This window comes from Oryctolagus cuniculus, chromosome 4 (assembly GCF_964237555.1).
Source record: "Oryctolagus cuniculus chromosome 4, mOryCun1.1, whole genome shotgun sequence".
NCBI lineage: Eukaryota > Metazoa > Chordata > Mammalia > Lagomorpha > Leporidae > Oryctolagus > Oryctolagus cuniculus.
The window spans coordinates 52,532,949-52,668,952 of NC_091435.1; the positions used below are offsets into that span (position 1 = coordinate 52,532,949).

The 136,004-nt window shown below is 39.6% G+C and overlaps 3 protein-coding genes across 13 annotated transcripts in view; 1 reads left to right on the forward strand and 2 right to left on the reverse strand.

The window, feature by feature from the left end:
- Positions 1-963, reverse strand: part of RIOX2 (ribosomal oxygenase 2) — a 28,394-nt gene extending 27,431 nt beyond the window's left edge. For 2 of the 8 annotated variants that reach the window (XR_011387810.1, XM_008267075.3), the window contains exon 1: positions 823-962. The gene's annotated coding sequence lies outside the window, so the exon portion shown is untranslated. Of the gene's footprint in view, positions 1-352; positions 489-822 lie in introns of those variants that run through there. The other 6 variants (XR_011387811.1, XM_008267076.3, XR_011387809.1 and 3 more) reach the window with 5 other exon arrangements.
- Positions 964-7,842: 6,879 nt separating this feature from the next.
- Positions 7,843-87,108, reverse strand: GABRR3 (gamma-aminobutyric acid type A receptor subunit rho3). 4 transcript variants are annotated; one of them, XM_070071949.1, is made up of 9 exons: positions 86,976-87,108; positions 78,211-78,323; positions 71,481-71,548; positions 64,902-65,125; positions 44,927-45,009; positions 43,759-43,899; positions 31,694-31,846; positions 23,411-23,607; positions 7,843-8,021 (listed from the first exon to the last, which is right to left on the reverse strand). In XM_070071949.1, the coding sequence occupies exons 1-9, from the start codon at positions 87,098-87,100 to the stop codon at positions 7,944-7,946; spliced, it is 1,182 nt and encodes a 393-aa protein (XP_069928050.1). In that variant the 5' UTR covers positions 87,101-87,108; the 3' UTR covers positions 7,843-7,943. The 4 variants fall into 4 exon arrangements, with proteins under 4 accessions (XP_069928050.1, XP_002716794.2, XP_069928049.1 ...); XM_002716748.4 differs by lacking the exon at positions 7,843-8,021 and adding an exon at positions 14,418-16,212; XM_070071948.1 differs by lacking the exon at positions 7,843-8,021 and adding an exon at positions 14,418-16,212 and having other exon boundaries at positions 78,211-78,314; positions 86,976-87,100.
- Positions 87,109-122,461: 35,353 nt separating this feature from the next.
- LOC100340935 (olfactory receptor 5AC1-like) lies at positions 122,462-123,385 on the forward strand. Its single transcript, XM_002716747.2, has one exon. It carries the CDS (start codon positions 122,462-122,464, stop codon positions 123,383-123,385), a length of 924 nt encoding a protein of 307 aa, XP_002716793.2.
- Positions 123,386-136,004: the final 12,619 nt, after the last annotated feature.

A 136,004-nucleotide genomic window follows, 5' to 3' on the forward strand; every position in this document is an offset into this window, starting at 1 on the left:
TTATCTACTGCTTTTACAAGGCTACCCAGGCTTACCGAAGCGAGTCTTTTAGGCCCACATTTTTTTTTTTAATCATTGCAGACACGTTCTGCTGCCTACAACTGACTGGCTGTCATCCTTTTGGTACTTAATTTGAGAGAGAAAATAAGCGGTACCTCCTTAGGTATTTTGGTGACCGAGAGGTTACGAGGGATGAGGGCCCCGGGCAAGCAATACCATCCACGTGATGGTGGAAGGAGCCGAGTAAGCCAGGCGCCTCCACCCGGTGACGGGGGCCGAGTCAGCGGGGCAGTGGGAAAATCAGGTCCTCTGCACTCCCAGGCCGAAAGCAGGGACACCTGCTCCTACGAACCTTTCAGTAGCCGCTCTAGGATGATTTGTGAGTAACAGCAAGAACCGGAAGATGGGCTGTGGTGTAAAGGCCAGGAGTGACAGGAGACACTTGGCTCACCCCGCCCGAATGCCAGAATTTCAGGTTCCCTGGCCTCACCGCGTGGCTCTGGGGCCTGGCCTAGGCGGGGCGGTGCGGCCCACGTGTCGGCCGCGCCCTCGTCCAAGCCCCCAAACTGCTCGTCCCAGGCTTAGGACCAAGGGCCTGGCCTGTGTGTTCCTCTCCGAGCCCAACGCGTTCGCGAATCGCCTCGCGCCAGACCCGGCGTTTCCTCACGGTCCGGCACGTGCGTCCCCGGCCCCGCAACCACAACGCCGGCCAGGCCTGAGCCCCACCGCGGCTCCCATCCAGACCCCGCCTGCGCCAGGAGCTAGAGGCGCGTGGCCCGCGAGGTTACAAACAACCCCGGCGAGGAGAAAGCCCCCACTCACCCGGCACGGCCTACAGCGCGCCGCCGCGAGCGGACCGGGGCGGCACGGCGGCGGGGGGAGGCGGGGCGGGGCCCGGCGGCGTGCGCACGCTCCGGGGCGGTGCTCCAGCTCCGCGCCCCGCCCCCGGCCGGCGCGTGCCGTCGGCTTCTGGGCGTGTCCCAGCTGGGACCCCGCCTCTGGCGCCCGGGCAACCCAGGAGTTCTGTGGTACTTACACATCAAAGGAAGTAGGTTTTGTTTTGACTGGGAATGACGTGGCTTCCTATTCCGGGTTCCTTTTGTAAAGGAGAAACTGAGGCCTTGAGAAGGAACGCTAACTGCTTAAGTGTGGGGAGCTGAGGGTTCAGTCTCTCCAATTGCTTTTTTTTTTAATTGTACTTAACGTATACAGTTCATGCATTTCATATAGACAGATTTAGGAACACAGTCATTCTGCCTCTACCCTTCCCTCCCTCCCGGCCACGCTGCCACCCTTCCTCCTCCTCCCTCTCCTATTCCTACTCTTAATTTTTACAAAGATCTTTCTCCAGTTCACACATGTAAGGTTAATCCTACACTAAGAGTTCAACAAATAGAAGAAAAAAAACATTGTTCTTCAATAGTGGAGACAATGGCTGTGAACAATCATCACATCTCAAAATGTCCATTTAACTCCAAAACATTACATTTTAGGTTCTCTATTACTTACCTCAGATCAGGGAAAACATATCTGTCTTTTTGGACTTGGTTTTTTAAAAATAATTTTTAAAATTTATAAAAAGGGAACAAATTTTATACGTAGAGCACCCTACCCTCCCTCTCCTCCACCCTCCACCCTCCTTAATTTTCTTTCTAACTTTTACAATGACAAACTTTCAACTTATTTTATCAGCACAAGCTTAACCTTTCAGTAAATAAAGAATTCAACAAATAGTGAAAAAAAAAAACACTATTCCTCAAGAGTATAGACAAGGGCAATAAACAATAATCAGATCTCAAAATGTTGATTTCACTTGTTTTGTATTAGTTACCATAAATCAAGGAAAACATGGTATTTGTCTTTTTGGGACTGGCTGATTTCCCCAAGCATAATGGTCTCCAATTGTGTCTATTTTGTTGCAAAAGATAGGATTTCATTCTTTCTTAATGGCCCAGTAGCATTCTATCCTGTATATATACCACACTGTCTCTACTCAGTCATCTGGGTTGATTGCAGGACTTAGCTATAATGAGTTGAGCTGTTATAAACATGGGGGTACAGATAACTCTTTCAGATGTTGATTTATTTCCTTTGGGTAAATTCCCAGGAGTGGAATGGCTGGATCATATGGTAGAACTATTTGCAGATTTCTGAGAAATCTCCAGACTGTCTTTCATAATGGTTGTGCTAGTTTACATTCCCACCAACAGTGGATTAAGGTACCCTTTTCCCCACATCCTCACCAGTATTTGTTATTTTTTTAAATTTTTGGGTGGTAGCCTTTCTAACTGGGGTGAGGTAAAACCTTATTGTGGTTTTTATTTGCATTTCCCTGATGGCTAGTCTTACCTTGAGCATCTTTTCATGTGTCTGTTGGTCATTTGTGTTTCATCCTATGAAAAATGCCTGTTCATATCCTTAGCCCATTTTTTCTCTCTCATCACTTTCTCAAGGACTCTATGACTGCTATGCTGCTCTGTACCAAGTCAACTGTACTTTAATTCATTCTTGCTGTGGAGAAAAAATTATTTCTGGTTTAAATTGAAAATTCTTTATGATCATGGCTATAGAAACAAAGGAAAAATGCAATTATTTAAGTAACTTTGGCCTATCACCCTGTTAAAAAAATTTTTAAATCAATTAAACTTAGTAGAGTTTACTTGGGTAAAGCAAATGATTCAGGAATCAGGCAGCCCCCAGAATTAGAGCAGGTCCTGAGAACCCCAAATAACAAAATGATCTGACAACATTTATAGAAAAATGAAGTTATAGAAAACAACTCAATTGGCTACAGCTTAGTCAACTGGTTACAGCTTCACTAGCTACAGTTTAACAAATTAATTGTTTACAGCTATGTCAGTTGGCTATAAGGCCTTCTGCAACTAGTGAAAGCTCAGTTGCTGTGAATAAACTCTTCCTTGGTTTGGTCTGTTGGACCCAGTGCAGGGGCTGAGTCTGGATCAATGCCCTCTTATAAATATATTTAGCAACTCTCTCCTGTTGACTTACTATCTGGAATGTCTGGATAGAGAAGCACAAATGCTTAGACAGGGTGATCAATGGCATGTCTGTGTCTGGCCTGTGCCTTTGCTTTGGAAACAGTCAAGGAAGATTGACAGGAGGTTGTTATTTTATTCTGTCAAGATGACTGAGACCAGTTGCTGTTTCTTTTTTTTTAAGAATTATTTATGTACTTTAAAGGCTTATATGTATATATATATACATATGTATATGTATATATATATATATAGAGAGAGAGAGAGAGAGAGAGGAATATCTTTCATTGTGCCACGCCAAAAGTAGGAGCTGGGAACTCTATCTAGGTCTCCCATGTGTGTGGCAGGAGCCCACACACTTGGCTATCTTCACTGCTTTCCCACACACATTCATAGGGAACTGGATTGGAAGTGGAGCAACCAGGACTGGAATCAGAGCTCATGGGAAGCCAGCATCACAGGTGGTGGCTAACTCGCTACATCACAATGCTGGCGATTTCTGATGCTCTAGTACACCTGAACCAGTGGGAATACAGTACACCTTTCTCTAATCTTTGTTCCAAACTACTAAGAATACAAGCCTTGAATTATTATCTGCAAGGTGTTTCACAGACTTCTCACTTCATTCTCATCACAGCCTTGTAATTACTTCCATTTTACGGCTGAGGAAACGAAATCAGGGGAGGTTAGGTAACTTGCTCAAGGTCACACAGCTAGAAATTGTAGAAACACTACTGGAGCCAACAAGTCAGCTAACCATGGTCCCTTTTCGATGTTACTGCCTCCCATGATCACCAGCAAGCCTCCAGCTGCATTCTTGGCAAAGCAACCCAGGGTTCACATCAAATTTAGGTTTTAGATAAAACACTACATATGCACACTCTAAACTACTGGACCTGATGTTGATAATGTACTTTGTTTCTATTTTGACTTCAAAACATCTACTCAAGATAATACAGAATGGACTGGCATGGTGCAGTGTGTTAAGCCCCTATTTGCAACACTAGCATCCTGTATCATGGCACTGGGTGAATCCCAGCTGCTCTGCTTTCAATCCAGCTCCCTGCTAATGGGTGTCAGAAAGCAAGGGAAGATGGCCCAACTACTTGAGTCCCTGCTATCCACATGGGAGACCCAGATAGAGTTTCAGGATCCTGGCTTCAGCCTAGCCCAGTGCTGGCTGTTGTGGCCATTTGGGGAGTGAACCAGGGATGGAAGATCTCTTTATCTCTCCCTCTATCACTCTCCCTCTCAAATAATAAATCTTACAAATAACATAGAACAATAGTGATGTTACAGGGATATGCCCAGTATCTTTTTTTTTTTTTTTTTAAGTACTTTGTGTCCAAGGTTTAAAATAGAAAGTCCTGGGAGCAGCCTGGTGCAACAGGTTAAGCTGCTGCCCATGACACTGGTATCCCATATCCCAGAAGGCTCTGCTTCTGATCCAGTTTCCAGCTAAAGCGCCTGGGAGGGCATATGGAGGATCTCTCTCTGTCTCTGTCACTCTGCCTATCAAATAAATAAGTCTTTAAAAAAATCCTAATCTCAACACAAACAACCATTTTCCAGAAGATACACTAGTCCTAAGATGTCTGACAGAACATTCCACATTGCTGCCATCTCTGCTGGGGGAAACCATGTATCTTGAATAGGAGTTCCTTGAATGCAAAATTAGTCTTTCAATATGTTCTGACGTTTTCATTATAATCTAGGATACTTAGTATGGCAAACAGAAAAGCCCATGATGATCATTTCCTCTTCTGTGCCTTGCCATCTCAGTGAAAAAACAGGAAGAGGGAGAGACTGTGAGAGTGTAGGGGAGGAATGGGATGGGCATAGCCGATGATCCATTTATTTTGACCAAGATGCTCCTGGGAGCTATCATATTCCTAATGTATTGCAGGCACTGTTTCCAGGTTTGTTTTTGTTTTGTTTTGTTACTTTTGCTTTTGGTCTATTGAGTTTAAAGCTCCTCCTATATTTGATGGGTGCGGGAGCCGAGAGAGACTGCAGAAGACCCGGAGCAGCTCCATAGCTGCTGGCCTAGTTACCATCACACCTCCGGGAGGAGCTGCTGCTGGAGTAGCTGCCCCGGCCTTCATCACTGCAACCTACAGCAGCAAGATGTAGACCCAGCAGCCACCTGCCCACAGCAACCTCAGCACCGCCACACAAGCCCTGCACCATGAGCAACACAGGGAGTCATGGAACCTGTCACAGGGATAAAAAAGTCATTGCAACAAAGATTTTTGAATAGCTAAATGGTTCAATGTAAAGAGCAGATATAGTTTCCTCCACAGGATTGACACCAAGGAAGACATATTTGTACACCAGACTGCCCTGGAGAAGAGTAATCCCAGGAAGTCCCCTCGTGGTGTAGGGGATGGAGAGACTTTGGGGCTGGATGTTGTTGATGGAGAAAGGGGTGTAGAGGCAGCAAATACTGCAGGACCTGGTGAGATTCCAGTTCCAGCAGTAAATGCACAGCACAGCACAGCACACTGTAATCATTGCAATGACCTGCTGAATTCCCAACATAGTGAGAGTGGGGAAAAGAGGAGGGATGAGAGGAAGGCCAGGCCTAACCATGTGGTCCTATGGCAGGAGACGCTTCCCACCCTCCAACCTGCAGGGACACCCATGGGTGACAACGTCAGTGTTTCAGCTTTCCTGAGTAGGGAGATGTAATGCGGTGCTGAGAGCCAGGACAAGCAGAATATGGTAGACAGGTGAGGCTGAATATGCATCAGGGTTAGGATTGGGTTAGGGTTACACAGGGACACTCAGAAAAACCTAAACCTCAAGATGGCAAACAGGGGCCTTTGCTGTGGCATAGAAGGTTAAGCATCCACCTGCTGTGCTGGCATGCCATTTAGGCACTGGTTCATGTCCCAGCTGCTCCTCTTCTGATCCAGCTCTCTGCTATGGCCTGGGAAAGCAATAGAAGATGGCCCAAGTCCTTGGGCCCCTGCACCCACGTGGGAGACCCAGAGGAAGCTCCTGGCTCCTAGCTTTGACCCAGCTCCTGCCATTTGGCCATTTGGGAAGTGAACCAGTGGATGGAAGACCTCTCCCTCCGTCTCTCCCTCTGGCTGTCTGTAACTCTGCCTCTCAAGTAAATAAATGAATCTTTAAAAAAAAAATGATGGCAAAGAAACAAAAGTAGCTGAGAATTCATCCCACCTGAAACTGAACAGAGCAAGGCTGAGTAAATGTTAGCAACCATCCCTATTGTCATCAGGCTTAATCCTCCAACAGGAAGAGATGAATATGAAATTCCAGCAATAAGAAATAAACCAAAGATCGCAGATGACACTCTTAAGTGCTTGCTTTTGGCCCATTGACCAGATCACTAGAACTATCTGTACTATCTATGGAGCATGGGGTTTTTATTTTTAGCTAAGTATATTTCTTTTTGGTAATGACAAGATTTTTTTTTAAAAGCCTGGTTTTTCTTTTTTTTTTTTTTTAATTTATTTGACAGGTAGAGTTATAGACAGTGAGAAAGAGACAGAGAGAAAGGTCTTCCTTCCATTGGTTCACTCCCCAAATGGCCGCTACGGCCGGCGCTGCACCAACCTGAAGCCAGGAGCCAGGTGCTTCTTCCTGGTCTCCTGTGCGGATGCAGGGGCCCAAGCACTTGGGCCATCCTCCACTGCCTTCCTGGGCCACAGCAGAGAGCTGGACTGGAAGAGGAGCAACAGGGACTAGAACCGGCATCCATATGGAATGCTGGTGCCACAGGCAAAGGATTAACCAAGTGAGCCATGGCGCCGGCCCCAGAGCCTGGTTTTTCATAACACATCCTTTAAAAGTTTTAAACTGTTTCATATCTGGTCAAGTTGAGATTGTGAACAACTTCATTTTTAACTTGCAATACAAGTTTACAAGTTGATTTAAAAAAAAAAAGTCAACAATCTGTATGTACCTGTTCATAGAGGTCATACTTATAATTTTTTTCTTCCAGAGGACAGGAAGCAGACTCTTATTCACTCCTCAGGTTATCCAAAGGGTCATTAAAAAGTCAGTTACTGTGTGTCTGTAACTCATTTTCTCTTGAAAATAATGTCCCAGATGACTCATCTTCCCCAGATCTGTCCAGGGCAGCCTGCAAACCTTCTCCTCACTCCCACATCCCACTGCCCTAGCTTTCTAGATCAATAAACCGGAGATCCTCCTCTGGATGCAGAACAAGACAGGTGTGAGAAGAGAATTCCTTCTGTACCTTGTCTCAGACATAAACGCTGAAATAAACTTATCCCTGATTCTTAGATAAGTAAGTTACAAACCTGCAGAGGTATTTTATGCTCATACTCTGGGTTGCTTTGTTGAAAACTTCTTTTCTCTTTCTTTTCTTTTCTTTCTTTCTTTCTTTCTTTCTTTCTTTCTTTCTTTCTCTCTCTCTCTCTCTCTCTCTCTCTTTCTTCTCTCTCTCTTTCTCTCTCTCTTTCTCTCTCTCTTTCTCTCTCTCTCTTTCTCTCTCTCTCTCTTTCTCTTTCTTTCTCTTTCTCTTTCTCTTTCTCTTTCTCTTTCTCTCTCTCTCTCTTTCTCTCTCCTTCTTTCTTTCCTTCAGCTTGGTAGGCTGCAAATGTGCGACCCATTCTATCCCCACATCCAATCAGATGATGCTGGGTACAAAGAATCTGAGAATTATAATGTGTGGATGCACTTTTTATAGTTACTAGAAGTAACGACATTGGGAACACATATAAACTTGGACAATTTTCTCTTTGCTAATGCTGTTTCTTCACTTACAAAGTGAGATTGCACTAGACATACTGTGATGTCCCTATTGACTTTTTTTTTTAAAGATTTAATTATTTATTTGAAAGTCAGAGTTACACACAGAGAGAGAAGGGAGGCAGAGAGAGAGAGAGAGAGGTCTTCCATCCGCTGGTTCACTCCCCAATTGGCCGCAAGGGCCTGAGCTGCGCTGATTCAAAGCTAGGAGCCAAGAGCCTCTTCCAGGTCTCCCACGTGGGTGCAGGTGTCCAAGGACTTCGGCCATCCTCCACTGCTTTCCTAGGCCAGAGCAGAGAGCTGGATCAGAAGTGGAAAAGCTAGGACTCGAACCAGCGCCCATACAGGATAATGGCACTGCAGGCGGCGCTTTACCCCCTAAATCACAGCACGCCAGCCCCCCATTGCCTTTCAAATTCCATAAGCCTAAGGGTCTGTGTACTAATTTCCTCAAGGCATTGGTAAAAAAGTCATTCTGGAATCATTCACTCTATAAACGCTGATAATCTTGCAAAATGATTAACATTTATATTTTTGTGTTTAAATCTTATTTTATGGTGATATTCTGTTGCACAACTCCAGGAAGCACACTTATTGTTTCACCCTATGTGTATGTCACTTCTTGTGTTTGTATTTGCCATTTTCTGTCTGTATTCCCAAGAATTTCAGATTATTCCATTTTTAATATGGGTCAGCAATATAATAAACTTACCCACATTAACCAGTGTGCTCACCAGGAATTCCATCAATATGACTCACTGCATAAAAGCGCTAAATGATACCGTGACAGGATCAAATAATGCAAATACTTTGAGAAATTATAAAGAGCTAAATGATTTCATGACAGAATCAAATAATGCAAACAACTAAAAATTTGAAATGGGCTGATTATTTCAGCCATGATGACACATTGTATCGATTACTTGGTGACCAACATGCAATTGATTGCTCAGAGGTACACAATCTTTTACACAAATGAGCTGTAATCATCTGAGTACATTACTATAACCCAGGACATTATCCAACATAATCAAATCTAATTTATTCTATGGTCAAATCTAAATCTTCCCCCAGGATGTACATTATGGGGTTTCAAGGAGATCATTTTGCAAACCAACTACATTTTCAGCTCTACTCTTGTCTTTCCTTTGCCTTATTTTTATTTACTACTTTTAATTTATATTTTCTTTATGAATCACATCTAATTATTAGAGCTTATTTTCAGGAAACCCTCATCTTCCTTCTGTCTACCCAGGTTCATTTTCATTTAGGAGCTATTTAGCAGATCCTGAGGCTCCTTTCTACTGATTCATGATTTAACCTAAATATGACTTCACCAAAGACATAACCCAATTAACAAAACATATTTTAAGTTATTCTGAGGTGGTGTGGTTGCTCTAAAAATTTATTTAACACATGGGTTTGTTTTTATAGCACTTATTCGAAGTGTCAAAGTGTAAAACCCTTCAAAGCACCTGCATTAAGATTATTTAATGAAGTAAGAGAAGAAAATGAATGAGGCTGGAAGAACTTCCTTCCTTTTTTAGGGTGCCTTGTGAAGTTAGCTAATTTTAGAAATATTGGAACCTATTTGTCATTTTTAAGGGACACAGTCTTATATGTCAAACCTTTAAAAATGTAGTATTTAATAAAGGGAAATTTGAAAAGAGATGGTAATGATATTATAACTTCATCTGCTATGGATTGCCTAAGACAAGGAGTGGTCAACAGCCCAATTTTGTACAAATCTTTTGAGGCATTCTTACAGAAAATAATTTCTGTAGTGAATTGCATTGTCCTTAGGATTAAAAGTTCTATCATAACCTTCAAATGACCTGATAATGAGACACCACTCAGTGTTTCCTATAATAAGTTAGGTGTCAATATTTTGAAAAGCACAGAGTTTTTTCTCTAACATTGTGAAATCTCCTAGTTTTAGCCCCATTTTTGACCAAAAAGTATCATGATTCAGCACTGGGTTGAAATGGAAGAACAATTGACAATGTTCTCAAAATGTTGAACTTTGAGTCCCTGTGTTCTTAGAAAGTAGCGAAGATCAAGAAATCCTTCCACAATTTTATATTCTGAGAAATGACTTCTCAGCCCTCAAATATTCCAAGATAAGATGCACCTCTACTATTCCTCAGTGAATACAACTCTTATTTTCCTGCCTCTTTGAAATTCTTAGCCCCTTCCTTTTCTTTGAGACATTTCTTCGATAATGAATGTGCTTCCTATTGCAATAGCCTGAATAAAGTAATCTCCTTAGATATCCAGTATTTTATCTTTCACACTTTTTTTTTAAGAGAAAAGAAAAAATGTTTGAGTTCTTGGTTAAAAGCTAGAGTCAAATTGCTGTTGGAAAGTGATATGACTTTGAAATTTAGCAGAACTTTATAGCACGATGGAGTGTTTTAAAGCAGTGTTTATAGAGAAAAAGTAGGTGGCTCCATTCCATAAACAATGTAGTTGGGAGTGTAGCCTTGACTGCTCTGCTTAGGCCCTGCCAGGAAATAACAGCAGCTCCAGGGACAGAATTGTAGTTGAGATAGCAATTTCCTTCCTGCTTTCTCTGGCTTCTTTGAGGGTATTATTTGAGCTAACTGGGATTTTGACTTTAGTAATGATTACAGAATTCAGTTTATTTCCTTCCCTCATTAATCTTCATGCTGAAAATTATATATAGAGAGGGGTGGGCATTGTGTCACAGGGGGTTAAAGCTGCTGCTTGCTTCTCTATATTGGTGCACCTTGTTCACGTCCCGGACCCCCCAGTCTGGAGCCAGCTTCCTACTAAAGTGTTCTGGAAGGCAGCAGGTGATGGTTCTAGTGCTTAGGCTCCTGCCACCCATGTGAGAGACCTGGATGGAGTTTCAGGAGCTTGATTTTGGCCTGATTCAGCCCTGCCTGTTTCAGGCATTTAGGATGTGAACCAGCAGATGGAAGATTTTTGTCCCTCTCAAACAAAACATTAAAGAAACATTTTTTTTTTCAAAAAAAAAATGCTGCTTGAGACACTTGCACCCCATATCAGAATGACTGGGTTCGTCTTAGCTATGTTCCTGATTCCAGCTTCCTGCTAATGCATACCCTAGGAGAGAGCAGGTAATTGGTACCTGTCACTCATATGGGAAACCTGGATTGAGTTACCAACTCCTGGGCATTTGGGGAGTGAACCAACAGATGGGAGCATGCTCCCTCTAGTAAAAAAATAACTTTTAATCAGAAAATATGTATATATAGGGTGTGCACCTGTGATTTAAATAGATGATGACATAATAAAGAACAATAAATATTATTCATGAATACTAACCCACTTGCAAGGTCACAAATTGTGATTTTGTGGCAACTCATATGCAGCTATGTGTAATCCTAGTTATTCCCCTACTTACAAAGATGGCAAAGGCTGATAGTGGAAACAGCAGTCAATGAAGGGAAAGCAGGGTTTCAGTGAATAGTTCTGCTTTAATTTAAGTGCTTTGTACAGTGATGAAACGTGCACTACAAAGATGCAGTTCAGTAATTGCAGGGTCTTAGTCCACCCATACAGGATGGATGAGGAAAGGTAAGTGCGCTGCTGGCCCAGTCCCCAGTCTCCCAATCCCGGAGACAATCAGACGCAGCGGGGAGCCAAGTCAAGCAGGGACTCATTTATTTCCTGCATAACAGAGCCTTTTAAAGCACAAAACTGCAGAGTCATTGGGGCAGGGCATAAGGACCAACCAATCACTTAAAAGATCATTTTATGGAGCGATTTCTATAGGACTAGCCATATGTCTATACACTTGCTATCAGTTGTCGTCACTTCCCTTGATGTTGCGCAGCCAATTAGCTTTGGTGGTAAACAACTTTGGATTCTGCCCACCTTATTTCCTCTGGGCACCATCTTTGAATTCCCTCATGTAACTAATTTCCCCACAAGTAATTATATAATGAATGCTCTACTTTGTTTGGGGACAGGAGAAAGATCTAAGAACAAAAGGTTTCTTTGGTTACAGTATTCGATACTCTATATGCTCCTGGGCAGACAGGCAATTGACTGACATAGCAGGTTCCAGTGGCAAAAAGTATAAGTATGTCTGGAAGTATCAATTGTTTCTAAAATACTTAATTTTTTTTAAAGATTTATTTATTTGAAAGTCAGAGTTACAGAGAGAGAGAGAGGAGAGGCAGAGAGAGAGGTCTTCCATCTGATGGTTCACTCCCTAGATGGCCACAACGGCCAGAGCTGTGCTGATCCAAAGCCAGGAGCCAGCAGCTTCGTCTGGGTCTTCCACACAGGTACAGGGCCCAAGGACTTGGGCCATCCTCCACTGCTTTCCCAGGCTATAGCAGAGTGCTGGACAGGAAATGGAGTAGCCAGGTCTCAAACCAGCGCCCATATGGGATGCCGGCGCTTCAGGCCAGGGCATTAAACTGCTGTGCCACAGCACCGGCTTCTCTAAAATACTTTAACTTCTAAGTATTTTTATATCACTAATTGCCACTCAGTGTAGTACCACACACATGAAAGAATGTTAATGTCTCACAGATGGAGCTGGATTAAGTAAATGATGATGTTCCCATTCAGTAGTCTACTCACATCATATAAAACTTAGTTTTCAGGAAAAAGGGTAAAAAGAATTATTAATGGAGGCTGGCATTGTAGTGCAGTGGGTAGAGCCATCACCTGCAACATTGGTATCCCATATGAGCACTGGTTTGACCCTGGCTGCCCCACTTCTGATCCAGCTCCCTGCTCATGTGCCTGGGAAAGCAGTGGATAATGGCTCAAGTGCTTGGACCCCTGCACCCATGTGTGAGATCCAGATGGAGTTCAAGGCTCCTGGCTTCTGTCTGGTGCAGTGTTAGGTGTGGCAGCCATTTGGGGGAGTGAACCAGCAGATGGAAGATCTTCCTCTCTCTCTGTAACTCAGCCTTTCAAATAAATAAGTACATCTTAAAATAAAAATAGTTGTTTATAATTCAGAGAAAAATATCAAGCAACACATGGCATAATTTAGATCACTTTCCCAATAGAGTGTAATTCAGTAGGAGCAGGAAACATATTCATGGTTCACTACTATATCCCCAGTTCACAGCATGGTGTTTGGAACAACATAAATGCTTAAATTAATAAATTAAGTGTACACAGACTAGTCTCATTAGAATAAAACATGTTACACATAGAAGGCCTTTAAGAATATACTAAAATGTTAACTGTTTAATGGGATTTTTAATTTTTTATAAAAGATTTATTTATTTGAATGGGGAGAGAGAGAGAGAGAGAGAGATCTTTCATCTGCTGGTTCACTCCCCAAATGGTTGCAATGGCTGGGTCTGGGCCAGTCCAAAGCCAGGAGCCTGGAAATTCATCCAGGTCTTCCATGTGGGTGGCAGGGATTCAAGTACTTGGGCCATCTTCTGCTGCCTTCACAGATGTATTAGTAGGGAGTTGGATGGCAAGTGGACAACCAGGACTCAAACCAGTGCTCCAATATGTGACACTGGTGTTGTAGGCCTGCCATGCCATAACACCCATTCCATCAATGGTATTTATAATTTTTATTAATAATGCTATTTATTTTCTATTCAGAATAAAAGCAATAAATCTAAGTTGAAACATAGCTTTTCATAGATTTTTCAGAGTAGCCTCTATAAAATAGCACATTTCTGTATTTACACAGTTTACAGAGTTGGTTGGCTTTTTTTTTTTAATCTTAGAAAGCAGCTTATTTTGTGAAATCCTTGCCTTTTATCCAGGCTTATCCATCAGTGAACAATCATGTACAGTCTGTTCAGGATTGTCATGAGGAAATGAAGTGAAAATCAAAATGAGCTGGCTATTGTATGCTGTTTGCCATTCAGATATTGTCCAGGTACTGTGGTTTCACTCTCCTTGAAATTAGAACTGAAGCAGAAATCTTATGGCATGCTTGTAGAAATGAAGATAACAGGAACAGCTCTGTCTTCACAAGCCATGGATTTGAGAAGAAAACTGGCTAAAATCCTAGGAGCTCATTCTGAATGCTCTCCTAATTCCCCTGAGGCAGTAAACAGATTTTACTTCTCAGGGTTAGACGTTTATTACTGATGAGTGCAATGCCTGTGTTTCTCAACATTAGCAAAAATCACATTTGATGGGCCAACAGTTGTGCATGAATGCTCCTCATGAGGGGTGTGTGTGTGTGTGTGTGTGTGTGTGGTGTTGTGGAAGAGACCCATTCTTCTAACCTCAGTTACCAGATGTATGCCGTGATGTATTTCATTTAAAACACTAAATGAATATGCCCAGGGAAAGCATTCACATCTTCAATCTTGTAGTTCAAAGTATATGAAAAACCGCTTTGTCTGTAGAAGCAGAGAATCAGAAATGAACAGGGTAAATTCACTCTGTTCATTTGTAGGTAGCTTTTTTTTTAAATTTTATTCACACATCAATTTTATATAGAGTTTTTCAACATCAGAAATGTAATCCAACCATAGTACTCTACTAAATAATAACTACAAATTCTCAACCATGTAGGGTATTAATCTATGCTGTATTTTGAAAATATAATCCTAGCAAAATACTTTCCCTATTCAATCAAGCTTAAAAACCATTAAATAAATAGTTCCTAAAATGTATTTACTACCTAACTACAATTAAATGAAGAAGCATTCAAATAAATTATATTAGATCAGTTTTGGACACTATCCTGGAAAAACATACTAATTGCAAATTTTTCAAAAAAAAACTGGAGAAATTTTATTAAGGAAATAGAACAAAATATTCCAGAATTAGTATGCTCATAATGAAAGTCAAAATAGAGAAATAATTTTCCTTTTAATCTTTTGAACCAAAGAGAAAGGTGATTTTTTAGAACCTTTTGGCTGACAACAGAAAAGCAAAACCGACGGTATTGGTAAACAAGAAGGAAATTATTTGTCTCTTCATCTGGTATAAAATAATTCAAATTGTTGAGGTTTATAGTGAAATAAAAAGAAATATATCAAAAATAATACATCATTTACTTTATTCCTTTTAATTCAATCCCAGCAATTAAAACAGGAAGGGGACTATTTCATGCTTCCTGACAAGGGTTTTTCTCAAAATACAATCTTTTTCACAAAATACTCCACACAAAAGCATGCACACTGCTGACCTGCAAAAGGAATGCTGATCATTGGAAGGTTTTCTTGCCTAACATACATTTATTTAATACCCACTTGACCTAATTTATTGGTTCAGCCAATACAGATTACTTTGGGATATATAAATTTAATTCATTTTTTTTCACCCAGGTAGCTGGAAATCTCTCCAAAGTATTTATAAATTGAGAGTCCACTTGCCTTCATAGATATTCTCCTCCCTCTTTCAGATCAGCCATGGCACAGTGCACACACCACTGTTTTAACATCAGTGTGTTCATTATAGCTACCAGTGCACCATTTTTGCTAAGCTGTGCAGTCAGCAACACAGGAGTGTTATTTCATATTCGCACTTCAGTACATAACACCTTATAAGTACCTAAGTAGGGTAGGTGGTCAAAAACATTTGTTAAATAAAGTAATTAATTAAATACCTCCAAAAAGCTATGAAAGCTATATCGTATCTACAAAGTACAAGATAACTAAAATATTAATTTAACTTTAAGAATGAAGACTGAGTGAAGATTAGATCATTTTCCCCCTTGAACCCAATAATACTTGAAACTTAATTGAATAAGATCAAAGACATCATTGGAAACGGGGGAAGTTCTTCCTAGGACTCTTGCCTCTGTGAGTGTGAAAGACTCTCTCTTGATGGAGAGTTCTTTCCTAAGAAGTCAGTGGTGTAATATAATCTGGCACTTTGCTGACACTAGGAAATAAAATATCCTTGCATTATTGCAAAGTCTAGCTTTAGTCCAGTTAAAGAATGTTTTTATTAAGAGAGAAGGATTCAGATGAAGTAGTTTAAAAAAACCCTTCCCTATGGAAAAAATTTTTTTGCCATAATACACATGCCTATGACTCTTATTTATGGAGTCAAAGTCTCTCTGAAAATCTTAACCTCCTAAAATCACTCAGCTTTCAAACCTTCCTTAGGTCAGGAGACCTGACTGGTTCTCTTCCAGTTCAATCTAGTATAGTCCAACCTGCATTTAAGAGGTTTTCATTTTAAACATAATCCAACTCCAATACAAGTTTTATGCATTGAAAATTCCTCTTTACATATAGATACCCCAGTAAAACAAATTAAATAGAATATACACAATAGGAAATAAAATCCTACAATAGGTGTCAATAACGTGATTGTTTTCCAGAATGATTTGACCAACATGTCCTCCCAGGGATTTCCTTCTCTTTATGCGAGATGAATCTGTGCTGGGGCTGCCTGTGCATCTTCCCCTCATGGAGTCCTCTTCTGAGTGTAGAGAAAAGGAAGTCTGGTCCATGTCAGTCTCGCTGTCATGGTAGCAACCATCAAAGGCCATTGCTTGAACTGCATCAATGTTGTACATTCCAGAAATCTGTCAAAAATACTTTTTTAAGTAGGTCATGAATACAGTTTTATGAATAGAAATTATAGCAAAAATGTAAATCATCTTTTAAATACATAATTTAAATAGTTACTAAAAATGTTTTGTTTGTTTTAAATAGTATTCTAGTTTTGGGTTTGCTGTCTGACTAAAAGTTATTAGAATAATAAATGTGAAACAATTTTACAGACCCTGTTTTAAACAGGAATTTAGTAAGGAGTTTATATTAAATTTTTTTGTTTTTATCTCCGTAAGATATTTGAACATCATGCAAGTGAATGTTACACAATTACAGTCTCAATGTTTTCTAATTCCATTCTGGCCCAATAGACTGTTACACAAGATACATATTTTCTCTTGTTTTCTGAATAGTATGAATGGTTTGCCATAGTTTGTGAGTGGAAATTGAATATGATTTATTAGAACATCAATATAAGCCAACTGGATTTGTTTTTCAGCTTATTTTTTTCTCCACATGAAGAATACAGAAGTATGCCTAGTCAGTGTGATTTTGTCCAAAAACAGAACAATATCATCTGGTGATCCACTTATGCTTAAATTGAGGAGGGATGAGGGAATAATTTTAGCTGCTCTTTTTAAATGCAAATTGGCCCAGTTTTTCTATTTATGTGTAAAAGCACCTACAAATGATGCTAACATAGCCCAATTAAACAACATGAAATAGGCTTATTTTTCTGAAGGAGTAAATTATCAATGCTCTCTGGCTCCTGTGCCTGCCTGAATCTAAACTAAAAGTTTTCTTGAAGATTTTCTGCTAAGGGAGAAAGCAGTTCTCACTAGTATACACTGGTGTCTCGGAAGCAGCTGCTACCTACTAATTGCTTTTTAGAAAACAAAATCACTTCTTGAACTACAGGGAAAGTAAAAGATGAACAAATACGGAGAGGCTACTACTAGATGAAATTATACAGAATTCAAAATGCAGGCCATAGGGTAAATTCTGTCAGAGTGTGCTTTTGGTTCACAGGGATTCAAGAGACATGAAGTAACCAGGAATCCACATTTAAGATGTGTAATTACTTTTTTTAATTGTAGAAATTATCTATAATAAAATGAAAATGAACAAAGTAAACAATGATATCAAGACTGGAAACCTCGAATAGCTAATGATATTAGTACTTGATTGAACTGTGGAAATGGAGATAGAAAAACTTCACAGTCTGCAGGTTTTCTTAGCTATATAGAACAATGAGGGAGCCATTTACTTTTTTTAATTCCTTTAGTGTGTTGAAGAAAACCATCTTCTTTGAAGAACAAGGGTGCATTTTCTTCCATTAGGATAATCTAGAACTATCTATCCATATGATGAAATCTCACAGTGTGCAGTGTATCAATAGGCTGCTATTTGCTCCAAGTTTTATGCTGTGTTTTTTTTTTGGGGGGGGGGGAACAGTTTTAGAATTGGTTTTTAAATTTTCACTTCATCCCACAAAGAAGCATATAGCTGAGTCATATTCTATCTAAACTGTAGATGTGATTGTTTTAGGCCCTGGAGTCAGGAAAACATTTGGATAAAAGAAGAAATGAAGTCTCTTTCTCTTTTCTGGGCCATGGTCAACACTAGGGATAATTTTTCCATGGCCCTTGTTGTTCTCCCAGACTTCAGTATCAAGATAGGGTAGTAGTTGGGAATCTGTGTATGTGATCAAAGTGGGTGGTGGTGGTAGTGGGTGGCCGTAGTAGTGGGTGAAAATAGTGGGTGGTGATGGTGGTAGGTGGAAGTGGTGGTGGCAGTGGGTAGTAGTGGTTGTAGGATGTGGAGGCATTGATGGTGGTAGAGGTTGTAGATGTGTTGGAGGTGTAGTGGCAGGTGGTGGTGGGAAGTGGAAGTAGTGGGAAGTGGTGGTTGTAAGAGGTGGAGGTGTTGATGTTGGTAGTGGAAGAGGTTATAGACACAGTGGGTGGTGGTGAGAAGTGGATGTAGTGGGTACTGGTGGTTGTAGGAGGTGGAGGCATTGATGGTGGTAATGGTAGAGGTTGTAGATGTGGTAGAGGTGTGGTGGTGGTAGTGACGGTGGGCGGCAGCAGAGATGAAAGTTGTTGATGGTGGTGGTAGATGATGCTGAGTGACAGTAGTAGGATAGGAAAGAAGCTTTTCCTGACTTCATGTTTTCAAAGGGAGGAGCCTCATGGGCCTAATACTTCAGGATTTTCTCTCCATCCTTCAATCACTCCAACTTAGGGTTTGGGAGGAGCTACTAACATGTGTGGCTCAGGTTCTTCTGAGTCCTCACTCAGAAGTGCATTGGTGTGTGGGTTTGTTGTCTGAAATGAGGTAAATGGAGACTATCCTAGAGGCACAGCCCTGAATTGTGTAGATTTGCCATGACCAAGAGAGGAAGCACTTCGAAGTCAGCGATGAGCTATATTAGTGAGCCTTCCTGCTCACGTATCTAAGCAACATACTCCACTCTCTCTTGGAGCCCCCTTCCTGGCCACTCCACCAGGAGGTCTCTGATTTAAACAAATTTTGCTTTTAAATACATTTTGCTTTTCTCTCTGCCTTGTCTGCTTGGAAATTCTTCTTCCATGTGAGACAAAGAATCAAGGTAATCCTTTCTCTGCTGCCATTTCACCCATAACATTTTGGTGCCATGACTCAGCAACTCCAATGTGACTAGGATCCTGCTCGAGTTCACTTCCACCCAGCATCGGATCATCTTACTGGATGGGTAAGCATGTGGACCGCTCTTGCTTCTGTTTTTCAGAGTTTTGCTCTCTTCCATAGTAACTCTCTCATTTTCTCAAAAACGCCGGGTCCCTGTCAACCAGTTAAAAGCAACTAGTGTGGCTGCAGGCCTTAAGACACTGGGGCCAGGCTTGCTGATTAGGCTAGAGCAATCCCCTGGTGCTGAGGCTCTATTCTAACCCCTCTCTCTTGTAAGGGACTGGGAAAGGGCCTTGAGATGATCGGGGAACTCGGCCAGGGCACTCCCCAGTGTGTTCTGAAAATCTCTTCCCTGGACCCCAGTCCCTGACAAGACTGTGTGGGCACTGGGCTGTGAATCACCTCCTCTCCATCTTGCGTGGATCAGCCCTTCATGTGGAACTGGGAGAAGGCCTTGAGACAACTGACGGATTCTGGCTGGGGCTACATTCCAGTGCTTCCAGTGGCCTCTTGGCTGGACACCAGACCTCGACAGCTGAAATGCTGCTGGGCTCCTTGGAAATATCAAAGGATATATCTCTCTTCCTGTAGAGACACTAACTAATAAAGCTATTTGGATTATATTAAAGGCACTGTCAAGATATGAAGTGGTGCTACTGAAACAAATGTCCAAAAGTTACAAAAGTCTAATGATCTTGTTATGTTGTTATCAGACATGATGGTTATCTTAATGAGAAAGGCTGAGGTCTACAAGGGATAAATATTTTATAAAATCTTACAGGTGCTTTCAAAAATATTGTGTGGAATAAGCAAGTGCTTCTTCTTGTCGGTTAATGAATTTATAATCTTAAACACGGCTACTTAAAGTCTTTTGTCATCCAGAGTTTTGTATTCTCCAAACACTAAAAATCAGATTTACTGCTCATGAAAGTTAAAACATCGTTGGTTCTGTGTTTACATCTTATTTTAGGCTCCAAAGGACTTCTTTTTTCCCTGACTGCTATTGTATTCAGTACTTTGAGACAGTTCTGTAAGCAGATAAAGCCAATATCTCAGGTTCCAACTGAGAAAAAGTATGGTTAATTCAGTTTTCTAAGAGCAGGAAATAATTCTAATTGATTGGTGGTAATTAAAAAAAACAGTTAAAAATTTTAAGAAGCTATTACTGAAACTGCTTTATTGTTCTATCTTGTATGTTGTTATATGTGTATACATATTGTATGGGAAAATTTATTAACAGATGTTTTAATTGACTTATTGATAAAAGATGGTTCATAAATTTAAACTGCTAAATTAATCAAATATAACTTTTTTGGTTCACTAAATAAATCTCTGTACCAGACTTTAAAAAAAAATAAGAAAGGAGACATTGTGGTGTCTGTCTCTCTGGTTCTCTACAACTTGTTTCTTAGGCATAAAGGAGATGGGTGTTACTTATTAGCCCCAAGCACAGAGGCCTCCTTCTGCCCTCCGCTCACTGGAGCATCACACCCTTTCATTTCAGACCTCTTTCCACTGGCCTTATGCGAATGCATGTAGCTCCAGAGGGTGAGCTCTGTGGCTCACAGGCAGAATCTACATTTGCTAAGTAAAGATTCCAGATCCAGTCATTATAACATTTGATCTTCACAACAACACCATTTGATAAAATAGGACAGAAACGACATTGTTACACAAACACATAATGAAGTTTATAAGACCTGGTTGGAATACAAAGCTACAAAGTGCTGAAGTTTGGTTCAGCACCACTTCTGACTTTAAAATCACTTCTTCATTTTGTCCTTCACATATATAAATGACAAGTAAAACATTTCTTGGAGATAATTTTGCTTTAAAGGGGGATGCTTAGAATGAAGGTTTCCATGAGGCTGAGGTGAGGATGAAGTGGAGTATTGCTGTTTAATAGGTTAGTTGTTCAAGCAGAAAAAGTTCTAGAGATTGGGTACACAATAGTGCAAATGTGCTTAACACTCTGAGCTATACATGTAAAAAGGGTTAAGATGGTAAATTCTAAGCTATGTCTGTTTTTTTTAAAGATTTATTTATTTTATTCAAAAGGCAGAGTTACAGAGAGAGGGAGAGACAGAGACTGAAAGATTTTCCATTCTTGGGTTCACTCCCAAAAGGGTGCAAAGGCTGGGGCTAGGCCAGGCCAAAGCTAGGAGCCAGGAGCTTCCTCTGGGTCTCCCATGTGGGTGCAGGGGCCCAAGCACTTGGGCCACCTTCTACTGCCTTCCCAGGCCATAAGCAGAGGTATTTTTTTTTCTTGTTTCATTTTTAATATAACTTGGTTTTGATGAATGTTCCAGATCAAAAAACAACTTTTATTTGAAAGGCAGAGTTACAGAGAGAGAGACAGAGAGAATATCTTCTATCCACTGATTCACTCCCCAAATGGCTGCAACAGCCGGGGTGGGACCTGGCCAAAGCCAAGAGCCAGGAGCTTCATGCAGGTCTCTCACATGGGTGCAGGAACCCAAGCACTTGGGCCATCTTCTGTTGCTTTCCCAGGCACATTAGCAAGGAGCTAGATCAGAAATTGAGCAGCCAGGACTTGAACCAGTGCCTATATGGGATGTCGACACTGCAGGCAGTAGTTTAACCCACTGTACCACAGCATTGGCCCCAAATTATATGTATTTCACCACAACTAAAAATTCAAAAAGAATGTTATACAGAGCATGCTTACCAACTCAAAAGAATGTCTCATAGTGGTCCACAAGCAGATTGTGAAACAGAAATCAGCTAATATGAACACATGCATTGTATGCCGGGTAGGGGCTGCAGACACAGATGTTCTGGAGTCCAAGGACTAGGTGAAGGTGGTCAATATTGCTTCAGTGCCTCTATCCTAGGCTAGCTATACCTTATGTAAAAACATAACAAAACCAGAAAAAATTTCTCTCCTTATTTACACGTTTTTTTCCCTGCCATCTTTCACTCCACGATGATTGAAATCATTGCTGTTTGCAGTTGGGTAATGAACCAGCAGCACTGACATTATCACCTGGAGTTGGATAGAAATGCAAGCTCTCATGTTCTGTCTCCCACCCCTCTACCACCTGCCTCTGCCCCCAACAAACCTTCTAAGACTGTATTCTAACCGGAGCCTAGGTGATGTGCTGGGCTTAAGCCCCTAGTTCTCCTAACCTGCACACACTCTCCGTGGGTGTGTATAGGACATGTACTCACAGCCATATGCTGTCAACAAAAGAAATGGAAGCATGTGCAGTTAAGACAAAATCAGTTCTTATTGGAGCTTTGACCCCAAGGATAGAAAATGAGAGAATGAAGTTAGCATTCCAGGAGCTCTGAGTTGTAATTGCAGCTGTGTTGGCTGTGAATCTGTAGGAAAATCACTTCACTGAGGTTCTGTGTCTTTAGAGATAGTAATCTCTGAAAAATCTACACTGGAGAACTCATATGAAGGTTTAGCTTGGGAAAATGACATAAACACACTCTGAAACGCTTTTTCTAGAAGTATAAAAATATTAAATAATATTTGGGTGTATATAAGTGTTCACATAAGAATTTCTTAAACCACTGTGAATACATTTCATTAAAATTACATGTATATTACATACATATATTCTTTAGGCTGGCAAACAAACAACTGAATCTTGTTGGTCAGGTGTCTGGAGTATATCTTATGTCATTTCTTGTAAGAACCAGAAACTGGTGCCCAAATCCTTTGTAAAATGAAGCGGATACAGAGTAATCCATCCACATTTATTAAGCAATGTCACAGAAAGCATGTGAGCACAGATGGTACCTTGTTTCTAGGGTATTGTGGGAAGAAGTTCCTCTCTGTATGTTCTGCCATTCTTCCAAGTGATAAGAAGAAAAAAAAACCTGGCTCTTAGTGGTGAGCAACATATCATTTATTGGTTGACAGCACAGCCTTCAGAGTCAAGGAGATCCAGAAGCAAACCCTGATACCTCTTTTGCTGTTTGACTTTTGCCAAGTTATGACCCATCTGCACTGATGTCACTTTTGTGAAACGAGGGTGATAAAATACTGACCTGTCAGGTTTACTGTGAGAATTAAATGACATAATATTCTTAGGTGGTGGTGTAATGCCAATATATAATGAACACTCATTACATGTTAACTATCATCATCATCACCCACTTGAAAGAACGTGCCTTGTACATCAACTCCTGCTACACAAGAGGTCCAGTCAGGGGAAGGGAACTTAGTAGAAGAAATTCTTTAGTCCTGGCAAAGGTGAATGAGCATGCCAAGAAACCAGCTCACAAAGAGCAGAGATTAAAATTCAATGTTAAATTGTCACCATGCTGTAAACTTGCAACTTGCTAAGGCACATGGACTTAATAAAACCAGTCTTTAAAATGTTCATGGAAAGTGCATACTATGAAAAACTATGGTGACTTTCAAAATGTTTTGCAGCAAATCAAGTTTACCTTTTAATTCTATTTTCCATGAACTTTCTGAATTACCTTTCTACAAGGGCTTATAACGCTGTCAGGACAGGGTATAAATGAGGGCAGTCTTTTGCACACTTTCAAAGGGATCTGATAGTCAAAGCAAGACTGTACCTTCCCTTTCTTCTTGAATAGCTTCCGCTCCTCAACTGTGGTGAGGTAGTTCACGGCTGCATACTCGATGACTGACAGGAACACAAAGAGCGAGCTGACCCACAAGTACACGTCCACAGCCTTGATGTAGGACACCTGGGGCATGGAGGCACTCACGCCGGTGACGATCGTGGACATGGTCAGCACCGTGGTGATTCCTGCCATTTGAGAACAGGGACAAACTGAGCACAGCACCCTTTTTCTTGCCTTCCTGCCATCTTCCCCTTCTTTTTGGTTCCTGTGCTTGTTCTCTAGCAGGAGCATCAGAGGTGACGAGATGGTGCTTCTGGGGGACATGGAACAAGATTTCCTTAATAAAACACTGGCTGGGGGAAGACCACTCTGTGTCTGCACTAATTTCTCAGAGGGATCCTGCAGGAGTACTGCCTGGAGAGAGAGTATAGAACTGTAAATATTTGAAATGCACACTGGCTGGCATGGTTTTATTTCTTAATTTCCCACTAGGGAGGTGCAAATGGAATCTTTAATGATTTTTATAAGTTGTGAGGACATTTTAATGTCAACAGACAGAGTCCCAAACAGCAGGAAGAGCATTTTGATTTACTCTTAAATGTACAGACGCAGCATGTGGACAGCTTTCACCAACACATTTCCATCCTTTCTACAATAATTCTGTGAGGTTCTCATCCAAGGGAGTCCCATATCAAACACAATGACAACTCGGTAGGGCCATTGGATTTCAAAGAAAGTTTTTAGTTTGTGTGATCAACATCATTACAATTTGGCAATTTGACATTCACCTTGGAAGGACCTGGCATCTCACCTTGCCACTGATTTGAACTCTAGAATAAGAAACAAAACTTCTGTTCTAGCTCTTAATATGCCCGATTGAATTTCAGGTTTTCCACCCACAAGGATGAAACATCAGATCAGTGGGTGCCATTTTCATCTCCTGGCTCTAAAATGTACTTGCTGGGGCTGGCACTGTGGAACAGCAGGTTAAGTCTCTGCCTGAAGCACCAGCATTCCATATGGGTGCCAGTTTGAGTCCTGGCTGCTCCACTTCTGGTCTATCTCCCTGCTAATGGCCTGGGAAAGCAGCGGAAGATGGCCCAAGTACTTGGATCCCTGCATCCACTTGGGAGATCAGGAAGAGTCTCCTGGCTCCTGCCTTTGGATCAGCCTAGCTCCAGCTATTGTAGCCATTTGGGGAATGAACCAGCAGACGCAAAACCTCTCTCTCCGTTTCTCCCTCTCTGTAACTCTGCCTCTCAAATAAATAAAAATACATCTTTAAAATGTACTTGCTACATAGAGATATGGAGTTTTCATTAACATTGCATGGACAATGAAATCAAGATTATTAAATAAAAAACTTGCTTGCTTTTAGCAAGTATTTATCCTCCACAAATATTTACCTATAAATACTATGATCCACACATTGCAGAAAAGAAATATGAGTTAAGAGTTGCTAAGTAATTAGCCCAAATTTTGTCAGGGGCAGGATTCAACCCTTTCCTTCTGAGTGCAGAACCTGGGATTTTTACTGGAAAACCTGCCACTTCTCATTCTGGACCTGTAAAAGGAATTTCCTTTTGTTGTAAAGATGCTAAACTAATTTTTCTATATAGATGATATCTGAGATGAGATGCTATATATATTGATGTGGAATCATGTCAAGAAGCATAAGGAAGGTATTTAGTGATTTTCAATAGGCCAAAAGTCTATTCCCTTCAAGATTTCACTCATGTAAATGAAAGAAATCCTGAGGCAGTACTCCTACTTAGTAGCTCACATCATTAATTCAAAAATTTAAAAATATCTTCTCTTACTGGCTGTCCAAGATATGGAAAGTAGAACTTGATATTTGTTTCAGTAGACAGTAACATGGGCTTAGTGAACAAAGTAAGGGTTTAAAACAAACACTCAAGTGTGCTTGCCAGACAGGTCTCATCATGTATTTGAAATTGATGGCTATCGGGCTAATAAAAAGGAATTGCATTATCTATATCTACCAGACAGCAATGATCAGTCATTTTCTTTAAAATGGCACTTAGTCCAACTAATTTACTGGAGCTTTATTTATTTTAAAACCAGTATTCTAGATTTCCCTTGTTTAAGACGAACGATGATAATAATAATAAAAAAGAATTAGAGGGGAGTCCAGAGGGATTGTTGAGTGGTAGGGAGTGAATGATGAGAAAACTGATATATAAATTCCTGAGGCAAGGGGACTTGAAGTCAGGAGTATTACAGCTTCATTAAACACATTTATTATGTCTTGAGCCACCCCTCGGAAATACATTAATCTTGACAAATAGCACTCCTTCCAAACCCATTAAAGTTAACATCCCAATAAACGGTTTTTGAATTATATGAAGTGACCATTTAATCAAAGAGAGGGCATGTGTTGGGATTAGAAAATTATCTTCCCACCTATTGATATTGCTATGCATAGTTAGGAAACTGTTATGAGAAAATATTCAGACTGGTCCATTTGACTCAACTCCCCTGAGCCCTTGCAACTTCACCATATTAGATTTTAAGGACACACATGGGGTCAGTTAAGGACAGTCTGGGGAGAATTAGTCATCTGTGTTCCAACGGCCATTTAAGATTTTTTTTAATTAAAGAAAGATTTATCTATTTGAAAGACAGAGAGAAGAGTGAGATATTCCATCTGCTGGTTCACTCCCCAAATGTCCACAACAGCTGGGGTTCAGATAGACGGAAACCAGGAGCCCTGAACCCCATCTGGTTCTTTTGCACGGGTGACAGGGACCCAAGTACTTGGCTCATGAGGACCTTTACCTGCTGCCTCCCAGGATATGCATTAGTGGGAAGCTGAATCAAAAGCAGAGTAGCTGGGACACAAACTGGTACTCCAATATGGGATATGAGGTCCCAGGCTGCAGCTTAACCCTCTGCACCACAATGCCCTCCTTTCATTGGCCATTTTTGGCTATACTTCTTAGAGAGTTTTGTTAGCCTGTTTGATAGCACTAGGGCAGACAAGCAACACTTATTATGAACCTGTTCACCCTCTTAGTAGTTGTAGCATAGGAAGTTCTTTTGAAAGGAAGGGTTATCTAAATTTGCCATCAAAGGAATCAAAATATTTTCCCTGTATGCCTGGGCAGAAAAATATATTAAGAGACACAAGAGAAAAGAAGATGGGCTGGGTACTTCAACATTGCACTATGGACAGAAACTATTAGCAATTTTCCCACAAAGGTGGTGCCAGCATCCACTATGATTAGAAGTTCTGATAAGCTCTGTGATGGTTAAATGAATTACTCTTCAGTTCCCTAAGTAGTCACTTTTCCAGGCATATCCTCTGTTAGGAGACATTTTTCTCTATGAGACACTACATGTTTGAAAATTGATTGCTTTCCTCTGTCACATCTGTTTTCTAGTAAGTGACTTCATTAATTAGTACAATGTACAGGGAATGGCACACCCATGCATAATGCCCAGACAAGAATGGTGGATGCTGGGAAAAGAGAGGGAAATAGAAATGAGAGGGCATCCTTTAAAAATTTTGTAGTTGTCTCATGCTCTGTCCTCACTAAATCAAATGGAAAGAAGTAATATTTTTGACCCATTGCATTTATATTCCAAATCATGATAGTTATTATCTCCTATGAGAATTGCCTCATTACAATGAACAATTCTATGCTATTCAGCCTCTATTGTTCTTTACCTGAAATATGACAGATGTGAGAGTATCTTACCAGCTAAATGAATCATCCTTTATTGTTTCCAGTTAGTAACTGAAAACAGTTATTGAAAATGTGGTGGGCTAAAACACTGGCAATGTAGCGCCAATGCATGGAGCATGAAAGATGTGTAGGGCACCATGCCAGTCACTTCAGGAACAATGAGGATAAAAAGGATGGCAATAATGATCTTTGTTTCTCAGGAGCTGCCAACATAGGCTACCCTTGCTCTATAGCCAACTACAAAATAAAAGAAATAAGATATCTTAGACATACAAAGTGGTTCAAAGTTGGGAGTGTTCATGTGTGCTTGGAGCTCTCCCTGATGGCTGTAGTCATGGAGAGATAGTAGGATGTTGACAAAGACAAGTAGGGTGGGTATTCTAGGCCAAGTGAGAGCCAAGACAAACATACAGAGGCCAGATAAGTAGTTAAGCATGGGGACCTTTCTGAGATTAATCAATATCCAAACTGGCTAAAGCTTAGTGTAAATATATATGGACAGGGACAGGGTTTCATATTTAGCAAGTAAAAATGCAGGATATCCAATTTTTATATGAACAATGAATACTCTGTTAGTATGACTATGTCCATGTAATATTTGGAATATATTTATATCAAAACATTATTTAGTACTTATCTAAACTTCAATTTAACAGAGGATCCTATAGTTCATCTGGCAATCCTCAGGGGACCCCTGGATTCCAAGCTGAGAGTATTGAGAGCAAGCAAAAGTTAATGACTCAAGTACTTCTGCCCCTGTCACCCATGTGGGAAACCCAGATTGAGTCCCCAGCTCCTGACTTCTGCTTGGCTAAGTCCCAGCTGCAGGCATTTGGGCAGCAAACCAGTGGATGGAAGATCTTTCTCTCTATCTTGCAAATCAAATGAAAATTAATAGTTTTTTTTTTAAGAACAACTCAAAACATATTACAGCTGATCAGATCTGAGTATTGGACGTTTTCTCAAAGCAGAAAAGTTAGCCTAAAATTTCAAGTAAAATGACTAACAGTGTTGGTCAATAATAAAGTTTGTGATAAAGATACAGATTTGGGGTTTACTTCCATAGGGTGAGTACTTGGAATATAGTCTTGTTGCATTTGATAAGAAAATTGAAAGTGAGCAAATCCTTGAGAAAGAATAAACCACATTTAAGGAGTGGAAGGAAGAAGTAAAGAGCAGGGAAGAGAAAGGAAAGCTTAATGAAGGAGAAAAACTAGGCTAGTTAAGAGTAAAGAGAATTTGTGTATTACTTGCATGGGTGGTTATAAAGCAATAAAAATTATTTATGGTGAGGGGTCCCAAGATGGTGGTATAGCAACAGGAAGATCCAAAAAATAGTTAAAAAGGAGAGAGGATACATGCTGGAGATAGAGCCGTGGGAAATTCATGACCAGAAGCCCAGAGACTTGGCAGGTCCATGCTGAAGAAGCAAATAAGAAAAGGAAGAGGCAGAGCCACAAAATAGGGAGGCTGGTGCCAGCCCCCAGCAGAATATGTTAGATAGGAAATCGCAGGTCCACTGAGCTGCAGACAGCAGTGGGAAGAGGAGCTTGGTAAACTGCATTTGAAGTTCCACTCAGGAAAAAAAGAGAAGGTATGAGAAGGTATAGAGGTTGGAATATATTCCAACAGAGAGGTCAAGCACCCCTCTGCCCATCCACATCCCCTCCCTCCCCCTAACCAGACCTGCAGCCGGCTGGGAGAAATCATTTTGTTTGTTTACATTTTTGAACATAAGCAGGGGACTGCTGCCTTTGCACCCCATGCACACTCCCATCAATTGTGGGGGGGCCTCTCGCCACACCCCCCACCCGGAAATGAGAACCACACTTCAGAGTAATGGAAAGAAGGGGCCATCAAAGAAGGATGTGTTTTTCTCTGAAAGGAGGAGACAACTTCCATTTTGCTTATGGCCTTGTCTAAACATTGACAGAGATTGTGGATTCAACATGTTTCCATAGCCTTGGCAGTTCATGTGAAGATCCTCGGGTGATCACTGATATCAAACATAAGAGTGCTAATTGTTAAGTTAACAATGGGAGTCACTGTGCACTTAACTTCCCATGCAGGATCTTTGTCCTCAATGAGTTGTATTATGAGAGTTGATAGTAAAACTTGTTCTCAAACAGTTTTTATATTTTGTGTGAATGTGTGCAAATTGTTGAAATCTTTACTTAGTATAGAGTTGGTCTTCTGTGTATAAAGTTAATTGAAAACAAATTTTAATGGAGAATGGGACTGAGAATGGGAGATGGAGGAGGTGGGGTGGCAGTGGTGGTGGTGGGAGGGTGGTATTGTGGGAAGAATCTCTATATTTCTAAAGTTGTACTTATGAAATTTGTACTCATTAAATAAAAGGTTTCTAAAAATATTTGTTTGAAAGGCAGAGTGTTGAGAGAGAGAGAGAGAGAGAGAGAGAGAGATCTTCCATCTGCTGGTAAACTCTCCAATTGCCTACAACAGCCAGGGCTGGTGCAGACCAACACCGAGTTCCATCTGGGTCTTCTATAAGGGTGGCAGGAACCCAAGTACTTGCACCATTATCTGCTGCCTCACAGAAACATTAATAAGATTGGTTGGGAAGTGCAGAGTAGTTCTCCAAAATGGAATGCCAATGTCCCAAGTGGTAGCTTAGCCTACTGTCCCTGCATGGTTGGTTATATCAAACACCGTGGTCTTGGCATCAAGATAGACAGTTTACATGAATTCTCCCATTTAATTCTTACAGTGACCTTTAGACAGTAGTATGATATTAGTGATTTTCTTTTGCTAGTAAGGAAAATGAGGCTGGCCTCTTGACCATTCCACTTGGCCCCAGATTTGGAGAGGATGCCTAATAATGGCAAATGCCTGGGAGAAAGTAGTGCAGGAACACTGAGCAAAAGCAAGTGGGATAGGCAATAAGATTGCCTGAGGGACCTTCCAGAAGCTCCCGTAGCATAGCACTGGAGTGAGTAAAACAGAGAGCAAAGTGTCTTGGAAAAAGACTTGAGGGTGGTAAGAAGCCAAGATCTGGGAGTATGGTAGTGTTGTGAGAATACTGCAGCTCTATTTACTTAAGGAAGAAAAGAGGGTGATGGATACTTCTGATCTGCATACATTTTACTTATATCTTCATAGCAATTTCTCCTAGGGGCTCCATGTGGATAAAAGCAGCACAGAATTTCAGGGGGAGTGACACAGGCAGTGTTTCAGTATTCTCCATTTCCTGAAGACTGTCATGGGACTAGCTCTTATTGCTGTCATCCTCACAACACAAGAACAGGGCAGACAGCTTCAAGAGTGTGACCAAAAAATCATGCTCATCAACTTTTAAACACCGATTGTCTTTCTCAGCTGGTCTCAGGGGCTGTAAGTGTGCCTTCAGTCTGCTCTTTCAGTCTATGCTGCCCATTGCAGTAGTGAGGTCAGGGCACAAATGCTCAAAAAGAAACAATCAAAATAATTTAATTATTCATTCAGGTGGTACTTTTTTCCTTGAAGATATTCCAACTTCAAATGCTTGCAGACAGAAACTTTTAACAGGGGAAAGAAGTGAACAAATTATTAATATTAATAATTTCTGCCTTTTGAACGATCTTTTGAAGTATGCACATAATTTGTGAACATTAATTTAGAAACCACCCTTTTGGAGTGAATTGTGTGATAATTACAATGATTGTGAACTACTTATAACAATCTTCTCTTTAGACAGAGCATTACAGGTGAAAGAACAAAACCAGATGAAATGAGGGAGCTCTGCCCTGAAGCAGCCAAGAAGGCAAGTGGGATCAGCTCTCAGGTTCTCATTAAGGAATGTGTCATCTAAGTGCTTAGCTTGGCACCTTCCACTCTGTGAGGACTCAATAAGTGCTAAGTGGGTCTGAAATAGTTCCTGTAAATCAGAGTGTGTGACAGTGGCATATAGCAGGCTAGATGGAGTAGATAATCACCCCTGTGTGGTGACTTAATGAGGCCAGCAATGTCTCTCCCCCTGAAAACTCCTGCCAACCAAAGTGCTGTAGAACCTAAACTTTCGCTGTGGCTGATTCTGCTTTTGGGCTTTGTGCCCTATATTTATAATCAATCAGCACTCATGTTTCTGAATTCATATAACATCCCCTCACCCTCACTTCTGCTCCACCCCAAGGCAATTTACCAGCAATATAATGTGAATTAGTTTGGAGTTCTTCCTTCTGTGATGTAAGGGTATGTCATGAAAAGCAAAATGGACCTGGGTATTTGGGCAGTGAGTGGGGGGTGAGTTTCCTGGAAAGGGAAAAGAGGTAACTTTTTAAACTGAGGTGTTTGTGCTTCATAATGTCACCCTTTCCTTACTTATCATCCTTCCTACCAGGTTGGTCAGCACAGTCTTCATCCCTAAAGTCTGCGGTTCCGAGGAAAGAGCCCAATTATAATTTGCCTCTGAAAGTGCCAAGAGAAAACTTTAACCTGAAAGCACAGCTCACTATCCCTACTAACTCACCACTCTCTTTCTCTCCCCAAGTATCACCATCACCTTATTTACCTCCCTTGAACTTTCTCCCACATGAACGTTTTGCCAAGGTGTGTTAAGATTTACCCAGGGAAACTCTTGCAGGAACAGCTCTTCGGTCAATCCAAAATGAAACCCACGAAAGCATCACCATCAGCATGGCTGGGAAATAGGTTTGCAGTACGAAGAAGAAGATATGTCTCCTGAGCACGAAGTTGATGAAAAGCCGATAGTACCAACCTGGGGAAAAGCCAGAGTATTCATTAGAACAGATTTCCTCACACTTTTCCCCCACACTTGAAATGACCTCCTTCCTGGACTCCTAACTCTTAGGGGACACAGAACTTGACATACACACGTCTGTTTATCCATTGCTAGCTGGCCCCTGGGGTTGTCACTCGATCAATATCTGTTCAGCTACCTGCACTGCAATCTGCTTAATGATTTGACTCAAAGTCCCCCTGAACTTCCATAGCTGCAGTTCAGACGGTTGCCTTTAAAGACCTTTCTCCACAATATATTGCAGTATTTCTGCAAGAGACAAACTCTTCAATACATGGCTGATAACTGCATGCAACTGTCAATAAACCTTTTATTAGCTCTAAAAATGGAGAGAAACATTTCCTCTGAAAGAAAAGATTCACATGAAGTACTAGGTTATAGGATTCCATCCAGGGGTCTAGACAGTGAAGGATTCAGGAGAGCTGAAAGGGCGCTCATAAATATTTTTTATTTTAAAATATCTTGGATATCATAGTTTGTCTATGAAAAATCTATAAAAACATAACCAAATGATGATGCTTCTTTGTATCTTGTTGGAATTATATAGACCCATGCTTTTAATATTGATTATTCATGCTGATCAAAAGCCCCAGTGGTGGTCACACCCACAAACATGTCTTGTTCCGATTTCTCTTTCCACATTGACTGCCTTTAAAGGAAGCTTAAAGCCAAGATTTAGAATCATCTATAGGACTTCTCTGAATGCCATTCTGTGATTACCACATACAAGGTTACATAAAGTACATTAGCCTTGTTTTTCAGTTTTCTTTCTCAAAACAATTTCTAATTTATATTACTTTGCTCTATGTAACAATAACTGCAATGCCAATCTTAAATTTTACCAAACTAATATTGATCAAATGGACAAATACGAAACTACAATTTTTGTGGATAAGTGATAACGTTAATTTTTATATGATAAGTGCAGGTTACGTAAGACAAAATAATTCAAAACACAGGGATGATAGCTTAAGAACTATAAAACAAAAAACTATAAAACAAAAATATTCCAAAGTGAAAGAACTTTTTACTAATCCTGGTAGTAATTCTTAGGAAATCCAAGCTGGAAAACCCATTGGACCCTCAGGTAAATATTTTAGCATTTGACCTGTGACATACACCTCACTGTCCCCACACTGAACTGCTGGACTCTATTCCTGATATCCTATTATCTATAGAGGGCTCATCATTCTTCACTTCTTACCTGGTTCTGAGGTTCTCCCTCACTGTTGGTTGATATATGCTTCAGAAATACCAACCTCATTACCAGGGATAATAAAAGATATACCACATAGTATATTCATTCTAAATGTAAAATAGCCATTATTTTTAAAGCTACTCATTGTTCTGCCTTAAGCATGTCTAAGTTCCACTTTATTATTGAGTGTAGTTGGAGTTCTGATTATCACTAGAGTCTGATAACAATATATCTGATCTTATGGCTTTATCTAATTATTATGAGGTTAAAATAAATAAGGAAAACCTAGGAAAGGTATTCATAAAGAAAGACACTACTATTATATATATAGCTTTCTGTTAATTATTAAGTCTGGAAATAAGTTTAGGTAACTGCTTACTTTATTTACTCATGATTTGATGAAGAATAATTATCTTTTCTGGGGGGAGGGCGAGGAGGGAACCAGAAAGGAGAAACGTTGCTCTGCCTTGTGGTCTTCTCGGGAGGGGAAGAGTAGAAGTGGTGTTGTGATTGAAGCTTCAGACCAAGAGTCCCTTTACCTACCAGGGAAGGAAATACTGCCTTGAAAAGGGGCAGAATCCTCATTTTTGGTAGCGTAACCAAGAATCTGTCTCTAGTTTTGATGTTTCGCCAACTTCTGCTTCCCCATCCACTTCTGCTCAAGCTGATAAAATACCCGAGAGTACACTCCTTGGTACTTGTGAAAAGTTCAAACCATTCAAGTCTTGCCCTTCATAAGGGGACTTTTCCCCTAAATGTATGACCTAATCACCATAAGACTCCAAAGCCAGGCCCCCCGCTCTGATTTCTAAATCTATCTTCCATCTTGCTTGGCAGGTTGTGCTGATCTCTCTAGAAAGCTTCACTCTGTGAGTAATATATTCCTTATTATGAGTGTGGCATCACCAGTTCTGACATCTGAATCAAATTTGGGGGATGAGTTGATCTACTTGTCTCAATCAGGTTACCACATAGTAGGATGAAGGAAATTCATGAAAAAAAAAAATACTCGAGTATTGGAAGCTAGGAAAATGGAAGAGACGGGTAGTATTGAATGAAATGATCCCAAGACAAAATTCAAGAAGGTTTCTACATCTGGAGACTGTCTCCAATAACTTTTGATAGTAAATCTTCAGTTTGTATGCAAAGGATCACAATGATGGTGTTGATCAAGATAGCTACTAATATTTATTGAGCATTTGCCATATGACAGGCAGTATTCAATGCTATTTTTTCACAGTATTTGAAATCACTTCAATGTGTTAACTTACAGCTCCTTACAACACTGTGAGACAGAGTATTAATGAACCCATTTAAAGATGAGGAAGTTGAGGGTTAGGGAGATTAAGCAACTTGTCCAAGGTCACATTGCTAAAAAGTAATAAAGCCAGGTTTGAACTCAGGCGCACCTGTACTTGAGACTTTTAGCCACTACATTATGCTGTGATCAAGAATAAGTATTCAATGCATCTGTTAGGGTAAGAATTAATTTCTTTTCACTTTGTAAATCCACAATGAATGGTTTTGAAACATATTGACAGTCATGAAGGATAGACACCCTCCCCTGCTTGCTAATATTGCCAGGTGGTGGTGAGTTTTGAACAATGGCAATAATAGTGGTGAAAGAAATGCAAAGAAAAGAAAGTGAGGAACCAGTGATTTAGCAATCAAATAGAAACTAAAGTTCTGTACCTGTATTTATAGCTCCTGTGACCAGAGGTAGATGTATAGCTGATTTGGGAGTGGTGGCTGTGGTTGTTAATTGTAATGATAGGAATGAAGAAAAGTTTCAAAAATTATTTTTGATGAAGCCGATATACTTAACAGGATAATAATATGAGAAAGACAATTAAATTTAACTCTCAAGAGACCATTATATTTAATAATTCATGGAGAATGTAAGGCAGAGCTATCACACACTGGTGAACAAAAATAAGTTTCTAAATGTGGCCTTTCAGAATCTAAGGAATGGTTAAATGAACCCAGATGTAATGATTATTTTGTTTTTTGAATACAACAGTCAAAATGTTTTATTCTTGCATGTTTCTACTTTTAGAACAAGTTCCAAGATAGCTAAATAGGGGAAAGATGTGTTTTTTTTTTTTTTTTCAGGGGAGATTAGGAAAGAAGTTGGCAGTGGAAATTCTACTGAAAGAGAGATGCCATGGAGCAGTATGGACAATACAAACATACGGCAGCAGCTTGAGACACCACCTGTGACTCCCCTGGCTGGGGGGTGAAGTGAGCACACACCTATGGATATCCACTGAAGGAAAAGACATTCCACTAAGCCACAAGGACTAAGCCACAGAGGCACATTTCAAAGAAAGAAGCCATCAGAGGAGAAAACCAAGTGTTTCCACAAATGCCTAAAAGTAAACACAGAAATACAACAAACAAGAGCAAGGAAGACAAGATGACTTTCAGAGGACCCCCGATTAGACTAACAGCTGATTTTTTGTTGGAAACTCTGCAGGCTAGAAGAGAATTCAGAGACTTAGTCCAAGTCCTAAAACAAAGACTGTCGGCCGGCGCAGTGGCTCAATACGCTAATCCTCCGCCTGCGGCGCCTGCGGCGCCAGCACCCCGGGGTTCATGCGGGTGACCAGGAGAAGCACCTGGCTCCTGGCTTCAGACTGGCACAGCACATCGGCTGGCTGCAGCGGCCATTGGGGGGTGAACCAACAGAAAAGGAAGACCTTTCTCTCTGTCTCTCTCTCTCTCACTGTCCACTGCCTGTCAAAAAAACAAAACACAAACAAACAAACAAAAAAACAAAACTGTCAATCCAGAATAGTGTTACAGCAAAGCTCTTATTTATAAATGAGGGTGAAATAAAGACCTTCCAAAACAAACAGAAATCAAAGAAATTTGCTACTACTTATCCATCCTTACAAATGATTGTTTGGATGTACTATACAGAAAATGATAGTCATAGTTACGAAAGAATGTAAAGGCAGAAAATTTACTATTAAAAGTCAAAGGAAGTCCAAAGCATACAATATTTATGGAAAAATGGTAGGACCAAATTGCTACTTATCAATAATAACTTTGAATGTAAATGGCCCAAATTCTCAAATTAGAAGGTATATACTGGCTAAATGGAATAAAAAACAAGACACATCTATTTGATGCAGATGAGAAACACACCTCAGCAATGAAGGCACATACATACTGAAAGTGAAAGAATGAAATAGATATTCCAGGCTAATGGAAAGCAAAAATGAGCAAATGAAGCCATACTAATATCAGATAAAATAATTTTAACACAAAATTGTTCAAAGACAAAGAAGGGCATTATGTAATGATTAAGAGATCAATTCAACTGGAAGATGTGACCATAGTAAATGCATATGCACCCAATGGGAGAGTTACTGGCTATTTAAAACAAATGATAATGGATCTAAAGGGAGACACAAACTCCAATACAATAATAATGGGGGACATAAACACCACACTTTCATCAATGGACAGATCAGATAGACAGAAAATCAACAAAGAAACAACAGAGATAATCTATACTATTGACCAAACGTACCTTACTGATATTTACAGAACATTTCATCTAAAGTTGCAGAACACACTTTTTTTTCATCAGTGCAAGAAACTTTCTCTAGGATAGACCATATATTAGGACATAAACCAATTTTCAACAAAATAAAAAAAAAAAATGAAATCATATCATGTATTTTTTCTGACCAAAATAGAATGAAGCTGGAAATTAACAACTTAAGAAACTCCAGAAAATATGCAAACATATGCAGACTAAACAACATGCTCCTGAATGAACAATGGGTCATAAAAAATCAAAAGAGAAATAAAATAAATGCCTGGAAATGAATGAAAATGGCAACACTACATATCAAAACTTAAGGGGCATAGCAAAAGCAGTACTAAGAGGGAAGTTTACAACAATTGGTGACCACATCAAGAAGTTGGAAAGGCTCCAAATAAATGAGCTATCAATGCATCTCAACGAACTAGAAAAATAAGAACAAAAAATTAGTAGGAGGAAAGAAATAATTAAAATTAGAGAAGAAAGAAACAAAATTGAAACCAAAAAACAATACCAAAGATCATTGAAATAAAGAGCTGGTCTTTTGAAAAAATAAACAAAATTGATACACTACTGGCCCAACTAACAAAAAAGAAGGCAGAAATCCAAATCAATAAAATGAGAGATGAAAAAGGAGATGTAACAATGTATACTATGGAAATAAAAAGAATCATCAGGAACTACTACAAACAGCCATTTGCATAAAATTGGAAAATATGGAAGAAATGGATGGCTTCCTGAACACATACAACCTATCAAAACTGAGTCATGAAGACATAGTAAACATAAACAGACCAATAACTAAGATGGAGATTGAATCAGTAATAAAGACCCTCCCAACAAAGAAAATCCCAGAATCAGATGGCTTCACTGCTGAGTTCTACCAAACATTTAAAAATTAATTCCAATTTTTCTCAAACTATTCAAAACATTAAAAAGGAGGGAAATCTCCAAAACCCCTTCTATGAGGCTAGCAGCATCTTAACTCCAAAACCAGAAAAAGATACAACTTAGAGAACTATAGACCAATATCCTGTTGAACGTAGACACAAAAATACTCAACAATATATTAGCCAATTGAATCCAACAACACATCAGAAAGATCATTTATCTGGACTAAAATGGGATTTATTACTGATACGCAGGGATGTTTCAACATTTGCAAATCAAGAAATGTGATCTATCACATTAACTAACTGAAGAACAAAAACCATCTGATTATCTAAGTGGATGCAGAGAAAGCATTTGATAAAAACAACATCATTTCATGATAAAAACCTTAGGCAAATTGGGTATAGAAGGAACATTCCTCAATATGATCCAGGAAATGTATGACAAATTCACAGACAGCATTATATTGAATGGGGAACCAGACAAGGATGCCCACTTTCACCACCGCTATTCAATATATTTCTGGAAGTTTTAGCCAGAGCCATTAGGCAAGAAAAAGAAATCCAATGGATAGAAATTGAAAAGAAGTAGGAAGTCAAATTATCCAAATTATTCCTGTTTGTAGATGACAGCATCCAATTTATAGGGGAAACCAAAGGATTTCACTAAGAGATTATTGGAAATGATACAAGAGTTTGGTAAAGTTGTGGGATACAAAATAAACCTACAAAAATTAACAGCCATTGTATATACAGACCATTCTATGGCTGAGAAAGAACTTGTAAGATCAGTCCCATTCACAATAGCTACAAAAATTTATATTTAATCAAGGATGTAAAAAATCTCTATGATTAAAATCATAAAACATTAAAGAAATAGAAGAAGACATACCCCAAAAAAAAAGCAAAATCTTCCATGTTCAGGGATTGGAAGAATTAATATCATCATAATGTTCCTACACTTGATCTTAGCCAAAAGGCCGAAAAACAATCATAGTGTTCCTAGTACTAAAAGCAATTTACAAATTCAATATGATACCCATTAAAATATCAATGACATTCTTCTAATATCTAGAAAAGATGATGCCAAAAATCATATGGAAATGCAAGAGACTCCAAATAGCTAAAGCAATCTTAAACAACAAAAACAAAGGCATGAAGCATCAGACTACCAAACTTCAAGACAATCTACAGGGAAGTTAGAATCCAAACAGCCTGGTATGGGTACAAAAACAGACATGTAGATCAATGGAACAGAATAGAAAGCCCAGACATTAATCCCCACATCTACAACCAACTAATTTTGAAAAACAAGCTGAAATCAATCCCTGGAGAAAGGGCATTTTCTTTAGCAATGGTACAGGAAACTGGATCTATGTATGTAGAAGCACAAAACAAGATCTTATACCTTGTATAAAATTCAACTCAAAAATGGAACAAGGATCTAAGTCTATGACCTGATGCCATCAAATTACTAGAGGAAAACTTTGGGAAAATTCTGCAAGACATTGGCACAGGCAAAGACTTCTTGGGAAAGATCCCAAAAGCACAAGCAATCAAAACAAAAATAGACAAATGGGATTATCTCACGCAGAAAGGAATCTGCACTGCAAAGGAAACACTCAGCAAGGTGAAGAAGCAACTGACAGAATGGGAGAAAATATTTGTAAACTATGAAACTAATAATGGATTAATATCTAGGATCTATAAAAAGTAAAGGAAATGCAACACAACAAAACAAACAATCCAGTAAGAAATGGGCAAAGGGCACTTGAGAAGCCAGTTTTCCAAGGATGAAATACAATAGCCAACGGACACATGAGAAAGTGCTCAGGATCACTAGCCATCAGGGAAATGCAAATGAAAAACAAAATGAGGTGTCACCTCACCCCATCTGGAATGGCTATCACCACCAAATTCAACAAACAACAAATGCTGGCAAGTATGTGGAAAAAAGGTACCTTAATCCACTGTTGGTGAGAATGTAAACTAGTACAGTCATTATGGAAGATAGTATGGCAATTCCTCAGAGATCTGAAAATAGATTTATCATATGACCCAGATATCCCACTCTTGGGAATTTACCCAAATGAAATTAAATCACCATATGAAAGTTATTTGTATCCCTGTGTTTATTGTAGCTAAATTTACAATAGCTAAGATAGGATATCAGTACAGATGGATGTCCATCAACTGAAGACTGATTTAAAAAAATATACTATGCTATAAAAAAGAATGAAATCCTAACTTTTGCAACAAAATGGATGCAACTGGAAACCATTATGCTTTATGAAGTAAGCCAGTCTCAAAAAGACAAATATATATTTTCTCTGATACATGGCAGTTAACACAGAACACAAAAATATATGTTGGAATAAAATAGTCACTTTGGGATATGATTGTCATTTTTAGCTCTTGTCTATACTTTTGTGGAACTATGGTATTCCTACTTTTTACTTGTTGAATATAATGATTAGTGATTTATAAAGGCTGTGAATATATAGTGGATTAAAATTATATCTTTCCATGACTGATGAAGAAGAGGAGGGAGGAAAAAGACACTGGGAGAAGAATAGGGGAATGAGGGAAGTATGGTTGTGTTTTTGGAAGTCTACCTGTGGATTGTGTAAAATTGGTTCTCTTTATATTAATTAAAAATTTTAAAAGAACATATTCTTGTCTTATTAAAAATTGTGTACATTGGCACAAATTTAAAAAAGACAAAAATGTTGAAATAAAATGAAAAATTTCTTCAATGTGTACTTATATCTCAGAATTATTCTTGTTACTCTTTCTAGATTGTGCTCATGCAACACACACATATGCATACATATATTTATGCATAGGTACATCTGGAAACTTCAAAACATTTTTGAAAAAAATAGATTGAAGTGTTTCTTTTGGTGCAAAAGATTTTGATGAGGGCAGGTATTTGCTTCAGATACCCACATCCCACATCCGTGTATCTGATTTGAGTTCTGGCTCCTCTGCTTCCAACCCAGCTTCCTGCTAATGCACATCTTGGGAGGTAGCAGTTGATGATTCAAGTATTAGGTCCCTGCAACCCATGTGGGAAATCCAGATTGAGTTGCTGGCTCTTAGCTTCAACCTGGTCCAGCCTGGCTGTTACAGGATTTTGGAGAGTGAAACAGTTGATGGAGATTTCTATTTGTCTTTCTGCTTTTCAAATGAAAATAAATACTGGATTCAAAAATTTGAGATTATACACATGCAGGATCTTCCTAAAATTCATGGAAATGTGTATTATGACAAAACTGTCTAGATTTTGAAAAAAATTTTGTACCAAAATAAACACTTTAATTACATTTTTCCATGAGTACTTTCATATATACATACATATTATATACAAATACTTTCTTTAAAAAGGCAAAAGATTTATATGATCTGAAGAGAAACCAGAGTATAAATTCTTTCTTTAATAACAAATGAAGAATTATGATATGTATATTATATACGTATAATTCTTCTGCAATTTGCTTTAAAAATTTTTTTGGAATTTAAGGAATTCCTCTACTATCATTACTTTAATTGTACATTCTTTGGGGATACAGTATATTCAATGAGAACATGTAATCAATGTGTATTGATCAAATTGGGTTAGTCAGCATGTTTAACACTTAATCATTGTACATATTTATGGAATACAATGTATAGTATTTATTATTTGAAAAAAATTATTATTTATTTGAAAGGAAGAAAGGGAGAGAGAGAGAGATATCTTCCATATACTGGTCCAGTCCCCCCAGCAACTGGGGATGGGTTAGGCTGAAGCTTGGAGCCAGAAACCCCATCCAGGTCTCCCATGTGGGTGGAAGAAATGCAGGCAACTGAGACATCATCTGCTGCTTTCCAGGTGCATTAGCAAGGAGCCAGATGGGAAGTGGAGTAGACAGGAATCAAATTATCACTCTGACAGTGGATGCAGGTATCCCAAGCAGCAGCCTTACCAACTGTACCACATGAATGCCTCCTGATATGGTATTTTAATAAAGGTATACAATTAAAAAAATTATTGTATATAACTCTCCATTTCATGCCACACAAAACACATATAACCTGATTTTATGTTGTCTCATTTATCTTAGGAATCAAAATGCTATTTAAGAATATAATTGCATCTGAATATTAAGGACTTGTAGTTTATTTCAAAGCATCTTTATCAGCAGTAATTTTCTCAATGCAAGTATTCTTTTTGGCTTTATACAGACAATAAAACATGACCAGAACTGCCTTGCAGGGTCAAAAAGACTGAGAAGCACAAGCAAAGAGACAGGGGAATGAACAGAATGACTTAGTGGTGAAGTTAGAATTTGGAAGTGAAATTTAACTTCTTCTAAGAAGGTAGCTGGATGTATGTTAATGGACATGCCATCGTGTTATTGTTTATATACTGCATAGGAAACTCTTGGATTTCTATGCTTCACATGTAATTACTTTATATTATAATTGAATATTATACAGTTCTATTCACAACTTGTAATGTGCCAAAGTTATTTTGTCATAGTAATAATAAGGTAAAAATCCTATATATAACATTTTATATGCATATCACTAATTGCATGCATTCTTTTATCAGAACATCAACTTAATACTAAGAACATTAAAAATGCTGATACAAATATCTCTGTATTTGTTTATATAGAGAATGACAAATACAAAAAAGATAAGAAAAATATATCAAAAGAATTATTAACTAAAGTTTATCCTTATGGAGTTACAAAAGCTTTATTCTTTGAACTTTTCTGAGTGTTTTTCAAATTATCTACATTTATGGGTTCTTTCAATAATTAGCCTTTGAGCATGTACTATGAGCCAGAGATACATAAGATATCAAAACAAACAAATGTGTGTTACTTCCATAATCAGCAAAAGTAATAAACATCATTAAAATTAATAATACCGTTTGCTGACTCTCAAACAATGTAGACAAATAATGGGGTGTAACAGAGCATTTCTTCTGGAAGTAAACAGCTAAATGGCTATTCCTCCTGGAAAGTAGCTTAGTTCATCCATGATGCAAGTTTTGGTTTCCCTATTAATGATACAGACTTTTTAGATGTAACTTCATAACTCCTCTTCAATGTCTAAGAAGAGAACCAAGTACCTTTGAGGGGAAAGTGTACCACTGCAAAACAGAAAAGTAAAGGACCCTAGCCAGGACAGCTCTGAACCTCAGGGCAGCTATTGGCACAATTTCTGGCCTGAATCTGGCTTCATTGAATCTGAAATGGTATTTTGTATAGACCCTGTTTAAAAGTGACCAAGAATACAAACAACAATCAGGGTATTGATGGAAGGAGATGGAGTGCGGTAGAGGCAATCAGAGAGGGATGCTTCTACCTTAAGTTAATAAAGGTCAAGTGTAATGTTAGCAAATGCCTTGGGTAAATATTGCCAAATCAAACACATATCTATCGCAGCAAAGAGTATACAGTGTTTGATTGATTCAGCTGGTTTTTATTGAGAACTTATCATGTGCAGTACCTTCTAGGAGCTGAGGGCAGAAATGGAGAACAAGGCAGAAGGATTCTCTGCCCTCTTTCTAGTGAGGCACTCAGGCAGCAGAGAGGTCAAGTGAGTATGTAGTTCAGGTAGTGCTAAGTTCTGTGAAGACAAATAGAGGCAGGGAATGCCAAAAAAGGAGGCTGATTTTAGACAGGGTGGGGTGGGAATATATTTGCTCAAAACTCTGAGCAAAGTGCAGGAGCTGGTCATGCATTCCAGACAGAGAGAAAAGAAGATCCAAGCAGAAGCCCTACAGATAGAACACGATGGATGACCAAAATGGCTAGGTAAGATAAGGTGGAGGGGCAGGGATAGTTGGTAAGGTCAGAGCTTTGGGCAGGAGATAGATGTGTTGAGAACACTGAATCTGGTTGTAAGTGCAATGGTAAACACTAGATAGGGGGACTTTTGGTCAGGAAACAGTTGTGATCTTTATGTTTCTAAAGATCACTTGGCTGTATTGAGAGTGGTCTGGAAGGGCCAAGAGTAGAAGCAATGCAGCTAGTTAGAGGTGGTTGCACAAAGGGGAGAGAAATGATACTTTGGATATGAAGAGGCAGTTGTCTGTGGAAGGACAGGGATGATGCTATCGGCCAAATTCCACATTTGTTTGGATTCAGGTGTCTTCATATGTTATGGTGCTTTGCAAACAACAGGATATCAATAAATGCCAGTGAGTCATCCATATAAAACACTGTACCTGTGCTGCTATAGAAAGCTAATCCACTGGATGCACTGAACTCCTCGACGAAGAACTGAGAAAGGGAAATGTGCTCTTCAGTATTTAAGGACTTGTTTCCATGTTTCCAGTACAGCATTAGATCCTCCTCACTATAGGCATCTAAAACAAAAGAATGACATTCTGATAATAGGAATATGCTCCTTGAGGTCCACAACCACATTATATGCAGTTCTCTATCTCAAGCATGTCAAATGACATGACTATATTAGGTGCTGAAAAATATGTTTGCCAGTAAACTGATCACACCCACATCTTCAAAAAAAAAAATATTGACTTGTTTAGTGTAGAGGCTTCTTTTGTGCCCACACAGTGAGTTGAAACTGTCCAAACAGCTACCTCCCTTATCTGTGCTCATCCTTTTATAATATTAAGCCAGGACTCAGAGTGATGTCATGACATTGCCTCGTATTCACAGACTTGATTCCAGAATGATAGTCCACCTTGGCTCTTCAGTACTATTGGGCAAAATTTTAAAACAATGGGCCTGGATTGTAAAGACTTATTTTCTAAAATCAAATTGTGATACAGAAAGTTTCTAATGGATTTGGAGAGAAGTACCTGTGTAGTAGATATCCATTGAATTCTCATCACTTTAGACACATTATGAATATGCTGTTAAGATGTCATCTCAAAAATAATAATATATCAAAGTAATTACAGGAATCTGGCTCAGATATTCTGTGACAGTGCCTTGATTATACGGTTATGTCTAGAGGTAGGTTTCCCCAGGGGAGTCCAAATACACTGAATTCAGAATTATGATTCATTCAGGAACATGAATTCAAGAGCTTTTCAAATGTGGTGAACCTGTTATTCAATGCAATAGCATTAGCTTGAACATAACTTTTTAGGGAGCTATTCCTTTATAATCATTGTGGAAACTGCAGACTATGTAATTATAAAACCACTGGTTTTTTTTTTTTTTACAACTTCTCTTCTGAGACAGATACTATAGTCAGCCTTAGGGGGAAAATCCCAAAAAGACAAAAACTTACAACTCCTTTAGACAACTATGTCAAGGTTTTTTAAATACTTGCTAAAAATCATGTCTGTGAGTATTTGCATACAAATATGTGATGGTATGTTCAGATAATGTGTACTCACTCCATCAAGAAGTAAAACTTACAGCTTTCCAGTTCAAGAGAACAATTTTGAGTGTCAAGAGGAAACCTGGTGAAATCCATAAAGCACATGGCTGAAACTGTTATCCTTTGAAAGAAATGAGAAAAAGAAAATGCAGATCATTTAATGATATGGACAAACAAACATGTGACATTGAAGCTTTCTCATAATTTGCCTATGTGTGTGCCACTCAAGAATAATGCAAGACTGGCACTGTAAGACTGACTATCTTCAGTACAAATAACATGCAAGGAAGCAAAGCCAGAGGGTGGACGATTTGCTTAAGACACAGTATTAGGAGCTGGCACTGTAGCATAGAGAGTAAAGCTGCCACCTGCAGTGCATACGGGTGTTAGTTTGAGCCTTGGCTGCTCCACATCTGATCCAGCTCCCTGCTAGAGAGCCTGGGAAAGCAGAGGAAGACCGCCCAAATGCTTGCGCCCCTGCCATCCACATGGGAGACCTGGAAGAAGCTCCTGACTCCTGGCTTTAGTCTGGCCCTGCTCTGGCCACTGTGGCCATTTGAGGAGTGAATCAGAGGATGGAAGAGGATGGAAGATCTCTCTGTCTCTCTCTCTCTGTAACTCTGCCTTTCAAATACGGTATATAAATTTTAAAAAAAGACACTGAGTTAACAAATGAATTCCAGTTCTTATAACTGTTTCTTATCTCACTATTTCCTGGTCACCCCCTCTGTATTTTCTGGCTCTGATGGCTTCAGAAAAGTACAATTCAAAGTGAGAGGATTTTAAATAGATTAAAATATTTTCTGCTGTTTTAAAGATCCAAACTTAAGTAGTCTCTAAGTGTTAGAAAAGTGTAGTAAAAATCTATAGGCAAATTTTACAAAGCAAATTTACGCAAAGAAATTCTCTTTCCCATAGTAAGAGAAAAGCCTGGAGCATTTTTAGTTATAGATCTGTGTGCATAATGCATAATTCAGGTTCTATTAAGTCAAAAGGCTTGCATGCTGTGGAGGGTTCCTTTTTCAAATTTTATAACGTCCTCAATTTTCCTGGCTTCAGGCAGAGGTTCTGCACTGTGATCTTGCCTCAAAGTAGATACGTTAGTGCCCAAAAAAGCAGATCACAGATGAACAACATATCCCTGAGCATGTCTGCAAAAGATAAAGGCAACAGATGCTCACACCCATGGTGCCCCTGAGTTAGTCAGAGGAGTAGGACCACTTTAGCTGCTGCTGCTCCTCCCTCTTTGAAAAGCAGAGTTACACAGAGAGGAGGAGAACCAAGGGGCGGAGGGGAGGGGAGAGGTCTTCAATCCACTAGTCCACTCCCAAATTGGCCACAATGGCCAGGATTGGACCAGGCTGAAGCCAGTGGCCTGAAACTCCATCCAGGTCTCCCATGTGAGTGGCAGCAGCCCAAACATTTGAGTCATATTTCCACTGCTTTTCCTGGCACAGTCCTTGCAGTGATGCAACTGGGACTCAAACTGGCACTCATATGGGATGCTGGCATTGCTGGCTATGGCTTAACCATCTGCATCACAACACTGGCCCTGGACTGCTTTATCTTCCATGGGCTAAATTCTACCATCAACGATAAAACAGCCAAATGCTCAACCAGGGAGGTATCTGGATGATTTTGCATCACAAAGCAATATTCATTCTGGTGTATTCCTAGTACTTTAAAGTGGCAAACTACATTTGAGTTTTTTTTTTTTAATATTTACTTATTTACTTGAAAGGCAGAGTTACAGACAGAGAGAGAGGTTTTCTATCTGCTGGTTAATTCCCTAAAAGGGCACGGTAGCCAGAGCTGGGCTGATCCAAAGCCAGGAACCATGGGCTTCTTCCAGGTCTCCCACATGGGTTCTGGGGTCCATGCATTTGGGCCATCTTCCTCTGCTTTCCCAGGCCATTACTAGGGTCTGTATTAGAAGTGGAGCAGCTGGGACTTGAACTGGCACCATATGGGATGTTAGCGCCACAAGTGGAGGCTTAATCTATGCCTCAGCACTGGCCCCCATTTGATGTCTTTCAATCCACCTCTTTCACAGTACCCAAGAAGAAACTGATGACCAAGGGGATTAGGTAACAGATATAAAAAAGGCTGATTATAAATGAAGCAGGTTACCATGCTAAAGTATTCACTTGGAAACAACTCCAATGCAACCTATGCAACTAACACTTTTAGGACATATCATCAGGAGAAAGTCTTATACTTTTAAAGTCACCCTACAAGATTATAGTAGAAGCAATTGACCTGCCAGATGCATACTACCAATGTATCGTCAAAAGAAGCATGAACCAAGGAACACAATGCCTTCAAAGTAACACAATAACTTACAGCAGCTGACATCAAGGAAAAGGAAATCAAGGAATTGCCTGACAAAAAAGTCAACAGAATGATGTCAAGGAAACCATGAGATATAGGAGAATATAGATAGACAATTTAATTAAATAAGGAAGATAATCCATGATACGAGAGATTCAGCAGAAATAATCATAAAAACAATTAATCATCAAAATAACTCAATAAGTAAACTAAAAAATATAGCTACTGACTCAATAGTGGTGCTGAGCAGGCAAAAGGAAGAATTTTTGAGTTGGAAGACAGGCCTTTTTAAACTAGCCAGATTTTTTATTTATTTATTTATTTATTTATTTATTTTAAACGTCTATTTAATGAATATAAATTTCCAAAGTACAGAATATGGATTACAATGGCTTCCCCCCCATAACGTCCCTCCCACCCGCAACCCTCCCCTTTCCCACTCCCTCTCCCCTAGCCAGATTAAAAATAAATAAAAAGAAAAAAAATTAAAAATAAAGCCTTTGAGATTTATGAGACACCATAAAGCAAGCAAACATTTGCAGTATAGGGGATAAAGTGAGAGAAGAAAAGATAAAAGGCATAGGAAGCTTTTCTGAATTCCTCAAATTTTTAAGTTTTGGAAAAGATACACCCAGGTCCAGGAAGCCCAAAAGACCCCTAATAGATTTGATCAAAAAGAATCCTCTGTGAGTCATAATATAATTATACTGTCAAAAATATAAAATAAAGAATATCAGGACAGTAAGACAAAAGCATCAAGTCACATAAGAGGAAATCCTCATTAGAATAACACTATATTTCTCAGCAGAATCCTTTCAGGCATGAAAAGAATGGGGTGATCTATTCAAAGCCTTTAAGGAAAGAAATTGCCAATCAAGAGAACTATATCCAACAAAGGAGAAATAAAGTCATTTTAAGTCAGTCATAAAGAATTCACATACTATCAGACTGGCCCTACAAGAAATGCTTAAGGGAGTCCTATGCTAGAAGCCAAAAGATGATAACTACTATCATAGACACATGCAAAAGTATAAAACTCAATAGTAAAACAGAAACACAATGCAGAAGAAGATGATCGGACTCTCAATATAGAAAGCCATCAAATCACGAGAGGAAGAAAGAAACAAATGCTATATAAATAGTCAAAAAATTTAGCAAAATAATGGAAATATGTCTTTTTCACATTTGTGATCATCTAGACAAAAGATTAACAAAGAAACATTAAACTATGCTATGGAACAAATAAACATTAATAAAACATTTCATCCAACAGCTTCAGAATACACATTTCTTTTATCAGCACAGGGAACTTTCTCTAGGATAGATCACATATTAGGATATAAAACAACTCTCAATAAATTTTTTTAAAAAAGGAATCATAGCATGTTTCTTCTCTAAACACTAGAAGTCAAAACTAGAAGTAAAAAAGAACATGAAAAATTGTACAAATATTTGGGATTTAAAAGTCTCTTAAGTTGATGAACAACTTAATACATTATCCCTCTTAGTATTTTTTGTCTGTTCTACTTAATACTATTGGTTTAATTCTGTAATTAATACACAGTTATTCTTAAGTGTTAAAACTTAACTGAAAAGTGATCCCTGTTAAATATAAGAGTGGGAATAAGAGAGGGAAGAGATGTACAATGTGGGACATGCTCAAGCTGACTTGCCCCAAATGGTAGAGTTAGAAACATACCAGGGGATTCCAATTCAATCCCATCAAGGTGGCATGTACCAATGCCATCCCACTAGTCCACTTGATCAATTTCTGTTCACAATTGATCATAATGATAGGACTAAGAATCAAAGGGATCACATAAACAACACTAGTGTATGAAAATACTAACCGATAGAACAAAAAAGGGAGAGAATGTCCAACATGGGAAGAGGGATACACAGCAGACTCATAGAATGGTGGATGTCCTAAACAGCACTCTGGCCCCAGAATCAGCCCTTAAGGCATTTGTATCCGGCTGAAAAGCCCATGAGAGTATTTCAGACATGGAAAGCCAAGACACTCTGGCAAAAAAAAAAAAAAAAAAAAAAAAAAAAAAAAAAAAACAACAACAACAACAACAAAAACCTAAATGATCTCTGCAAGTGAGATCCCAGTTGAAAGAACAGGTCATCAAAGAAGGAGGTACCTTTCTCTGAAGGGAGGAGAGAACTTCCACTTTGACTATGACCTTGTCTAAATATGATCAGAGTTGGTAAACTCAAAAGGCTTCCATAGCTATGGAAACTCATGACAAGAGCCTAGGGTGATTTGATTACTGATGCCATAAACAAGAGTGTCAAGTTGTTAAGGCAACAACAGGAGTCACTGTGCACTTACTCCCCATGTAGGATCTCTGTCCTTAATGTGCTGTACATTGAGATTTAATGCTATAACTAGTACTCAAACAATATTTTTCACTTTGTGTTGCTATGTGGGTGCAAACTGTTGAAATCTTTACTTAATATATACTAAACTGATCTTCTGTATATAACAAGAATTGAAAATGAATCTTGATGTGAATGGAAGGGGAGAGGGAGCGGGAAAGGGGAGGGTTGCGGGTGGGAGGGAAGTTATGGGGTGGGGGGAAGCCATTGTAATCCATAAGCTATACTTTGGAAATTTATATTCATTAAATAAAAGTTAAAAAAATAGTCTCTTGAATGACTGATAAACTGAAATAAATAAAAATGAAAATATAGCAAGCCCAAACAGTTGGATACAGCAAAAGGTGTACTATGAAGGAAGTTTATAGTAGAAAGTGCCTACATCAAAGAAATAGAAAGCTTTCAAGTAAACAACCTAAAGATTCAACTTAAGGAGCTAGAAAAGCAAGAACAAGCCAAACTTAAAATTTGCACAAGGAAAGAAAAAAAAAATCTCAAGGTATAAATAAATGAAACAAATTTAAAACAATATGGATCAGTGAAATGAAGAGTTGTTCTTTGAAAATATAAACAAAATTGACAAACCTTTAGCTAGACTAATAGGAAAAAGGAGAAAACCCAAGAAAATAAAATCAGAAGTGGAAAAAGGAGATATTAGAACTAATACTATAGGGGTCGGCACTGTGGTGTAGTGGGTAAAACCGCTGCCTGCAGTGTGGGTATCCTACATGGGTGCCAGTTCATGACCCGCCTGCCCCACATCCAATCCAGCTCTCTGCTCTGGCCCAGGAAAGCAGAAGATGGCTCAAGTCCTTGGGCCCCTGTACCCACATGGGAGACTTGGAAGAAGCTCCTGGCTCCTGGCTTTGGATCAGCTCAGCTCCAGCCATTGTGGCCAGTTGGGGATTGAACCAGTGGATGGAAGAACTCTCTTGCTGCCTCTCTCTGCAATTTTTACTTTCAAATAAATGAGTAAATATTTTTTTTAAAAAAAGAACTAATACTATAGAAATACAAGGAATATTACAGAATTAAACCAGTCATATTAAGTAGAACAAACAAAAAAAATACTAAGAGGGATAATGTATTAAGTTGTTCATTAACAGTCAGGGCTATGCTGATCAAGTCACCGTTTCCCATAGTGTCCATTTCACTTCAACAGGTTTCCTTTTTGGAGTTCAGTCAGTTGTCACCGATCAGGGAGAACATATGGTATTTGTCCCTTTGGGACTGGCTTATTTCACTCAGCATGATGTGTTCCAGATTCCTCCATTTTGTTGCAAATGACTGGATTTCGTTGTTTCTTACTGCTGTATAGTATTCTAAAGAGTACATATCCCATAATTTCTTTATCCAGTCTACCGTTGATGGGCATTTAGGTTGGTTCCAGGTCTTAGCTATTGTGAATTGAGCTGCAATAAACATTAGGGTGCAGACCGCTTTTTTGTTTGCCAATTTAAATTCCTTTGGGTAAATCCCAAGGAGTGGGATGGCTGGGTCGAACGGTAGGGTTATATTCAGGTTTCTGAGGAATCTCCAGACTGACTTCCACAGTGGCTTGACCAGTTTGCATTCCCACCAACAGTGGGTTAGTGTCCCTTTTTCCCCACATCCTCGCCAGCATCTGTTGTTGGTAGATTTCTGAATGTGAGCCATCCTAACCAGGGTGAGGTGAAACCTCATTGTGGTTTTGATTTGCATTTCCCTGATTGCTAGTGACCTTGAACATTTTTTCATGTGCCTGTTGGCCATTTGGATTTCCTCTTTTGAAAAATGTCTATTGAGGTCCTTGGCCCATCTCTTAAGTGGGTTGTTGGTTTTGTTTTTGTGGAGTTTCTTGATCTCTTTGTAGATTCTGGTTATTAACCCTTTATCTGTTGCATAGTTTGCAAATATTTTTTCCCATTCTGTCGGTTGTCTCTTCACTCTCCTGACTGTTTCTTTTGCAGTACAGAAACTTCTCAATTTGATGCAATCCCAATAGTTGATTTTGGCTTTGACTGCCTGTGCCTCCCGCGTCTTTTCCAGAAATTCTTTGCCTGTGCCAATATCTTGAATGGTTTCTCCAATGCTCTCTAGTAACTTGATGGTGTCAGGTCGTAGATTTAGGTCTTTAATCCATGTTGAGTGGATTTTTGTGTAAGGTGTAAGGTAGGGATCTTGCTTCATGATTCTGCACGTGGAAATCCAATTTTCCCAGCACCATTTATTGAATAGACTGTCCTTGCTCCAGGAATTAGTTTTAGATCCTTGATCAAATATAAGTTGGCTGTAGATTTTTGGGTTGATTTCTGGTGTTTCAATTCTGTTCCACTGGTCTATCCATCTGCTTCTCTACCAGTACCATGCTGTTTTGATTACAACTGCCCTGTAGTATGTCCTGAAATCTGGTATTGTGATGCCTCTTAGTATTTTTTTTGTTTGTTCTACTTAATATGACTGGTTTAATTCTGTAATTAATACACAGTTATTCTTAAGTGTTGAAATTTAACTGAAATGTGATCCCTGTTAAACCTAAGAGTAGGAATAAGAGAGGGAAGAGATGTACAATTTGGGACATGCTCAAGCTGACTTGCCGCAAATGGTAGAGTTAGAAACATACCAGGGGACTCCAATTTAATCCCATCAAGGTGGCATGTACCAATGCCATCTCACCAGTCCAAGTGATCAATTTCAGTTCACAATTGATCATAATGAAAGGACTAAGAGTCAAAGGAAGCACATAAACAAGTCTAGTACCTGCTAATACTAACTGATAGATTAAATAAAGGGGAGAGTGATCCAACATGGGAAGCGAGATACTCAGCAGACTCATAGAATGGCGGATGTCCTAAACAGCACTCTGGCCTCAGAATCAGCCCTAGAGGCATTCTGATCTGGCTGAAAAGCCCATGAGAGTATTTCAGGCATGGAAAGCCAAGACACTCTGACAAAAAAAAAAAACAAAAAACAAAAAAAAAAAAAACAAACCCTAAATGAAAGATCTCTGTGAGTGAGATCCCAGTGGAAAGAACAGGTCTTCAAAGAAGGGAGGAGAGAACCTCCACTTTGAATATGACCTTGTCTAAACAAGATAAGAGTCGGTGAACTCAAAAGGCTTCCATAGCCTTGGAAACTCATGACTGGTGCATAGGGAGATTACTGATGCCATAAACAGAAGTGTCAATTTGTAAAGTCAACAACAGGAGTCACTGTGTACTTGCTCCTCATGTAGGATCTCTGTCCTTAATGTGCTGTACATTGAGACTTAATGCTATAATGAGTACTCAAACAGTATATTTCACTTTGTGTTTCAATGGGGGTGCAAACTGTTGAAATCTTTACTTAATGTATACTAAACTGATCTTCTGTAAAAAAAAAAAAAAAAAAAAAGAAGAAATTATCAATTCCCAACTTGACTCTCACTGGGATTAAACATGACAATAGGTCTGATCTGATTTCATCATCATTTAAAAAATCATCTATTATTTTTCACTTTATGTTTGTGTGGGAGCAAACTGTTGAAATCTTTACTTAATGTATGCTAAACTGATCTTCTGTATATAAAGAGAATCAAAAATGAATCCTCATGTGAATGGAAGGGGAGAGGGAGTGGGAAAGGGGAGGGATGCGGGTGGGAGAGACGATATGGGGGGGGAAGCCATTGTAATCCATAAGCCGTACTTTGGAAATTTATATTCATTAAATAAAAGTTAAAAAAAAAAAAAGAAATACAAGGAATAATTAGGGGCTATTATGAACACCTTTATGCTAACAAATTGTAAATCCTAGAACAAGTGATAAGATTTCTGGACCCAAATAACCTACCAAAATTGAACTACAAGGACAGAAAAGCCGAACAGAACAAAAAGAAAGAATTGAATCAATAATATAGTCTCTTGGCCGGCGCCACGGCTCACTAGGCTAATCCTTCGCCTAGCAGTGCCGGCACACCAGGTTCTAGTCCCAGTCGGGGCGCTGAATTCTGTCCAGGTTGCCCCTCTTCCAGGCCAGCTTTCTGCTGTGGCCTGGGAGTGCAGTGGAGGATGGCCCAAGTCCTTGGGCCCTGCACCCGCATGGGGGACCAGGAGAAGCACCTGGCTTCGGATCAGCACGGTGCTCCGGCCACGGCGGCCATTGGAGGGTGAACCAATGGCAAAGGAAGACCTTTCTCTCTGTCTCTCTCTCTCTCTCACTGTCCACTCTGCCTGTCAAAAAAAAAAATATATAGTCTCTTAAAAAAGAAAATCATGTGACCAGATGGTCTCACTGATGAATTTTTACCAAACCTTTACAGAAGAATTGACGCCAATTTTCCTTAAATCATCCAAAGTCCTGAAAGAAAAGAATCCTTCCAAACTCAATCCAGAGGCTCAGCAATATTCTAATACCAAAACCAGACAAGGACACAGCAAAAAAGAAAACTACAGGCCAACATCCTTGATGCACATACATACAAAAATCCTTAAGAAAATACTAGTAAATCAAATTCAACAGCACATTTATATAATTAAGGACAGGGCAGAATAGGGAGGGAGCTTACTGCTCTAGTCTAGGGGAAGATAGGTTAAAAAAAAGAGTGGTGAGAATGAAATATCAAGGAAGAGTTAGTGGTAAAACTGCAGTGGAAACTCCATGGAAGTTGGAGGGATGCTTTGGATTTATGCGGAGGGTGTGGATGTGCAGCATGAGCATGGATACAACACAGGACTCCAGCAACCGAGATACTCAGCACCAGCTCTGGAGAGTAAAACCAGCTCTCTGACTAAGACCAGACTGAAGCAGCCCAAGCCACTGGTGATAAAGCTGTGGGGAGAGCCTGGTGTGAGTCTGGCTTGGAGCCCTGTGGGGGTCAGTGTACCTGCCAACCTTGAGGGAAAAAAGGTGCATGTTTCTTTCTCCCCAACCCTCTGACAATGGTGCCTTACAACTAGCAGAGAGAGGGTGGGCGCCACTTTGACATATATAACATCTGTGCCAGCCTGTGTCTGTACATCCAGCAATCAGCCAAGAGGAGACATCTGAGTCTGGCTGGGAGGATTGACAGGGTCTAGGTGCCACGTAGGACTGTGAAGTGCCTCTAGCCTCCAATACATCACAGGCTCTGGGGCTTAGGCTGCCTGGGCAGAGTTCCAACAGGTGGCTGGCTATGGGAAGTTCTCCTCTTCTCTGTGGACGGGACAGATTGCCAGGTCAGAGTGAACCCTTGCAATGCTGTGACTGTGGGAGGCTTGTGTGCAGGGACTGAGGAAATACTGTGGCTGCATGGGAGGGCACAGGGTGTGGGCTGGGTCTCTGGGCAGTTGTTGTGGGTGAATCCACAAGCTTGGCACTCCTTGATTTACTGGGATGGGTCACTGCTACTGTGTGAGCACTGAAGACTGCATGGATACTTTGTGTGGTCCTTATGGCAGCATGGATGAATACTGTACCCACTGGGGTTAACACCAAGACAGTGGTCTCCCTGAAGGAGAGGATGTGAGGATGAGACTATGCCAACAGAGGTGATCAAACACTCCCCTCTGATAAAAAAAGAGATCTACCATGCCCAACTTCAGTGTCACTTTGAATATTCCCCTCACCTTGGAGCATTGAACCGAGCTCCCTGGCCACACCCAGCATACACCTCTGGGTATTCACTGAAAGAGCAGACACTTCACTAAGCCTCAAAGGCACAGTCCAAAGACAAAAGGCATCAGAGGAAAAAAAAAGCAAAACAGAACAAGTATCTCCACAAATACCTAAAAATAAATGCAGAAATAAAAAATAAATGCGGCCATTGGAGGGTGAACCAACGGCAAAGGAAGACCTTTCTCTCTGTCTCTCTCTCTCACTGTCCACTCTGCCTGTCAAAAAAAAATTAAAAAAAAAATAAGATAGATCTCTGGAAATTTTATTTTATAGTCAGACCAAAAAAAAAAAAAAAAAAGGAAATTAGAAAACACAGTGTTGGAGATTTTAGGAGTTCTTAAAGGCATGTAAAGAGAAAATGGATTAGAAGGTCTTTTTAGAGAAATAATTACAGAACACTTCCCTAATTTGAAGAAAGAAAGGGATGTCTAAGTACAGGAAGCCCACAGAACTCATAACAGACATAAACAAAAAATATCTTCACCACAACACATTGTAGTCAAACTCTCCCCAGTAAAACAGAAAAAAAGATTCTAAATTATGCACAAGAAATGCCAGATTGCTTTCAGAGGATCTCCAATTAGACTCACAGCTGACTTCTCATCAGAAACCCTATAAGCTAGGAGAGAATGGCCAGATATATTCCAAGTCTTAAGAGAAAAAAAAAACTGTCAACCCAGAATTCTGTACCCTTCAAAGCTTTCATTTGTGAATGAAGGTGAAATAAAGACCTTCCATAACAAAAAGAAATTGAAACAATTTATCACCACTGGTCTAGCCTTCCAAAAGATGGTTAAGGATGTGCTACACACAGAAACACAAACATGAAACTATGAAAGAAGGTAAAGGCAGAAAATCTCCCAGTAAAAGTACAAAGGAAATCCAAAGTAAACAATAGGAGTATTTATGGGAAAATGGCAAGGCCAAGTTGATACTTATCAATAGTCACCTTGAAAGTAAATGGCCTCAACTTTCCAGTTAAAAGACGCAGATTGGCTGAATGGATTCAAAAACAACATCTATTTGCTGCCTACAAAAAATATATCTCTTCAACAAAGATACATGCAGACTGAAAGTGAAAGGATGGGGGCTGGTGCTGTAGTGCAGCAGGTTAAAGCCCTGGCCTGAAGTGTCAGCATCCCATATGAGTGCCGGTTTTAGTCCCGGCTGCTCCACTTCCAATCCAGCTCTCTGCTATGGCCTGGGAAAGCAGTAGAAGATGGCCCAAGTCCTTGGGCCCCTGCACCCTTGTGGGAGACCAGGAAGAAGCTCCCGGCTCCTGGCTTCAGATCGGTGCAGTTCTGGCTCTTGCGGCCATCTGGAGAGTGAAGCATTGGATGGAAGACCTCTCTCTCTCCGTCTCTACCTCTCTCTGTGTAACTCTGTATTTCAAATAATAAAATAAATCTAAAAAAAATAAAGTGAAAGGATAGAAAAAGATATTTCATGCTAACAGAAACCAAAAAAGAGTTAGTATAGCCATCCTAATATCAGATAAAATAGACTTTAACACAAAAACTGTTAAAGAAACAAAGAAGGTACTATGTAATGATTAAAGGATCAATTTAACAGGAAGATGTGACTACAATAAATGTACATGCACCCAATTACAGGGAACCAGGCTATTTAAAAGAAATTTTAATGGAACTGAAGGGAGATACAGACTCCAATACAATAGTAATGGAGGACTTCAATACCCCACTTTCAGCAATAGACAGATAAACCAGACAGAAAAACAGCAAGAAAACAACAGAGTTAATCAACACTATAGACAAAATGGACCTAAAGGATATCTACAGAACTTTCATCCTACAGTTGCAGAAGACAATTCTTCTCACCAGTGTATAGAACTTTCTCTAGGATAGACCTCATGCTAGGCCATAAAGCAAGTCTCAGCAAATTGAAATCATACCATGCATCTTCTTGACCACAATGGAACTGTTAGTTAGGAATTAGCTTATGTGTGTGAGAGAGTGGCTTGAGGAAAGGCATGCAACAGCCTCAGAAGAATCCCAGTATTTTACAATGAAAAATCCATGGTAACTTCCTAAGTGGCCTCAGTCCTTCCTCCAAAGGAAAGCTCTCCAGGCGAGTCATCTCTCTGCTACACCAAATGGGGTATCTGGCCTGATAACATTGAGCAATGAATCCATAATATTCTTCCTCTAAGACAGGAAACCTAGGGGAGGCTCCACTGATGAGGCCAGAATGTGGGGAGGAATTTTCCTATTTTATATTCAGCAAACCTTTTGTCCTGGAGGAGGAGGAGGAAGGGAAGGAGAAACAACAGGAAAAACAGGGTACTCTTTCCTTTATAAACCCCAGTCTGAACATAGACTGTGCATTCAGCTCTCAGCTCTCTGCTAAGCCGCCTGCTTGGCCTGCCAGGTGTGTTCTCTCCATTTAACTTCTTGCACGAAGACAAGAACCCCACTCATCTCTGCCAACAGAATGAAAATGGAAATTACCAACTCTAGAACATATGCGAACACATGGAGACTGAACAACAGGTTCCTGAATGAAGGGTGGGGGGGGAGCATTATAGATCAAATCAAAAGAGAAATCAAAATATTTCTGGAAATGAATGAAGATGACAATACAACATATCAAAACTTATGGGATACAGTAAAAACAGTGTTAAGAGGCAAGTTTATAGAAATTGGTGCTTATAAGAAGAAATTGGAAAGGCACCAAATAAATGAGCTATTAATGCATCTCAAGGACCAAGAAAACAATAACAACGAAGCCCAAAGTTATTAGGAAAAAGGTAACAAAATTTGAGAAGAAATAAACAAAATTGAAGCAAAAAAAAATACAAAAGATCAGTGTAACAAAGAGCTGTTTTTTTGAAAAGACAAAATTGACACGCTTTTGGCCCAATTAACCAAAAAAGAGGGATAAGACCCAAATTAATAAAACCAGAGATAAAACAAAACATATAACAATAGATACTACAGAAATAAAAAGAATCTTCAGGAATTAATATGAAGAGCTGTATGCCAACAAACTGGGAAACCTAGAAGTAATGGATATATTTCTGGACATATGCAACCTACCTAAACTGAGTCATGAAGACTTAGAAAACCTAAAGAAACCAATAACCAAGATTGAGATAGAATCAATAATAAAGACCCTCTCAAAAAAGAAAAGCCCAAGGCTGGGTGTCTTCACTTCTGAATTCCACCAGACATTTAAAAAAGAACTAATTGCAATTCTTCTCATGCTATTCAAAACAATTGAAAAGGATGGAATCCTCTCAAATTTATTCTATGAAGCCAGTATCACCTTAATTCAAAAAACCAGAAAAAGATACAATAGAGAAGGATAACTATAGACCAATTCCTCTGATCTACATAAATACAAAAGTCCTCCACAAAATGCTAGCCAATAGAATCCAACAACACATCAGAAAGATGACTCACCCAGACCAAGGGGGATTTATCCCTGGTATGCAGGGATGGCTCAACATTTGCAAATCTATAAACATGATACATCACATTAACAAACTGAAGAAAAAAACCATATGGTTATCTCAAATGATGCAGAGAAAGCATTTGATAAAATGCAACATCTTTTCATGATGAAAACCATAAGCAAATTTGGTATAGATGGAAATTCTTCAACACAATCAAGGCAATTTACAATAAACCCACAACCAGCATCATTTTGAATGGGGAAAAATTGGAAGCATTCCCACTAAGATGCACAGACAGTCAAAGATGCCTACTCTCACCATTATTATTCAATATAATCCTGGAAGTTCTAGTTTAGGCAACAAAAAGAAATCAAAGAGATACAAATTGGGAATGAGGAAGTAAAACTATCTCTATTTGTAGATGATATGATTCTATATATAAGGGATACAAAAGACTCCACCAAGAGATTTTTGAAATTCATAAAAGATTGATTTCAAATAGAATACCAATGACATTATTCTCAGATCTAGAAAACATGATGCTGAAATTCATATGGAAACACAGGAGACCTGGAATAGCTAAAGTAACCTTATAAAACTAAAACAAAGCCAGAGGCATCACAATACCAGATTTTAAGACATACTACAGGGCAGTTACAACCAAAATAGCCTGGTCCTGGCATGAAAACAGATGGATAGGCCAATGGAACATAATAGAAATAGAGAAATCAATCCGTAGACATACAACCAACTTACCTTTGACAAAGGAGCTAAAACCAATCCCTGGAGCAAGGACAGTCTCTTCAACAAATGGTACTGGAAAAACTGGATCTCCACATGCAGAAGTGTGAAGCAAGAACAATACCTTGAGTCTTAACACAAAAATACACTCAAAATGGATCAAAGACCTAAATCAATGACATGATGCCAACAAGTTACTAGGGAACATTGGGGAAACCCTGGAAGGTACTGGCACTGACAGAGTTCTTGGAAAAGACCCCAGAAACACAGGCAATCAAAGCCAAAATTCACAAATGGGATTAATTCAAATTGAGAAGCTCTACACTGCAAAAGAAACAATCAGGAAAATGAAGAGGCATCTGACAGAATGGGAGAAATTTGCAAACTATGCAACTGATACAGGATTTTATCCAGAATCTATAAAGAGCTCAAGAAACTCAACAAAAAACAATCAAGTTAAGAAATGGGCAAAGGACTTGAACAGGCATTTTTCAAAAGAGGATATCCAAATGACCAACAGACACATGCAAAAATGCTCAGGATCACTAGTAGTCAGGGAAATGCAAATCAAAACCACAATGAGGTTCCACCTCACCCTGTTAGAATGTCTTTCATACAGAAATCAACAAACAAATGCTGGTGAGGATGTGTGGAAAAAGGTACCCTAATCCACTATTGGTGGGGATATAAACTGGTACAGCCACTGTGGAAGACAGTATGGAGATACCTCAGAAATCTGAATATAGACCTTCTATATGATCCAGCCATCCCACTCCTGGGAATCTACCCAAAGAAAAAGAAATCAGCATATGAAAGAGTTATCTGTACCCCACATTTATTGCAGCTTAATCCATAGTAGCTAAGATATGAAATCAACCCAGATGTCTGTCAACTGTAGACTAGATAAAGAAATTATGATATATGTATACCATGGGATACTACACTGCAATAAAAATGAAATCCTGTTATTTGTGACAAAATGGTTGTAACTGGAAAACATTATACTTAGTGAAATAAGCCAGTCCCCAAAAGACAAATACCACACGTCTCCCTGATCTGTGGTAACTAATAGAGTACATAAAAGGTGATCTATAGAAGTGAAATTGACACTTTGTGATGCAGTGACTTTCAACAGCCTTTGTCTTGACTGTTGAGGAACAATTTTCATTTTCATATTGTTTATTGAACTCTTAGTGTAGGGTTAATCTTATGTGTATAAAGTCAATTAAAAATAGATCTTAGTTAAAAATAAGAATTGGAATAGGGAGGTGGAAAAAGGATGGAAATATGGGTGGGAGGCAGGGTAGTGTGGGAAGAATCACAATGTTCCTGAATTTTTATATATGAAATGCATGAGGTTCATAGGTAAATAAAAGGTTTATAGGTTAAAAAAAGGGACAAAAATCACAGAATAATTTCAATAACACAGAAAAAGCATTTAACAAAATCCAACAATATTTATAATATTAACACTAAATAAACAGGAATAGAATGGAACTTCTTCAATCTGCTAAAGGGCATCTATGAGAAACCAATAGTTATGTGATACTTAATCTAAATATGATCTAATCGTGAAAAACAACACCTTTACCCTAAGAATGGAAGAAGTTAATTTCAAATTATATATCTGATAAGGAACTACTGTGGAGAATACATAAAAAATACTTATAACTCAACAATGTTCATATTCATAAAGATATAATGCAATTTTAAAATGTGTGGAAGATTTGAATAGATACTTCTCCAAAGAAGAAATGCAGATGGCTAGTAAACACATGAAAAGATGTTCCACATTGTTAGTTATTAAATAAAATCAAAACCACAAAAAATACCATAATCAAGTGGGATTTATCCCAGAGATGAAAGGATGGGCTAGCACACACAAATCAACAAACATAGAGAATCAATAAAATGAGGGGAAAAGTCATTCAATTATCTCAATAGTTTTAGAAAAAAGAATTCAATAAAAGTCAACATCTGTCAATGTTTAAAAATGCTGAAAGTATTAGGCATAGAAATAAATGTACCTCAAAACAATAAAGGATATATGTGACAAACTTATATACTATATCTTACTGAATGGCAAAAAGCTTAATTTCCTTTAAGATCAGGAAAAAGGCTACAACATTCCCTCTTGTCACTCTTATTCAGTATAACATTTGAAGTCTTAGCCAGAGCAATAAGGCAACAGAAATAAAATTCAACCAAATAGGAAAGTAGGAGATCAAATTATCTGTGTTTGTAGGACACACGCACATACACACACACATACACACACAGTGCAGGTTGCACCAAAAACCACAACTGATAAATAAATTCAGTAAGCTTGAAAGACACAAATTAAACATAAAAACTAGTAGTTTTTTATAGATGAGTAATGAAATTCTTGAGAAAGAAATCATGAAAGCAATACTGTTCACAGTTGCCATAAACTAAATTAGATAAATAAGAATACATATAACCAAATGAATGATATCTATAATAAAATGATAAAACATTGATGAAAGAAATTGAAAATGACACACACAAATTGAAAGGCAGCCATGTTCATGGACTAGAAGAAATAATGTTTTAAAAATCCACAATACCCAAAGATACTATCACAGGTAATATAGATTTAATGCCATTCCTATGAAAATAATGATCAAATAAAAAGTTTCTAGTTAAAAGAAGAAGAAAAATCTTTTTAGTGAATGGTGTGGGGGAAAACTAGATATCTATATGCAGAAGACTGAAACCAGACATCTACCTCTCATTCTATACAAAAATCAGCTAAAAATGGATCTAAGTGTTAAATGCAGTCAAACAACTATGGAAGTACTAGAAGAAAACAGAAGAAATGCTTCAATACATTGGTTGGGCAGAGATTTTTTTTGATCTGACCCCCATGGCATAGGCAATCCAACAAAAAATTGACAGATGTGATTATATCATATTAGAAACCTGTACAGCCTAGAAAACAATCAACAAAATGAATATATAACATACAGAAGGGGAGAAAATATTTGCAGAGTATTATTCTGACAAGGTAATAATTTCCAGAATATATGAGCAACTTAAACAACTCAACAAAGCAAACATCAAAGAATCTGACTTACAAATGGTGAATGGGGGTGGGCATTTGTCACAGTGATTAGGATGCTCTTTGGGAGGCCTGCAGCCCATACTTGAGTGCCTGGGATCAAGTACCAATTTTACTTCTGATTTCCACTTCCAGCTAATACACAGGAGGCAGCTGGTGATGGCCTAGGTACTTGTGTTCCTGCTACCCACATGGGAGACCCAGATTGAGTTCTAGGCTCTTGTTTGTGGCGGGCATTTGGTGAGTTAACCAGTGGATAGAAATCTCTTTCTGTCTCTCTGCCTTTCAAATAAAAAGAAATTAAAAATGGGTCAATGACTTGAATAGACAACTCTCAAAAGAGGACATACAAATGGCCACCAAGTATATGAAAAAATACTTAGTATCACTAATTATCAGGGAAGTACAAATCAAACCACAATGAGCCTAGTTAAAAATGTTATTTTCAAAAAAAATAGGGTAAAAATGCTGGTAAGAATGGAATGGGGAAATCACATATGCTTTTTGGGGGAATGCAAATTACTAGAGCCATTATGGAGAATAGTATGGAAGTTACTCAAAAAACCAGATGGGGCAGCCCTGTGGCTTAATGATTTAAGCTGATGCCTGCAATGCTGGCATCCCACATAGGTGCCGATTCAAGTCCTGGTAGCTCCACTTGCAGTCTAGCTCCCTGCTAACTCATCTGGGTAAGTAGCAGCAGATTGTTCAAGACCCTGAGCCCCTGCACTCATGTGGGAGTCCTGGATGGGTCTCCTGGCTCCTGGCTTTGGCCTGGTCTACCTCCTTCATTGTGGCCAACTGGGGAGTGAACTAGTGGATGAAAGATATCTCTCTCTCTCCCTTTCTCTCTCTCTCTCTCTCTCTCTCTCTCTCTAACTCATCCATTCAAATGAAGAAAATAAATCTTTTTAAAAATATATTTAAGGGGCTGGTGCTATGGTGCAGCGGGTTAACGCCCTGGCCTGAAGTGCCGGCATTCCATATGGGCACCGGTTGAAGACCCGGCTGCTCCACTTCCTTCCAGCTCTCTGCTCTGGCCTGGGAAAGCAGTAGAAGATGGCCCAAGTCCCTGGGCCCCTGCACCAACTTGGGAGACCTGGAAGAAGCTCCTGGCTCCTGGCTTCGGATTGGTGCAACTCCAGCCATTGTGGCCAACTGGGGAGTGAACCTCTGGAAGACCTCTCTCTCTCTCTCTCTCGCTCTCTCCCTCTCTCTTTCTCACTCTCTCTGCCTCTCCTCTATGTGTAAATAAATCTAAAAATAAATAAATCTAAAAAAAAAAGAAAAAATATTTTAAAAAGACTAGAAATGCAACTACTATAGGATCCTGTATTCCCACTACTGGGAATATATCCAAAGGAAGTTGAATCAATATATGGAAGAAACATTTGCACTCATTAGTTTATTACAGCACTATTTGCAATACCCATGACATGGAGCCAACCAAGATGTCCATCCATGGATGAATGGATAAAAAAAATGTGTTGCATACATACATGGAATAGTGTTTAACCATAAAAAGAATGAATGAAAGTCTGTTGTTTGCTGCACAATGGATGGAACTAGAGGACCTAATGTTAAGTAAAGTAAATAAGTCAAATACTGCATGTCCTTTCTTTCATGTGCATATTAAAAAGTTGATATAAAAGAAATAGAGAATAGAACATTGGTTACTAGAGCTTGGGAAGGGTGTGGGGTGAGGGGTGGAGAGAGGCTAGTTAACAGGTGTAGGTGTGTAGGTGGATAGGAGGAATAACTTCTCATGTTCCATGTCACAATAGGATAACTATGGTTGATGACAACTAATGGAGTATTTTCAAAATAGATATTAGGAAAAAAAGGGACTTTAAATGTTTCTAGCCTACAGAAATGATAAATGTCTGAGGTGATATACAGTTACCTTTATGTGATCATTATATATATGACTTGAAATGCCACGCTCTACCTCATAAACTTGTGTAATTACTATGTATCAATTAAAAATAAAAATATAAAATTATGGAGCTGTTATAGCAACACTTGTTGAAACAAATGTTTTAAATTTATAAAAGGAAAAAGTGATTAAATAGCAGTAACTTGGATGATGACTATAACTTTCCATGAAAATTGAAGGAGATAGCGAAGAAAATTATCTAACAAACCCAACATTCCCAAGATTGCTTGACTGGATGCAAGAGGGAAGTGGGCAAGAAAGAAAAGTACCTATAAACTGTGTGTCAGACTTATAAGAATTTCATTTGTCCAGTCAACACATGCCTGAGTTATAGCTAGAAGAGGAGACTATTTTTAAAAAATCTAAATTTAGAAGGCAGGAAAAAACCCATCTTTTGCTTGTGCCTCAGTTTCCAGCATCATGAACCAGACATCAGTGCTGTGAGTTCAGTCAGCTTTGAGGGTAGATGATTGCTGTGCAAGGAAGCCAGAGGTGACAGCAAGCGCTCCTTACCTGAGACTGAAGAGGACATTTCCATCCGGGTGTACTCGCAGCATGATGTTCTCCACAGTTGTGTCATGGATAAAGGATCTTTTAGAATGGACAAAAAAGACATCAGGCACCCAAATCTTTTTGATCAATCTATGATCAAAAGTCATGCTTTTGTTTGTTCTGCTTGGAAAGGAGAGCCTCTCATCTTTCCAGTAATGCCTGAGATAAAAAGTCATTGTAAAGTCCTAGGCAGAAAGAAAAACAGACCAATCAAAACCAGTAGGCGGTTCAGGATGACCACTGCAATACCTTTAGTGCTAGCAATGATGGACATTGGTGTCAATGACTTAAGAGTTAGTGGCTTCTGTGGAAGACAGTATAGAGATACCTCAGAAATCTGAATGCAGACCTACCATATGACCCAGCCATCCCATATGAAAGAATTATCTTAACCTCCATGTTCATTGCAGCTCAATTCACCATAGCTAAGATATGGAGTTAACCCAGGTGTTCATCAGCTGTTGATTGGATAAAGAAATTATGGTATATGTACACTATGGGAGTACTACTCAGCTGCAAAAAAATAAAATAAATAAAATCCTGTCTTTTCTAACAAAATGGATAAAACTAGAAACCATTATACTTAATGAAATAAGCCAGTCCCCAAAAGATAGATAACATATGTTTTCCCTGATCTGGGGTAACTAACAGAATACCTAAAATGTAATATATTAGAGTGAAATGGACATTTTAAGATTCAATAATTGTTTACAACCCATGTCTCTTCTGTTGAGGAACAGTGGTTTTTTTTTTTTTTTCCTTCAAAATATTTGTTGAACTCTTTATTTAGTATAGGGTTAACCTTATGAGTGTATTAAGTAAACTGAAAATAGATCTTTGTGAAAATTAAGAGTGGAGAATAGGAGAGGGAGGAGGAAGAAAGGTTGGAGTATGGGTGGCAGGGAAGGCAGGGTGGTAAGTATCAGTATGTTCCTAAATCTGTATAGATGAAATGCATGAAACCTGTATAACTTAAAATTTAAACAAGAGTTAGGGCTTATACTATTGTATTTTCAAGTATGTTTGGTGTAAAGCTAATGAGTTGAAGTTTTGAGCTTCTCCTTTACAGGGACTCTGGTGAGTGTTGAGAGTTTCTAGAAGTTACTGAGCATTCAGGCTGGGGAAGGGTAGTCAGGTTATAACAGGCAGCATGACGACATCAGCTTGTGGGTAAATTACCTAGAGCTCTCCAAAGAAATGGACCTGAAGCACCACTCTGATTGCTTTTTTATTGGGATTTCTTTTATAAATCTAAATATATTCACTTTAAAAGTAGATTTTATATTCGTGACCTTGTATTATTTTTTAAAGATAATCCTCTAAATGGAATAAACTACAGTGCCATAAAAATATGAATATACCAGTTATTGGAGCTTTTGGTAGAAAGCAAGTTATCAGAGGTCCTGGGACAAAGACAGTGATCTTCCTCTTGAGAGACAGAATATCATGAAATGGTGCCTCTCAAAGTTTAGTGTGTGAAAGAATCACCTGCGAAGTTTGTTAAAATGGCATATTCCCCAGAAGCTAATTCCCAGAGATTCTGATTCAGTGCAGGGTGCACTGCAGTTGTAAGAATGCACAGATGAGAGGAAAAAAATATGTTAGCAACAAATTAACAACCTAGTCTATGATTTGAGTTTCGTTTGGTTCTTAGAGATTACATTTAACATTTTGCCTGTTTTAACAGAAACTCTCCTGGCTTCAACCAAGTCACTGGGTATGGACAATGATACTATGTTTCACCTTTCGCAATTCTTTACTTATCACCATCTCTTACTTCCCAACACTAATCCTTGAGCTGATGAATATAAGAGGACTTCAGAATTTATCATACAAAGAATATATCTCAGCAAGCTATAAATAAGTCATTATAATTATGAGCTAGTTTGTTTTTCCTAGGTTCAGAATAGAGGTACATTGTATTATTGCTCTGGCTTAATCTGAGAGCATTAGACATGTATAATTTTGGATTAGGGTAAGGGCAAATAAATAGAATGATTCATTCATTGACATAACATTACTCTATAGGGAACTGTGTGGGTTACAGCACAGATTGCCTTAACAAGCATGCATTTACAATTAGATGTTCAATCTGATCTGAAGGCCACTGGGCAGGTACTGAATTTATGAAGTCAAATAGCAGACATGGCTGTATATCAGCGACAGAGCAGTGTCACCACCAGCTGATACTATTACCAAGAGGAGGAGCTGGCTGAACAGCATGCTGGGAGCAGAGCAAAACAAAAGGGACTGAAAGTGAATTTAGGGTGGGGCAGAGGGAGTGGGACAAAGAGGGTGAGAAGATAATAATGGAAAGCAAACAAGCAAACAAGCAAACAAGCAAACACTGAGGGGAGGGCACCGATGATTAGAAAGCACTTTCAGACTGAGCAAGGTGAACCCGTCACAGCTTGAACTGATAGCAAACAGGAAAGCTAACCGCATTCAGGGAAAGATGAAGTCCAGGGAACAGCACTGTGGCACAGCAGGTAAAGCCACTGCCTGCGATGCCAGCATCCCATGTGGGTGCTGCTCCTCTTCCAGTCCAGCTCCCTGAAAATGTGCCTGCGACAGCAGTGGAAGATGGCTCAAGTCTTTGGGCCCCTACCACCCATGTGGGAGACCTGGAGGAAGCTCCTGGCTCCTGGCTTCAGGCTGACACAGCCCTGGCTGTTGTGGACATCAGGGGATGGAAAATCTCTCTCTCTTTCTGTAACTAACTTTCTTTTTTTTTTTTTTTAAGATTATTTATTTATTTATTTGACAAGTAGACTTACAGACAGTGTGAGAGAGAGAGACATAGAGAAAGGTCTTCCATCTGATGATTCACCCCCCAAATGGCCGCAACAGCCCGAGCTACGCTGATCCAAAGCCAGGAGCCAGGTGCTTCCTCCTGGTCCCCATGCAGGTGCAGGGCCCAAACACTTGGGCCATCCTCCACTGCCTTCCTGGGCCACAGCAGAGAGCTGGACTGGAAGAAGAGCAACCGGGACTAAAACCCTGGCGCCCATATGGGCTGCTGGCGCCACAGGCGGAGGATTAACCTAGTGCGCCACCGCGCCGGCCCATAACTGACTTTCAAATATATAAATCAATACTTTTTTTTTTTTTTAAAAAAAAAAAAGATGAGCAGTATTAGGTACTGAAGAGTAGAGACATTGAGAATTTTAGATGCAGATTGGGTCATTCAGAAATAACTTGGATATTATGCCAGAAAAAGAGAGATAAGAGCTGTTCATGTAGTAGGAATGGCTAGAGAGTATCAGTACAAATTGCCTTTGGTTAGGAAAGGGTCAAAATATTCTAGATCAGGCCTTCTGAGTAGAGTCCTATTGACACTCTGAGAGCAGGATGGCAAAACAAAGGAAGTTTAATCTAAGGCTTGTATTGAACTGAAATAAATATTGAATTAGGCAATGATGAGGACTAGCAGGATTGCTAGCTGAGTTTACAGACTGAAATGAGGTACAGTGGGTCACAGAAGATTTTTGTTTAGACAAAAATCTCTGAAATTTTTGTGCCCTGAACTTGTCATTCAGTTAATGCTTTAGAGGAATCCCTATCAATAACAATATCCTTAAGTATATACAGGAAATGCTATTTGATCTTAGTACTTTATATTTTCTAGGTCCTGCCCCTTGGAGACGCTTACTTTGCTTGTTTTCTCTAATTCTCCTTTCATATTTTATCTTTAATTCTGATATTTGCACATTATAAAGATAAAAGATCTAAATTTCAGAACTTTATTCTATAGGTCACTGTATATGTTACAATTATCAGAAATACTGTCATTCCAAAAAGTATCCAAAAGCAACTTCTGAACATTTCATAAGGACACACATGTAAAAGATTCCAGAAAAGTGAACGAAGCCCAGAGGTTGACAGAAATAAAAATACCTATTAAATGAACAGATTGGAAAAACAACTAACTAAATTTTCAAGATGGAAATGGAGTTTGAAAAGAAAGCAGTTTAACTTTTCCCCATTTTTGGTAGTGGTAATCCTGGGCTTTATTAAACACCAAAACAAAACAAAACCCCAGGCTGCTTTATTTTAAGTGGAGAATGAAGGACAATGAGCATCTGCCTAGGGCTGCAATCACATAGGGCGCCAAGGACCAGGTGAGTGATTTCAACAAAGCAGCAGGCTTCAAAGAGCACAGCAAGGCATGGCTTCCAGGGCAAACTCGACAAGGCACAGGCTCTCTCTAGAGGATTCAAAAATTAGACTGCTTAGTACTTTGGGTGATGGTAGTGGTGGTGAACAAAACTAACATTCAGCTGAATACAAAATTGAAACCCAAAGGAAAACCAAACCTGGGGCCGGCACTATGGCGCAGTGGGTTAACGCTGTGGCCTGAAGTGCCGGCATCCCATATGGGCAACAGTTCAAGACCCGGCTGCTCCGCTTCCTGTCCAGCTCTTTGCTGTGGCCTGGGAAAGCAGTAGAAGATGGCCCAAGTCCTTGAGCCCCTGCACCCACTTGGGAGACGTGGAAGAAGCTCCTGGCTCCTGGCTTCGGATCTGCACAGCTCTGGCCGTTGTGGCCATCTGGGGAGTGAACCAGCAGATGGAAGACCTCTCTCTCTCTCTCTGCCTCTCCTCTCTGTGTAACTCTGATTTTCAAATAAATAAATAAATCTTTTTTTTAAAAAAAAGCAAATCAAAACATATCCATAATCTGCATCTAAGGAGTAGGTACCTGATAAGACCCTTGCCATTAACACTTGGGCGTGGTATAATATTGATAGGAAACAAAAGGGGGCGAGTGTTCAGCACAGAGTTTAGAACACTACTTGGAAGCTTGAGTCCCATGTGAGGTGCCTGAATTTGAGCCCTTTCTCCACTTGTGATTTCAGCTTCTGGCAACTGTGTACCACATGAGGCAGCAGGTGATGGCCCAAGTAATTTTGTTCCCTGTTAGCCATGTGGGAGACTTGATTGAGTTCCTGGCTTCTAGCGGTTGAGGGTACTTGGGGAATGAACCAGTAGATGGGAGATTTCTCTTTGTTTTTCTACCTTTCAAACGAATAAAATAAAAGACACAAACGTAAGAAATGAGTGATGAAAAAGACAGCACAATTGAGGAGAACAAAATAAGATGGAGTGAGTGAAATATATGAACATTGAGCAATCAGGTAAGAACAAGGAAACAGACACTGAGAATTTGAAACTATAAAGACATTCATTATTTGGCACAGAAAAATAAGCTGAAAGGGGCTAAACGGAACTCTACTATATCAATAAATTCACAGAAGAATAGGACGTCAAAAGGAAACAGATGCAAAGAAGCATGTAGGTGCTTGTGCATGTAAGTTGGTGATGGTGTTAACTATTCTTTTTTAGGGGGAGATCCTGAAAATTATAGAAATTACTTAAATGAGAAATTATTTAAATGAAAAATTATGTAGACAAGGAGGTTGGTTCTCAAGTAGAAATAAAGGAAATAAAATGGAAGAATTATGATAGGGGATATTAAAACATAAAAAAGCTAAAATGCTAAAGCCAAGTTAAGGGTGGGAATGAAAAAATGAAAAGGGAAGGCATACAAATGACAGAAGGCAGGAAAGGGCTAAAAGGAAGGGTGAGGATAGCAACCATTGAACAGTCTGAAGTTTCCTGGGTAGTAATTCATGAACAATACCTTATGAAAATGCAGCTGTTATGTTGCAAAATAAAATAATCCTAGTCTCTTCCTAAAATACAGGGGAATAGGGGCGGGCACTGTGGCACAGTGGGCAAAGCCACTGCCTGTGGTGCTGGCATCCTATAATGGTGCCGGTTTGAGTTCTGGATGCTCCACTTCCAATCCAGCTCCCTGCTAATACGCCTGGGAAAACAGTCAAAGATGGCCCAAGTCTTTGGGCCCCTGTACCAACATGGGAGACTGGGAGGAAGCTCCTGATTCCTGGCTTTGGGGTTGGCCCAGCCCAATGTTGCAGCCATTTGGGGAGTGAACCAGCAGATGCAAGACATCTCTGTCTTTGTCTCTGCCTCTGCCTCTTTGTAACTTGGCCTTTCAAATAAATAAATAAATAAATATTTAAAATATAAGGGAATAGACAAAAGTTTCTTAAAGTTTTATTCTCACGCATTTAAAAAAATCCTTTGTTCTCTGTCACTAATTATCTACAGCTGAACAAAATTAATGTCAACTGAAACACGTGGAAGCAGTTAATAAAGCCTGGTACAAGGGCCTATTATTTTATGCTTAAGGATTCATAGATGTGATTTCCTACTCTAATACATTATAATCATGTTTATACAGTTATTCTCAGTTCATGTTACACAGATAACTTTATCATAATGTTCTTGATTGCCCACTGCTGTAAAACCATTAGGGGGAAAAAGAGATGAGTAGGAAAGAAATCCAAGGGCAGAGAGCAGGATAGAAAAAAACAACCACAGTGCTATTATTAAGCAAAGTAGGAAAGATAAATAATATACATAATTAAAATGATTTATTAAAACACCCATGATTTTGACACTATTCAGTTTCTACCCTTTCAGAAAAAGACCAATATCCCTTGGGGAAACTTACCATGTTAACCTCTGAAATGCTGTCAATGCTTTCAACCTGGACATCTATACCTACGGGCACCGGTGAACCTTTGGAAGAATAGGTAATTCGTTGAGAAATGCAGCACAATTATTTGAGAAACATTCAAAGTAGAGAAAGATCAACAGTCATAGGTTGCAAAGAATTGTTTTTCAAGTTTAATGGAACATTCTTCCATTATGTATTGAATCAGTTAATGTACATTCAATCAGAATAAAGGCATGTGTGTAATAAATGTTATTCCAGTGATCATAGGTCATTTGCTTGGGAACATTTCAATATTTTCCTTCTAGAGGATAGAAGTGGTGTTCCAGTTTATTTCTATTTTTTATGTCTATTTTTTAGCTAGTCATGACATAAAAAGGAACGAAGTTCAGAGCATACAGATTTATACTTCTCACTGTAATGGTCTCTCTTAGAGTCGGGGAGTGTCACAGAGGCCTTGACCCTGGGCTGTGTCAAAACATTTTCTCTCTGGCCAAAATCAATCCACCTTCCCTTTATGTAGTGGTTGACAGACTGGAGGAATGCAGATGATAGTGCAGTGGGTGCGTCCCACAGATGCCGAGTCAGAAGTGTCCCTTTGCTGATTGTCAGCTACCACAGGCTGCATTTGGAGAGAAGCAAACATCCTTAGAAACACATTTGATGAGAACGGACTGAAAGTTGGCACTGGAGCAATTGTAGCCAGAAAGCCGCTAAGACTTGTCTGAAACTGAGTCTCTCTGAATCAAGTTCATGAGCCCAGAAAACCCAAACAACAACACAAGGGAACCCAGAGTAGACTAAGCTACAGTTTTTCCGAGTGACTCCTGACAAAGGTTTCACCACTTCCTGTGTGAAGGGAAACTGATGTTAGTAACTTCGTCATTTAGTTTTGTGTATTAAATTTGATACCTACATGAGTATATGTTAAAATAATTTATATACTTATACATAATCTTCACATGTTTGTTCCCATAAGGAGCCTTTCTCAATTAAACTTCATTGTCTACAGAGTCAACTGTTGTTGAAAAAATGTGACTATTGCCTGAATGGATCCCAGCTGCCCGTTTTAGCCATGGTTCTGGGAGGTAGCAGGGTCAGGCCTGAACAGCTTCATTCTGGGCCAAGAACAGTCGAATGTGCGACATGTGATATAAATGTGGATACAATTCAACAGCTTTTTAAATGCACAATGCAGTGTAAATTGTATTGCCAGTCCCTGTCTCTCCCGTGAATCTCCCATTAATTGCCAATGTTACCTTCATTTTCTCAATGTCAGATGCCCATTTTTGTTCCTGAAGTACTTACCTTCAATGCATTCCTTATTTGGAAAGGTTTCAGTTGGCCAGGCACTGGCCTTTCACTCAAATATAGCTTTAGGCCTGAGGATACTTTATTTGCATCTTACCCACCAACTTCTTCCTGCCAATATTGGATGCATCACATCCTATAACACTAACAATGACAATTCTATCACAATGCTTAATGGTAACTTGGGAACAACTAAGTATTATTCTTCATATGGTTTGCTAGTTTCTTATTTATGCATTTTAATTTTATTTATTTTCCCCCTTACATTACTAGGGTTACCAAAATAACGTTTCATGAAAATATCTTGTTCATGGTCCTACCTGGCACTTCCTGGTGAGTAAATCCTTCCATTAACTCCAATACTCCAACATAACAAAAGATTTGGAAAGGTTTTAAAGAAGTGGCACATGTCTTAGACAAAATTTGGAGTCACATAGATCAGAATCTGAACACCCAATTCCATGACTATTACCTGACCTAGTGTAAATAACATCTCTAAGCTTAGCATCCTTATCTATAAAATCTGAGTGAATGCCCACCTTGGAGACACAATTGAGGACCAGATGTGACATAGTTACCGAACTTAATTAGTGCTTAACAAGTGGCACAAAATAAATCTCACTGCTACTATAATTAACCAAAAATGTGAACCTGCTTTTAGGAAAATAAGCCACTATTTCAATTCCACACTCAAACATTCAGACAATCAGTCCACCCTTCACTCAGGGGGAAACAGGAAGATACAGTGCTTTCCATCATTTATTTCCGACAAAACCAGAGGACAACTTGGATGCTGCTGGCTATGTTTGCAAGCCTGCGGGCAGGCTCCTGAAGCTGCCACACAGGACCTCTGCACACTGCCGCGGGCGAGGCGCTGGAGCCCCAGGTTGCTTGGAGGCCGGCCTGAGAGGCTGGCCAGGGTCCTCTAGGAATGAGTTCCTGTGAATATCTTGGCCATCTTCTTTCCGTCCTCCTCGGTTATCCTGTGCTCGTTGGGATGTGCTCTCTGCTCTCTGTCCCCAAGGAAAATATTCTGGGGTATTATCTGGTCCTATTCTGTTTCCTTTGAGCTCCATGATCCAGTGGGCCTTACTCCTTGTGCTAAGAACCTGTGGTATTCCTGAGTTCAGAGTAGAGGGTGAGGGGCAAGAAAAGGCAAGACACAGAATCCTAGGACAAAAGTTCCCAAGAGCAGTCCTTTTACAGACAAGGAGCAGAGTCACGGGAAAGGTGGCTATCACACAGAAGGGTTAAACATCATGGATTTGTAGTCACGTAAAACCTGAGACACAGCCAAACTTCTGCAGATCTCTGAACTCCTCATACCTCAGTTTGCTAATCTGTAAAAGCTAGGAAATAAACATATGGTACCTACATGATAGGGCTGCTGTGGGGCTCTGAATAGTCCAGTCCTTAGCCTAACCCCGCCCAAATGTTTTAACGACCACCTTATCCTTATCTACTGGATCAGTAGTAACAGCACGAATAATTGGATAAAAACTCAGCCATTAGAGATATAAAGCATTTAACATGGAGTAAAAAATGATATCAACATTAACCTTCATGATTATATTACTAATTTCTCAGACTCAGCAACTGGGTATTAACTGGTAAAGATGAATGAAGGCTTGTGTTTTATGATCTTGCCTTTTTATAATCCTTATATGCATAAAAACACATCTGGTTTGTATGGAGGCTAGAATAAGGAGGGTTAAATTCAAGTTATTTAATTTATTTGTTTAGTACACTTAAAATACACTATATATTATTTCCTGTGATCATTACAGCCACTTAGCTGGGTAGAACTGATTTCCGCTCTACTTGACAAATGAAGAAACTCAAATTCAGAGAGGTTGCGACACTTGCCCAAAACCCAAAGCTAGCTAATGATAGGGTTACAGCCAGGTCTTTTGATTCCCAAGATAGGCCTCTTATTGGACCAGCAGAGCCTGTTCTAACAGCTGTTGTAACTCTAGCCTTTGTCTTCACGACGTAGCCATATCTAGATGCTGAATTGATTTCACTTTGAAGAAACAAAGAAATGATCATCTCTAAGAGTAAAACAAAGCTCTCAGTGATAGGAGATGTACTGGGTAGGAGAAACATAAATAAAGAAAATGAGCTGCAATTTATAACCCAAGTTAAACAAAAAGCTCCCCGAAATTTATATCCTCCTGTTTCCACATAATGAGTCAATTAATCTTCTAATGCTTTATAAAAGTAAAAAACACTGCAGTAGCAGCTGGTTTTAATGTTAAAGCTAATTAGGAAAACACATTAAGGCAGGAGAAGTGCTGAAGTTACATTTCGCTCAAGAGGAAAGAAGTATGTGCATGTGTTTGTGTTCTGGACACAAGAAAGAGAAGATAAATTAAGGCTTGTCTTTGGCATCCCGCAGCCCGATTTCCCCAAGGATGGCCGCCATGAGGGAGCAGAGAAATGGGTTGCTGTAGGAGAAGCTGTTCCGACCAGGACAGGCAAAAGGCTAAGAACTACGTTTCACATGGTGATCGGACTGACACTTTTGACTGAATTTGTGGATTTTTCTGCCTGAACATGTAGGCCATTTGGTCACGATTTAGCCTCAGTGTATGACTGTCAGAAACATTTCTTAATTGTGAGATGATTTGCCATCTGTCACTAAGTAGCACATTTCAATTGTATTTTTAATAACCCCACAAGATAGCCTCAGGAAAAATAAATTCAAAAATGCATTTTTTCACAGAGGCAGGATTTAGGCCTAGTGATTAGGACATGGCTTGGGATGCCTGCGTCCCATGCCAGACTGCCTGGGTTTGAATCCCAGCTCTGTCCCCAATTCCCCCACCCCGGGAGACAGGTGGTGACGGCCCAAGAGCTTGGACCCGTGCCAGCCAGAATGGAGATCCAGATGGAGTTTCTGACTTTCGGCTTCTGCCTGGCCCAGCCTTAGCTGTTGTGGGCATTTGGAGAGTTAGCCAGTGGGTGGAAGATCTTTCTCTTAAATGAATTAATAAAATACACAGAAAAATGAATTTTCACTTGGAAAATCCTAATGTGCATCTCTAACAGATCAAGCAAAGTGAAAATGCGTGGCCAACTTTCTGTTACTCTGGGAATGGGATGATTTAGAGGATGAGGAATGAAGGCATAAACATTTGAAGATACAAGAAAAGTGTGGGCTCTTAATGGTTACCTGTGTGCCTACTACCTGGGGATCTTGTTAAATTGCAGATTTGATTCCAAAGTTTGGTGCGCGCAGGGGGCGGGGGCGCGGTGCTGGGTGTCGGCATTTCTAGCTCCCTGCTGATCCTGCAGGTGGCCTCCAGACACTTCTAGTAACAAGGCATCTCCAGGCTGCTGGCACATCCAAGACGTTCATTCTTCTCTCAGTCTTTCTAGCTTTCAACGGCCTACAGTGATCCCCACAAAAGCCCTTACCTCTAGATAGGAATTTACTTAATTGAGGAACCTAACCTGAGAAGAATTAAGGGGGCTTTTGGAATTGGTGTTGAACAACACCACCTCAAGCTGAGCTTCCAACCGCAGCTCTGGAGCCGCCAGATTCGTCATTCTCGTGGGACTGGCGCCCTCTAGTGTCTGAAAAGATCAATCACTTGGCAAATTTCTCTGAAGATTCTCACTAAATGGTGGGATCTTACAGAGACCAAAGCACAAAATACCTGCCTGACGACGGTAGAGGGGGCTATCCAAACTTTTCAGAGAAGAAACAGGCCTTTCTGAAAATTAGTTAAGGGCTCAAGTGTGTTTAGCAGAAAAAGGAAGATACAACAGAGAGCTAAGTAAATAGTCTCAGAAGGAAATGAAAACTGACCTATTTCCAAACCTGCCTCATTTCAAGGCTTCTAAAATCCTAATTTGAGATCTAATTAGTGTGAGAAATGTTCTGGAAAAAAAAATCAAACTCACCAGGGTTTAATCTGATGCTGGTAATATACTGCAGGGATTCAGTCTCCCCTAGGAATTTGTTGGACATGCAAATTGTTGGCCCCACCCAGACCTCGTGGGGGTGGGGCCCGGTGATCTGCTATCAGAGCCTCCAGGTGGTTCTAAGGCTGGCTACAGCTGCTCACTCATCAAGATCAGACCCATAGAATTGTAACCCAGTGCCTTCCAGGAAGTTAAGCAAATTCTAATAAACCAACCTTCAACCTAACAACTGGATGGCCTGAGTGAGTGTTTGGGCCCCAGCACCCATGGAGGAGACCCGGAAGAAGCTCCTGACTCCTGGGGTAAGCCTGACTCAGTCCTGGTCATTGAGGCCATTTGGGGAGTGAACCAGCAGATGAAAGATCTCTACCTTTCCTCGTCTCTCTGTAACGCTTTCAAATAAATAAATTAATTAAAAAAGAAAATACAACAACTACCTTATACACATTTTTATTTTATCTGTAAACAAATTCATTCTCTGTGGAAGGAATCCACATGCCTGTGGCACTTGCCTTGGTTATAACCTCAACACCCGACCCTGAGCTCTTTCCCACCCAGCCCTGAGCTCTTGAAGCTCTTGTTACTTATCAGAGGTAAGCAGTACCTATTCTACTGTGGAGGAGCCTGCTTCACACCCTCATCCATACTTCCCTCATCTGCACGTCTCTGAAAATTTCTCAGTTCAGGATTTATGGAAATGAGAAGCTTTGGATCAATCAAAGAAGAGGCAGAGTGGATTGAGCAGTAAGCTGGAGAGCTCCGTTTAGCTGGTTGGTTTCCCCGAAGCTGTGCCTTGCTAGGCTAGGAGACTTGGCACTCTCAGCGATGCAACTATTATAAACCATGGGAAGGGAAAAAAGGCTTTGTCCCATCTGTGCACCTCTAGCAAGACCTTCTTCCATCCTACTTCCCTGCTCTTGCACCTGGTTCCAGCACTTAGCATTGTCATGGTCTGGGCACGTCTTAAACTCGCTAAGCCCTAGTTTCCACACTGGGGTATGGAAGGATATGATAGTGCTTGTATCATTGATCCTTATGGAGATGGAATGAGATAGTGCACTGAAGACTTGGGTCAATGTCAATTGCTAAAAGTGATAAAGAGACGAAAACAAAACAAAATGCAGCACAAGTAGTTCATAGGGAACCATGGCTTTGACACATCAGTTCTTCCGGGAAAGCCAAGCATTGCAGTGCTAAGTAATATTCAGTCCGATTTTATGAATAACAGCAAGTAATCCAACTTCCAGATTTCATTGAAAACAATGGTTTGGTATATAGGAAGATGTATCCATTTACAACAGTGTATATAGTAGAAAAATGAGTTTTTCTGGTCAATTTAAAAATGGGTAATTGATCAAGTATTCTTAAGATCTTTCTAAATATTTTTTAAATGATCATCTTTGTGCTTTCATCTTGTTTCAAATTTTCAACTCCATTTTGACAGTCAAATAAGTTTAGATGTGAGCTTTGCAGACAGAATACTCACCTCCAAATCCAGGTCTCATTGCAAAATCGTGTTCCTCTATGTGGAGAAGCTGCTTGTGTTTTGGGCGCCACACTTTGGTACTGTCACCTTTCCACTTGTCTTGTCTGCTGCCCCTCAAAGGGAAAAAATACTTTTGAGCTACTCATGCTTCTAGATATTTTGATTTAGGCTAATCATCTGTGCTCAACATTGCATTTTATGAAGGAAATACAGAAAAGCTCATTTTCTCTGTTCACCTTAAGCCAAAGGCCTGCCAACATTTGCTCCTTATTAAATAAACATAGAACAGCTAAGGCAAACCAAACTTTGGCGCACCTTAAATGAAAAATTGAGTCTGGATTTAATGCATGGAAGGCAATGCTTCTCCAAACATAGTTTTTAGACCTGGGCTATCCCAATTACCTCTAATCAGAATTCAGATTCATGGGCTCCTATTCCAGAGCAACTAAATTAACACCCGGGCCAATGCTGTGGCGCAGCGGGTTAAAGCCCTGGCCTGAAGCTCTGGCATACCATATGGGCGTCGGTTCTAGTCCTGGCTGCTCCACTTCTGATCCAGCTCTCTGCTGTGGCCTGGGAAAGCAGAAGATGGCCCAAGTCCTTGGGCCCCTGCACCCACATGGAAGACCTGGAGGAAGCTCCTGGCTTCGGATCGGCGCAGCTCCGGTCATTGTGGCCAACTGGGGAGTGAACCAGCGGATGGAAGACCTCTCTCTGTGTCTCTACCTCTCTCTGTACCTCTGTCTTTTAAATAAATAAAATAAATCTTAAAAAAAAATAAATTAACACCCAAGGAATCAGCGTTTAGGAATCTACATTTCACCAAGTTACTGATGTGATTCTTGGGTCCTTGAAGCTGAGTAATCTCTGCACCAAGGCAGTGGAAAAAAATTAACACTGCATGATTGTCAACTGATGAAAGTAGTGTTTGCCAAAGACAAAATGTGCAGGAAACACGAGAGCAGCCTGAGAGTGCAGGCAGGAACTCTGCTGGAGCTTCTGGAACTTAGGGGATGGCAAAGATGGGGCCTGATGCCGGGTCAGTCTGTGAAGTAGGTGAGCTCTGTGTTCACGCACAGTTCTTCGGGGCAAAGGCAATGTGGGAGTGGCCCTTTCTCTGAAAGTGTCCTGTGGTGCGAATAAAGCCCTACCTGGTCCTTGAACTTGGACAAGGTGCTGGACCTCCCTACCCATTTTCTGCCCTGTGACACTCACATCCCAGGGATATTGAAACTGTGGCAGCAGCATATCTGTGAGAACGCAACACTTTTGTGAGGGACATGCAAGAGCCTACTCCTGCTGAAGATTGTGCTCTCCTCCTCTTTCCAGAAAAATGTGCCTGTCACCATCACCATCACCATCACCATGGTCAGCAGCTGTAATAATAGAAGGCCCTCAGGGCTCTACTAGGTGAATTCTAGTCACTCTGACTACCTGACATGCTGTTGCACTAATAAAAGTCTAGATGTTGATGTTAATACCTGAGATGAGATCTTTTAACTCAATAAAATGACTTTGATGGGAAGAATTTCAGACCTGAAGTAGCTGGTAGAAGAGAAATGTCCAGGCTTATCAGGGCCTAAGATCACCCACTGTGGTCTTCTAATAGGGAAGCTTATGACTGAAGCCTTCAGTGGTTTATAGATGTATTTTTGCCAATGATAGAATTAAGGAGGTTGGGAGAACTCTACTTTGGGTAGAAGGCAATGAATTTGATTTTAAACATGTTAGGTCACTGAATATGAATATGAATAATTGAACACACAGGCTTATTTTTGCTAACAGCTAGAATTTAAGTAGAAAAAATCTCTAAGGAGCTAGAATGAACTATTTATTAAAAATGATAGCAGCTAGCTTTTTTTTTTTTTTTTAATTAAAGGCCTACTACGTTCAAAGCACCAAGCCAGATGTCTTGTAAACATCGTCTTCCTTGGCATACATCCCAATCATCTGGTTTCCTGGGCCCTGTGCCCAGAGTTTCTGATTCAATAAGTTTGGGGTATGAGAATTTGCATTTATAAGAATTTCTCAGAAGAACAACTGGCATAGAAAATAGTAGGCATGTAATAAAAGCTAGCTAGTTGTTGTGTTAAGAAAAATGGAAATCTAATTTTAGCTGGAAACTCGTGAAAATTTGTGAATTGCTTTGGTAATATTTTATAAAATACAACTAAGTGGCATGTCACTTAAGAGTCTTTGGAGAGATTGGGTAACATAAATCTTAATTAAGACTCCCGAGAACTCTGATCACAGAGCCTGTTAAGAAATGCTCTCTTGGCAGCACACAAAGGCACATGCACCTGTTCTTACCTGAGGGCTTTTCTGATACACAGTGAGATGGTCCACATTTGTCTATTTTTACCTTTTTGTGTGTCATCTATTTCCCTGAATTTGTTGATTTTATGTCCTCTAAAACTTTTTTGGGAAACAATCTTCTGCTTCACACACTTATTTAAATAGACATCTATAATTTTCATCATACATTTTATAACTTTTAAAACATTTATTTTCTTTATTTGAGAAGAGGGAGAGGAGGGACTGAGTGCTCATTTCTGCTGGCTCACTTCTCAATGTCTCAGCAAGGCCAGTTCAAAGCAGGGAGCGAAGGATTCAACTGAGAGTTCCTATGGCTCCAGTGTGAGTGACAGACCAACTACTTAGTCGTCACCTACTGCCTCCCCAAGTCTACATTAGCAGGAAGCTGGAATTGGGAGCAGAGCCAGGACTCACACCCAGGCCCTCCTGTATCGGATGAAGATATCCCAGCTGCTATGTTGACCACTAGGCCAAAGCCTCCCTCCTTCATAAACTTTAAAAATATTTAAGTATTGGTACCTTACAATAAAACTTATAATCCTTTAAATGTATCCAATAAATATATTATGTGTTGAAAAATATATGAATAAGCTCTTTTCAAAAATCGGAAGTTTTAAATTATTCTGTGTTTTCTTTGAATTTGTATTTGCACCATAGAATTTTATAACCTTGTATGCCTCTTTGTAACAAAAATGTGTGTACAGTGAAACTAACCTTTTTATTTTATATGACCATTACAAATGGGGCAAAACACAACTCATATAAGTGTTGAACTTTACTGAATTTTACTGAAAATGTGTTTCTTAATGAACTGACTGTGCATTTTCCTACTTATTTATCAGTAAATGTGTATTTACTCATTGCTATAATGAATCTGGATTTATTAAAAGCTCTATTCCTATTTTCTTTTTTTATAGATGCCAGTGTCAAAACATTTTGCTCATATATGTATAAGTACATGACACTTGACAAAATTTTTTAAGCATTGTTTTAGCAATGTTACTGAATTCTTTAAATTCCTTCTTACATATTTTTCAACATTTACCCTATATGGTCTATCATCAACAGTTATTATTAGTGATTTATAACCTGATATTAATTAGGTTCTTCCTTTAATTTTGTTGAAAGTAAAGAAAATAGGAGATCAGTCAGTTTGGAAAAGGCTGTGCTATTTAGACTGGAATAATCTACTCCCTCAACAACATTTATGAAGGTCTCTTAGTACCCAGGAATTAATCAGACTCCAGTATGTTACACACAGTAAGAGTCAGAAAAGTTAATTAAATTAATTAATTAAATTAAGACAAAAACAAAGCAGACAAGGGAGATAGAAGCAAATCCTCTTCACGAAGGGGTTCCTAAGAGAGGAGCGTTGTATTTAGCATAGAGCTCTCTAGTCTTACTCCACATAAGTGTCATTTCAGACTAACGTGTGTCTTTTGCCCTCTCCCCCATTCTAGGAAACGTGGCTTCATTTTCACTGGTAACTAAGAGGAAGGTTTTGGATAACTTCTGTCTGAGCAGAGAATTTTCTAGATGTTTCTGTCCTGATGTTGTCAAGCAAAGAAGTCTCAGTCTGCAGGAGGATTTTTCGGTGGCGTTCTTAGTCATTGTGTTTTCCAGGGGGCAGTAGGAACATGGAGAAACAGTAGGTGCCAGTCTCAATAGTAGTTCTGATTTTCCTCTTTGCATTAGGACCCTTTCCTTCCTGGATCACACAGAGGAAACAGATGCCTTTGCTGGTGCCTTTTCTCGGTGCCAGGAAGTCTAATGCTGAGACTAGGAAAATGGGAGTCAGAGGGAAGGAAAGGCTGGTCTCAGGGAGACTAAGAAAGTCTCTGAGGACACGTTAAGCAAAGAATTAAAATGAACCAGAGATGTTTGAGGCAAAGCTAGTGTATGTATTGCATTCTAAGGCACTGGAGTTTGACAAGTGGAGTGAAAAAAAAACTCATTTTACTTGTGTCACACTCAGCTGGATGCTTTGTAAAACTGTTTTCCTAAGGCCTTAGAGGTCAAATATTTGATTAATCAACTAGAATCAGGACCTGAGAAAAACTAGGCCTAACATGAACAGACTATTAACACAAGGGTGGATATAATTAACAAATAAATATGAACATGTTTAATTGAGATGGTTAACAGTGAGATACCAATTAAAACTATACTCCTTTGTACTTATTAATAAATAAAAGACAAAAAATAATGCTAGTGTCCCATGCTGATGAGGATCTCTGATGAAATGCAAACGTTTGTGCTTTGCAAGTGGTAATATAAATATTGCTAAACTGCTTTAGAAATTAGAAATCTCAGGGACTGAGAAGTTCTTTTTATGTGCTTTGAGTAATGCAATTCTGGGAAAATTATAATTTTTATTGGTAAATGAAAAAAGTGTCAAAATACTTATTGATATTATTTAGAACTGCAAAGTTAGAAATAAATATTCAACACAAAGCAGGCAATTCTCATTATTTCAGATTAATACACTGTAGTGATTAAAATGCCATTATGATATCTATCAAGAAATGTGGAAAATGCTAAAGAAAACACAAAATACTTTCTATACTCTCATTTTAAATATGAAAAAAAAATCAGGTAGGTATCTGAAAAAGGCTTAGCAGTGAACATGGAATTGGGATTTTTGGTATTTTTTTTTTCTATGTAAAAATCCATTATTGCTCCTGTGTTATTTGCATAATGAATGTAAATTATCTAGGCCAAATTGGACTTGCCATCTGGAATCTTTCCCGAATAAGGACCCGGTCACAGCTCTCCACCTTATCACTGAATTCTCCTTATCATTCTGGAAGCACACTCTGTCGCTAACATTGGCATTTTTCTCATTTAAGCTCTATTATGAGTCAGTGCACACTCAGGCTTAGCTTCCAGTTCCAAATAATGTTGGCAAAAATTTAAAAATATTTTATAGACATTATTTTTTCCTCAAAAAATACAAAACAAGGCAAGACTATTCTATTAGATCACATAGATTCAAATCCAAAGAATAAACTAATGGGAAAATCAATTGGTTCAATTTCTGATCACTAAGAAAAGTGGCCTAATTTAGATCCAATGTTTACTTGCAGGTACCAATGCTTCTGAGACATCTGGGAGAGTATGTGCTGTGTTCCTGGAGTTTGTTTTGTGACTTGGCTGAACCAGTCCTGAACTCCGGCCCTCTGGCCATATCCCCTTGACTATAGCCGGCCAGCCTTTGCCAGAGACAAAGCTCTGCAGGTGACTCTGTGTGTGAAGAGCCAGGTAAAAGTCCCACTCCCTTGTTAGATCACAAGCCCAGTGACGAGGCCCCAGTTTCCTCATGGGTGAAATGAAGAAATTTAACCAGATTAGGAACTGGGGTGCAGACATTCTGGGGCTAGCTCACCTGGTGTGTTACATTAGAGAATTTAGCATGGAAAGGTGAATTTCCTGTTTCTTTGGGAAATCAGAAGATCTGGCAACACGGGGCTCCAGTGCCCCTGCTGTAACAGAAGCATTGGCCTGACTGCTCACTTCCCACCAGGGGAGCACAGAGCCCTGTGGCTGCAGCGCCTGCCGCCTGCCTTCTCTTCTGCCTCCCTTGAAGCAGCGCTGAGTTTGCGATTCCTGGGGTCCTCCTGGCTTTTCTGGTATGTTCAGGAATGTGCTGGGAAAGGTATAACAAGTGGCTGCTCAGGGAAAGTATTGGTAGTATTTGTTTAGTTCCATGATGTGAATACTCCCCCCATGGCCAATGTCAGGCTACGGATGTGCCTGACAGAGCGGTAAGGCCTCCCGGGATAGTGTGCTGTATTACAGTGTGTTGGAGCATTCCCATTCAGCGCCAGTGGACCCAAGTAACACCAAGAGCAGCGGATTATAGTAACATGTAGTAAATAATTAGGAAGGGAGTTTTAGGTATGGATGGTTTTTACTTTAAAAGTAGTTTATTTAATCGTAGATTTATAATTTATCTTTTAATGACATTCATTTTTAATGGCCTATAAATGTCCTGAAAATGTAGTGATTGGTCTTGCAAGCCCATCTGAGCCGACTCCTGCTCTCTGCTGGCTACTCCTTAGGCCAGAGTTGGTGCATCGTTCCCACAGTATCCTTCCAGTGAGTCTGTATGCCGGTTCCTCTTTGCACTTCTGGGCAGACAAACTTTTTTCCCTAGGAAAGAGGGACTTTTGCACCTTCCATAACTTACTTTACTCACACATTGCTCTGTTTTGTTTTCAGGAAACCAGGGAATCATTGAATAAAAGTTTTATTTTTTAAGCTTTGATTTAAAAAGCGGACTCTTTGGATCAAATGTGAGGTTATACTACAAATGAAAATAATAGAAAGCGCTTAAAAGCCTGATTCTGTGAAAGCTGCCTCAAAAGAATTCATATGAGGTCAAAGTAATTTTTAACAAAAATCTACTTCATAATTTTCAAAGAAAGGCTGTATCTTCCTTTTGTGTTCACTCCATTAGTTCTCTTGTATTATAAAAAATGTAGATTATTTATCAATTGATTCAGTACTTATTCATAATCAGGTTGGGTGTGGGGCAAAGAACAATAGAGTATTCACTTGCATATTAAGATATAAGAATTCTGGGCTCCTGACTCTAGAAACTACCCTGTACAGTCAATTCTGTATTTTGCTCCATGCTTTAAAATCTGCATCAGAGCGTGCTGAGTGACAGCACGGAAATTGGCTGGCTGGATTATTGTATTCACCCCAGGGAAGTGCCTGGGTGCCAATTTAAGTGGTTACTTCTGAACCAGCGTGACCGTTTACTCAATCCCCAGGACCCCAGAGGATTTCTCTTTGAAAAACAAAAGCAGTAGATACAAATTTTAATGAATTATTTGCTTGCAGGTGGCTCTAAGGGGCACCTCAGTGAACAGAGAAGTGAAAACAAACATGCTTGGCCCCATGTAGCAGAAACTGAGCGGTTCCCTCTGGAGGAAGTCTGGGCTGTGTAGTCCATAAAACTTTTTCTTTAAATAGGATCTAAAAAAAATACAGCATTTAACTCACAAGCACAAATTTCTGTCCCACCACAAAGAACTGATGTTCTTCTCTTGTTCCTTAAATGACACCAGGAAAGTACAAATGGAAGATTTTTCTGCAGCAACTCTGGTACCAATCATGGGCTCATGTGATGGATTAGGTCCTGTGAGAATCTTTCTTCAACTCACCTACACATTCACAAAACAGACTGGCCAAATCTCCCACTGCCTGAATGTGAGGCGCTATTTTGAGCCACCTCCATTTCTTTAAAATTAGATAAAATATACTACATGAATGTAAAAGGGAATCTGAAGATAATATGAAGTCTAGCGGTATTACTCTACATCTCCCAAATATTTCCACAGCTGGTTGCCTTGAAGAAGACTCAGAAAGTGTTAAACTGACCAAGATTTCACATTTCCACAGATCTGGGTCTGGAAACAAAGCATGGGAGGAAAGTGCAGGAGGTAGTCCTTGATTTTAATTGCAGGGCAGGAATCAGGATTCTACTTTCTCCTACCCCATCCCTTTGTTTTGGGTCATTAAGCCTGAGTCCTCAGAAGGCACGTATTAAAATTTTATGTGCTCTTCCCTGATCTTGTGGTGAATGCCCAATAAATATTCAAGATGTGAAGGCAATCTGGCCACTCATCTGTCACCCCGTGGACTGCCAGGGTTGACTTGATGATGTTACTGGTCTTCACCTCTCAATTTCTCCTTCTGGTACTTGCTGAAAGGGGATGGCTTTTGTAAAACATGGTGTGGTTGTTCAAGGTATATGGGTGATAGGACGACCAATCTTTCTAGCTTGCCTAGGGTTGAGGGGATTCCTGAAACTTTGATTGCAAAGACCTATGAAGTCCCAGGCAAGCTGGGATGTAATTGTCATTCTATTATATAGCGCTCTCCTTCAGTATCACGTCTAGACATGTTCTTAATTTTCAATGGCAGATAACAGCAGTGATAGGTTGATAATCAAAACAATATTTCTAATGTATCAAAATTATTCTTCAAAAATAGCTTTCCTGACTTTCAATACTAGCTCATTAACATATAAAACCATATATACCCTACAATCTTTGACATTAAAAGAAGCTGGTGCTTAGATTACCTTGTACTCAAAAATATTTTAAAGAAGCATTCAGTAAGCACCATTATTAGCAATATATGTATTACTCATTGAGGAAATACATTCCCTGAGGGAGGAGCCCCAACAACTTTTAAGCTGCTTTTTATAAAAATGGCCACAAATGAACACAACAAATGCCGGCAGAGGCACGGGAGGCTGCTGCTACAGAAGTCAGCGGGTGGTGATGTGCTGATGAGTGAGTGCCGCCTCTAGAGACAGACATGACCACAAAGATGTGCTACCATTAGCGACATGTTTCTGCGTTCCTAGTAGGTCTGAGGCAGTTGGTGAGCAAAACTGGACCATCATCGGATGGGCTCTGCTATGCGTTTCTTACCGGGCTTGCTCCATGGAAGAGGAGCACTGCTGGTGCGGATTCTGGGCGACGGGAGCAGCAGAAGCATTTGGCATCAATGTAATCCAGATGTAGGCGAAGGAGACCAACTGGAAAGCCAGGAGCATCTCTTCCCAAAGAAGGGAATGCAGGTGGTTGCGACCAATGCTGTTACCAAGATTTCTTCTTCTTGTCTCTCTCAAAAAGGATGTGCTAAGCAAAAAGTATTAAGGAAACGAGAGACGTCGCCTTCAATGCTGTCTTTTGTTGTGGTAGATTAAATCGATTCACATTACCTACTGGAAAATATCTGTCTGGATCATCAGCAATTTAAGGAAATCAGAGCAGATTTTTTTCATTTTCAGTTTCCATCCTTCAGTCCCTCTTCCCAGGGAAGGTTCTAACTGGGCTGCTTGATCCCCTACTCAATGAACTCCCTGCCGCAATCCTCGGCGGACAAAGAAGTGAGGCTGCCCATTAATCCTCTTAATCCAATGCAATATGATTTGAATATATTTAATGACTCTGCAAAATAATATGCTTAATGAGAAAAAGATGATTAATTTAATCTTAATTACACATGTGAAACCCTGTTCGTTTATTCCGTGGCCCCTTTTAATCCAGAGAGGAATCCTTTCCTCCCCAGATACAAACAGACTGCTGTAACACAAATGAAAAATTAAGTGATTATTTTTGTTGGTAAGCAATCATATTTTAAGATGACTGTTTATTCCGTTAATAACAAAAGTGGTTTAATTTAATAATCAACCTGATAAATAAAAATAATTTAGTCCTAAGCAGCACACGAAGTACAAGTTGGCATTGTTAAATTATGGCCACACAGTCTCCTAAAGGTAGTCCCTGGAAATATTCCCCCTATATATGCAAAGTATCAAAGAACAGATACGTCAGTGAAGTTAAATTCCTCCAACTGGATTATCATGAAGTGAGAAGCATTCCAGCAGCTCACCTGTTAACCAAGAATGAAGAAAAATGTCACTTTTCTCCCAAGCATTTCATTCTTCCTTCCAGCATTGTGAAGGAAATTCTGAATTTCCTTGAATTGTGTCCTTAATGCCTTGTATCCTGTGCTACTGCTTTATTACATTAATATATTTTGATTTGGGCTCTGTCTTCTCCTAGTGCATGTGTTAAACTTTTTCCTATGCTTCTCAGGCATGTCTTTCTTTTTGAAAATGCACTTTAGAGATAAGCATTTGGTAACCAATAGTTATAATAACACATTGCCTATTTAAAAATTGCTTAAAAAAGAATAGATTTGAAATCACTACAAATAAGTATGTGAGGTGATGGATAGCTTGACAGAATTATTACACAAGATTCACTCCAAAATATGGACAATTATTATTGCATCAATTAAAAATAAAAATGGGAAAAAATCCACCAAAGCAATCATAAATCTGAAACCAAACACACCCAAACTTATATCATTAATTCAGGCTTTTCTCACAAAATTTCAACTCACATTCAATGGCCTGCTTAGTGTGCAACATGTCCAAAAGTAAATCATATTTCCCCACTGATCCACTTGCCACTTTCCCCATTTCAACTGACATATACGTTGTCCAGGCTTGGTTAATGTATTTGCCTGTCACTTCTTACCTAATCCATCGTGAGTATATATATAAGATGCGGTCAGTCGATAGTCATCATTATCTTTTGCTTGGATTGTTCCAGTGGTTTTCTAACTGGTTTTCATGCCTCTCCCCTTGCCCTATTTCAGTTAATTGTCAACATAGTAACCAGTGATCCTTTACAAATGTGTCAGCTCTATTTACCCCTCTACTCAAAATTCTGCAATTGCTACTCATTTCCCTCAATTTAAAAAGTATTCACAACAACTAAGAAGACACCACATAATCTGCCTTCCCGACTTCTTAAGGCTTCTGTTCCCCCTCCCCCACCTCTCACCAACTCATCTGTTATAGGCACACTGGTGTCTGCTATTTTTCAAACACATCAGACCTGCTACTACGGGGCCTTTGCACTGGCTGTCAACTTACTGACAACCGGACACATCCAGACATCTATATCATGAAATTAAAAGGTTTATATCTTTGTTCAAATATCATTTATTCAATGAAGCATCCCTAGACCACCATTTAAAAAAAAGGGGCTCCTTTTCCCCCAACAACCTGTATTACTAATCTACCTTATATTCATCCCACGTAGCATTTTTATGTAATTTACATATTATGTCTATTGTTCATGGTCTATACAGACCATGATCAAATATATTTCTGATCTACAAAAAGTGATCGTTGTTAGTTTAATTCCCTGAGGGTATCTCAAGAACTTATAATCATTTTTTGGCATATAGTTATTGTTTAATAAATATTTGTTGAATGATGAATGATTAGTAACAAATTAAAAGTTTTAATAGGGGCTGGCGCTGTGGTGCAGTAGGTTAATTCTCCGCCTGCAGCGCTGGCATCCCGTATAGGCACCGGTTCTAGTCCCGGATGCTCCTCTTCCAATCCAGCTTTCTGCTGTGGCCTGGGAAAGCAGTGGAAGAAGGCCCAAGTCCTTGGGCCCCTGTACCCACGTGGGAGACCAGGAGGACTCACCTGGCTCCTGGCTTCAGATTGGCACAGCTCCAACGGTTGAGGTCACTGGGGAGTGAACCAACAGATGAAGACCTTTCTCTCTGTTTCTCCCTCTCACTGTCTGTAACTCTACCTCTCAAATAAATAAATAAAATGTTTAAAAAAGGCTTTTATAAAAAATCATGTTTCATTCATTGAATTCTATGTTTCTTAAATTTTTGACTTCTTATTCTTCCTTTTAAAAGAACCTACAATACTCACAAATACTCCTCAAAATATATAGTCTTCCATAACACCCAGTTTGAGATACTCTGATTTATAGGTCAGTTCATATTTTACACATTTTCCTTTTTTGTGTCTTATCTTTATACTACCTTTGATCACTGTTTAACTTTTTTAAAAGATTTCCAGAGAAAGGGAGAGATAGAGAGAGAAGTCTTCCATCCACTGGCTCACTCCCCAAATGGTGCAAAGGCCAAAGCTGGGACAATCTGAAGCCAGGAGCCAGAAGCTTCCTCTGGGTCTCCCACATGGGCACAGAGACCCAAGCACTTGGGCCATCTTTATCTGCTTTCCTAGCACATAGCAGGGAGCTGGACCAGAAGTGGAGCAGCTGGTACCTGAACCAGCCCATATGGGATGTCAGCACCGAGGGCAGAGGATTAACCTACTACACAACAGTGCTGGCCCTTTAACTTTTTTTAAAGATTTATTTATTTAGTTAAATTGCAGAATTACAGAGAGAGAGGGAAAGAAACAGAGAGGGGTCTTCTGTCTGCTGGTTCACTCCCCAGATGGCTGGAATGCCCAGGGCTGGGCCAGGCTGAAGCCAAAACTAGCGAGTTTCATTCAGGTCTCCCATGTGGGTGGCAGGGGCCCAAGTACTTGGGCCATCTTCTGCTGTTTTCTTAGGTGCATTATTGAGGAGCTGGATTGGAAGTGGAGCAGCTGGGACTTGAATCAGTGCCTATATGGGATGCCAATGCTGCAAATGGCAGCTTAACCCACTGTGCCACAGAGCTGTTAACTTTTAAGTTCACGTTGAAGTATTGATAGCTAATAAGAAATGAACAAGACATTGAAAGAGAACTTCTTTAAGCAATACTTTGACCTGAAGCAGTAAAGTAGAAGTTGTCACTTTACTGAACTCAGTGCCTCCTCACTGTCATTTAAATCATATTTAATCATAATTAGCAATGCCCTGTGTACATCCTTCTGTGGTGTACAAATGAGTCAATGGCAAGAACCCATCTGACCTCTACTGATCGTTCTTATACTAACTGCTCATGTCAGTATCAACACGAAGGGTGTAATAAGAACAGGCTTTTTTTTAGGGGGGGTGGGTGATGAACATTAAGGAGAAAGTGGTTTACATAAAATTGTGGTTTACATAAAATTTCCAGCTTAGGCTGGAAAGAGCTGGCCTGACCCAGAATAAGTTCCTGGCTCTTGACCCAGCTCAGGCAATTGCGGCCATTGCGGCCATTTGGAGAGTGAACCAGTGGATGAAAGAGCTCTCTGTCTCTGCCTCTCTCTGTAACTCTGCCTTTCAAATAAAATAAATAAATCTTAAAAAAAATAGAGCTAGCCCAGGGAGGTTTTATGGTTTCATTCAATTACAATAAGACATCTGTCTCTGTTGATGCTGATTTGTCTCCTTAGCCTTATCTCTTTAGTGTTCTCCTTTGCAAGCCCAGTAAGCTTCTTAAGAAAAAAAGGGGAAAACAACATCTGTCAAAATTAGAAAGTGGTAACTACCAGGAAACAAAATGAATCACAGGGTCACTGGAGAATTTTGTAATGGTTTAAATTCTGCCTTGTATAAACTGTCTCCTGTTCATTCTTCCTTCTGATGAAGTGTGGGGAGCAATCCGGACTAGACTAAGTTGCTCGAATTAGGACTTATTCTATGCATCTGCTCTCCCACAATATGGCGCTGGGAGAGAAGTAAACAGCTTCCGCACAGCTGCCTCCAGTTCAACCAATTAACTGTAGGACTTGCTCCTGATTGGAGAGCAGCGTACTCAGCCGAGTTGGGATTGGCGGAGGAGGACTATAAAGGAGGAGAGAGACGGCATGCACCGGGAACATCTATGGGGAACATCTAAGGGAACCCGTGCAGCCCCCGAGAGAAAGCCGGCCGGCGGTGTGCCGCTCCCCTGCGGAAGTGGGGAATGCGGCCAGGGGGAACTGCCCTTCCACGGAGGTGGAAGGGATAGTAGCCAACCCGGGAAGAACCAGCAGCAAACCCGGGGAGGGCCGAGCAGACGAAAGAACAGCGCAGGGTCCTGTGTCGTTCCTCCACGAAGAGGGGGAGCGACATAATGGTGCCGTGACTCGGATTAGGAAACCTAGGAGGGAAGAAATGACTCGGATAGGAAACTTAGGACGGATATGAAACTTAGGAGGGAAGAAACGGGAAGAACTAGGGAAAATATCGGAGAGAGAAACTAGCAAACAGCCTAGGGAAAAGCCGGACGAAAAAGGAGCCGGAAGAAGCTATTGAAAGCCTAGGCATAGACTCAGATACGGACTACGGGGGGAAGCTGGGAGAAATCTCTAAGGTCGAAAGCGAAAGTGAAAGCTAGAACAAACAGACTCGGACGCGGACTGTGGGGAGAGGCCAGGAGAAATGAGGGAGGAATATCGTTGGAGGAAAGTTTGGGGAAACATACCGGGTAGAGAAAAATGTTAGGGAAATTGAAGCCGCGGGGGGCAGGCCGAGGCGGAAACGAAAGCCACTTTGGGGTTCTCAAGTTAGCCCGGGAATAGGGGGCGAAAAGTTGAAACCAGAAGCTGAGACGCAAGCCAGGTTGGGATCCGTCTGATTAGCCCGGGGAGCAAAGGACGGGAAGCCAAACCGTGGGGCGGAGACGTACGCTGGGTTGAATTCGCCAGGCTAGCCCGGGGAACTTAGATTGAATCCTAGTGGCGGAGACGCAAGCTACGCTGTGTTACTCGCGGAAGCCGCCGCGTGCAGAGAGAGCACGGGGCGTGAATAGATAGGGAACGCTGGCGTAGGCCGTGGTTCAGACGCGAAAGGGTTAAGCGCGAGACCGCGGAGTGTGCGCGCAAAGCCGAGCCGCGCAAAGCCGGGAAGCTGCGCAGATGAGAGAGGCGCGCGGGCTGAAGCGGCGCAGAGCCGGGAACCCGCCGGCGGGGCGAGGTGCCGGAAAGCTGCGGGGATAAGAGAAACAGAAGTTTAGAAGTAAAAGAGAAATAGGAATGTTGGCAGACAGAAGTAAAATGGGAGAAATAGAAATGCCCGGAGATAGAGAAATAGAGAAAAATAAGGCCTCCCCTCAACATGCCAATTAGGAGGCTTGGATTCGGTCTGCCTGATTTAAGGCGGTAAGCGCCAGCAAAGCTCGACCAGAGTATGAGCTGCAGGTCACCGAAGATAGGCACAAACCAACACTAATAAGTCTCCCCCACAATACGGCAATGAGAAGGCTTGGATTCGGTTTGCCTGATAGGTTTTGTAAACACCTGCAGGCAGTTCTAGCAGAGCAGAGTATGCGCTGCAGGGCACCGAACACAGGCACGCATCAGCGCCTAAAAACCTCCTCACAACATGGCGAAGAGAGGACCCGGATTCGGTTTTCCTGATTGATAGGACTTGTAAGAGCCTGTGGCAACTCTAGCAAGTACAGCAGAGTGTGTGCTGCGGGACACCGAAGACAGGCGCGTATCAACGCCAAAAAATAAAAAGAAAGGGGGATCTGTGGGGAGCAATCCGGACTAGACTAAGTTGCTCGAATTAGGACTTATTCTATGCATCTGCTCTCCCACAATATGGCGCTGGGAGAGAAGTAAACAGCTTCCGCACAGCTGCCTCCAGTTCAACCAATTAACTGTAGGACTTGCTCCTGATTGGAGAGCAGCGTACTCAGCCGAGTTGGGATTGGCGGAGGAGGACTATAAAGGAGGAGAGAGACGGCATGCACCGGGAACATCTATGGGGAACATCTAAGGGAACCCGTGCAGCCCCCGAGAGAAAGCCGGCCGGCGGTGTGCCGCTCCCCTGCGGAAGTGGGGAATGCGGCCAGGGGGAACTGCCCTTCCACGGAGGTGGAAGGGATAGTAGCCAACCCGGGAAGAACCAGCAGCAAACCCGGGGAGGGCCGAGCAGACGAAAGAACAGCGCAGGGTCCTGTGTCGTTCCTCCACGAAGAGGGGGAGCGACAATGAAGTCAGCCAATTTCTATTCCATTGGCAGTGAGCCAAAGAGAAAACTTGGATAGCATGACTATGTCTCCAGTATTAACCTTGAAACATGTAGCTATTATTTTGCCTACAAAGAGAAAACAAAAAGAAAGCCAAGGTCTTATTTAGATTGGATCAAGTACATCTAACAAAAACAATCACAAATTTTAAGGCTCCAGAAATTTCCCAATGTGCTTACAGGATGTCAAGGAGGGAAAAGATCTTGAGCTGGAAAGTGTAGAGTCATAGTTTGCTGATAGGGAAGGACCAGTGCAGATCACTTAGACTACCCTGCCCCTGCTTTTCTGTGGCTTCTCTCAGTATCCATAGGGGATTGGTTCCTGGACCCTCAAGACACCAAATGTCATGATGCTCAATTCCTTTATATAAAATAGTGTAATATTTGCATATGATAAATATAGTTCTCTGTAACTTACACTTCCTCCCATATGCAGATTACTTGTAACACTAATGCAATATAAATACTATATTAAAAAGTTGTTATACTGTATTACTTAGGGTATAATGCGAGAAAAATGTTTTTAATATTTTATTCAAAAAAAGTTAAAAATTTGAGAGAGAGGAAAAGAGAAAGAGAGAAACTCCATCTGCTGGTTTACTTTCCAAATGCTCACAATATCTGGGAGCCTGGACAGTTGAAGCCAGAAAATAGGAACTCAATCCAGGTCTTCCACATGGGTGGCAGTGATCCAACTACTGGAGCCATCACCTGCTACCTGTGAAGGTGTGCACCAGTAGGCTGGAACCTGGAGGACAGTTGAGACAGGAACTCAGGCACTTTGATATGAGATATAAGTGTCCAAATTGGCATATTTTTTAAAAAAAGATTTTTATTTATTTGAAAGGCAGAGCTACAAAGAGGCAGAGGCAGAGAGAGAGAGAGAGAGAGAGAGAGAGAGAGGTCTTCCATCTGATGGTTCACTCCCCAGTTGGCTACAATGTCCGGAGCTGATTCGATCCTAAGCTAGGAGCCAGGAGCTTCTTCCAGGTCTCCCACATGGGTTCAGGGGCCCAAGGACTTGGGCCATCTTCTACTGCTTTTCCAGGCCACAGCAGAAAGCTGGATTGGAACTGGAGCAGCCAAGACTCGAACCGGCACCTGTATGGGATGCCGGCACTGCAGGCAGTGGCTTTACCAGCTAAGCCACAGTGCCGGCCTCAATAATTGTCTTAATTACTAGACAAAATTCCTGACACCCAACTATTTCAGTATACCATTGGTTGAATCTGTGGACGTGGACCTGAGGATATGGAGGTCTGACCATGTGAGTGATCAATAATTTTTTTTTTTTTTAAGATTTACTTATTTATTTGTAAGGTAGAGTTACAGAGAGGCAGGGGGGGTGGTTTCCATTTGCTAGTTCACTTCCCAGTTGGCTGCAACATCTGGATCTGCGTTGATCCAAAGCCAGGAACTTCTTCCAGGTCTCCCAAGTGGGTGCAAGGGGCCCAAGGACTTGGCCCATTCTCCACTGCTCTCCCAGGCCATAGCAGAGAGCTGGATGGGAAGTGGAGTGGCTGGGACTTGAACTGGCACCCATATGAGATGCTGGCACTGCAGGTGGTGGCTTTACCTGCTACACCACAGAGAATTTGCTTTTGAGAACAGGCAGTAGGGGGCATTTTGCTATTTCTACAGAAAAATTGCTATTACAACAGAAACTGTTTTCTCCCCCATTTCCCTGAATTATCAGAGCTCCAGCATAGCATCTTTCCATTCTATTACCCTTAGTTCATTTCTTTTTCACATCATTCTTGGGATGCAGAATGAGCTGTGATGCAAGTGGGGACATGGAAGAATTTTGCTTTGCTTTGGAGGAATGTAGGTGGCACTGAAGTGGAGCAATTCCTATCACCATGTGATAGTGCAACATCACCACTAGATGGAAGCATAGGATTCAGATTTAGATTATTGTCTAAATAATTTCTCCCTTATGAAAGAAAAAAGCTGCATACAGAATGCTCAATGATTTGCACTTGCAAACATATGCAAAGTGAAATGAAAGGATTAATTACATAATGTAACATGATTATAGAATTCCCCAGTACCAAATCCCATTACTGAGGAAAATGAAATTATTAACCAGGATCCATGGAGGATTCATGTTTATTGGTTTCTCTAATTAAACACGAAGCATATTTTGAAGGTTTCATTTCCTATCTAGAACTAAGAACAACATTTTATATCTGACAACACTAAGAGATCGAGAGAAACATTCTGGCAAAAAAAAATTCTATCAAAATAAAGTGCCTGGTATGAATAATATTTTTTTAAAAATTTTTTTGACAGGCAGAGTGGCCAGTGAGGGGGAGAGAGAGAGAGAGAGAGAGAGAGAGAGGTCTTCCTTTACCATTGGTTCACCCTCCAATGGCCGCTGTGGCTGGCGCACTGCGCTGATCCGAAGCCAGGAGCCAAGTGCTTCTCCTGGTCTCCCATGCAGGTGCAGGGCCCAAGGACTTGGGCCATCCTCCACTGCACTCCCGGGCCACAGCAGAGAGCTGGACTGGAAGAGGGGCAACCAGGACAGAATCCGGCACCCTGACCAGGACTAGAACCCTGGGGTGCTGGCGCCACAGGCAGAGGATTAGCCTATTGAGCTGCGGCGGCGCCGACCATGAATAATATTTTGAAAGGACACTGGGTAAGGTACCATGAGTCTTGAATTTAGGACTAGGCGGTAGGACTTACTAAATGATTGTTAGGAAACTTCTCTAACTCTGTGGACTTTAATTTCTTCTTTTGTACTTATTACAGAATATAGATTGGTAGAGGTGACTATTGAGAGCCCTGATTAAGACTATGATCTTTGGTGTGAGGTTTTCTGGGAGCAATTCCCAATTCTTTCACCAACTCTTTGTGTGAAGATTGACAATGATCTCACATTTTTTTTAAAAAGATTTATTTTTATTTATTTGAAAGACAGAATTACAGAGAGAGGTAGAGAAACTGAGAGAGCGGTCAGATGGCCTCAACAGCTGGAACTGAGCTGATCCGATGTCAGGAACTAGGAGCTTCTTATGGGTCTCCCATGCGATTGCAGGGGCCCAAGCACTTGGGCCATCTTCTACTGCTTTCCCAGGCCATAGCAGAGAGCTGGATTGGAAGAGGAGCAGCTGGGACTAGAAACAGTGCCCATATGGTATGCTGGTGTTTCAGGCCAGGACTTTAACCCACTGCACCACAGCACCAGTCTCCAATGATTTCCTATTTTTATTACTAAGATCTGTTTATTAGAATTAGATTTGATGACATTAGATAGTTAGCACAATCTTTGCTACATTTGAAAATACAATAATTAACACAATGAATATTATCTGTTAATTGCACTAATCTTTATTAATGGAATTTGGATTTCTTACATCATAACTGTAATCAAGATTATCACAATTGTAGCAGGTGTTACGGTGCAGGAGGGTCTCCCTTGTGTGTTGCAGTGTCCCAAACATTTGGGCCATCTTCTGTTATTTTCTCTAGGCTATTAGCAGAGATCTGTAATGGAAGTGGAGCAGCCTAGACTTGAGCTGGTGCCCATAAGGGATGCTGGCATATCAGGTGGCACTTTATCCGTTGTGTCAAAACACCAGCACCCAATATATCATTTTAAAGAAGATCATCAAACTACAAGAGAATCCATATAGACAACTCAGTGAAATCTGAAAAATGATACATGAGATAGAACAACAAAGAGACAGAAATAATTTTTAAACTATTTATTTATTTATTTGAAAGTTAGTTACACAGAAAGAGGGAGAGATAGAGAGACAGAGCTTCCATCTGCTGGTTCATTTTCCAGATAGTCGTAATGGCCAGGGCTGGGCCAAGCCAAAGCCAGGAGCCAGGAGCTTCATGTAGGTCTCCCATGTGGGTGCAGGGACCCAAGCACTTGGAACATCCCCCACTACTCTTCCCAGGCCATTATCAGGGAGCTGTAGTGAAGGTGGAGAAGCTGGGACATCAATCAGCACCCATATGGGATGCCAGCATCACAGGCGTTGGCTTTGCCTGCTACACCACAACACCAGCACTGATAGAAATCATTGCAAACTCCTCCTTGTCCATGCTCCTCATTCTTCATGGACATGAGACATGAACCCAATGGAAAAAAAAGAATTGTAATAACTGAAGACTCTTATAGCATTTCTTAGGAGTTCTCTAGGATTGTTGGAAGGGTGATTAAAGTAGATTGTCTTTGTTGCTTCATTTGCCTTTTCATTTAAGGTTTCTTTATTTATTTGAGAGGCAAATATACAGACACAGAGAGGGAAAGACAGGGAGACAAGAGATTCCTTCAGCTGGTTCACTCCCCAAATGGCTGCAACTGCCAGAACTGGGCCCATCTGAAACTAGGAGCCTGGGAGCTCCTTCCAGGTCTCCCATGTGGGTGCAGGGAACATGAACTTGGCCCTTCTTCCATTGCTTTCCCAGGCCATTAGCAGAGAGCTGGATTGGAAGAGGAACAGCTGCGACATAAGCCAGTGCCCATTTGGGATGCCAGCATTGCAAGTGGAGGCTTAGCCTACTACACCACAGCACCACCCTGCTTTGTTTCTTGAGATCCTTGTTCACCACAGTACTCCACCACAGTACACTGTCAGTTAGAAGCACCAAGACTCTATCAGTCAAAAGCAATTAGTGTAGCTACTGGTCTTAAAGAGTAAGAGGGCAGGCTTGCTGGGATAGACTTGACTTATCTTCCTCTGCCTTTTGATGCTGGGAATGTTGGTCTTGTTCTGCCTCAGTTTCCTCTCATGGAAATTCAGCCAATGCATGAGATTTGAGTAAGGTCTTGGAGTAATTAAGGTTCCTGGCCAGGATGACTTTCTGATGTTGCCTGAAGATTCCCTGATTGGATCCAGACTGTCCACCCATTAAGGTATTGGGCTAAAATCTGCACTTCTCACTATTTCTCTTTTCTTTCTACTTCTCCTTACTCAGTCTCAAATGTCAAAAAGAAGGGGGGACAGACAGATTTCCTTACCTAAGCTATAAGGAGAGGCCCTAACCCAATAACCCTTTTCAACCTGATAGATTTTTTTTCCCCTTCTCTGCAAGTTTGCATTTTGTTGATGACTTACTCTCTTCAGCTCTTCACTACAGAATTATTTGTTTCTCTATTGCTTGGGAGAACTGAATGTTAAAGGAGTTAGCATTATCTACCTATTTTTAATTGTTTGAGTGTTTGCTGTAACTGATTATCTTTGGCCAACAGCTTTGGTTAAAATGCTAAGATTGAATGGATTATTATTACTTTGAGCAAGTGGCTTAAACATATGACAAATCTAAATTTTAAGCTCTAAATTGAGTCATTTGATCTTGAGTTTTCCAGATAGATCTTTGAAATTATCAAAAGATAAGGCTATCAGTTGGAAGAAGTAATAACTGGGTTAATTTAAAATTATGCTAAAATTATGTTGTGTTTATATAAAGGTCTCATGTTTTATGACTTGTGATCAATAAGACAGGGTTCCAGAATAGACCAATCCCCACAGCTTTATATCAGGTAGCTTGTTCTGCATGTTATGTTGGTCACGTCACGATGGGGGAGTAGTGGGAATGTATGCTGTCTCCCCTGCCCTTGGCCTCTCACCAGTGTCCCACTGGTGTTAAGACAGGTAGTTGGCTTCCTTCTCACCAGCATTCCCATTCTTACTCACAACCCTCCCTTGCCTAGTGCATACTAGCACCAAAGGTTACAACCCATGACAGGGGAGATGGCACTATCAAGATATGTGTTGGGGCAATGCACTCATGATGTGTCTAACTCTGAGCAGCCTACCAGCATCAGGAACTGAGAATTACCCAATACGTGAGAGGAGTGAGCATCATTTTGGTTGCCTGGCCATGGCTGGATAAAGAAAGAAAAAAGGTAAATTGTGCTTTTGATCTTCCCAAGCCAGTAGGCTTGGTGAGCAGGCCAAATTCTTTAAAGAAAGACTGACAAAGCACAGGCAAGCTAATGAATCTGAAAGGGAGGTCCAGACTATCAAAGGACAAGAAATTTGGGCTTAGAAGCCTAGGCTCATAGAGCAATTAGGTCAAGCTACATGGTATACGAGATTTAAGCATAACCTAAGAAAATGTAGTCCTGAGAAGTATCATCTACTGGCTATTCCAGGAAGCCTGCTTTCAAATACGAGCAAATGCTGGCTGGATGTGGACAGGATGCCTTCAGCAAGGTCTAGAGGAAAGACAGGTAGACTTAAGGGAGGGTCGAAGTTAGACCTAGGTAAGGGTGATTGTTTCTCTTGGCTTAACTATCTTTGAAGGTGAGTGATAGGTTGTACCTGAACCCATGATCTACAGGATCAAGGGTCCCAGGGAAGCAAGGGCAATGACAGAGGCACAGGTAAGAGCATTTACTCCCTGTTTTCCAGCGTCTCTCTGCTGTGGGCTTCAGGACGCTATGCTTCCATAGTCCAGGAACATGACAGGTATCTCAAGAGGCAGAAAATTAGGGATACCACATGCCGTCTGATTTCAGATGGATAATAAGCCATTTTCAGCATGCACCCCTGTGAAGCACATCAGGCACTGGGGTTCTTCTGACCCTCAAAACTTGAAGAAAGAATGCCTGTTCTTTTTCTGCATCATGGCATGGCCAGGATATAAACTGGAGGATGGACAGACTTGGCCCCTGGAAGTAAGTACTAACTGTAACACCATCTTCCACCTAGATCTCCTCGGTTACAAAGCAGGAAAATTTTCTGAGCTCCCTTATGCCCAAGCATATTTTTGCCGTGCATAATAAACCATACCTTTGTCAAATCTTTAAGGCATACCTGGTACTTTTAGCAGTCGTTACCCTTAAGATTTCAGCTACCCCTCTCCCTCTGCCACTGTGGAACCTCCTCTACAGACCACACCAATCCTACTGCTCCTATTCCCTTATGACCCCTATCTGGAACTACTTGTTAACAAGAAAGATACCTGATGACCAACTCCTATTTTTTAGCTTTTCAGGAGGTTCCTGGAAGTTTTGGCTGCTCAATTCATGTCTAGGTCCTCTTTTCCCTGAAGGACATCAGACAGATAAAGGGGGACCGGGGAAGATTTTCAGATGACCATGACAGATATATTGAGGGCTTCTGGAGCTTGTCCCAGGTCTATGATCTCACCTGGAAAGATGTAATGTTACTCCTAAACTGGCCATAATAGGGACTGAGAAGCAAGGTGCTCTCCAAGCTGCAGAAACACTAAAGGGTGAGCTTTACATGACATTTACATCCTTGCCTGATCAGGGACACCACGTGCAGTTATAGTCTACAGAAAAACAGGCTGTTCCTCAGGACAAACCTCTCTCTAAATGGACATCAGATGACTCTGCAGGTGAATGCAAATGAAAACATTTCATAGCTTTTGTCCTGGATGGGTTGAGGAGGACCAGAACCAAGCCCCTAAAGTACTCCAAGCTGTCCATCACAGACCAAGGTCCAGAGGAGGATACCTCTGCCTTCCTAGAAAAATTGACGGAGGTCTTAGTTAAGCACACTTCCGAATCACCTAGTTTTATAGTAGGACAGACAATCCTGAGGGATAAGCTCATTACTCAATCAGCTTCAGTTATAATGAGAAAGCTTCAAAAACTGGCTCATAGATCTGAAAGTGCTTTAGAAAACCTCCTAAAAATCACCAATTTGGTCTTTTAGAATCAGGACCAGGAGATCTAACAACAAGAGAGAAAGGATAAGAAAAAGGTTGCACTTCTGGTAACAGTCTGATTGCCACACCAGTCGGAGGGTCCTCAGGAGTCTCCGAAGTGCGATGGCTGTGATCAGGTGGGTCACTTCAAGAAGGAATGGCCATGTTCCCACTGCCAGACAACGCCCCCTCCCCAACAGCCCTGTCCTATTTGCATTGGGATTTGTTGAAGGATTGACTGCCCCTGGAGACCAAGGCCTCTGGAGTCTCTCTCCCTTCTTTGTGTGACCCAGTAGGACTGAGGTAGCCCTGGGATTCTCCTACACACTCCTGCCATCCAGACCATCAGCACTCAGGAGCCTCAGGTGGTCCTAACCATTGAAGAGAGGGAAGTTGACTTCCTCCCAGATAATGGAGCCATGTTTATGCCCTTCTTTTGAGTCTAGGTCTCCCTTCTCCCCTTAATATAACTATGAGAGGGGTTCCAGGAAAGTCTCTAGCTAGCTAGTTCACTTAGGCTGTAACCAGGATAATTTGTTTTTTTATACTTGCCTTCCTGATCACACCACATAGTCCAACACCCCTTAAAGGGAGAGATCTCTTAGCTCAGTGGATTCACCATCCTCAGGGCTTCAAGACAATTCTTACACCTTCTCTTAGTTGAGGCAGGTATTAATCCAGCGGTTTGAAAAAACCCAGGGGAAGATTGGCTGAATAATATCTGCCTAATTCATACTGATTCATCTTAAGGATCCCTCTTCTTTTTTCCATCAAAAAAACATTCTTTAAAGCCAGAGACCCTACAAGGGTTAAAAACCATAGTAGACAACTTAAAGTTCAGAGACCTTTAAAACCTGCAATAGTCCCTGTACACTCCAGTCCTGTGAGTCGGAAAACCAAATGGAGAATAGAGAATGCAGTATGGAGCTTAGTATATGGTCTCCGTCTTGTTACTGATACTGTGATTCCCATTAACCCAATGGTCTCTAACCATTATACCTTGCTGTCCCAAATTCCAGAAGGGACTAAATGGCTTACAATTTTAAAATTAAAGGGTACTTTTATTTTGTATTTTCTTACACCCCAATATCCCATATTCCTTTGCTTTTGAAGAACCCTCAATGCAGTTCACTCAATTAATTTGGATTGTGTTGTCACAAGGGTTCCCAGAGAGTCCCTGTTTGTTTGGGTAGGATTTGTCCAAAGACCTATAAGAGTTTTCTTATCCACAACCCACTGCTCTACAGAATGTGGATGATATTCTCCTTTGTGCTAAGACAGAGGAGCATTACCAAAAGGCACTTTTCAACTTTCTAGAAACAAGAGGTTGTAAAGTCTTGAAATCTGAGCTCACCTCTGCCTACCTTCCATAAAATATCCATGCTTAACCTTATCTAAAGGAACTTGGGCACTAGGAGAAGACATATTTAAGCCCATAGATACCTTTCCACTTCCTAAAGCCCTTAAACAGTTTAAAGACCTCCTAGGATTCACACAATTCTGTTGATTCTGGATCCACACATATAGGGAAATATCCCATCTTTTATATGAACTGAAAAAAGATACCCAGATGGCTGGAATCCATGGTTTGACCTGGGGCCCAGATACCCAATGGATCTTTATCTTACTTTAACAGAACTTACTCAAGGCCCTGACTTTAACCATATCAATGAGCAAAGTCTTATATCTACACATAAAAAAAGAGAAAAACAGTGGCTTTAGGTGTTGACTCAGCTTAAGGATAGCTCAGCAGACTGCAGGGTATCTTAGCAGATAACTTGATCTGTTGGCCAAAGCCAGCCTGCCTCTGAGTGGTGACAATGATCATCCTCCAATCTCTGGAGCACCAAACTAACCATGGGACAAGATTATACTGTATACTACACAAAAATTACAGGGTTGCTGGCCTCAAAAGGAAGTCTCTAGTTAAGAGATCTTTTTTTTAACTTTTATTTAATGAATATAAATTTCCAAAGTACAGAATATGGATTACAATGGCTTCCCCCCCATAACGTCCCTCCAACCCGCAACCCTCCCCTTATCCACTCTCTCTCCCCTTCCATTCACATCAAGATTCATTTTCGATTCTCTTTATATACAGAAGATCAGTTGAGCATACATTAAGTAAAGATTTCAACAGTTTGCTCCCACACAGAAACACAAAGTAAAAAATACTGTTTGAGTACTAGTTATAGCATTAAATCTCAATGTACAGCACACTAAGGACAAAGATCCTACATGAGAAGTAAGTGCACAGTGACTCCTGTTGTTGACTTAACAAATTGACACTCTTGTTTATGGCATCAGTGATCATCCTAGGCTCTTGTCATGAGCTGCCAAGGCTATGGAAGCCCCCTGAGTTCAGTGACTCTGATCATATTTAGCCAAGGCCATGGTCAAAGTGGAAGTTCTCTCCTCCCTTCAGAGAAAGGTACCTCCTTCTTTGATGACCCATTCTTTCCACTGGGATCTCACTTGTGGAGATTTTTCATTTAGTTTTTTTTTTTTTTTCCCCAGAGTGTCTTGGCTTTCCATGCCTGAAATACTCTCATGGGCATTTCAGCCAGATCCACATGCCTTAAGGGCTGATTATGAGGCCAGAGTGCTGTTAGGACATTTGCCATTCTATGAGTCTGCTGTGTATCTCACTTCCCATTAAGAGATCTTTTAAAATAGCAGGAACTACTAAGGAGGGCCCTACAATCCAGCTCAAGGTTTGCTCCTCCCTTAGTCCTACTACTTTTTTACCAAAGGAGATAGGGTGCCCAGAACAATACTGTGAGCAGGTATCTCCACAGTCCTGTGTAGCCAGAGAGGACCTCAAGGAGCCCCCTGTAGAGGGCATGGACTGAGTTCTTATTACAGATGAGAGGTGTAAAAGGGACCTGCTGGGATGGATACACCATAGTCACTGTCAATGAGACCACTGAGAGCTTTCATCTTTCTCCCAGCATTCATGCTCAATCGGCAGAGCTCATAGCTCTGAAAAGAGCCCTTGATCTGCGGAAAGATAAAACGGTAAATATTTATGCTAATTCTCAATATGCCTGCCCAGTTCTCCATGCTCTTGTGGTGATTTGGAAAGGAAGTCACTTCCTTACTGCAAATGTGTCTCCCAACAAATACCACCAGGAAATAGATAAATTGTTGTCCTTGGTGTTCCCCTCCTGCGGAGTGACAGTTATACTCTGTAAAGGACACCAAAAGGGGGCTGAGGAACCAGCTGAGTGAAACTGACTGACAGATTTGTCGGGCAGATCAGCCGCTGAGGAAACTCCCTTCTTTGAACCAGTAGAGGCCCCTTTACCACGACAGGACATCAGGTCAGAACACTCTTCTGGAGAGCCCAACGGCACTATACAGAAGTTATAGTCTCAAACTTACTAGATGGCTTCAGTCTGAAAAAAGAAGGCACATCTTCCTTCCTCCTGCCAGTGGAAGGCACTTAACACTCCGCTTTCTTTCAATAAACTACATGGGCTTTTCATACTCTTGCTTGTCTGTGCTTCTCATTCTCTGTAGATGTGAGACATGAACCCAGTGGAGCAAAATATAATGTCTGCAGATTCCTGTAGCAGTTCCATGAGAATTTTAGGATTTTGTGTCTAGTTCTTTTAAGAATATCATTAAGGGGGATGGTGCTGCGGCACAGTGGGTTAAATCCTCAGCCTGTGGCACCAGCAACGCATATGGGTGCTGGTTTGAGTCCTAGCTGCTCCACTTCTGATCCAGCTCCCTGTTCATGCTCCTGGGAAAGCAGCAGAGGATGGTCCAAGTCCTTTGATCCCTGCACCTATGAGGGGGAATTTGAAAGAATCTTCTGGCTCCTGGCTTTGGCCTGGCCCTGCCTAGTTGTTGTGCCACTTGGGGAGTGAACCAGCAGTTGGAAGGTCCCTCTCTCTCTGTCTCTTCTTCTCTCTTTCCCTGTTACTCTACCTTTAAAAAACAGAATATCATTAATATTTTGATAGGGATTGCATCGACTCTGTAGATCACTTTTGATAGTGTGGACATTTTAGCCATATCAACTTCACACATGAACATGGATATCCTTTCATTTCTCAGTTTTTTTCAATAATGTTTTATAGCTTCAATGAGAGATCTTTCATTTCTTTAAATTTGTTCCTAGATTTTTTATTGTTTTAGTAGCTATTGAAAGTGTGTTTATCTTTTTCATTTATTTTTTTAGGTAATTAGCTTTTGGTGCATAGCAATGTTATTTAATTCACATGTTGATTTTGTATTCTGAAACTGATTAATGTGATTATTAGTATAACATTTATGAGAGGGTCTTGTGGTTTTCCACATAAAACCATGTCATCTGCAAACAGTGACAATTTCACTGTCTCCTTTCTAAGTTGATGCTTTTTATTTTTTCTCTTGATTAATTACTTTGGCTCAGATTTTCAGTATAAAAGTGGACATCCAAAGGCTACTGTTGTGGTATAGTGGGTTAAGCTGCTGGCTGCAATGCTGGCATCCCATATGTGCACTAGTTCAAATCCCAAGCAATCCACTTCCAATCGAGCTCTCTGCTAATGGCGTGGGAAAGCAGTGGAGGAAGGCCCAAGAGCTTGAGCCCTCACACCTACGTGGGAGACCTGCATAAAATTCCTGGCTCCTGGGTTCAACCTGCTCTAGCCTTGGCTGTTGTGGCCATCTGGGCAGTTAACCAGTGGAAAGAAGGTATCTTTCTCTCTCTCTTTCTCTCTCTCTCTGCAACTCTTTCAAATAAATAAATAAATCTCAAAAAAAAAAAAAAAAAAAGAAACACTTCATCTCTCCTCTATTCAGAATGATGTTAGTTGTTGGCTTATAATACACAGTCTTTATTACCTAGTTTGTTCAGAGTTTTTCTCATGAAGAGATGTTGATTTTTATCAAAAGCCTTTTCTGTGTCTATTGAGATAGTCACATGATTTTTTTGTTCTTGTTTGTTTTGACGTGATGTACCATATTTATTGATTTGCATGTGTCAAGCTTTTCTTGCATCTCTGGGATAAATCCCAACTGATCCTTACAAATAATCTTTTTACTGTGTTATTGGATGCAGTTTGCAACAATTTGATGAGCATTTTTACATCCATATTCATCAAGGATATAGGCTTCTATTTTTTGTTGTTGTATCCTGTCTGATTTTCATGTCAAGATGATAATTCCTTTGTAGAATGAGTTTACTAGAATTTTCTTCTTTTATATTATTTGGAATAGTTTAAAGAGAATCAATACATTATTTTTTAATATGTTTGATGGGATTCAGCAAGGCAGCCATCTGGTTTTGGGTTTGCTGGGGACTGATTCAATCATGTTACTTATCGGTTTGTCCAGTGTTTTGTTTCTTCAAGAGACAATCTTGGTAACATGTATATGGCCAGGTATATGTTCCTTTATTCTTACCTATCAAAGTTATTCATGTATACTTGTTCATAACACTTTCTTATGATATCTATATCTCTGTAGCATCAGTTATAATGCCTCTTTCCATCTCTGATTTTATATATTTGAGTCTTCTCTATTTTTCTGTTAGTTTGGCTAAAGATTTATCATTTTGCTAATCTTTAAAAAAATCCACACTTCATGTTGTTGATTGTTGCATAATTTTTACTTTATATTTATTTCTTCTCTGATCTTTTTTATTTCTTTCTTTCTAATAATTTTTGGTTTGCTTTTGTTTTTCTAGTTTCTTGAGGTGCAGTGGTGGTAGGTTGCTTGGGATATTTCTTCTTCTTGATTGGTTTTTAAATACAGGCACTGATGGCTACAGACTTCCTTCTTTGTATTGCCTTTGCTGTATTCAATAGGTTTTGGTATGTTGTGTTTCCATTTTAATTTGTTTTAAGGAATTTCTAAATTTCCTTCTCAATTTATTCATTTGTCCATTTGTTGTTCAGAAATAAATTATTTAATTTTCATGAATTTGCATTGTTTCCAAATTTTTTTGTTATTGATTTCTAGTTTTACTGCACTGTTGTTAGGGAGGAATGATTTCAATGAAAAAAAATCTGTTGATTGTAGTTTTGTGATCTACCATATGAATAATCCAAGATAATGTTCTATCTCATGTTAAGAAGAATTTTGGAGACTGGCACTATGGCTTAGTATGTTAGGCCTCCACCTGCAGTGCTGGCATCCATATGAGTACCAGTTTGTGTCCCAGCTGTTCCACTTCTGATCCAGCACTCTGATAATGGCCTGGGAAAGCATTGGAAGATGGCCAAATGCTTGGGCCCCTGAACCTATTTGGGATATCCAGACGAAGTTCCTGGCTCCTGACTTTGGATTGACCCAGCTCTGGCCATTGTGGCAGTTTGGGAAGTGAACGAGCAGATGGAAGACCCCTCTCTCCGTCTCTCCCTTTTGCTGTAACTAAGCTGTTCAAATAAATGAATAATTTTTTTATTTGGCAGGTAGAGTTATAGACAGTGAAAGAGAGACAGAGAGAAAGGTCCTCCTTCCGTGGTTCACTCCCCTAATGGCCATCATGGTTGGCACTGCACTGATCCAAAGCCAGGAGCCGGGTGCTTCCTCCCAGTCTCCCATGCGGGTGCAGGGACCCAAATACTTGGGCCATCCTCCACTGCCCTCCTAGGCCACAGCAGAGAGTTGGACTGGAAGAGGAGCAACTGGGACTAGTATCTGGCACCCAAACCAGGACTAGAAACCTGGGTGCTGGTGCTGCAGGTGGAGGATTAGCCAAGTGAGCCACGGCGCTGGCTATGAATAAATATTTTTTTAAAAAGAAGAATTCTGCAGCTGTTGAATGGAATATTCTGTCAGTATCCATATAATCTAATTATTCTAAAGTGTGTTTTACCTCTACTGTTTCTTTGTTGATTTTCTGTCTAGATAATTTGTCCATTACTGAAATAGCAAAGTTATAGTCCCCTACTATGATTGTATCTTGCTCTTTAGGTTTATTGATATTATATTAATATTCACTGTATTTATTTAGTGTTCTGAATATAACAAACATTATTTCTCCTTGTTGAATTGGTCCCCTTGCAATTATATAAGCCATTATATAGTGACCTTCCATGCTGGTTCTTACTATTTTTGATTTAATATATTTTATCTGATATATGTATGGTTAATACTTTCATTTGTTTTTTTTTTTAAGATTTATTTATTTATTTGAAAGTCAGAGTTACACAGAGAGAGGAGAGACAGAGAGAGAGAGAGAGTTCTTCCGTCTGATGGTTGGCACCCCAGATGGCCACAATGGCCAGAGCTGTGCTGATCCAAAGCGAGGAACCAGGAGCTTCTTCCAGGTCTCCTACGTGGGTGCAGGGGCCCAAGGACTTGGACCATCTTCTACTGCTTGCACAGCCCATAGCAGAGAGCTGGGTTGGAAGAGGAGCATATGGGACTAGAACCAGTGCCCATATAGGAGGCCGGCTTTTCAGGCCAGGGTGTTAACTCACTGCAGCACAGCACCAGCCCCAATACTTTCATTTGCATTTCATTTTCATAGCATTTTATTCCATCCATTCATGTACAGCCTGTGTGTGTTCTTAGAAGTGAATTTCTTTGGCACCATGGCTCACTTGGCTAATCCTCTGCCTGTGGCACTGGCACCTCGGTTGCTCCTCTTCCAGTACAGCTCTCTGCTGTGGCCTGGGAAGGCAGTGGAGGATGGCCCAAGTACTTGGACCCTGCACCCACATGGGAGACCAGGAGGAAGCACCTGGCTCCTGGCTTCAGATTGGCACAGTGCTCTGGCCGTAGCAGCCATTTTGGGGGTGAACCAATGGAAAAAGGAAGACCTTTCTTTCTGTCTCTCTCTCTCTCTCTCTCTAATTCTGCCTGTCAAAAAAAAAATAAAATAAAATTAAGAAGTGAATTTCTTAAAGCAACATGTAGTTGGGTCTTATTTTTTCATCCGTTCAGTCATTGTGTATTTTAATTGGAGAATTTAACCCATTTACATTTACTATTAATATCAATAGACAAAAACTTACTACTTACATTTTGATAGTTGTTTTATAGTGTTATGGTTGTTCTTTTATTAACTGTCCTCTCTTTATGGACTCCTATTGTGGTTAAGGGATTTTCTCTGTGTTTTAATTTCTTATTTATCATTTTTGCTATTTATACATTTTCCCTGTGTGGTTACTATGAGCTTATAAAACATATTTTGCTTATAATAAGCTATTTTGAAATGATGACAATTTTATATTTATTGCGAGTTAGACAAAGAAGCAAAAAGGAGAAAAAATTAATTAAAAACCTAATGCTTGCACCACATACCTCCCTATATTTTGAATATTTAATGTCTCATTTTAAAACTTCCTATATTTCCTATGTCTTAACATATTAATGCAATTATTACTAATTTTAATTTTTAACTCTTCATAGTAGAAGTGTCAATGGTTTATATATTATTTTTATAATATGAAAGAATTCTGGTTTCTTCTGACTTGTGACTATTTTTAAAATAAATAAACCACTTTAATTGATTTATTTGAAATGTAGAGTTATATATAGAGAGAGATAGAAAGGTCTTCCACCTGCTGGTTCACTCCTCAAATAGCCACAACAGTTGGAGCTGGGCTAATCCGAAGCCAGGAGCCAGAAGCTTCCTCTGGATCTCCCATGCAAGTGCAGAGTCCCAAGCACTTGGGCCATCTTCCACTGCTTTCCTAGGCCATAAGCAGAGAGCTGGATTGGAAGAGGAGCAGCTGGTATACAAACTGGCACCCATATGGGATGCCAGCACCACAGGCAGAAGCTTAGCTTACTCCCCAGAGCACAGGCATTGTGACTTTTACCAATGACATTTGTATCTTCTGATATTTTCTTTCTACTAATTAGCATATCTTTCTTTCAATGTAAAGAATTCCCTTTAGCTTTTTTATTTTTTATTTTTTTTGTGGGTCAGGTCTGATAGAGACAAATGCTTTCATCTTGTGTATCTTGGAATTTTAAAATCTCTCATATCTTTCTGCCTGGCTTTTAAGAAAGTCTAAACAGTCTGGTTATTTTCTCTGAAGATAAGAGATGTCAGCTGTTTCCGCACTTAATGGTGAGACCTCAGGTATTTCAGCAATAAATTGTTCTGTAACTCCAAGTTCGATGTGCTTTTTGTTGTCTCAGCACCAGAGGGTGCCCCAAGCACAAAGTTGTCTCAAATATGCAGTTGGTAGGTCATTTGGAATGAATCAGGGAAGTGTCTAAAATGGCTAATCCATGTTTGCAAGCCTCTTCCCTTGACTGAATTAGGGCAAGGTGCCTTGTACACAGTCATCGGTCTGTGGTGAGGCACTGAGGAATTCTGGCTGGCTCTGGAGCTCACCATGGAGGGACTATCCCCAATTTTCTATGTAATTTCTTGGTGTTTACCTCTGTTGTCTTTCCCCAAGTGAATAGTTACTCACTTCTGATGTTGTTGGAACAATGATGTGGGTAGTACTGTGGCCATGAATGCTATAATACTGGGTCATATGTAGAGCCTACAGCCAGGTGAGTTTAGAACAACACATGAGTAGACCCAGGCTTGTTCTATTATGGGTTATCTCCTGCTGAAGTGGATTCATGTTTGAAAATCACCAAAACCAGCCACTGGTGATGTTGGCTGGGATCACATAGGGCCACGTGGTGGGCCTAGGGGCTCTTTCCACAGGCAATGACCTGTGGACAGGAGCCATTTGAATTTATATAGTGTTTAGGTTTACCAGCACGGCACTAAGTTTCAAAACATAGTCTTGTGCTGACTTTCATGTCTTATTTCCAAGCCATTGCAAACTTTAATTAATTAATTAATTTTTGACAGGTAGAGTGGACAGTGAGAGAGAGAGACAGAGAGGTAGGTCTTCCTTTTTTCCATTGGTTCACCCCCCAAATGGCTGCTATGCCCGGCGCACCGCGCTGATCCGAAGCCAGGAGCCAGGTGCTTCCTTCTGGTCTCCCATGCGGGTGCAGGGCCCAAGCACCTGGGCCATCCTCCACTGCACTCCCGGGCCACAGCAGAGAGCTGTACTGGAAGAGGAGCAACCGGGACAGAATCCGGCGCCCCAACCGGGACAAGAACCGGGGTGCTGGCGCCACAGGATTAGCCCATTGAGCAGCGGTGCTGGCCAAGCCATTGCAGTCTTGCTCCTCACTGCCCAAGACTGGGAGCAGTATGGTTACAGTCCCTTAGCCACCTGGGCTTGACATGAAGCTTGGCTCCATCTGTATCTCACACTTGTAGGGGCCTGTACTGTCTCATGGATATGTGCTAGGCCTCTGTACAGTTGGCAGTGATGTAGGCCAAACCATGTCTGTCTCACTTGGGTGAAGGTACTTCTAAAGCCCCTATCAGCAAGTACTGGCCTTTTGGATTTATATGGTGCTACGTCTCAGTACTGAGCTCCAAGGCAAAGCCCTGTGCTAACTTTTATGCCATATGACCCCAGGGCTGGATTCTTTCTCTGCTAACTGCCTGAGGTTGTTAGTGTGGTCCTGGGGGCATTCTCATGGCCATCAGGTTATAGAGGGTCCAGGGTTTCAGTCTGTAGGTATTGGTCTGAAAACCAGATCAATTCCATTTCATCATGGAAGACTGGTATTGGTTTCAAGTTTTAGCTGTGAACTTAATTTCCTCTCCTTCCCACACATGGGAGGTGTCTCTCTCAATGAGGCACTGCTTGGGATTTGGGCAGATGCGATAATAGGCAGTGTTTTACTTCCTGTGTTCTTCCATATGAATTTCATTTTATGATACTAAATCCACGCACTGTGATACCTCTCCTGGATTCCTTCGGTTTTTTGAACGTGGTTTGGTATGTGAATGACTGTCCAAATTGGTGTCTCTGAGGGGAGATGATTGCTATAACATCCTCTCGCTGTGCTTCGTAAGACTTTCTTCTTCATTTTTCCATATTCTTTTTAATGGAGCTAAGGACTAATGATGTAGAATTATGTATGTTGTATAGTGTGCATTTATTTGTGTTGGGCAGTGGAATTCAACCATGGTGGCATGTTGGAATCACTTAGGGTGCCTTAAAAACAGAGATTCATTGGCAGCATAACACACCACTCAAATTCCTAGAGATGTGCCTCACGTTTTGTATATGTTTTGACTCCTCAGGTAATTCCAACAAACGGACCAGGTAGAAAATTACTTAACTGAAAATGAAAGTAGAAGCCACTGGTAACTCAATTCTTCTGTTGGTGTTACATGTTCAATAGGACTATGGAACTGGTAGTTAATATAGCCCTGGAGTCTGAATACAAATACATACATACACACACACACACACACACACACACACACATATATATATGCAATTTGCAGAAAAAAATCAATGTTTTTCAAATTACCATTAAATAATCAGTATGGGGAGGCTGGATGCATGTCTACACAATGTGCAAAAAGCAAATTATAATTCTTTCCTATTAAATATTTCTCTGGGGGCCGGTACTGTGGTGCAGTAAGTTAAGCCTCCATCTGCAGTGCTGTCACCACTGGCTGCTCCACTTCCAGTCCAGCTCCCTGCCTATGTGCCTGGGAAAGCAGTGGAGGATGGCCCAAGTCCTTGGACCCCTGCACCTACAGGGGAGACCTGGAAGAAGCTCCTGGCTCCTGGCTTCAGATGGGCCCAGCTCTAACTGCAGTGGCCATTTGGAGAGGGAACCAGTGGATGGAAGATCTCTCACTCTCTCTCACTGTCTCTCTCTCTCCTTTCTCTCTCTGTAGCTCTGCTTTTCAAATAAATAAATGAATCTTTATAAAAAGATTTATAAATATTTCACTGGCTTTCTTGGAGTCCCATTTTATAGCAAGTATTTTATTTATCTTGACAGTTACCCGTTTTTATTTATATTATAGTATAATAACTCCAGTGAATATCAGTTAAACTCTTACAAGATGTCCACGAAGGCACTTATTAAATTATAAGGATTGAATAGAGTGCATGTGACATTTACTACTTGTAATTTCAGCAGATTAGAAGTCAGTTGTATACAGCCTGTTCACCTGAGATTATTATTCTCCGACTTCGGTTTGTATCAGCCTGCATTGGATTCAGCAGAATACTGATCAGCAACCTAGCTGATTATGATGTAGGTGGGCTTTAGACCACATTTGGAGAGCCAAAGCATTGAAATTATTCATGTATTTACCACCATCACTTTAGGTTTCAAAGTATGGTTTCTTCTTAATAAGAAAGTGTACCTAATACTTTAATACTGCTTCAAGGCTTTTAAAGCATTTTATCCTGTCAGCAGCTTTGGAAGAGTAGAAGGGAGGTGATAGTACTTTCAGTTATAAGCAAGGCAGCCTGCAGTAGTACAGTAAATAGATATAAATTAAGAAGAATTTTTTTCTGAAGAGTCATTTGAGGTTAAGACAGAGCATAATAATCTTTGGCAATCTGATAATGCAAAAAAAGAGAAAAGAGTCTTTAATGACACTTTAAGTGGATAGTACCTTAATTTATTTATTATTAAGTGATGTATCAATCAAGTTTTCATTACTGAAAGAATTCCTGAGGCAGGCTTCTTTATAAAGAGAAGAGGTTTATTTTGGCTCATGGTTGTGGATGTTCGAAGTTCAGTAGGTTTTGGTAAGGGCCCCCTTAGCTTTATCATGTCCTGGGAGCATTTTTCCCCCTCTGATTACTTGTGAGCTCTTTCTCTGCTTATAGAGCTACAGAATTCAACCATAGAGCTTTACTCCATTGACTTAATTTAATAATTTCCTATTGGCTTCATGATAATCAAATTATGTATCTACTTCTTAGGAAGGGTTATTAACATAAGACTTCAGTGATTAAACTTCAGCATGAGTTTGTGGGGAACAAATTTTTAAACTCTAGCAAATTTCGATAATTATATGCACTTGTCTGCTTGTTTAGCTCATCAGGTGACTCAGTATATATGGGAGTACCTTACAGAAGATGAATCATCATATAAATATGTTGTTACTGTAAGTAAGTTTCTCCAAGTTATATAACCAATGGATATTCAGGTCATATCTATAAGAGAAGCACTGTCACAAATTGTTTCATCATAGGTTGACAGTGCCATCATCCAGAATTGTTTTCATTATATCAAGACATGTGAGAAATTTCAGATCATCCAATGCTACTGAGAAATTGATGTATTTTATATGAATACATTTTTGTAGAAAGTTAAATGTATGACCCAATTAAATGCATTTTGATAATGATTATGGTATTTTATAGATATTATAAAATGTATATTTCAGAAAAAGTTTTATATATTTAATGATTATTAATATAAAAGAAACAGATTTAATGTATTTCATATACTTAGTTTTAAGAATATAATGATAGTTTCTACCCTCTCTTTCCTTCTTCCATTCTTATTTTTCTTTTAATTTTTGTGATTACATACTTTCAATTTACTTTCTTTTTTTTTTAAAGATTTATTTATTTGAAAGAGTTACAGAGAGGCAGAGAGAGAGGTCTTCCATCCCCTGGTTCACTCCCCAGATGGCTGCAACAGCTGGAGCTGCGCTGGTCCGAAGCCAGGAGCCAGGAGCTTCTTCTGGGTCTCTCACATGGATGCAGGGGCCCAAGGACTTGGGCCATCTTCTACTGATTTCCCAAGCCATAGCAGAGGGCTGGATCGGAAGAGGAGCAGCCAGGACTCGAACCAGCACCCATATGGGATCCAGCACTGCAGGCAGCAGCTCTACCCACTATGCCACAGCGCCGGCCCCTCTTCAATTATTAATATTTGACTACATTTAAGAATGAGGAAGTTGAATTTTGGTGTACCTGGAAAAGCATGTGTGAACTTCCCATAAGGTCAAAGAAGGCTGACAAATATTTAGACATTTACTTAAAATTTTTGTTTCCTTCTACTAAAATGAATTTCAAAACATTTTGTCATATTCTACTCTTTCTTTCCTCATTGCATTAAACTATTCCTACTGAGAAATGTAAAACAAGTGATAGAATTTAGAAATTATAATTTTAAACCCCTAATGCCTTAATGATTCTAGTAGGGACCATCAAAAGATGCCACACCACCTTTGTTAAAATATTGATGGGGACCTGCATGTTGACAAGGTGCCAAAGTATTCTATTATTATTTACTCTCTAGACATAAGGAGAGGAAAACATAACTTTACAGAAATTATCTGGCTATCTCCACCTTAAGCCAAAAAAAAAAAAATTCAGGTTACACTGAACTTTGTTAACAGTGGTACTGAGTTTATGTGCTTTCTAATATGATGCAATATGAAGCAACAGTATTACCTATGAAGCATTTTTGACAGAAGTGTTTGATTAGTCCTTTAAATATAATATCCACTGGGAACAGAAAAATACACTAACTATGAAGAGAACCTAACAATGCCAAGGCAAACCCAGAATGTAGAATATTCCACAAGATGATTTTATACTTGTCTATCTCCCCAAAGTCATTTTCCTTAAGAAAAGAAAAAGAAAAAGTGAAGTAAAGAAATGAGAATGATCTGCGCCAAAAGATTCTTGATAGAGATAACCAATAAATGCAATGTGGTGCTACAAATGATAATTTGGAAACAATTGTATACTTTTTAAAAAGGATTTATTTATTTGAATGGCAGAGCAATGGTGTGGGTGGACTGAGAGAAAGGGAGATATCTTTCATCCACTGGTACACTCCCTGAATGGCTGCATAAGACAGGTGTGGGCAAGGTTGAAGCCGGGAACCAGGAACTCCAGCCTGGTCTCCCACATGGGTGGCAGAGGCCCCAGTACATGAGTCATACTCCACTGCCTTCCCCGGAGCCTTAGCAGGAAGCTGGATCAGAAGCTGAGTACCTGGGACTTAAATCAGCTCTTGGATTTGGAATGCCAGTGTTGCAAGTGATGGCTTAACCAGCTGTGCTTAGGCAGCCCTAAGCTATTTGTTTTTATTTATTCATTTTACTTATGAGAGAGAGAGAGAGAGAGAAAGAGAGAGAGAGAGAGAGAGTTGGAGAGGGAGAGAGAGAGAAAGCTCTATCCACTCATTGACTCCTCAAATACTTGCAAAATTCAGGGTTGGGCCAGTCTGGGCCAGGCTAAAGTTATGATTTGGGAAGTTGATCTGTGGTGGCAGGGACCCAGTTAATTGAGACATTACCTATTGCCTCCCAGGGTGCACATTAAGACCGGAATCAGGTGGTGACTGGGACTTGAACCTAGGCATCCCAACATGGGTACGTGCATCCCCAGCAGCATCTTAACCACCATGTCAAAGCCTTGACTTGCAATTGGAACAATATTTACTAATTATAATATGGGATTGAGAGAATAGTGTTAATTTTGTCAATGTCAAAATGGTAGTTTTGTAGTTAGGAGAAAATGTCTTTGAAATGTTTAGTTATAAAATGATGTCCATAATTTTCATTAAAATATTAAATGACTCTCTTTTCAAACATACTGTAGCTATGAGTTATGTGTATTTGCTTCCAGATTATTTGTTTCAGGGCCGGCACTGTGGCATAGCAGGTAAGGCCGCTGCCTGCAGTGCCGGTATCCTATATGGGTGCCGGTTCAAGCCCTGGCTGCTCCACTTTTTGACAGGCAGAGTGGACAGTGAGAGAGAGAGACAGAGAGAAAGGTCTTCCTTTTGCCGTTGGTTCACCCTCCAATGTCTGCCGTGGCCAGTGCGCTGCGGCCGGCGTGCTGCGCTGATCCAAAGCAAGGAGCCAGGTGCTTCTCCTGGTCTCCCATGGGGTGCAGGGCCCAAGCACTTGGGCCATCCTCCACTGCACTCCCTGGCCACAGCAGAGAGCTGGCCTGGAAGAGGGGCAACTGGGACAGAATCCGGAGCCCCGACCAGGGCTAGAACCTGGTGTGCCGGCGCCGCAAGGCGGAGGATTAGCCTATTGAGCCGCGGCGCCGGCCTGGCTGCTCCACTTCTAATCCAGCTCTCTGCTATGGCCTGGGAAAGCAGTAGAAGTTGGCTCAAACCCTTTGGCCCCTGCACCCACGTGGAAGACCTGGAGGAACTCCTGGTTCCTGGCTTCAGATTGGTGTCGCCCCAGCATTTGTGGCCAGTTGGGGTATGAACTAGTGGATGGAAGACCTCTCTCTCTCTCTCTCTCCCCCTCTGCCTCTCCTTCCCTCTCTGTGTAACTCTTTCAAGTATAATAAATAAATCTTAAAAAAAAGAATTTAGCAAGTTTCTTCATGAATAACTAACAGAACTTACAAAGTGAGTAGCTCACCATTTCATGAACCCTGTCAATTGCAATAATAAAGGCATAATGGTCATTCTCTCATTTGAGTCTTCCAACAAATTTTTTTATAGATTGTGTTTATTTATTTGTGAGGCAGAGTTACAGACAGAGAGATTGAAAGATAGAGAGATAGGTCTTCCATCCATTGATTCACTCCCTAAATGGCTGCAATGGGCGGAGCTGGCCTGATTTCGAAGCCAGGAGCCAGGAGTCTGAGTCTGCCATGTGGATGCAGGAGCCCAAGCATTTGGGCCATTTTCCACTGCTTTCCTAGGTCATAGCAGAGAGCTGGATCATACAGCTGGGACTCAAACCAGTGCCAATATGAGATGCTGGTGCCACAGGCAGAGACTTAGCCTACTATGCCACAGCATCGGCCCCTCTTCCAACAATATTGTAAACAGACACCCAAATCTTCACGGATTGTTAGTCATAGAGATTTTTGGCAAAATGAAGCACAGTTTTAGTGGTTACAGCTAACTTTCTAATATTTTAAAATACTTAACTTGGAATATTTCTCATTTTTATTCTTTTTTGAAAAGTTACATTGGCTTTTTTTTAGACTCAATTGCTCTTCCATATAAATTTGAATTTCCTATCCAGATGCTCTCTTTTGTTTGAAAATGCATCAAATTATATACCAGTTTCCAAAAATTAACATGTCACCAGATCAAGCATTTATTTAGGTAAAATTACAAATTTTCATACAATATACCACTTTTTATACTTCTAAGAAACTTAACTTTTTTGCAAAAACTATAATAGTTATGTATCTTGTTTAGTTAAATATATATATATATGCACACATACATGGAATTTAAATGTTTATTCTGGTGAAAAAATTTGAAATGCATGTATAGTTTTTTCATAATATTCATTTCCATGAACTTTTTAAAGATCTCTCATAGATACATATATTGTGTATGTATATACAGAGAGCTACATACATCTCTACCTATTTATTGATCTCTCTGTGAACATAGGGAGACACACATATTGTTAGTTCTTTTTGCTAGGATAAAATTTGGGATATAGGTTGCTTCAAAACATGCAGTATAACTGGTACAATATGCCCAAAGGGCCTATTAGACATATAAAAAATTCCTTAAGAGTGTGTACATGCTTGGACAAATTTGCTTCACTTCTACAACTTTATAATTACAGGTTTTTGTGAAAATTCATGTAGTTAGAAAAATATATATTTTTCAAATAAATGATATGCTTTTAAAATAGCTTTTGAAAAATGATAAGCAGCAGTACTATAATTTTGTTTTGTTTTCTTTTTTTTTTTTTTTTTTGACAGGCAGAGTGGACAGTGAGAGAGAGAGACAGAGAGAAAGGTCTTCCTTTGCCATTGGTTCACCCTCCAATGGCCACCACGGCTGGCGCGCTGCGGCCAGCGCACCGCGCTGACCCGATGGCAGGAGCCAGGTACTTATCCTGGTCTCCCATGGGGTGCAGGGCCCAAGTACTTGGGTCATCCTCCACTGCACTCCCTGGCCACAGCAGAGAGCTGGCCTGGAAGAGGGGCAACCGGGACAGAATCCGGTGCCCCGACCGGGACTAGAACCCGGTGTGCCGGCGCCGCTAGGCGGAGGATTAGCCTATTGAGCCGCGGCGCCGGCCTATAATTTTGTTTTAGAAGGTACAAATATACATGAAAACATCTACAAGCATGAGTAAAAGGTGGGAGAATTACACATTAAATGTGAACGTTTTTATTAACAGTTTATAGCAGTTCCTTTTCTTTGTACTTTTCTGTATTATCAAATTTTTCGACAATTATGTTGTAAGGCTTTTGTTTCGCAAGGAAGAGAAGAAGCTCTAAAAACAATAGTTGGAAATGTATGCGCCAGAAGTCACTTGTTGATTAGTTTGCAATGCCCAGTACATGACCTAATCCTGCAGGGAGTTTTTTGGTGGCAACGAGGGAATTTCAACATGATTATCAAAAACAGATTTGAATGTGAGAAGAAAATAAATACCTACCAACAACATTTTTTAAGGAAAATTAACATGGGAGAAACAATTGTCTTTGGCATCTTTGTTCTTGTAACTCGGGAGTTCTTCATGAAAATGTTCATCTACATCTTCATATAGAAATTGGGTGAGAATATAATCCTTTGTTCTATTGTCATTTTTACATAAAAAACTTTTCAGATAATTTCTTACCAAATGAAACAGAAAACTGCCCTGCACTGAAAAACTCTAGAATACACAGATTAACAAAGGGTCTTCAAAAAGTTCATAGGTGCATGTATGATGAAAAAAGTGTGCATGAATTTCAGATTTTTTGCACCAAAATAAAGTTGTTTTTCCATAAACTTTTTGATGTCTCCTCATGTTTGTGGAATGAAGATTTGAACTCAATGGGATTGGGTTACAGAGTCTGTAGGCATAACTCTATGCTTTGCTGCCTATTAAACACAGAGAGGAGTCAATCTCAGTCTGTGGGTGGAAATGTACCTTAGGAAATCCAATTTATTACAAGTGGACCCTTACAGAAGGTTCATGTTGTAGCTTAGGCATAATCACTTAGTAATTCAGAGGGGAAAACGAGACTCAAAACTTCTGAAATTTTGTTGCATGTAGGTTAAAACTTTCTTTGTCAGGATAATGAGTTATAGACCCAATCTGAATCTGTTCGTGTTTTCTTAGTGTCTTTAAACAGTAAAATTCGTTTTGACTTTATCTTGAGAAAATCCCCAGAATCAGAAAGATTTTGCAATAATTGAGGATCCTATAGATAGAGGACTTCTTATAGGGATCTATTCTTTCCTCTTTATTTGGTTCTTCTTTTAGACAATACTTCCTGGAATTATGCAGAAAAGAAGAGTTGGTCACATCAGCAGAGAGCCAGCCTTCATCAGTGTATCCTCCATGGGACTGCAGTTAAATAAGGGTATTCCAGGACTGTTTCACAGCATTGCACTTACTCAATGATTACTGAAAACATTACCAGCCTGTCATAGCATTTGAATGACTAACACAAAACCTCAAGCTGATTACAATAATGATAAAAAAGAACGTTTCCCCAGAGTGGTCTCCTTATGTAAGGAGGAATAGAACCCAATACCTTAGATACGTCCTTATATAAAATATAGTACATTTTGAAGAATATATATTGATATTCTTTAATATATTCTCATTGTTTAATGTTTATTCTTTTCAGAACTGCATTTCCACCAGTCTTCACCTTTCTACCTTGTATCTTATCTTTGAGTTGCAGAGTACATGCTTTGAGAAAGTTGGTTTTAAGCCAGCACAGTTCTAGAGAGTAAAGACTCCTGAAAACTATGTCTGTACAGTGGTGGTGCCAGGTTATGGGATTTTCTGTGTCTTGGTATGACACCCACCAGCTGAATTTATTATTGAAGTCTTGGGATTGTGAATCTAATATTTGCAGATATTTCCTTGAACAGTTATAAACTTATGGCAGCTATTTCTAAGTGGGCAACTCCTGCTTTACAGCATCAGGCCGAGATTCGAATTCATGAAACCCATTTTATGTCAATAATTGGTGTGATTTGCTATAACAAAAATGCAATGTGGTGATGCTTACTTATTTTCTTCCCCCAACCACCTTCACTGGATTTTCAGGTAGTCTTAACCTAACTTATTTCCCAGGCTTACATTTCATGAGTACATTTTTTAGCTTGGAACATTTTTCTTCCTTGCCTGCCTTCATGTTAGTCACTGCCCATTAATTTGGTTCATTGCTCCTATTTGATTTACTATTTAAAGAAAATTCATAATGTTTTTTCCATTTAGATAGAATTCAGATTTCAGAACACTGGATATTCTTTCCTTTGTGGTGTCTTGTAACGTTTCAGTCCACTCTGATTGTGATTGTGCCACTTGTCAGATAAAGGATCAGGAAAGGAACAATCTTTACAATTGTTCCAGAATTATGTGTCTCTGAGATATTAAGAGACATTCTTAGTTAACTGATGATAGCTTTCTACATTGGGGAGCTTCATAATAGCGAGTAGTTGTATCCCACATCTTTAAATAAGCTGGGTAGTATCTTTATTTTTTTATTTGTTCTTAAAAAAGTAGTTATTTTAGCACCACAGACTTAACATCAGTTAAGTCTGGTCTATTTATGACTGAGCTAGGAATGACACTGCACCAACTGAAGAGCTGCTAAAAACATTTGTTGACCAAATGAATGAATGATATGTCCATATCTGAGAGGCTTTTGGAGAAAAAAATTAAAAAGTAAATATGAATTTGGCAGATTTTGAGAGTATAAACAGAGAATCAGTTGCAACTTTTGGTGAGGATGAATACCTAATCAAACAACATAAAGGTAAATGAAAGAAAACAGTAGAAATCATATTTTAAGTTGCCGCCTTACTACTCAAACCATAAAGTCTTGGAGGAAAGAATGACAGATAGCATTAAAACAAAAACAAATCCTACCTATTTTCATTCAACAGGAAGATGTGAAAAAGTGCCTGGAAAGGGATAAAAGTGTTTTGAATTTGAACCATAAACCATAATCTCAATTTCAGAGATTTTAGAATAAGACATACTATGAATACTTTTAGCATAAAATAGATATTCTATTTGTATCTTACTCTTGATTCTACATAACAGCTCACTCTTCATATGCTGAATTTTAGGCATTTATGAATGTTAAATTATTCAACTAAGTCAGTTAGTACCTATAGCCTCCTCTATAAATCTTCAAGAAACTACATATCTTTAAAACACCTTACTTCTCAAAATTATGTTTAAAATACTTAAAGTAGATAGGCACACTATCTTAATATTTTTGGATAAAAGCCATTTAAAAATAGAGGAATACAATTTGCATTTCAATAGTATTGTACCTGAACCTTGGTTAATATTTATTTACTCTCTCATTGCAGTATCCGCCCAAGTGGAGATGATGGAGACAAACAAGACGCAGGTGACTGAATTTGTCCTCACAGGACTGACAGATCGCCCAGAGCTGCAGGTGCCCCTGTTCCTGCTGTTCTTGGTAATTTACATCATCACCATGGTGGGCAACCTTGGACTGATTTTTCTCATCTGGAAGAACCCACACCTTCACACCCCAATGTACTTCTTCCTTGGTGGCTTAGCCTTTGCAGATGCTAGCACTTCATCCTCTGTGACTCCCAAGATGCTTATAAATTTTTTATCTAAGAATCATATGATATCCCTGGTTGAGTGCATCACCCAATTTTACAGTTTTGCTTCCAGTGCGACCACGGAATGTTTTCTCCTGGTCATGATGGCCTATGACCGCTATGTGGCCATATGTAATCCCTTACTTTATCCAGTGGTGATGTCCACCAGACTCTGCACTTACCTCATAAGTGTCTCCTATGTTATTGGTTTTCTACATTCCACAATCCATATAGGATTATTATTTAGATTAACCTTCTGCAAATCCAATAGGATACATCATTTCTACTGTGAAATCATGCCACTGTACACAATTTCTTGCACTGACACATCACTTAATGAATTAGTGCTTTTTATTTTGGCCACTCTCATACAAGAACTTTCTTTCCTGAGTATCATAGTCTCTTACACCCGTGTTCTCTTTGCCATCCTGCGGAAGAAGTCTGGGACGGGCAGAAGCAAAGCCTTCTCCACATGCAGTGCCCACCTGCTCTCTGTTTTCTTGTTCTATGGGACACTATTCTTCATGTATGTTCGCCCTGGTTCTGGTTCAGATAAATATCAGGATAAAATGTATTCACTGTTCTACACAATTATAATTCCTCTGCTAAATCCCTTTATTTACAGCCTTAGAAACAAGGAAGTTTTAGGTGCACTGAGAAAAATGCTAAATAAATAAATACTTTTCAGGAAACTTTCATTATTCCTTCCATTTTACTATCTGTTAGATAAATCACAACATACTATCTTTTTTCTTAAACTTAGGACTTAATTTATGCTGTTAAATGGATAAATTAAAGAATTGTAAGCTGGATATACCTAGCTAGTTATAAATTTTTGTGGTCATCAAAGTAATTAGAGAAATTTAAGAACAGATTCCAATTACTTGTTATTTCAAATCCACATTCAAGAATAAAACTGAAATTGGGTCTGCTGCTGCGGCGCAATGGGCTGAAGTCCTGTCCTGAAGTACGGCATCCCATATGCATGCTGGGTCAAGTCCCGGATGCTTCACTTCTGATTCAGCTTCCTGCTAAGGCACCTGGGAAAGCAGCGGAGGATGACCCAAGTGCTTGGGCCCCTGCAACCCATGTAGGAGACCCAGAAGAAGCTCGTGGCTCCTGGCTTTGAATCTGCTCAGCTCCAGCCATTTCGGCCATTTGGGGAGTAAACTAGTGGATGAAAGACCTCTCTCTCTCTCTCTCTCTCTACCCCTCTCTGTAACTCTGTCTTTTAAATAAATAAATAAATAAATCTTTTATAAAAGAATAATGCAATTGAAATCATCAGTTTGTTTTCTTTGTAGCATGAATACTGTGATTCCGTGTGTGTGTGTGTGTGTGTGTGTGTGTGAAGTCTTCTGAGCTTAAATTCTTTTAAAATAAGACTCAGTGTGTGTAAATCTTTTGTTTTACATGTATTCATGCCCTCCCATATAATTCTTGACCACAGTATTTTTTAAACATTCTGTTTTTGTAGACATTTGTAAATTTCCAAAGGATACATAAATTAAAATTAGAGTAACTATAACAATCATACCCTCTTGAGGCGTTTAATATTCTATGTAGTTTAAAATAACATTGGAAAGTAACTTCTGCTTTTATTTTATTTGTTTAAATACAGAAAAATTAAAGACTTAAAATACTTAAAATAACATAGCAATATTCTGAAATACAATTACAAAAGTTCTGAGTGTTTTAAAACATCTAACTTTTAATTTGTTGAGTACAGTAGTACAATATCCAATTTTCAACACACATATAACGAATGAATACTGTCTTTCTGTTATTGATGACTATGTAAAATAGCAGTTATGCTTAATAAATTGTCAATTAAAAAATTGAGGTTTTTATTTTTTCCTTCTTAAAGCTGTGCTTGTTTTCTCTCTAGGCCCTTTGAAGGTTTCTACTCTGTGGTCTGCAACCATTATTACCCATGACCTCATGAATATGTAAAATAAGGGAAAAGATTCACCCCAAGCATGACAAATTCCTCCTCTCAGTATCTTTTTTTAATTTGAGGAAATAAAAATTTGTTGAGTCCTATGACACATAGCCCAAGTTAGGACAGACTGGCTCCAAGTATAGTTTTCTTGGGGTTCAGTTTCCTCAGAATCCAGTTCTCCCTACATCTGAGCTCCTGCCTTCAGCTCTGTGGACTCCATTCTAAGCAATTCACTAGCTGTGATTACAGATCCTATGTAGAATTCATAACCCTCTGTTCTGTCAAGTGCATTGGCAAAGCTTTCTTGTTTTATTTAAAACATGCACCATACAGATTGATTTGGCTTGGTTACATGATGGCCATATGTCAATATGAGGATATATGGTTTCAAAAATTTGTGTGCATCAAAATAAATTTTAATCCATTTTTCTTGAACATTTGAAGTATCCTTGTATGCTGACTTATTTTGTTACTCAGACTATTATTCTCCCGATGAAAACCCCTCTAGATTTCTGGTGACTTAGAGTCGATGTAAGAGAATCACATTCTATAAGCTTTTTTATAAGCAGACTCATGTAGAGCAGGAATGTCCCTCACACTATTCTCTAGAAGGAGGCTACTCACAGGCAGCTCTGTGGTCAATGGGGCAGTATTTTTGGAAATATTAAATAATTAAGACAATTTCCTGTTTCAATGTGCTTCTTTGTCCTGTTTCCTCCGATGGGCAAAAGCTACTACTTAAATTTTTAGGAAGAAAGTCTTAGAAATAGGCTTTCTAAATTTATTTTTTGTCCATCTGTGGTACATCTTTAACTGGGTTTGGAGACAGACTCCTTGATCTTTCTATGACCAGGGAGCTTTACACTCTCTACTTTTTTAGAAGCTGAATTTGTTGATTTAGGAAGCATGGGACAAGTTCATGTCTTGTGATCTAGGTAGACAGGAGATGTCAGTGGTTGGGAATGCTCACACATGAGGGTTTTAATTTCTCCCTCTGGAGAGGATGAGGATTTGGAAAAATGAGACGCAAATTCAGTGGCTATGACACAGTGTTGACTTTCACTGTTGTGACAAATGATCACACACTTAGTGAGTCAAAACAACACAAATTTATTTCATTGCCGTTCTGGAGTGTAGAACCTGATGTGGGTTTTATGGGGATGAAATAAGGTGTTGGCAAGTTTGTAGGCTCGAAGCAGAATCTGTTTCCTCTGTTCCTGCCTTTACTGAATACCTCGAATTGAACTTGGTCCCACAGAGTGTACGAGCAGGAGACTTTTGAAGCTGAGGTTTGGCAGCTGCTCCTCATCACTGCCATTACAGCCTGTGGATTTATGAGAATAGCACTACTCTCTGATATTGTAGTGAAAAATGTCAATATGTTTCTATGACAGGTAAGCCTTTCAAATGACTGCAGGTGGCAGATCCCAACAGTTCTTACAGGGACGCACCTAGGATTATTTGCACACAGTTGGTTGTTCTGAATAAGGCTATTATAAATGAAGCCATCAGCGTTTACGTTCTTTGAAGAGCAGGGGACATTATTATCTACCAATACAATTTTCTGAGGGGCTTTGACTACCTGTCAGTACTGGACTACTTAAAAATGTTAAATCATATACTCTGAAAAATGATTTTTATTCATTTCATTTTGTCTCTTTTTATAGTTTGTTTTAAAAGTCTATTTTTTTCAATATAAGTATAGCTACTCCTTCTTTTTTTTTCTTTCCTCTTTTGATTTTCACTTTGCAAGAAATATGTTTTTTCATCCTTTTACTTTCAGTCTGTAGATATTCCAACTTGTTGGTACATGGCTTTTTTTTTTTTTTTTTTTTGACAGGCAGAGTGGACAGTGAGAGAGAGAGACAGAGGGAAAGGTCTTCCTTTGCCGTTGGTTCACCCTCCAATGGCCGCCACGGCCAGCGCGCTGCGGTGGGCGCACCGCGCTGATCCGATGGCAGGAGCCAGCAGCCAGGTGCTTTTCCTGGTCTCCCATGGGGTGCAGGGCCCAAGCACTTGGGCCATCCTCCACTGTACTCCCTGGCCACAGCAGAGAGCTGGCCTGGAAGAGGGGCAACCGGGACAGAATCCGGCGCCCCGACCGGGACTAGAACCTGGTGTGCCGGCGCCGCTAGGCGGAGGATTAGCCTAGTGAGCCGCGGCGCCGGCTCGGTACATGGCTTTTCATAATAGTCTCCAATGATCCTTTGCATTTCTGTAGTATCAATGGTATTATTCATTTTTCATTTCTGAATTTGAGTATTCTTTCCTTTTTTTCCTGGTTAGTCTTGATGCAAGCTTATTGGGTTTTCAAGTCTTTTCAAAAACAAACTTCATTTTTCTTTTGTATTTGTTCAGTTTCTATTTCATTTATATCTGTGATGATCTTCATTTATTTTCTTCTACTAACTATGTTTTTGTTTCATTGTAGTGATGTACTTTTTCATTATTTATTGGATATTTTTTATATTTTTTGATGTAGGTGCTTATTGCTATAAACTTCCTTTTTAGTACTATTTTTGCTGTATTCTGTAACTTTTGGTAAATTTTGTTTCTGCTTTGATAAGTTTCAAGAAATTTTTAAATATTCCTTCAAACTCTTCAATGACCTATTGTTCATTCAGAAGCACGTAATTCAGGCTCTCTTTATTTGTATAATTTCTAGACATTCCTCTCTTGTTGATTTCTAGTTTTATTCCATTGTTGTTTGAAAAGATACATGATATAATTTTTACTTTGTAAAATTTGTTCAAACTTGTTTTGTGGTCTGATATATGGTTTATCCTAGAGAAAATTCCTGTGTTGATGAAAGGAATGTGTATTCTGCTTATTTTGGGTAGAATGTTCTGTAAATGTCTGTTTGATCCATTTAGTGTGTAACTCTGATGTTTATTTGTTGATTTTGTTGTCTGGATGATCTATTCATTGAAGAAAGTGAGATGTCAAAGACCACTACCATTTAAAAATATTTTACTTATTATTTTCTTGAGATAACATATTTTAAATTTACATTGTATTTTCTTCACTTAAGAGTAAAACAAATAAAAAGTAAAAAGACTAGTCTAGCAGGAAAATTGACAAGAACTACACAATAATCAGAGGGAAAGAGTTCAGATTTACCCATAGAAAGTAAAATTTAAAAGTCACAAAATCATTAAAACTATAGTAGTGTGCAATTTCTATTAATTTGCTTGACAAATATTTAAACAAAGTTTGACAAAGCACTGCATTTGCAGCAAAATTGATGCACAGGCATTTCCCCCTACTATTGTTATGTTGGTGATTACATATCCCCTTAGATCTATTAATGGTTGCTTTATAAAATTGGTGCTCTGGCATTGGATGCATATACATATACCATATTTAAATCTTCTTGTTGAATTTATTTTTTGATTGTTATACAATGATCGTCTTTGTCTTTTTTTTTGTCTTAAAGCCTGTTTTGACTGATACAATTACTTCTGCTACCTTTTAGTTTACATTTTGCATGGAGCATTTAATATATTTTCCCATGCTTTCATTTTTAGTCTGTTAGTATCTTTACAAGTGATGTGAATTTACTGTTGGCAGCTTATCCATTTGGCTATTTTAAAAATCCATTTGACAATTCTTAATTTTTTTTCTTTGAGAGAGAGGTGATTGATGATAGAGATAGAAATAGAGGTACAGATAGAGATAGAGACAGAGATAGGGGAGCTCTATGTGCCTCATGCAACTGGATGTCTCTTTCTTCAAATTAAGGATGTTTTTTATAATTATTTCACTCAATAGTTCTTCTAATCAATTTCTCTTTTCCCACCAAGACCCATATGTTGAGTTCTTTGAGAGTATCCCATAAACTCCAACACTATTTATAATTTTTCTAATTTCTTTATTTTTTGGTCTGAGAAATTTCTAAAGATTTTTCTTCTGGTTTGAATATTCTTTCTTCTGCCTCCCCAGGTCTGTTTTTAAGGCTTTCCACAGTATTTTTTATTGGGCAGATTGACTTCTTTATCTTCATTTCTTTTTTTTTCTTTTTCTTTTCTTTTTTTTCTTTGACAGGCAGAGTGGACAATGAGAGAGAGAGACAGAGAGAAAGGTCTTCCTTTGCCATTGGTTCACCCTCCAATGGCTGGCGCTGCCAGCGCGCTGTGGCCGGCACATCGCGCTGTGTACAGAAGGGAAAATCTGGTAACTGTTCAACAGTTCCTTCCACTGTACTTCCTGTGATTGTCATGTACCAGTTTTACTCTTTTTTCCACCCAAAAACCATGGTCAGCCTTTCCGTAGGGAGCTAAGTCCAGTTTCCATCTAGACCATATCTCAACAAAAGCCTGGGGTTCTAAGGAGATTATTCTTTCCAACAAATATGATTGCAGTTGTTCTTTCTCTAGATACTAAGATTTTTTTTTTTTTTTTACAGGCAGAGTGGACAGTGAGAGAGAGAGAGACAGAGAGAAAGGTCTTCCTTTGCCGTTGGTTCACCCTCCAATGGCCGCCGCGGCCGGCGCGCTGCACTGATCCGAAGCCAGGAGCCAGGAGCCAGGAGCCAGGTGCTTCTCCTGATCTCCCATGGGGTGCAGGGCCCAAGCACTTGGGCCATCCTCCACTGCACTCCCTGGCCACAGCAGAGAGCTGGCCTGGAAGAGGGGCAACCGGGACAGAATCTGGCGCCCCGACCGGGACTAGAACCCGGTGTGCCGGCGTCGCAGGCGGAGGATTAGCCTATTGGGCCGCGGCGCTGGCTTATCTTCATTTCTAATATTTTATTTTGATTTCTATTCAAAATTTTAATCTCATAGGAGTATTTTTCATCCATGTCAGGTATAGATTTCATTAACATGTGAATTTGCTTCTCATTGCTTCTCAGGGATTCCGTGATTAATCTTTTGAATTTGTATTCAGGCATTTCATCAATCTCTCTGTTTCACATTATATTATTGCAGTGTTGCTGTGTTCTTTTGTTTGGATGAGTCATGTTTTCTTCCTTTTTTTTTTTTTTTTGAGTTTCTGTGTTTATTTTTTGGCCTTTGTGTAATTAATTGTTGGTTTTCTCCTCCAATGGATTTTGTCTTTGAATCATGCTTCCGTGGCTTAGTGGAGTGTCTGACATTTCAGAGAATACTTAGAGGTGAAAGCTGGGTGTGGCCAGAGAGTTCTGGTCAGTGCTTCAGGGTGGGCTGAGTATTTAGGGTGACACCAAAGTTGGGCTTTGTAGATCTCCTCTTTTCAGCAGGAAGGAGGGTGAGATCATCTATGTTGGCATAATTATACCCTCATCTCCTCTCTTCCAATGTGAAGAATGTCTGGGGTTAGCCTATAGTGGTTGCAATACTCACCTGTGCTGCCACACGAACTACACAAAGTATCTGTGCAATCCTCATGTGACTATAGATCCTGCTACAATGACCCATCCTAGGCAATCAGGGAGCTCTGAGCCTTTGGCACCATATACAGTGATTACCCAGATACCCAGCTATACCCTGCGCTCTATCATGCAGTCATAAAGTTCTTGCAGTCTCAGCACACAAGGCTCCATAGCCACAGGGTGCAGAGAATCCACTCTGCCCTGCTAGCCTATCTGGCCCATGGAGAGATAGAGATATTCCCAGAACCTGTGTGTGTTCTATCTTGACATTTTGATCCCTGGAACCTGTGATAAGTTGAGAGGCTATGGGCTCCTCACAGTCCTATGTGGACGTCCAACCCCCTGTCAATCCTCCCTTCCAGACTCAAAGTCGGTGGGGAATGTGCATTTTTCCCTTGCGTAAAATCCTTGGATTGCACCTGTGCTCAAGAGCTGCCACAGCTGTTGCTTGTTTCAAAATGGTGCCTTCTCCCTACTGCTGCTGGGTGCACATAGCTGAGCTGCCACAGTTGCTACTTGTGTCAAGATGGTGCCCACTCCTAGCTGGTTGCGGGGTGCCATTGTTGGGGGGTGGGGAGACGGAAATATGTGCTTTTTTCTCTGGGTTAGGCAGGTATGCTCTCCCCCTTAGGGCTCCAGGCTGGACTAATTCCAGGTTCTTCTTCTGGCTGTATCACCAATGGCACCAGCTGCTGCAGTTGGCTCTCACCTTGCTCTGCAAGGCTGGCACTTCTTCTGGCTCTCAGCTCTGGGGTTCGTGTGTTTCTGTGCATCAGCACCTTCCATGCTGATCCACGGTGTCCCTCTTCCTTCATTAGAATTTCCATGCAGATTTCCCTCCAACTCTCCCCTGAGAATATATTTCCTCCAATTTTTTTCTACATTTCACCCCAGCCTAAAGCAATATGTCCTTTCCCTATTCTGCCATCTTGAAGATTCTCCAGCAGTCTATTTAAATTCAAAGCTCCTATTTATAAGTCCTATAATTTAATATTTTTTCTGTTTATCATGAATATAATTTATTTTATTTCTAATGGGTTTTATAATTTCACATCTTCATCATGACAAGAAACATAGTTTTATTGATACTGCTAACTTGGAATATCTTCCATTATTGTTTTTAGAATTATTTTTATTATTTTACCAATTTAATCTTCCAGATAAATTTGAATTTTTAAGGCAAGTATACTCCAATGAGTTTGTTTGAAATTGCATCAATTTTATAAATTAATTTGTGAAAATTAATACTGCTAGATCAAACTTTCTACTTAGCTAAAATTATGGATTTTCATACATTACACTACTTTTTTTTAGCTCTCAGTAATTTTTTTAATTTTGGCAAAAGATATATTGGATATATTTCTTAAAACATTGATTCACATAAACACATATAAATATATATGTATATATATAGAGAGAGGAATATCAGCTCTCTCTTCTTTATACATACACTTTTTAAAACTAACAAAAATATTATTAACTTATAAATAGTTTATGAAAAACTGTATCTAGAACTACCATAATTTTGTTTTAAAAAGTATATAAAAATATATAAAATACAGATTCCATATGGGTAAACTGTGGGAGAAATATATGCCCTAAAGTGAACTATTTTTACCAGTGGTTGGAGAGATCATCACAATTTATTTTCTTTTGTATTTTTGTATACTATCAATTCATCCTATAATTAACATTTAATGCTTTTGTTTTCGGAAGAAAATAAAAAGTTGTAAAAATAATAGTTGGAAATGGGCATATGAGAATATTGTGAATATTTTCTCCCATTCTGTTGGTTGCCTCTTCACTTACCTGAATATTTCCTTTGCAGTGCAGAATCTTCTCAATTTGATGTAATCCCACTTGTCAATTTGGGCTTTGATTGACTGTGCTTCTGGAGTCTTTTCCAAGAAATCTTTGCCTATGCCTTGCAGAGTTTCCCCAATGTCCTCCTCTAGCAATCTGGTGGTATCAGGTCATAGATTTAGATCCTTGATCCATTTTGAGTTGATTTTTTGTATAAGGTGTAAGGTAGGTATCTTGTTTCATACTTTTGCACTTGGAGATCCAATTTTTCTAGCACCATTTGTTGAAGAGGCTGAACTTACTCCAGGGATTGATTTTAGCTTCTGTGTTAGAGAGTAGTTGGTTCTAAATGTGTGGATTGATTTCTAGTGCGTCTATTCTGTTCCATTAGTCTACACTGATTTTTAAACAAAAATTTATAGTCTAAATATCTTCCTATGATTTTAAGTTAAGTATAACTTATATTTTAATTCGGGAAATTAATACCCTTAGTAGAGAGAGATTTTATTTTTTTAGGTAGTTATGGCTTTTCATGAAGCATAATACAGGTATCAAAAAACACATAGAAAGTGGTAGGCAGTTGATAAATGATTTTTCACATTTATGGTCAATACTTTTTGAAAAGTTTCCAAGAATATGTAGTAGTAAAAGGAAAGTCTCTTCAATAAAGGGTACTAGGAAAATTTTTAATCCATATACAGAAGGATAAAATTTCATTGTATCTCACCATATACAAAAATGCACTAAAATAATTAATGACTGAAATCTAAGGCTGAATCTTGTGAGACTTCTAAAGGAAACAGAAGAAAATTTATGACATTGGTCTGGACGATGATTTTTTAGATGAGATTCCTAAAACACAAACAAAACAAAAATTAGACAAAAGAGTTGTATCAAATGAAAAACCTTCTGAACAGTAGAGGAAGCAACTGAGTGAAGAAATAATCTATAGATTGAAAGAAAGTATTTGCAAGCTGTGCATCTGATAAGGTTTTAATGTCCAAATATATACAGGAACTCAGGTTAATATCAAGATAACAAATAAACTCATTACAAAATGAGTAAAGGACCTAAGTAGAAATTATTCAGAGGAAGACATACTAGTGGTTAATACATATATGAAAAAATGCTCAATATTAGCAATTATTATGGGAATACAAATTGAAAGTACGGTGAGATACCTCACATATGTTTACACACAAAAGACAAGGGTAACAAATGTTGATGAGGATGTGGAGAATGGGAGCCCTGGTACTGTTAGTAGACATCTAAATTAGTATCTTCATTATGAAAAATAGTTTGGAGGTTCCTCAAAAAACTTAAAAGAGAATTACCATATGATCTAGTTACCCAAATTCTCTCTCTATATACAAAGGATTTGAAATTAATACCATAAAGACATATCTTCACTCCTAGTAGTGTTGCAGCATTACTCACAACAGTCAAGTTATAGAAGCAACCTAAGAGCTCATGAATAGATAAAAATATGGCATATATTCATGAAAAAATACTACAAAAAGGAAGGTAAGTCTGTCATTTGCTACAGAATGATGGACCTGAAGATGTTATACTAACTGCAATAACCCAGGCACAGAATGATAAATACTGCATGTTCTCACATAACTGTGGAACTGGAAAAATTGAATTTGTAGAAGCAGAGAGCAAAAAAAAGTTAGCAGAGTCTTGCTATTAAGGGGGGATGGAAAGATGTTGATTAAAGTGTGCAAAGATTCAGATAGGAGGAATAAATTTTGTGAGATCTCTTACATTGCATGGTGACTAAGTTGGCAATAGTGTATTGTACACACATAACATCGCTTTTTATTGCCTAATATGTATAATTATGATTTGTCAATTTATAATAAGAAATTCTATAAAATATACTTCCTTGTAAAGTTTTACATTTTCCCCATATGTATGTCAAACATTGTTATGAAACATAAAATTATACACATGTTCATGTGTGTGTATTTTGTTAATGTAATATAATTTTGCTAATGTAAACTTTAGGAAGTGAGAGAGTTAACATTTTGTAGCATAAAATAAATGATGCAATTTCTGATAATGTAAACTTTAGGAAATAAAGTGTTTCAAATTTTGTAGTATAAAATGGAGCAATTCCCTTGTAGATTACAGATTTGTAAAAAGATCTTTAACAATGTGAACACATTTGGAAATATTATCTTCAATTCCAGGAACTTATAATTATAGACATTTATGGAATATTCTGCAGTAAGAAAAATACCACAAATGTAAGTCATATTGTTAAAGTGAGTTTATGAAAAATTATGGGTAGCAGGTACATAATATTGTTTTTAAAAATACTTGTATATACAAATATACATGAATATAAATTCATACATGGTCAAAGGGTGGAAGAAACATGTGCCAAATGTTAACATATTCATCAACGATGAAGGAGGTTATAACAATTTATTTTCTTTGTACTTTTCTCTATTCTCATTTTCCTAATTTTTTTTCTAAATATTTGGTTAGAGTGAACTATGTAAAATTTGCTGTTTTCTATGTCAAACTAGTTGCATAATGGCAATATCATGGTTGAATCAGAATTTTTCTCAGTGAGAGAATTGATCTATAAAAACTATTACATCAATGGTAGAAGTGAAATTCTCATGATGTAGGTTTACAGAAACAAGATATTATTGGAATATTGAATAATTGTCCAAAAGACTAAACATGTTCACACACAGTTTATAGAGTCATCAAAAATATTTTCCCCATGGAGTAAGTTATGCTTCCAATTACTCGGAGTCAGATTTACATGGTTGGTACTAGCAGCAGAAATCTCAATGCAATAGATGCTTTCCTTTAAAAAAATATGATTATAATACCTTTGTTTTCAGAAGAAAGAAAAAAAGCTATGAAAAGAATAATTACTATAGGTTTGTTAAAAGTGATTTGTTGATTAGTCTACAATGCCCAGTAGATGACTTTATCCTACAGGGAATATTTTGGTGGTATTGAGGGAATTTTAACTTCCCAAGCAGGATGAAGATGGGAAGAAATAAATATTATTTCCTTTGAACTGTGTTTCTTAAAAAAAGTTAACATGGGCAGAACATGATTTTGACATATAATTCTTATACCTTAGGAGTTGGTTTAGCTTATGGCATCAGTGCATCTTATAGGAACTAGGTGAGAGTATAAACCCAATTGTTATCTTTTTTAAAATAAAAAGTTATTTCAGTATCATGATTCTCATGAACTCTCAAAATATGTGATTTTTTTTTCCAGTGATTTACCTACCAAACAGAATACAAAGAAATTTTGAATTGGAAAGACAGATTAAAAAATTTTGTCCAATCCCTCTGAGCCTTTATGGATGCAACACTATATATTCGTAGAAGGAAGATTTGGACTAAAGAGATCAATTATAGTTTATAGGCTTAACCACTATGCTATGTTGCCTAGCAAATGCAGAGAGAATTCACATTCTCACTTTGTTTAGAGATGCATCTTGGAAAATCTAAAGCTTTAAAAACGAGAACTTTAAATATGGTTGGTGTCATGGCTTAGAAATAATCACTTAATTTTGAGATATATATGAGATTTAAAGCTTCTGAAATGCTACATTTTTGGTAACATTTTCCTTGGGTAGGGTAATGAATTACGTACGGACTCTATTTGTATTTTGTTAGTGCCTTTATAGTCTTTAAACAGTAAAATTTATTTTGACCTGAAGTCGGGAAACCTCCCAGAATTAGGATGATTTTTCCAGTAAAGAAGTAGAGATACGGAGTTTTTAGGAGAGTCTATACTTTCTTCCTCATCTGTTTTTTGTTTTAGATAGTACTTCTTAGAAAGGCACATAGAAGCGGTTGATTAAGCCATGTTTCATCCTCATGTTGTTCTTGGTATGATAAATAAGGATATTCTGTGCTTCAGGCGATTGGACAGTAGTGGGCTTACTTTATGATTACTGAAAACATTACTTCTGTGGTAGTTCATTTGCATGTCTGATAAAAACCTCAATTAACTTACTCTTTTTCTGTTTAACAACTGTTTCTGAGAATAACTGTCTTCCACGGAATAGCTTGTTTATCTAAGGGGAAGAACCCTAGATATTTTTGTTTCTAAAGTATCTAGTTCTTCTATATGATATTACTGGTCCAAGATTATTCTTTTCAGAGATGCATTTTTTAGCCCAATCTTCTTCAGTTTTCCATATTCTCTTTTTTTG

Coding starts and splice junctions, on each gene's coding strand:
- GABRR3 (XM_002716748.4), bottom strand. CDS start 87,100: ATGCTCCTGGCTTTCCAGTTGGTCTCCTTCGCCTACATCTGGATTACA. Junction 43,900..44,926: donor TTCTCTTGAACTGGAAAGCT/GTAAGTTTTACT, acceptor CTTTTGTTTTAG/ATGCCTATAGTGAGGAGGAT. Junction 23,608..31,693: donor TCCTGCAAGAGTTTCCCTGG/GTAAATCTTAAC, acceptor CTCAAATGGCAG/GAATCACCACGGTGCTGACC.
- LOC100340935 (XM_002716747.2), top strand. CDS start 122,462: ATGATGGAGACAAACAAGACGCAGGTGACTGAATTTGTCCTCACAGGA.